Here is a 144179-nt window from a genome sequence, read left to right as displayed (position 1 = left end):
AGGGCTACAGTGAAAATGCTCTCTCAGACCTGCGCCCGTGGGAAAGCTGAGGCCAGGAAGGGTAAGGGGCCTGCCCAAGGGTACCCAGGACGTGTGCAAAGTCAGACTAGAATCTGGTGTCTAGTTCCCAATACTTCCAGTTATCCAAAATACTGACTAATAGAATGTTAACCCAGGTGAGCGTGTAGGAGGTATTTGGATGCTTTGGGGTTCAAAATCCCCACAGCCAGACAGGGTCATTCTGTGCTTCTTGGAGGGCTCAGAAGCTCAGTGCCTCTGGGTCACTTTTGTGTCCATCAGGTTTCACTGAACCATGGGAGTCTCGGTGGCCGGGCTCCCCCCAGACCCGGTTTTCTGTATTGAGTTCCTAATTCTAACTCTGGGCTGTGGTTTCTGAGAAGACGTAGATGCGACACCTGCTCTCTGGGCGTCTGTGATCTATGGCAGCACTGATGGAAGCAAATGAGGCAGCAATGCGCAGGCAGTCTGACTCGTGGACTTTTACCAGGCGCCCCCTCTGTGCCAGGTCCTGTACCAAGCAAGGCAGGGAGTGCTGAGAGCAGTGAGGCATGGGCCCTGCCCCTGTGAGCTCAGCCTCTGGATTTGCACAGTCTCAGGTTCAAACCCTCACTCTGCCTTTCTCTGGTTGCATGGCCAAGTTTACATGCTCAGCCTCAGTTTACTCACCCATTAAATGGGATAATCACCTCTACCTGTTGGGTTGTTTGGGAAGATCAAATGAGATAACCTCTATGAAAGTCCCTGGCACATAGTAGGCAATCAGTAAGTGGTAGCTTTTATTATTATTACTGATAAGAAAAGGATGCAATTCACAGTTATAGATAGGGAATGAACATTCCAGAAGGGAAGAAACAGCATGAGCGGAGGCAGAGTGGAAAGCATAGGGCAAGATTTGAGGAACAGATGTTTTTGGAAGTAGGGAGTAATCGGGAGAGCAAACTGGAAGCACACTACAGCCACAGGCGGAAAGACCGTTAAGTGTCAGGCTGAAGAATTTGGCAATAGGGAGCCACTGAAGGCCTTGGAGGAAGGGAATGATGTAAATGGAGCGCATGATAGAATAGATGGATAGAGGACACTTGATTGATAGTAGCAAACCCTGCCAGGAGTTCACTTATCCTATAGTTGTGGCTTTCGGAAATTAGCAGGAAATGGGATTCTGTCACCATCCTGGGAGGCTTCCAGGAGGTGGCAGGATTTCTAAGGTTCCTGAAGGAGGCTCTTGCCACTTGGGTGGGATGGGTTGGGTCTCTCTGATTGCCTAACTGGAGGTGAGCACTCCAGTTTCCTTCCTGGGCTGGTACAGGTCCCAGGAGCAAGTGCCAGAAACCGATCTGCAGGAGTGACCAGAAGTTGCCCTTGTGTCAACTGCAGCCAGCATCTGGACACATCCAACGGCTGGAACCTCATTTTCAAGAGCAAGGCATGCAGGAAGTCCATGTTCCCCTAGTGGACATTAGGACACTGAGTTATCTTCTCCCATCCCCCCGGCCCTCTGAGGATACCACCTAGCATGGCTGTCTAATAAAGTGCCCATCCCCTCATCCAGTGCAGGCCCAGACCAGGGAGACATCAGTGACTGAGAGGCCAAAGGTTGAGCCCAGCGCTGGTCCAGACTGCTCCACCAAGGAGGTCAAAATGCCACAACCACTGTATTTTCGGCCCAAATTTTCAGTTCTCTCTGCTCCCACACTGGTCTGTGAACTCCTTGAGGGTAGGGACTGTGTCTCGTTCATTCATTCATTTGTTCATTCAGTCACTTATTCATTCAGCAGACACTTGTTGAGCACCTGCCATGTGGCAAGCACGCTGTTAGGCACTGGGAATCCCGCTGTTATCAACCAGGGTTTGGTCAGAGTGGCAGAACTACTAAGAGGTACCTATATATAAAATGAGGGATTTTAATAGGGGTTTGTCTTTCTGTGATGCTGGGAACCAATGAAACAGTCTGTGAGAGGCTATTCCCTTTTGTGCTATTGCTGCTGCCTGAAATCTTACAGCCCAAGTGGCAGGGCAAACTGGAACTGCAAGGATGGGTGGAGCGCAAGAGGAAAGCCTAGAACACCCTTCTGCATCTCACCACCTCCAAGTCTTCACCCAGAGAAGATAAAGGAGGCGATCTGGCAGGACCCAGAGTTGCTGCAGCCCTGGCTTCTTCATCACACCAACACAGTGAGCCAGCAGATAAAGGACAACGTGCATTAGCCGCAAATGCATCCCATGCCGGGCTCCGACTTTCTGATTGTAAAAATCAAGTGACTTCTGGTCCACCTCTGCTTCCAAATCTCAGGCAAAACATCTCTTAAGAGACCCATGCTAACCTGGAACTCTGCAGGGATGGAAATTCTGGGAAATACAGCTTCAGCATAGCTAAGTGACACAGTACAGATCCATGACACTCTACCCCTTGTTGACTTGTCACCCATACACATCTCTTTCAACCATTCTTAACCCCCAAATAAAGACAATAGCAAAATCCTGTTTCTGCCTAACATAATGAGTACGACTTGAAACAAACTAACATCCCCTAAAGAAGATACCAAGTCCTTTTACCCATCTTTGGGTCATGCTCATTTTATTTATTTATTTATTTATTTATTTATTTATGGCTGTGTTGGGTCTTCGTTTCTGTGCGAGGGCTTTCTCTAGTTGCGGCAAGCGGGGGCCACTCTTCATCGCGGTGCGCGGGCCTCTCACTATCGCGGCCTCTCTTGTTGCGGAGCACAGGCTCCAGACGCGCAGGCTCAGTAATTGTGGCTCACGGGCCTAGTTGCTCCGCGGCATGTGGGATCTTCCCAGACCAGGGCTCGAACCCATGTCCCCTGCATTGGCAGGCAGACTCTCAACCACTGTGCCACCAGGGAAACCCCGGGTCATGCTCATTTCTATTCCAGTTGAGTCATAACCCCCTTTTGATATTCTCTGATTTAAATACTGAGATGTAAGGTTAGCTGCATGAACACAGCTTCTGCATGACAGGAGGGCCACCCCAGAGGAGGTCTGTAACGTTGCAGCTGTCCACATTCATGGAGTGCCCACACGTCGTGGACAACCATCTGTAAGACAGGCCCAGAACTTTTTCTTCCTTGGGCATCTGGTCATAGGTAACTCGACCATGAAGTCATTGGTACAGATTAAGAAAAAGGAGACAATACAGCAGGTCTAGGGGCCGTGGACCTCTGTGCCCCTTACTTATGCAGCTCACCTGGGCCTTCAGCACCTGTTTAGGTCCAGTTTCACATATTATCACGTGATGATGTAATTGCTGCCATGCCCACCCAGCTTCGTAACTTGGTGGGTCAGATAACAGCCAGCCTCGTGATAACTTGTTAACCCAAGGTCAAGAATTCAGTCTCCCTGAAGATCCATTAGCAAGCCAGATGTTGTTTCTCAAAAGGAGAACAGTTATCTGCAGCTGATGGAGGGGCTTTGCTCCAAAATCCTAAGGGTCTGCCCCATGCTTTACCAGTAGGGGCCTGTGAAATCTTCCATGTGACGTTTCTACCTACACACACTCAGGAACCATTGGTCTGCTGGGTCTCTTGCGCATTTTCATTTTGGTAACAGCTATAATTAACACCCCCCCCCCCATGTACGTATGCTCTAGAGATGATTTTTCATGTTTGAGGGGGTCCCATTTGTATCTGAAGCCCACTTTCAAATGCCAGTGAGGGCCTGTACTTACAAGGCAACCTGTCCTTAAGTGTCTGTGTATCTGTGTTATCTGCCAACTTCTATATAAAGATCTATCCAGGGAGGAATTTATGGTTTGGTCTGTACATTTCAGTATCTCCCTTGAAAGGCTGGGGGATGTGATTTTGAAAGGGAGACCTTCCCGATGGTTCTCTTTCCAGCCAAGGAATAGTCAAGGAGAGCAGTCAAGGAGACCAACTCTTCCCAGGTTACAGGGATCACGTGACTCCATCATTTCCCCGTGGCTGTTCACTGCAGTGAGAGTGGGGCAGGGGAGCACCATGGAGGACCTCAGTGGGGTCCCCTCTACTGAGGATGAAACCAGTGCACCAGTGAGTCTAACCACCAAAGGACAGACTCTGGAATCCCCAGAGGCAGTCAGAGCAGAGAAGAAATAGAGCTGGCTCTCATGCTGAATCCAGGGGATTCTCCTAAGAACTCCCAATGTGGGTGAGTCCCTGAACCACTCCAGGTTCCATTTTCTCTCTTTTGGGGCCAGAGTTGAAGACAGTGGGATAGTGGTCAGAACCCAGAGTCTAGAACCAGGATCTGCGGTCTAAACCTACTTCTGCTATTGATGTGCTGTGTGACTTTGGGAAAGTCTCCTAACCTCTCTGGGCCTCAGTTTCTTGGTAGATAAATGAAGGCTCTCCATGAGCCCTTCCAGCTCAAATCCATGTCAGCCTGTGGTGCTGCTTTCATAATATTGCAGCATCCCTCATCCACAAATGCTTGTCTGAATACCAGTGCTTTGAGCTTACTTGGATGCCCCAGTAAGAGGGGCCTGAATTCAGCCCCCTCCTGCAGAACTTACCAGCAAGACACCACCCTGCCTGCCACCTGACCCTGACGGGAGAAGGGAGAAGCCTGGGCTGAGGTCTCTTCTCCATCATCCAGAATATCGCAATTGAAGAGAAATGGCTTTGAGAGTGAAGCTCCCAATTTCCTTTACATACCTATTTACAAATGGATTTGGAAAATGGCTCTGATCAAAAAAATTTCATGAGCAAATTGGACATTTGAATTGCGTTCTTTGTTACATTGTCAAATTTAGACGCGAGTCCATAGCAAACTTTTTGAAAACACTAGTACATTCAGGGTAATTGCATAAAATTAAATTTTATTTTGAAAATGTTCAACATTGGAGGTTTTTAAATATAGATCCCATTTATCATGTGGTTATTTTGGGATTTGTCAGTGGAAGGAAGCCAAATGTCCTTTCTTGGAAAGGACTCTCCTTTGTTTTGGGATGTGTCCTTTCTTCCTGCAGTCTGGGTATTAGAACACCCTTTCTTTTATGAATAGATCGATGAGGTGGGTTCTTTGGTGTCCTTCCTTGGTAAAAATAAACCCCATAGTTGAACTCTATTTTTTTAATGTCTTGCTCTGTGAAATCCCAGAACCTCAGCATCGCCAGGTCATCAACAAGGTAGCTTTGGGATTCCCAATTTACATCGCAAAAAACATTACAGTTTCTTTTTTAAAGAGACCAGAAATCAGAGAGGTTCAGTAATGAGCCTGAGACCACACAGCTGGAGAATCCAAGCTGGCATTCAAATGCGGCGCTCTCTGGTCTGGAAGCCCAAGATGGCACGATTGCCAATCATCTTCTCCCCACTCCCTGGAGGAAGAATGAGGTCCAGTGCTTGGCTCGAGTGGACCCAAGGTTTAAGGAGATGAGCCCCAAAGAAGGCTTGGTACTCATCCCAGGAAACCTTCTAGTTACTAATCTGTACCTTCATCCTCTGAGGGAACATGGTTAATGCTGGGTCTGGTGCCCCAACAGCAGAGAAAGAGGTACAGGCAACCCTCCACAGCAGGGGAAATACCTGTGCGGTTATTATTAGTCTTGAGAAGGAATTTTATTTAATATCTATGTGGCAGAATTATGGAGTCGCTTTTGCTTCCACTTCAGTGAAAATTCTCTACAGGATGGTAGTGATAACCCAACAGCAGAACTGAAAAGTCAATGCATCCCAGGAAAGCCTCCCTCTGGAGAAGCAGGGCCGTCTTCAGGGATGAGGAGAAATACAGTTGGCCTGGAGTGAAGGGTGAGCTTTCGGCACCAGAGCGGCTGATCTTGCAAGTGGAGGCCGGGGACTCTGACCTTGCCAGGTCTAATGACCAGAGTCACTCTCCTGGAACTCTGGAGGGTGAAGTGTGGCCGTGGGGCTACTCCGAGCCCAGTGGAACATCAAGAAAGAATGAGGTCCCAGACCTGGGAGCCTCTCTGGGGATCCCAGCAGAGTGGGTAAGCTCTGTGCTGTAGGAGAGGGTGTAAGAGTCTTGGTCCAGGAGGAGCTCACTGAGGCGACTAGGTGCAGAGGAAGTTGGGAAAGTATTGATAACGAGGGTTGTAGCTCCTCTTGTTTCTTTTCAGGCAGTAGACGAAATGTTGGTCACAGGCGCAGAGCTGCATCTGGCAGAGGGACCCACGTTCTGCAAACAGGACACCAAATGCAGGATGAGGAAGAAAAGAGATGCTCTGTGACACTGACTCCGGACTTGCTTCAGTCAGGACTTGCTGCTAACCTGAGCAGCCTCCCCAGTCTCCTTCCTGCCCTCAGTCTGATGTGGGAGGCACAGCTTCTACACTGGGGGTGCATAACCTGATGCAAGAGGCACAGCTGCTCCCCAGGGCGAGGTTTCAGCTGAGGGAGACACAGCTCCTGCCCTCAGGGAGTCCCCAGTCTGATGGAGGACACGCATTCCCTCCCCATCAGACTGGGAGCTCCCAGTCTGGTGATGGAGACAGCCCTGGCTCTGGAGGAACTTCAATTCTCATAGAGGAGACACCATCCTCAGATTTAGCTTTGAACTCAGAAGGAGCTGAGCTTGAATCCCGACTCTAGCTGTGTGCACTGGCAAGCCTTTGAGTCTGTTTCCTCATCTGTAAAATGGGGACACTAAAGCCACCCCACAGCAAGCAAAAGGACGTATGGAAAGCACTTAATTCCTAGTACATGCTGAGTCTAAGATGTTTCTGCCCGCCCCCTAGAGGTCAGATACAGCTGCAATAATCCTGCCCCTGTTGCCCCCATCTCTGCCCCGCCAAGACACAGACTGGCTGACCTCTTGGGGCATCTGACCTCAGAGGCAGCAGGGACCCAGGCTCTTCCAGTGGCCTGAATGGAAGCCCCAGCCTTACCACAGGTGACCAGGCCCCATGCAACTCTGTATCTGTACACCTGTGTCAAGACATTGCAGCCTTTTTTCTCCAGCTGTGCGTAGCAGTGGTCATGCATCCAACAGCACCTGTCAATGCAAGAGATTTAGATCCTGAGCAGAAGGGGCCTGTCCCTTGAGCAGAGGCCACCATGGTTGGTGAGGTCTGACCAAGAAAGAGTCTCATAATATGGCTGAGTCCTTCCTGCTCTTCCATTGAGGCTGTCCCACACTTGTACCAGTTCACGGACCGGCTCTTTCCTCCTGGGCCCACAGTGAGACTACACTTCCCAGCCCCCCTTGCAGGTATGTGTGGTCACATGACGAGGCTGGCACCCTGGGAGATGTACAGCACTTCTAGACCTACCCATAAAAACCTCCCACTCTAGGAGACCTTCAAGATGGTGGAGGAGTAAGACATGGAGATCACCTTCCTCCCCACAAATACATCAGAAATACATCTACATGTGGAACAACTCCTACAGAACACCTACTGAACGCTGGCAGAAGATCTCAGACTTCTCAAAAGGGAACAGACACCTTCAGGAGACCTACACACAGAGGCGGGTCCAAATCCAAGCTGAACCCCAGGAGCTGTGCGAGCAAAGAAGAAAAAGGGAAATCTCTCCCAGCAGCCTCAGGAGAAGTGATTAAATCTCCACAATCAACCTGATGTACGCTGCATCTGTGGAATACCTGAATAGACAACGAATCATCCCAAAATTGAGGCGGTGGACTTTGGGAGCAACTGTAGACTTGGGGTTTGCTTCCTGCATCTAATTTGTTTCTGGTTTTATGTTTATCTTAGTTTAGTATTTAGAGTTTATTGTCATTGGTAGATTTGTTTATTGATTTGGTTGCTGTCTTCCTTTTTTTTAATATGTATATATATATTTTTTTCCTTTTTCTCTTTTTGTGAGTGTGTATGTATATGCTTCTTTGTGTGATTTTGTCTGTATAGCTTTGTTTTTACCATTTGTCCTAGGGTTCTGTCTGTCTGTTTTTGTTTTTTGGGTTTTTTTTAGTATAGTTTTTAGCGCTTGTTATAATTCGTGGATTTCTTTTTTGGTTTCGTTGCTCCCTACTTTCTTTCTTTCTTTTTTTTTTCTTTTTTTATTACTTTTTAATTTTTTTATTTTAATAACTTTTTAATTTAATTTAATTTAATTTATTTATTTTTCTCCCTTTTCTTCTGAGCTGTGTGGCTGACAGGGTCTTGGTCTTGGTGCTCTGGCTGGGTGTCAGGCCTGTGCCTCTGAGATGGGAGAACCAAGTTCAGGACATTGGTCCACCAGAGACCTCCCGGCTCCATGTAATATCAAACAGCGAAAGCTCTCCCAGAGATCTCCATCTCAAAGCTAAGACCCAGCTCCAGTCAATGACCAGCAAACTACAGTACTGGACACCTTATGCCAAACAACTAGCAAGACAGGAACACAACCCCACCCATTAGCAGAGAGGCTGCCTAAAATCATAATAAGGTCAAAGACACACCAAAGCACACCACCAGACGTGGTCCTGCCCACCAGAAAGACAAGATCCAGCCTCATCCACCAGAACACATGCACCATTCTCCACCAGGAAGCCTGCACAACCCACTGAACCAACCTTAGCCACTGGGGCAGACACCAAAAACAACGGGAACTACGAACCTGCAGCCTGCAAAAAGGAGACCCCAAACACAGTGAGTTAAGCAAAATGAGAAGACAGAGAATCACACAGCAGACGAAGGAGCAAGGTAAAAACCCACCAGACCAAACAAATGAAGAGGAAATAGGTAGTCTACCTGAAAAAGAATTCAGAGTAATGATAGTAAAGATATCCAAAATCTTGGAAATAGAATGGAGAAAATACAAGAAACATTTAACAAGGACCTAGAAGAACTAAAGAGCAAACACACAATGATGAACAACACAATAAATGAAATTAAAAATTCTCTAGAAGGAATCAATAGCAGAATAACTGAGGCAGAAGAACAGATAAGTGACCTGGAAGATAAAATAGTGGAAATAACTACCACAGAGCAGAATAAAGAAAAAAGAATGAAAAGAATTGAGGGCAGTCTCAGAGACCTCTGGGACAACATTAAACACACCAACATTCGAAGTATAGGGGTCCCAGAAGAAGAAGAGAAAAAGAAAGGGACTGAGAAAATATTTGAAGAGATTATAGTCAAAAACTTCCCTAACATGGGAAAGGAAATAGTCAATCAAGTCCATGAAGTGCAGAGAGTCCCATACAGGATAAATCCAAAGAGAAACATGCTAAGACATATATTGATCAAACTATCAGAAATTAAATACAAAAAAAAATATTAAAAGCAGCAAGGGAAAAACAACAAATAACATACAAGGGAATCCCCAGAAGGTTAACAGCTGATCTTTCAGCAGAAACACTGCAAGCCAGAAGGGAGTGGCAGGACATATTTAAAGTGATGAAAGGGAAAAACCTACAACCAAGAATACTCTACTCAGCAAGGATCTCATCCAGATTCGACGGAGAAATTAAAAGCTTTTCAGACAAGCAAAAGCTAAGAGAATTCAGCACCACCAAACCAGCTTTACAACAAATGCTAAAGGAACTTCTCTAGGCAGGAAACACAAGAGAAGGAAAACACCTACAATAACAAACCCAATACAATTAAGAAAATGGTAATAGGAACATACATATCGATAACTACCTTAAATGTAAATCAATTAAATGCTCCAAACAAAAGACATAGACTGGCTGAATGGATACAAAAACAAGACCCATATATATGCTGTCTACAAGAGACCTACTTCAGACCTAGGAACACATACAGACTGAAAGTGAGGGGATGGAAAAAGATATTCCATGCAAATAGAAATCAAAAGAAAGCTGGAGTAGCAATTCTCATATCAGACAAAATAGACTTTAAAATAAAGACTATTACAAGAGACAAAAAAGGACACTATGTAATGATCAAGGGATCAATCCAAGAAGAAGATATAACAATTGTAAATATTTATGCACCCAACATAGGAACACCTCAACATAAGGCAAATGCTAACAGCCATAAAAGGGGGTATCAACAGTAACACAATCATAGTAGGGGACTTTAACACCCCACTTTCACCAATGGACAGATCATCCAAAATGAAAATAAATAAGGAAACACAAGCTTTAAATGATACATAAACAAGATGGACTTAATTGATATTTATAGGACATTCCATCCAAAAACAACAGAATACACTTTCTTCTCAAGTGCTCGTGGAACATTCTCCAGGATAGATCATATCTTGGGTCACAAATCAAGCCTTGGTAGATTTAAGAAAATTGAAATCATATTAAGTATCTTTTCTGACCACAACGCTATGAGACTAGATATCAGTTAGAGGAAAAAATCTGTAAAAAATACAAACACGTGGAGGCTAAACAATACCCTACTAAATAACCAAAAGATCACTGAAGAAATCAAAGAGAAAATTTAAAAATACCTAGAAACACATGACAATGAAAACACGATGACCCAAAACTTATGTGATGCAGCAAAAGCAGTTCCAAGTAGGAAGTTTATAGCAATACAATCCTACCTCAAGAAACAAGAAACATCTCAAACAAACAACCTAACCTTACACCTAAAGCAATTAGAGAAAGGAGAACAAAAAAACCCCGAAAGTTAGCAGAAGGAAAGAAATCATAAAGATCAGATTAGAAATAAATGAAAAAGAAATGAAGGAAACAATAGCAACGATCAATAAAACTAAAAGCTGCTTCTTTGAGAAGATAAACAAAATTGATAAACCATTAGCCAGACTCATCAAGAAAAAAAGGGAGAAGACTCAAATCAATAGAACTGGAAATGAAAAAGGAGAAGTAACAACTGACTCTGCAGAAATACAAAGGATCATGAGAGATTACTACAAGCAACTATATGCCAATAAAATAGACAAACTGGAAGAAATGGACAAATTCTTAGAAAAGCACAACCTTCTGAGACTGAAACAGGAAGAAATAGAAAATATAAACAGACCAATCACAAGCACTGAAATTGAGACTGCGATTAAAAATCTTCCAACAAACAAAAGCCCAGGACCAGATGGCTTCACAGGCGAATTCTGTCAAACATTTAGAGAAGAGCTAACACCTATCCTTCTCAAAATCTTCCAAAATATAGCAGAGGGAGGAACACTCCCAAACTCATTCTACGAGGCCACCATCACCCTGATACCAAAACCAGACAAAGATGTCACAAAGAAAGAAAACTACTGGCCAATATCACTGATGAACATAAATGCAAAAATCCTCAATACTAGCAAACAGAATCCAACAGCACATTAAAAGGATCATACACCATGATCAAGTGGGGTTTATCCCAGGAATGCAAGGATTCTTCAATATACGCAAATCAATCAGTGTGATAAATCATATTAACAAATTGAAGGAGAAAAACCATATGATCATCTCAATAGATGCAGAAAAAGCTTTTGACAAATTCAACACCCATTTATGATAAAAACCCTCCAGAAAGTAGGCATAGAGGGAACTTACCTCAACATAATAAAAGCCATATATGACAAACCCACAGCCAACATCGTTCTCAATGGTGAAAAACTGAAACCATTTCCTCTAAGATCAGGAAGAAGAGAAGGTTGTCCAGTCTCACCACTATTATTCAACATAGTTTTGGAAGCTTTAGCTACAGCAATGAGAGAAGAAAAAGAAATAAAAGGAATCCAAATCGGAAAAGATGAAGTAAAGCTGTCACTGTTTGCAGATGACATGATACTATACATAGGGAATCCTAAAGATGCTACCAAAAAAATGCTAGAACTAATTAATGAATCTGGTAAAGTAGCAGGATACAAAATTAATGAACAGAAATCTCTTGCATTCCTATACACTAATGATTAAAAATCTGAAAGAGAAGTTAAGGAAACACTCCCATTTACCATTGCAACAAAAAGAATAAAATACCTAGGAATACACCTACCTAAGGAGAAAAAAGACTTGTATGCAGAAAACTATAAGACACTGATGAAAGAGATTAAAGATGATACAAACAGATGGAGAGATAGACCATGTTCTTGGATTGGAAGAATCAGCATTGTGAAAATGACTATTCTACCCAAAGCAATCTACAGATTCAGTGCAATCCCTATCAAACTACCAATGCCATTTTTCACAGAACTAGAACAAAAAATTTCACAATTTGTATGGAAACACAAAAAACCCTGAATAGCCAAAGCAATCTTGAGAAAGAAAAACGGGCTGGAGGAATCAGGCTCCTGGACTTCAGTCTATACTACAAAGCTACAGTAATCAAGACAGTATGGTACTGGCACAAAAACAGAAATATAGATCAATGGAACAGGAGAGAAAGCCCAGAGATAAACCCACGCACATATGGTCACCTTATCTTTGATAAAGGAGGCAAGAATATACAATGGAGAAAAGACCACCTCCTCAATAAGTGGTGCTGGGAAAACTGGACAGCTACATGTAAAAGAATGAAATTAGAACACTCCCTAACACAGTACACAAAAATAAACTCAAAATGGATTAAAGACCTAAATATAAGGCCAGACACTATAAAACTCTTAGAGGAAAACATAGGCAGAACACTCTATGACATAAATCACAGCAAGATCCTTCTTGACCCACCTCCTAGAGAAATGGAAATAAAAACAAAAATAAACAAATGGGACCTAATGAAACTTAAAAGCTTTTGCACAGCAAAGGAAGACATAAACAAGATGAAAAGATAACCCTCAGAATGGGAGAAAATATTTGCAAATGAAGGAATTGACAAAGGATTAATCTCCAAAATTTACAAGCAGCTCACGCAGCTCAATATCAAAAAAACATACAACCCAATCCAAAAATGGGCAGACCTAAATAGACATTTCTCCAAAGAAGATATACAGATTGCCAACAAACACATGAAAGGATGCTCAACATCATTAATCAGAGAAATGCAAATCAAAACTACAGTGAGATATCATCTCACACCAGTCAGAATGGTCATCATCAAAAAATCTATAAACAATAAATGCTGGAGAGGGTGTGGAGAAAAGGGAACCCTCTTGCTCTGTTGGTGGGAATGTAAATTAATACAGCCACTATGGAGAACAGTATGGAGGTTCCTTAAAAAACTAAAAATAGAACTACCATATGGCCCAGCAATCCCACTACTGGGCATATACCATGAGAAAACCATAATTCAAAAAGAGTCATGTACCACAATGTTCATTGTAGCTCTATTTACAATAGCCAGGACATAGAAGCAACCTAAGTGTCCATTGACAGATGAATGGCTAAAGAAGATGTGGCACATATATACAATGGAATATCACTCAGCCATAAAAAGAAACGAAACTGAGTTGTTTGTGGTGAGGTGGATGGACCTAGAGTCTGTCATACAGAGTGAAGTAAGTCAGAAAGAGAAAAACAAATACCATATGCTAACACATATATATGGAATCTAAAAAAATAAAAAATGGTTCTGAAGAACCTAGGGGAAGGACACGAATAAAGACGCAGACATAGAGAATGGACTTGAGGACACGGGGAGGGGGAAGGTTAAGCTGGGACAAAGTGAGAGAGTGGCATGGACATATATACACTACCAAATGTAAAATAGATAGCTAGTGGGAAGCAGCCACAGAGCACAGGGAGATCAGCTCGGTGCTTTGTGACCACCTAGAGGGGTGGGATAGGGAGGGTGGGAGGGAGACGCAAGAGGGAGGGGATATGGGGATATATGTATATGTATAGCTGATTCACTTTGTTATAAAGCAGAAACTAACACATCATTGTAAAGCAATTATACTCCAATAAAGATGTTAAAAAAAAAAACTCCCACTCTGTCCTCCACTCTCTCTCTCTCCATCTCAGCTGGATGGAGATGCCCCAGCCGAGGACTCTGAAGCCATGGGGAAAGTCACAAGACAGGAGAAACCTGGGTCCTGGAATTGATATGTGATTCACATGGTTAAATGAGCAAAAACTAAACTTCAAGTGTGATCGCTGTGGGAAACTGCATTTTTTTTAAATTTAGATTTATAGAAAAATCGAGAAGATTGTACCAAATGCTCCCTTTTACCCCAAACCCAGTTTCCCCTATTATCAACACTTTTTATGAGTATAATATGTTTGTTACAGCTAACAAACCAATACTGATACATTATTAAATAAATGTTAACTAATTAAATAATAATATATCACTATTGATTCATTAATTGTAGAAGTCCATAGTTTCTTTAGATTTTCTTAGTTTTCACCTAAATGTTCTTTTCTATTCCAAGATCAAGTGATGGACACCATGTTACATGTAGTTGTCCTGTCTCTTTAGGCTCCTCTTGTCTGTGGCAGTTTGTCACACTTTCTTTGTTTTTAATGACCTTGACAGTTTTGAGGAATGGTGGTCAAGTCTTTTGTAGGATGCTCTCCTACTAGGATTTCTTTGATGTTTTTGTCATGATAAGATGGGTTTTGGGTTTATTTTGTTGCCCTTGTTGTTCCAGTTTTGGCCACTGGGGGCTCTCCCAGTTGGCTCCTGTGCTCTTTGACATATTCCTATCAATGAGGGGTTTGGTTTGGGTTTGTTTTGTTCGAGCCCTTCCTTAATTTTGGGCAGTACAAAAAGCTCCAGGTTCATCTTGTATATTTCCTGCCCTAGTCCTAGGATCAGCCATCTCTCCAAGGAGCCTCGGTTCCTCTTATTGGAGAATGGTATCAGAAACCAGGTCTGGTCACTAGGTGCTGCTTATTGCTTCTGGGGTACTGTTTCTTTTAGGGCCTCTCAGACGACAGAGCAAAAAAATTATGTGTCTATATTAACCCACGTAATTACACATATCTCTACATATTTTTATATGTAACCATCTGCATCTATATGCTAACTAGGAGTTTATACTGAAGTCTCCAACTCTAATCCATCATCACATAGATCATTCTAGTTTCCTGTCCCTGCTTGTCTGGTCTGTAAACTCCCACTCCAGCAGTGACAAGCTTGGCTCCAACCATCTGCCCTCCATTTGGTTAAGCACCCCCATCCCCTTATACATGTCTAGCTGTATAAGAATTGTTAACCCAGCAGGTTGTATTTTTCAAAGAACAATCTCTCCCATCTCACATGTTCTTCTAGAACATTGCCACTTCCCAATCAAGAGGTGGAAACTAGGCCCCCTCTCTCTTAAAGCCTTTGTGACTGCCTTGACGAAGAGAACAGTGGAAGTGACACAGTAGAATTTCTGAGGCTGGATCATAAAAACGCCATGCTCTTTTGTCATGCCGTTCTGGAACACTCACTCTTGAAACCCAAGAGTCACCGTGCTGTGAGGAAGTCCAGACAACCTTAGAGAGGCTTAAGTTAGAGGAACTGAGGCCCCTGGCCCACAGCCTCAGCTGAGCTCAGCAGACAGCAACAACTTGCCAGCCATAGGAGTAATCATTCTAGAAAGCAGATCATCCAGCCTCAGCGGAGCTGCCCAAGCTGAAGCCAGGTGGAGAAGAGACAAGCCATCCCACCAAGCCCTGCCCAAGTGGCAGAATCTTAGCAAAATAAATGGTTGTCATCGCTTTAAGCTACTACATTTTGGGGTGGTTTGTTATGTAGTGATAGATCAACCGATATATTAGGCACTGAGATTCGGGGAGTTACTAGATGTATCTTGGGCAAGTCAGTTAACCTCTCTGAGACTCAGTTTTCTTATCTATAAAATGGTGCTTTAATACTCATCTTTCAGAATTGATATTGAATTAAATGAGATAATGTGGATACAGAGCCTGAAGCATAAAGGGCAGTTATGACAATTAACTCACCAATCAGTACCATCCTTGGGGGTTCCTTGACCCCCCCAGCCGCAGTAACAGCCATAGAAGCCATAGCTCATCAGGGCGGGCTTCCTAGTCACCTTCTCAATCATCACCCTCAGCTCCAGCAAGCTCCCTGGGACAGCAGGCACACCTGAAAGACAGCCCAGGCAAACCTGCTCCAGCCCCACTTTCCCACATGCTCCCGCCCTTTCTGTCACCTTGAGGCTCGGAGGGACCAATGTGTCCCTTTTTTATCCTCCCCATTCATGGGAGAGGAATGAGAAACGTGAGGGCAAACAGTATAGAGAAGGGATTAGAAGTCTGGACGTGGACGATCCCAGCTCTGCCACTAATTCACAGTATGATGTTGAATAGGTCACTTCATCTCTCGGAGCCTCAGTTTCCTCATCTGCAAAATGCGGGGCGGGGAGAGGGTGCCTAAAATGAACGCCTACCTTTTGGAGATGTCATGAGAGTTGACAAAAGATAAAGTATGTAAATTTCTAGCACAGTGACAGACACATAGTAAGTGACCAAGAAATGTTAGGGATAATGAATATGGTATCTGTATGAAGCAGGCAGACAGGCACTTCCTGTCTCTCCTGATGATACACCCGTCCCTCCCCGCAATTAACACCATCTGGAACAGGAGGCACAGAATCTTAGAGCAGTGTGGGACCCGTAGAGATCGCTGAAGCCAGCTCCCTCATCTTGCAGTTGGGAAACTGTAGCTCAGAGGGGAAGGCGCCTTGCCCAGGGTTTGGCAGTGAGCCAGAGGCGCTCCCCCTGCGCTCTCCCACTCTTCCTGCAGTCTCCAGGGATCTGGCAAGGCATCAGTAGGACAGCCTGTCAGAGGTTGTGTACATGGTGATGGGGCTGCAGGGGAGGCCTAAAGCCAGGCTCCCCCCACGCTGGGCAGTTCCCTCCAGCTGGGAGGTGGCAGCAGGTGGGACGTGTAGAAAACCTGGCCAGGCCTGAGCAGAGAATGCCCAGGAATCGTGGAATGGAATATTTATATAAGGATCTTGTGTTGTGATAGTTTTCTCTTATTTTATTTGGCATCAAAGTAAAAAATCTGCCTCCCATCTACAAGCCCCATGTCTTCCACATGGCACAATCTTTCCATATCCCCTCCTAGAACCCTGCTGCAGCCCAACCGTCGACTATTATTCTGTGTCACAGATGAGGAGACAGAGGCTCGGAGAGCCCAAGGCTCTTGCTGAAATCTACATGGTCAGGGTAGAGCCAAGGTTCAAAATCAGGTCGCCAGGACTTCCAAGACTGGTGTCCTTTCCACTACCTTATTGTTCCTGTGGGGTGAAAGGTCAAAAGTTCAGAGGTCTCGGGGCAAGCACTTACTACAGGCCAGGAACCAAGCCAGTGTGAGGAGGCCCTTCATCTTCAGCGTTCTGGAAAAGAAAACACAGCCCATGACATGTCGATCGGGAGAGGCCCTCATGGCCCATTCAGACCCACTCCTGGCTGGGGAGGGCCACTCCATGGCCCGCCAGGCCCAACCCTCTCATGTTGGGCAGTAAACAGGCAGCAGCAGCTGGAAAAGACGAGGCAAAAACCTCAAGGAGTTGACCCAAGGGGGGTCCCTGGGAGGAGAGGGGCACCCGTGGGTTGTTGTTCCCATTAGAGATGGGAGAGAATTTTCCCATCGCAAATACCCCCAACACAATCGCTCCTTCCTGAAAATTCTTTTTCAATTATATTTTACAGCTGTGTTGGTATAAAAACAAATACAATCCAGGCTGGATTCATTCTTATACGTTCATTATATTATATTATGTTTTCTCCTGATTTTAAAAGAATTTAAAATTAAAACATTTTCATGGGCCCCAGGCACCATGTCTACCTAAAAAAATAAGTCAACCCTGGGTGCTCACAACAGCTCTGAAGGATAGGTATTATTGTTCTGTAGGGGAGCAAAATTTGAACCCCAAAGTGTGTCTCTTTGGCATAAGGATTAATTTAGGCTGATTAATTTTAAGAAACAGAAGATTAGGGAAGTCTCTTTTTACCTCTCCTTTAGCCGCCTCAAGAATTTAGATACAGGGTCTGCTCCTGGCATAGAGCTATTACAGAGGCATCTGCAAGGAATATGGGAATAGTTGTGGTTGGAGAAACTTGACAGGGCCTAGAGACCAGAGTCGACCCTGTGTTCCATTTTCTCTGCAGACCCAGAAAACATTTGCATAACAAACGTTTGCTTTTCCAACTCTATGTGAATTGCCTTCCTCCCCTTGGAAGTCCCAAACCCCTACCCCCAACATCCTCTCTGGTCTTTAGCAGAAGATGGTATTTAAGATAAGGGCTTGGGCCATTTTGGTGAGTTCCTTAGTTTTCCTGGGTCTCTCCCATGTGTACGTGTTATTAAACTTTTGTTTGATTTTCTCCTGTTAGTCTATCTCATGTCGATTTAATTCTTAGACCAGCCAGGAGAACTTAGAAGGGTAGAAAATGTCTTCCTTCCCAGCAGTTCTCATTTTGCCAGTGGAGAAATGGAGGCTCAGAGAGCTCAAACAACCTTCCAGAAGTCACGCAGCTGGTGAAAAGTGGAGGTGAGGTTCAAACCCAAGCCTGGCGCATCCCTCACTGCCTCATACATCCTCCCTTCCTAGAGGGATGTGTTCCCCTTTGAGCCGAGTGGGCTAGGGTCCTTCACATGCTCTACCCCCTGGGCCTGGAGGCCCCAGCTTCCCTCCCCAGCGTCTACCTTTGACAAACGCATGAATCACTAGCCACGAGTCCAAAAAAATCACCCCCAGAAGGCAAGGGACATTCCTTATGTCTCGGGCCAGTGACAGATTCTACCTTGGCCTCTTAGAAGTTCCTTACCAGTGGCTGCCTGCTTCCCTTCCCTCTCTGGATCCCAAAGTCCTCGTTCACCCAGAGCTGCTCAGCTGGCCTACAGTCTGCCAAGATTCCACTCCGATGCCCTGCTGTCTCCGATCCCTGGGTTCCGTGGTCATTCTGCCAGAGCTCTGCCCCGGGCCCCTGGTACCTCCTGAGACCTGGCTCCAAACACACAACCTCCAACTCCCCAGGGCTCCCAGCAGCTGGGCTGGCCTCTCCATGCCATCCTTTGTCCAGCAGCTCCTCTGAGTTCCAAGAACATTCCTGAGGGTTCTGTCTGCCCACAGCCTCCGCTCTGAGGGCTCTAAACAGACAAGGGAAATGACCCTAGACCTTACCCTTCCAAGCCAATCTTCCTCACTGCTTCCTGGAGCTGTGGCAGGAGGAGGACACCAGCTACCATGTACTGGGCACCTAAGACATGCCAGACACCGTCCACTGTCTCCTTAAACCTGCAAATGACCCTAACAGGTGGATACTGTGAAACCTGCTGGCAGTGTCTGCCCTTTAACAGTCATTTGTTGAACCAGAGAATAGCAGTTGTTGACTTTACAGGCAAAGAAATGGAGCCTCAGGAAGGGAAAGTGAGTTGCCCAAGGATTCAGCCCAGGACTGTGAATGTACTCCTTTGACTGACCCTACTCCACTGCTTCTGAACAGCCCCTGTGTACGAATCATCTTGTCCATTTTTCTATATTTCATGACACTTTAACATCTTGGGGACCTTGCCGGGCTGGAAAGAGACAGCCCCTCCAAGACTAGCTAATCCCTAGAAAAAGCAAAAGACTCTCCTGTGACCATGGCTTTCAAGTGCAAACCAACTGATCCTAAACTCCCATGCCCAACCACTTCGTCTATCTCAATTTCACACTCCCAGCCAGTATTTCCCCTGACCTAAATCACCCCAGGGCTGGGGCCAGACCACCAGGGATCACCCCTAGAGCCTGAAGTCCACTGAAATTATTCAAGTTAGCCTGTCCTAAACTGTTTACCCTGCCCTGTCTTGCCTTCGCCACAGAAAACACAATACAAGCTCTGGGCCATGCTTTCCCTCATTTCTTCTGTCTCCCTATCAACCCTGGTGCTTCTCTGTGTGGCCCTGCTAGGTGTGGTGCGCTCCCTTCTCTTGGAAACTGTAACAAACTATCTTTTAAATGCAATCGTCTCCTGATCTGTTGGCTTCACCATACCTGAAGAAAACCAAAATCCCAGGTGCACATTAGATCATCTTGGGACATGGCTGTTGGTGTAAGGGAGCAGTGCCAGGTCCCACACAGAGGAGTCTGAAGGTGCACAAAAGAAGTTTCACAGAGGATGTGGCAGAGGCATTGAAATAGCTGCTCTGGAGGCCAGGAAAGTGGACCATCAATGGATCCCAAAGCAGGCTCCCAGCAGAAGGATGTGGGGTTGGCTATTTTTATCAAGCAACCATGGAGGAGAATGAGCGAGGCCAAGAGATAATTGTGGAGTGGGGTACAGGCTGCGGTAATGTGAGGTGGGGAGAGTGGGGACAGACAGCCTGACAGAAGCATGGAAACAGGGGGGCCGGGCAGTGGCCGGGTCACTGGGGAGACGGGTCCTCCAAGTCTACATACAGCGGACCCCTGCTCCCAGGATCACCCCCCATCCCAGTTCATGTCTCCTAGATGGAAATGATCAACAGCACCAAGCCCCCACTATACAGAAGGTGCTATTGAGAACACCCCCCGAAATCTGGGGGAGGCCATGGGGGGCCAGGGGTCTCCTCTCACAGCCCCCTCCCTCTATACGCCCTGACCCCACCCGCCTCGGGCAAGGCAGCCCCCAGAATGAGATTCCTCACCAGTGACACCTTCTCTCTGTCCTCGGTCTGGAGTAGAGGCAGGAGCTGGGCCCAGCTGGTTTTAAGGGCCTCCCTGCCCACCTCTTACACCCCACCTGGGCCAGCTCCAGGATTCATGGAAACTCCCACAGAAAGCCTTACTTCACCCCTCAGGACCGCTGGGGATATTTTTCCTGTCTGCGCTCAGAAGTAGCTATTTCCTGAAGCACATCAGACGCCTGGGAGGCTTTCAGGAGAGACACAGAGGAGGGAATAACCACAGTCAAGGTTATTCTCCATCGATGGCCCATTTTCCCTGACACACACCCTCTCAACACACAATTTTCTGAGAAGATGTGGGTGTGAGCTCCTTCCTCTCCTCGCTCTTGACTTCCTTTTCCCTCCCCCTCCCCTCACGGCAGTATCAGAGAGAAGCCCCTCCTTGGGCCCTGATGAACCCTTCTCTTCCCAGGACCTAAGCACCAGGCACCCGTAGGAACGCTGTAAATTCATTTTGATACGGAAAGTACTTATCGAGTGTCTAATCCCTGCCAGGTTATTGCTGGGGATTCGCTGTGAATAGGACAGCTTCTCTTCTGGTTGGGAAAACAGATAGTAAAGGCATCAAATAAATATACAGTATGTCCAAGGGCAACAGCTGCTGTGGGGAAAAGTCCTCTCTGTTCTGCATTTTCATTTCTTTTTCTCAACCAGTTCCTTCCTCTGCCTACAGGTATATACAAGCTTCACCATCCTAAACCAAACAAAAGGAAGCCAAAAAAAAAAAAAAAAAAAGGAAAACATTCCTTGCCTCTGCTGACCTCTCTCCAGCTTTCTTTTTCCTCTAAAAGCTAAAATTCAGGACAGAGACACCGACTCATGCCCATCACCCACTCTCTTCTGAACCCCTTGCTGCCTACCTTTTGTTGCATCCCTAAGCCGGCTCTCAGGGATCCCCCAAAGCCTGGCATTGCCCAAGCTCGGGCTTCTCTTGAACACTCCATCCCACCGACCACCTCCTCCTTCTTGAAACTCTTTCCCTCTGGCCTTCAAGAGGCCAGAGTCTGCCATCCGTCCTCCTGCGGCTCACCCCCCATCTTTGTTGACCCCCAAATGCAGATGTTTTCAAGGGACCTGCTCCTCCCTCTCTACCCCTCTCTCAGGGTGAGTTCTCCATGTACAGGGATTTAGGTCTTATTTCTAGGCAGATGTCCCGAGATATCCCAGGTCAAGCAGTGTCTGGCACTAACTCTCACTCAACAATAAACTTTCAGCCCAGGGCAACAATAAACTCCCAGCCCAGCCCTTGGAAATGCTTTGCTTGTCCTACCAAGTGACTTTAAAAAATGGAATTAGTAGCTTATGTATAAATGTGAAGAGATCTCAGACTGAAATCCAAATTTCCAGCTTCTCTGTGAAAGATCTGGCTCTGGAGTTGAGAAGTAGCTACACGCAAAGACGGCACATATGTTTAGCTTTGCCCTGGTCTTCCTCGTTCCTTCTGCTCACGCTGCCTTATTGTGGCTTTCTGCCTGGAGGGCTCTCTAGTGGACTGCCATAGAACTCAGTCTTGAGTTCGATCCTCTCCACGTGTTCATCAGTAACGGGACAGGGAGTGCCTTGAGAGCAGAAAACATCTCTTCCGCAAACTCGTGTTTGAAGTGCTCAGCTCAGAGCCTAGCCCATAGTAGTTGCTCAGTAAATGTCGTATAAGCACATTAAAGGAACCCATCCCAGGATGAAGAGGTCACTGAGGGCTTTCTAGAAGAGGAGGCACCTGGACTGAATCTCTAAAAGTAGGTTGGAGAAATTGGAACCCTTGTGCACTGTTGGTAGGAATGTAAAATGGTACAGTTGCTGTGGAAAACAGTATATGGCAGTTCCTCAAAAATTAAAAGTAGAATTACTATACAACCCAGCAATTCCACTTCTGGATGTGTTCCCAAAAGAACTGAAAGCAGAGTCTCAAAGAGATAATTGTACATCCATTATGATAGCAGCATTCTTCACATAGCTAAAACATGGAAGCAACCCAAGCGTCCACTGACAGGTGAATGCATAGGTAAAATGTGGGTGTGTACATACAATGGAATAGTATTCAGCCTTAAACAGGGAGGGAATTCTGAAATAATCCAGTCACAAAAAGACATAGACTGGGCTTCCCTGGTGGCACGGTGGTTAAGAATCTGCCTGCCAATGCAGGGGACACAGGTTCGAGCCCTGGTCCGGGAAGATCCCACATGCCGCGGAGCAACTAAGCCCGTGCACCACAACTACTGAGCCTGCGCTCTAGAGCCCACAAGCCACACTACTGAGCCCGCGCGCCGCAACAAAGAGTAGTCCCCGCTCACCGCAACCAGAGAAAGCCCGTGCGCAGCAACAAAGACCCAATGCAGCCAAAAATAAAATAAATTGATGAAAAAAAAAAAGACTATATGATTCTATTTACATGAGATAATTAATCAACATCATAGAAACAGAAAGTAGAATAGTGGTTGCCAGGGGCTGGGGGAGGGAGAATGGGAAGTTAATGTTTAATGGATGCAGAGTTTTAGTTTTATAAGATGAAAAGAGTTATGAAGATGGTTGGTGGTAATGGTTGCACGACACTATAAATGTAGTTAATGCCACTGAACTACATACTTCAAATGGTTAAGATGGTAAATTTTAGGTTATGTGTATTTTACCACAATTTTTAAAAATGAAAAAAAAAAGAGAGAGAGAGAGAAAGTGGATTGGAGTTCACCAGGACAAGAATGTGAGGAAGGGCATTCAGGTAGAAGGAATAACACATGCAGGTCTCATAGGCATGAATTATAAAGGCTCATTCAGGGAACTGCAAACAGATGAGGGAGCTGAGGGTGTTAGGCAGCGATATTCTAGTAAATATTTAATAAATGACTCTCCAGGGGGGTAAAAAGCCCTGATTTTTAACATTTGCCAATTTCTGTGGTGTAAATACTATCACCCTGAGCAATTTCATGCAACTAACATCATGTCACTGAATGCAGAGCTGGGAACACACACTTACCAGGCAAGGATGCTTGGTAGCAAAGAGCCTGCGTTCTGGAAGTGCTATTTATTAGCTGTGACCTCGGGCAAGTGCTCTGTTCCTCAGTTTACCCACCTGAATAATGGGGTGAATCATTTTACCTGCCTCATCCCTATGTTCTGAGTTGATACATGGCAGGCATTTAGAATTGTGTTAGCACATAGTAAAGGCTCAATTCATGTTTGCTATTTTTCCTAGGGAAGACGGACATGCGAGCTCTTGACTTCTCAGAAAAGGGGACCTTCTCTACGTGTATAGTAGGCATTTAGGAATGGTGGGAAAGGCTAGCTGAAGAGATGCAACTGGGTGTGTCAACAAAGAACCTTGGGTGTCAGGCTAAGGAGTTTTACTCTTCTGCTGAGTGTCCCAGAATGACCTCGATCAATAGCAAGATGATGTGACTTCAATAAGAAGAGACTGAATAGGTCTTATCCTAAGATCCCCAAAACTGAAGCACACAAGGACAGCGGTGGGTGACACAGCTCAGCAATCATACGTATGACCCCCAAGCCTGGTATCAGTCAGATCACAAAAGCAACAGCTGTGTCGGCAGTGACGGCAGGAGTGGGTGCCCAGAATGAGGTCCTAGCTGACCTTACCTGGAGGGGAGTGCCTGTTCCTGAGCCCCATCTCCAGGAGGGCTTCTTGAAAACTGGGGGTGTCTGGGTCACAGGATGCCTGTCAGATAGACGGAATGGGGGCCGACTGGTGTTTGGAAGGGGGTTTGGGGTACCCAGCCTCTGTCTCCAAACTTCTGAAGGATATTCAGGGGTAAAAAGCATAGTTGTCCCCCATGGCTCCACTGCAGACCTGGCCCCAAGCGTGGGCGCTCCACGGAGTCAGCTTCGAGCTACAGCCAAGAACGTTTTTTCTAGCAACTCCATTGTCCTGGGGAAATAATGCGCTGTCTTGGGAGTGGTGACTTTCCTATCCCCAGGGGCACTTTTTATTTACCACTTTTTAGGAACAGAAATGGAGTAGGGGCAGGGGGGACGGAGGGGGTGAGTCACGCCCTCGCTTGACTTCACAGGAAAAGGAGCTTTCTTTAGGTGTTGGGAACACGAGAGCCTCATCAGAAACACATGAAGTCAGTTATGCCAGTTACGAAGATTAGGTTCATAGGTTTGTAAAAGTGTAGAAAATATATTACATTTTACCAAGATTAAAAAAAAAAAAAAAACCAGAAAAATCAGGAGTCCTTCAGTTGCTCTATGGCATGGAGAAAGCTGTCAAATATTCTATGCTCCCCACCTTCTTGGGTGTCCTGCCCCAACATTGATTCACGCCCAAGTCATGTCCAGGGATGTTGGGAAGAGCAACGTCTATTAAGTCGGACACGGGCTGGATGAGCTCCAGGTCCGACATTCTGTGACAGTGGGTGCTCTCATGTTAGCGTGTTCTTGAACATTCCAAGCTTTTCTACTGAGGATTTTGGCACTTGCTGCTCCCCCTGCCTAGAATACTAATACTTAGCAAGACATGGTGCTCTTCATTCCTAATCCTCTAGGTCTCATCTTAAACGACACCTCTTCCAGGAAGCCCTCCCTGACCATCTACCCAAGGTAGCTCCTCCTCCTCCCATTAATCCCATATCACTGTTTTCCCCCTGCACAGCACTTACCACCATCTTTTTTTTTTTTTGATGTTGTATGCAGTATATTATTCAACAAAGTTTTTTTCTCCTTCTGCAAATATACAGATGATTTATCTACTTAGGTACAAATGATGAAAATTCTATATAGTTGAAATGATTTCATATGCAGTGATCATATTCCTCAAGACTAAACCAACAAATCATAGAAATATTCTGACCCAACTCAACAAACTACTAAATTGGATTTTTTTCCGTTTATAAGCATTTGACAATTATCAACATTCAGCTAACTTTAACTTTTCCCATTAACCTAGCCAAGCCTAAGTAATTTAGCGATTTCTCATGCCCATTTTACCTTTCTACAACTCGACAGCCTTCACAGCACTTTGACATCATCTTTCATTCTCTTTGATGTATTTCTTTACTTGTTTATGACGTCCGTCTCCTACCCCTTCCCCTAGAGAGCAGGAAACTTGTCAGTCTCGCTCTTCATCACATTATCAGCCACTAGCGCAAAGCCTAATACATATTCGGTGGTTGATACTTATTTGTGGAGTAACAGCAATTGGATTGGTAAACCAATTAAGCCCGGAGCGAGTAGCAGCCTCACTGGATTTCAGCCATTCTGTAGGTTGGCAGTTTGCTCTAAAGACGCACGCAGCCAGCCCAGTCTTGGTCTCAGTCTATTGGTACATATGTAACAGGCTCAAGTTCAACTTTCACCAAAACTTTTGCTAAAAGTGCAATCCAAACACCTACTTGGTAGCAAGGACATGTTTTGCTTTATCTTTGAAAAATCAATTCAACTGTTCGTTCTTGGGAAACATTCCCTGAACTAGTCTTCCTTTCTGACTCTGTTTCTGTTGGTCCCTCCATCTGGAATGTTCTTCACTCTCTTTTTCACCTGGTAAAAGCCTACTGTTCTTCCATGCAGTAATGCCACCTCTTTTTTGGAGGCAGGAGAAACCCCAGAACAACCTATGGCTCTGACTGGCGAGATCCAAGACCTAAGAGCAAAGCTTCTAGGCTCGTGATCCTGAGATACTCACGATTCCAGGCCAATCCGCTTGTCTTCAACCCCAGTCCAACCCAGCAACCATTTCCTGAGCAAGTCCTGTGGACAGAGCTGCAGTGAGGCACTAAGGAAACAGACGCAAAGCGAAATCAAGAGATGGTGATCCGGCGCCTGTCTGTTAGCACGGGGGAGATGAGAACAGGTCTTTAGAATGCCCACGGCACCTAGAAGGACGTTTGAACTCCTTCCCAGCGCTTAAGAGGAGGAGCCGCCTCTTCCAGACGCCGCCCTGATATCTGCCTGGCAGAGTTCATGGCCTCCCCTTCTGTTCCTGGGTCAATCGGCCTCACCTCTATGACAGCACGGGTCACAAGCTGCCAAAGTCAGAGTACCTGCCTCCCCCGCAGGTACGTGGCCGATCATGACCTGCTGCCGCGCCTCTCCAGGCTTGCCTTGGACCCACCCACGCCTCTCCAGGCTTGCCTTGGACCCACACACAACCCAGCGCTCTGCTGGGAAGAAGACTGATGCCAACCCCTTCCAGTTCTCAGACACACCGTCTTGTGCTCTCTCTCTCTCTCTCTCCACCCCCTACTTGCCTCCCTCTCTCTCTTTTTTCCTCCTTCCCTTTCTTCTTTTACTCCCCCCACTTTCTTCTCTTCCTCTATTCCTTCTCCTCTTTCTAGACTTAACATGCTTAGCATTCAGTAACTATTTTGTGAGCACCTACTATGTGCCAAGCTCTGTTCTGGGGAAAAGCAATGAACAAAACAGATGAGAACTCCACGCTCATGGCCCCCATAGACCTTGCATTCTGGTGGGAGCAGACAGAAATAGACAAGTCAATAAATAAAATATATAGAGTTTGGCAGGTGTTGATAAACGCTATGGAGAAAAATCGGGAAAGGAGGAGAGTGGTATGTGTGTGTGTCTGTGTGTTGTGGGGAGGAGGGTTGATGGTGGGAGCAGCCAGTTTAAATAGGGTGGCCAGGAAACATCTCAGGGCAGAGGGGACATGAAGGAGGGGAGGGAACAGGCTATGGGGACACCCTGGAGAAGAAGCCTCCAGGCAAAGGAAGTACAAAGGTCCTGGAACAAAAGCATATCTATGAGTTGGAGAAATAATAAGGAACTTAGGTCTACCTTTGCCAAAAAGCCTTCTTCTGGACCCATCGTCCTGCCCCAAACTGGATAAGTTCTGCTTCTCTGTGTTCTCCCAGCAGCCTGTGAGCTCCCACATCATAGCACCAATCACAGTACATTACAACGTCTCCCCACCAGACAGGGAGCAACTTGGGGACATTGGACTTTCCAGCACCCAGCATAGGGCTTAATACATATTTATTGACTGTCTAACTGAATCAATCAATGAATAAACAAACTAGGCTATGAATCCTTGGGGGTGTCTCATCCATCTCTACCCCTGGCAGCATCTAGTACACAGTATGGCACAGATTGGGCCCTAGAAAAAAAAAAGTTTGTTGAATGACTAATAGAAATAGCTAATGCTTATTAAGCACAGACACCATGCTAAGTTCTTTATGTGGCTTATCCCATTTATCCTTAAAGTGATCCTATGAGGGAGGCACTACTGTCAGATGCAGTTTGCAGATTAGAACAGCGAGGCTCAAAGGAAAAGAAATGACTCACCCAAACCAGACAGCTGGTAAGTGGCAAAGCTCTGAGTTGAACCTCATTAGTTTGACTCCCAAGGCCATGTCTGCTCAGCCCAAAGCTAAACTGCTTTCCAGAGAAGAGGGCCTGGGAGTGGAGGGAGGGAGGGGTAGGGAGAGATAGAGGAAAGGAGAAGAAAGTTCTCCCTACACGGGCCAAGAACAGCATCTTCCGCATCTCTGTACTCCTTTCCACATGTACCAAAGTGTATGGCATATAGAGGATTGTAGTAAAAGTTAAGGCATATTAAGTAGATGTTGACGATTCCTTTTCCCAAAAAGGAATAGTTTTGTGTGGTTTAAGTTAAAGAGAAATTCCGGCCAGGCCTCAGATTAACATGAACAGAAGTCGCAACTTGAATCCTACGGATAACCCTGCCCAGCTTTGCCCCTAATCTTAGGAATGATCTTCTGGGTAACCTCCATCTCCCTTCAGGTGTGGTCTTACCTCTCTAAGAATGACACAGTTCACAGGGTTTGACACATTCTGGGTAAAGGACCCTGCAGCCCGAGGGATCTCCTCTTACAGGGCCTGTGCCTTGCCCACCCCTCCCAGGGCCCCCTCTTTGGCTTCCTGGACCCCATCTTCTCCAGTCTCACCCACTCCGGCTGGTTGGCCTGCAGCCTCCATGCCCACAACTGACCTCTCTGGCCTGTCCTCAGCTCCTGCTCCCACAAGCCGCGTCATCGGGCAGAGCCTGGAGCCCCAGGCCCTGCTGGCTCCCCTCCTCCAGCCACAACATTGGGGTCCACGGCTGCGGATCCCAGTGGATTCTAGGCCTCCAGAATCTTAAAGTCGTGAATGAGAACGAGTGGTGAAGACAGGCCTGGAGGTGGTGAGGAGGAACTTCTGCCCAGACCCAGCCGGGCATCTGCCTGCTCAGCCCACAGCTGCCCTGGCAGGTGCAGGAAGTCCAGCAAAAAGCCTGGAGCCTGGAACTGGCTCTCCTGCCAAACAAGCCTGGGCACTCACCCAGAGAATTTCAATGAGGGTGAATGTGAGTCCTGAATTATCCAGGTCACAGCCTTAGCCGGCTTCACAGGCTTTGCTAATCTCCTCAAGCCTGGAGAGATCACCCGCCCCCCCCGCTCCCCACCTCAGTCCTGAGCTCAGAACTTTCTTAAGGATCCGACAGTCTGCTAAGTAACTCGACTATTTTAGTCCCTGGGGTCTTCAGTCTTGACGGAGGCAGAGGCCTGAACACAGAGCCTGGGGATGGGATGCCTAGGAAAACAGATGGGGAGGAAGGTGGTCAGAGGCGGAGGTCCTGGAGCCTCAGGGAAGCAAATGTACTTCTGGAAGTGAGTTCTGAGAGTGGGGACCAGTGGCCAGAAATCACGTGGTGTCATTCATTTCTGAATACCTACCATCATTATATCCTGAATACCTACTGTGTGCCAGCTACTGGGCTGAGAGGCAGGTACAGAGATGAATAATGGAGGGGGTGGTGTGGGAAGGTCCTTGCTCTCAAGGAGCTCAGAGTTTAATGATGGAGACAGCGCAGGAATGAGCACACCACCAAAAACACTGCAGAAGTGCCGGGATAGATATGCCCAGAGCAGCAGCGGGGAGAGGGAGGCCCTGCCCAGCCAGCACAGGCTGGGGACTAATAACTCAGCAGCCACAATCATGATGGTAGAATTAACATTTGTGAGTACTTACTGTGCACCCTGCTAAGCGCAACACATGATTTATCCCGTCTAACATAGGCATTAACTCCGTGGGGGAAAGGGCCATTCAGACAGCGGTCCAGGAACTTGGCCAAGGTCACACAGCTAACCAGAGCCTCCCATGAGCTTAGAAGGACCCTTTATTCAGATTGGCAGGCCCTGGTTTGACTGGTATAGTCCTTGACACAATACAGATACTGTCTTTTTTTTTTCTCATCATCAGAGTGGGAGATAAAAGCCTTAAAAAACAATCCAGAAATGTATAAAGTAAAAAGTGAATCATAATCCACCCAAGATAACCACTTTTCAGAATGATTTCTATTCTTAAGAATAATATTTAAAATAACCCTGATTAAAAATAATTTTTATCTCTTTCTTTGAGATTTTGTCCATATTGGCTTTCTTTTTTTTTAAGAAAAGAATTAAAGCCTTAAAGATTGAATTGGAATTCTTCCTTGGCCCTTCTTCTGCCCTATTTCCAGGCTTCCTTCCCTATCCACAGATAAACAAATCATGAAATTAATGTGTATCCACAGAATTAATAACATTATTTCCTGGTTTTTATTTCTACACAAATGGAATAATAGTGAACTTAACATCTTGCAAGTTGCTTTTTTCACTCTATCCACATTGATCCCTATACAACTGATTTAAGGTATATAATGAAAAAGGCAATGTTGGGTAATAGACTATCCACATTTTTTCTTAAAATTTTATTTTGAAAAATTTGAAATCGACAGAAAAGTTGCAAGATTCATGTAATTAATACTCATAAATCCTTCAATTCACCAATTGTTGACATTTTGCTATAATTGCTTTACTTCTCTCTCACACACACACATTTGAGGGTAAGTTGCAGAGATTTCATTCTAAATAATTCAGGATCTATCGTCTAAAGATAGACATTCTCTTACATAACTAACACAGTTATGACACTCAAGAAACTTAACATTGATAGAATACTATTATCTAGTATACATTAAAAATGTTTAATATCCAGTTTTCCCCTGTTGTCTCAATAATGCTCTTTATAACCAATTTTTTGATTTTTTTTCAATCCAGAATCCAAACAAGAATCAAGCATTGCATTTAGTTGCAATCCGTTGTGCCTCTTTGGTAATCTTTCATCTAGAATATTCCTCAGTCTTTTTTGTTTGCTTGTGTTTATGACATTGACATTTTTGAATCCAGACCAGCTGTCTTACAGAATCCCCCTCCATTTGGATTTGCCTGATTGTTTCCTCATGGTTAATCAGGTTAAACATTTTTGATAAGAATACTACATAGGTCAGGTGGGGAGTGAGTATGGTATGAGGTAGGAATTCCATATCTCTGTAGGGAAGGTTGATGATTTCAATACCTTTTGTCAAACAGTACAATCTTTCCCTTCCGATTTTAATGCTCCCTCTATCACCTAAGTTTCCACCTATGCTTAGATCTGTTTCTGAGCTTGCTTTATTTTACTTTGATCTATTTGTCTACACTTGCCCTAATATCACTCTGCCCAATTACTATGGCTTTTTAAGTCTTCATATATACTAAAGACATCTCTCTTCTTCCTCCTTCTTCTTTAGAAATGTTTTGGCTATTTTTAAACACTTATTCCTCCTCATGAATTTTAGAATCAGTTTTCAAGTTCTATGACAACTCCCATTGGAATTTTTATTGGAATTTCATTGAATTTTGTAGATGATGTAATGATATTTAGTCTTGCTAACCCTGAACATGACATGGTCTTACTCTCCATTTACTTAGGTCTTCTTATATGTCCTTCAATAAGGTTTTATGATTTTTCTTCCATACAGTTAGATACTATTCAGCAACAAAAGACATGAACTATCAGGCCTCAAAAAGACATGGAGGAACCTTAAAAGTATATTACTAAGTAAAAGAAACCAATCTGAAAAGTCTACATACTATATGATTCCAACTATATGACATTCTGGAATAGGCAAAACTATTAAGAGTAAAAATATCTCTGGTTGCCAAGAGTTTGGGATGGGGAGAGCACATGAGTAGGTGAAACACAGGGGGATCCTTAGGGCAGTGAAACCATTCTGTAAAATACAGTGATGATAGATACATGACATTACCCATTTGTCAAAATCCAGAGAATATACAACACAAAGACTCAACCTGAATGCAAACTATAGATGTTAGTTAATAATAATGCATCAATATTAATTCATTCATTGTAAGAGATGTATCACACTAATGTAAGATGTTAATAGTAGGGGGAACTATGTCTGTGTCCAGGATGGGAGGAAGCTTATGGGAATTCTGTACAATTCTTCTGTAAATCTAAAACCGTTCCTAAATACAAAAACAAAACCAAAGTTTATTAACTTATAAAGAACTGTTATTGCAATATGTGCTTTTACATGATTATATACATTCTTTTTTAAACATTGAAATACAGTTGATGTACAATATTACATTAGTTTCAGGTGTATTATATAGAGATTTGACATTTGCATACATTATAAAGTGATCACCATGATAGATCTAGTAACCATCTGTCCCCATACAAAGTTATTATGATATTATTGACCATATTCTTTATGTTGTATGTTACATCCCCATGGGTTATTTATTTTATAACTGGAGGTTTGTACTTCTTAATTCCTTTCACCTATTTCATCCAACCCCCAACCTTTCTCCTCTAGCAACCACCCATTTGTTCTCTGTATCTATGAGTCTGTTTTCATTTTGTTTTGTTTTGTTTTTTTACTTTCCCCATATAAGTGAGATCATAGACTATTTGTCTTTCTCTGTCTGATTTATTTCACTTAGCATAAAACCCTCTAGATCCATCCATGTTGTCACAAATGGCAAGATTTCATTTTTTATGGCTGAGTAATATTCCATTGTGTGTGTGTGTGTGTGTGTGTGTGTGTGTGTGTGTACACCACATCTTCTTTATCCATTCATCTATTGATGGACACTTTGGTTGTTTCCATATCTTGACTATTGTAAATAATGCTGCAATGAACATTGGGGTGCATATATCTTTTTAAATTTGTGTTTTTGTTTTCTTCTGGTAAATACCCAGAAGTGAAATTGCTGGATCATATGGTAGTTCTATTTTTAATTTTTTGAGGAACCTCCATACTGTTTGGCTGCACCAATTTACATTCCCACCAACAGTGCAGGAGGGTTACCTTTTCTCTACATCCTTGCCAACACTTGTTATTTGTTGTCTTTTTTTAAAAATTTATTTTATTTTTATTTATTTTTGGCTGTGTTGGGCCTTTGTTGCTGCACGCGGGCTCTCTCCAGTTGCGGAGAGTGGGGGCCACTCTTCCCTGCAGTGCACGGGCTTCTCCCTGCGGTGGCTTCTCCTGTTGCAGAGCATGGGCTCCAGGTGCACGGGCTTCAGCAGTCGTGGTGTGCAGGCTCAGCAGTTATGGCTCGCAGGCTCCAGAGTGCAGACTCGGCAGTTGTGGCCCATGGGCCCAGTTGCTCTGTGGCACATGGGATCCTCCTGGACCAGGGCTTGAACCCATGTCCCCTGCATTGGCAGACAGACTCCCAACCACTGTGCCACCAGGGAAGCCCTTGTTGTCTTTTTGATGAAAGCTATTCTGACAGATGTGAGGTGATATCTCATTGTGGTTTTGATTGGCATTTCCCTGATGTCTCGTGATGACTATACGTTCTGATTACAACACAAGTATGGCGAAGATTTTATTTTCTTTCTTTGCTCAGAGCCCATTTTGTGTTTGACTGGCTTCCATGCTCTCTGGCAGTGTTTCTTAAACTTTATTGTGCCTACAAGTCACACAGGGATCTTTTTAAGATGCAGATTTTGATCCCTGGGTCTTGGGTGAGACTGGAAAATTTACATACAAGCTCCCTGGTGATCCCAATACTGTGGGCATGTGGTCCATACTTGGAGGAGCAAGACATGCAAACAGACAAGCAAACAAGACCAGAAGACCCAGTCTCTGCCCTCTATAATCTGGTTTCTAAATAAGGGGGAAAGAAATATCTAATTTCATGACAATGCTACTCAGTGTTTTTGTGTTTTTTTCTAAATCCATCTTAGAGTCTGTCATACAGAGTGAAGTAAGTCAGAAAGAGAAAAACAAAAACAGTATGTTAACACATATATATGGAATCTAAGGAAGAAAAAAAAAAAAAGGTTATGAAGAACCTAGTGGCAAGACGGGAATAAAGACACAGACCTGCTAGAGAATGGACTTGAGGATATGGGGAGGGGGAGGGGTAAGATGTGACAAAGTGAGAGAGTGGCATGGACATATATACACTACCAAACATAAAATAGATAGCTAGTGGGAAGCAATCGCATAGCACAGGGAGATCAGCTCCGTGCTTTGTGACCACCTAGAGGGGTGGGATAGGGAGGGTGGGAGGGAGGGAGATGCAACTGGGAAGAGATATGGGAGCATATGTATATGTATAACTGATTCACTTTGTTATAAAGCAGAAACTAACGCACCATTGTAAAGCAATTATACTCCAATAAAGATGTTAAAATAAATAAATAAGTAAATAAATAAATAAATCCATCTTTAAAGGGCTGTTTTCACTGCCCTTTCTTTCTGAATCACGTTCAGTTTCTATTTCCAAAGACGCTGGAACTCCTTGCTTCAGCTAAATGAGTCATCTGAGATTGGAAGTTTGTGTGTCTGAGTGAAACTCAACAAAAGGTCCATAACACCCCACGGCAGTCGATTGGGCCAACAAATATTTGTGTTTGTATAAGTCAAAAGCATATCGTGTTCTAAAGGCTGTGAACGTCACAGCTGGGGTCACCCAGACAATGGCTACTTCGGGGCTAGTCAGAACATGCTGCTTACTTGAAGGAGAGCCTTAAGCCAGGTGGCAAACACGATGAGAGGGAGGCGGTTGCAGTGAACAAAGCTTATGTCTCCAGACAGCCAGAGCGCGGAGCAAAGACTCAGGGGATTAGCATTCCGGTTCTGCCGCAAACTTGCTGAGCCTCAGCTTCCCCATCTGTAAAATAAGATGACTGCACTCCATTCTAGTTAAGGGTGCTTCTAACTCTGCATTCCTTCTTTTTATTCTAAGCACATTCCTTCCAAATAAGGGCCTGGATCTTCCTTTTCCAGGGCAAAGGCTTCAAGTTTCCAGTTGCATCCTCCACCCCGCTCCGCACTGCCCCACCTTGCTCATCCCACCTTTGGTCCATTGAGCAGCAGACAGGTGAGGCTCTGGCCTTCCAGATGCCTGACTTCATGTCTCAAAAGCAAGGGGAATCCAGTCCCGGGACAGGTGGCCTCTCCTGGGCAGGCCCCAGGATGCTGATCGCAGATAGAATACCTCCAACCACATTTTCCACTGACCTCAGATGGCCTGAGGGACATCTGGCTGGAGAAGTTCCTGGGTCCATCCTGGAACCAAAGAAGATTTTGCTACAATTGAATAGATTCAGAGAGTCAACTGAGGAAATGACGGGAGAGGCAGCTGGCTCAAACCAGAGCCCTTATTTGCTATGGGGAAATCAAACTCCTGACTTAAACCAAACCATGGTTTCAAGAAGCCATGAGCGGGCATTTCCTGAACCTTCCTTGGATCCTCTCAGCTGCCTCAGGTCCTGGGCCTCTAGAAACTTCAGACCATAGTTCTGTCCAGGTGTGAGCCAACCGTGACCCAGACAAGCAGCTTATCAGTCAGCTCAGAGCCTCCCTCAGGCAGGGCCTCGAGTTAATCTTGTTGCCCTACTACTTGGTGTCTGGGACGGGCCCTCTGTACTGTTGACTGAAAAAAAAATGCACAACCTAAAAGTTGAGCCTTATGTTTTATTCGGCAGACAAAACTGAGGACTTAAGCCCGGGACACAGCATCTCAGATAACTCTGAGAGACTGCTCCAACGAGGCAAGGTGGGGAGCCAGGATATACAGGAGTTTTTGTAACAAAGACCAAGTAGTTGGAGCATCAAAAGATTACTGTTAATTAAAGAAAACCAGATATCTCAAGTTAAGGAATTTAGCGAATTTAGCGCTTTTCTATGTAAGGGAAGATGCAAGAGTTGGGCTCACTGGAATCTTTTCTTTGATACGCACCTCAGCTATCTGGGGCCAGTATCTGGGCTTCTCACTCTGAGTGTCCTCAGGGTACACCACTGGGTGTGGCTGCAGCAGCTGACTGCTAGTTGGGGGGGCAACCTGCCTCCATCCTGGGTTCCCTCAAGGCTGCTGTAATGTGATAGCTTGACGGCTGTAATGTGATGGCTTGACGGCTGCAACGTCCTTTGTTTATTGATATGGCAGGCAATGTTTTTCATTCACAGTACCCACATATTTACTGTTCATTCATTCATTCACTCAACACATGTTTATGGACCCAAATTCAACAGGTCCTGTGCTATGTGCTAGGGGAATGAGATCACAGTAGCTGACCACCTCACCTTGTCAGCCCATAGCAAGTCCCCTCTGAGTTTTCAGCTCAGGAGAGAAGGGTATGCTCAACTTGATCTCCCTAATGCTGACAGAGGTTTTACTCTGCACAGGACTTCCCTGCTCACTCTGGTGTCCTGGCATTCTTCATGTGGTTTGAATGGAAGGGACAAGTTTCTTACACCTCCTTGGAGCACGACACAAGGAAATATAAGACTATGAGATGCAGGGAGTTTCATGTCTGATGGGAAAGTCATTCCATATTCCCAAGGGGTTCTCAGTCATCAGGGAGATACACAGCTCTGTGTCTGGAGAGCTCCCAGACTTCAGAGAGCTCTTTGTTTGGTGGAAAGATTGGATACATAAATACTAAAATCCAAAGATTTGCAGCACCTTATTAAAAAGCAGTGGGCTGGCTTACTGCTGAGGGAAGGAAAGGAGGTGACTAATCCCTAGGTGAGGTCCTTTGACATAAGATATGTGAAAACAGGGTTTCTTTTAGGCCCTGCTCAATTCAGGCATGAAGGAGAAGCCCACAATCATACTTGTGCTGAGAGATTTATAAGTACAGCAGGCAGGCCAGGGTGGAGCAAATGTGAGATGACCATTCTAAGTGCCAACATTTTAAAGTGGAACACAGAATGAAGTATGTTCTCTGGAAAAGAGGTGGTTTTATCTGTGTCCCTGGATCAAACCCCAGAGAGAGGTCTGAGCAATGGAGAGATGTAACCAACCCAGAAGACAGGTAAGGAAACACCAAGCTGCAGGGTCCATGAGGGGTCATTAAATCCAGCCCCCTGCTATAATGAAAGACTTGCTTTATCTAGCTCCCAAATGGGCTCTTGGCCTCTTTCTAAATGTCATTCCAACACTAGCCATCTCCAAAATGAGAGTCACATCTAGCTTAAACCTGTCATTATACTGTATCTGCCTCTCTCTTGAAAATACTGAATTGGTTGAAGATAAAGGCGGATCGATAATTCCATCTTCTACAATAATTCTATCTTTTACAGTATGGCTTCAAAGTGCCATAGGTTGAGTCAAGAAGGCCAGAAGAGCGGCAGTAATCTGGCCCCTTCTGACCTCTCCACCATTATTTTTCTCTCTGAGCTTTGTCCATCTGGCCTTTTCTCACTTCCTCCAACAGCATACTTTCTCCTGAACATAGTCATAGTGCTTACAGCTTCCTCTGCCTAGACTGGCCCCAACAAACCACCCTTAGGGCTCCACTTAAGATTGGAGGTCTAATTTATTTAGAAACCTAATTCCAGAAGGGCAGTGCATCCTGCAGTCATTGGGAGTGGTGCTGGAAAAGCAGGTTGAGTTTCCAGAAAAGACTCCCAGAGTCACACCACAGAACTAATCTGCCAAGGGAGCTGCTGCTTCTGCCACAACAGGAAGCTGTTTGTCAAATGGTGAAGCTGTCATCACAGCTTCCATCATCATGCCTTCACTAGAACACTCTGCCAGCAAATTGATGCCTTACATCTTGCTCTTTTCCCATTCATTCAGTTCTGATTTCAAATCTCAGACAAATATATCTGATAGGCAGAATCTTAAAACACATGGAATCTTACCTGCAAGGAAGTCTTATTTAAGTTTTCCAGCCTCTGCAGTTCACTAGAAGGAGATGAAATAGATGTTGAACAAGCCAGTTCATAGATATCTTCTACAGTCTGTCTTTTTGTTTATTCAAGTGCTATACACACCCTTCTTCCCATATCTGTACCTCACTTTCAACTAAGTGGTCTCTCTTTGAGCCTATTGTTCCAGTGGCATAAGGACCCCAAAATGGCCATGTGGTAATTCCATATGCAATTAACTTCCAGTTTAACTGAACCAGTTTTTTTTTTTTTAAAGACAGCTTTCCATCTTTTTTTTTTTAATTATTATTATTATTATTATTTTATCTTATGGCTGTGTTGGGTCTTCGTTTCTGTGCGAGGGCCTTCTCCAGTTGTGGCAAGCGGGGGCCACTCCTCATCGCGGTGCGCGGGCCTCCCACCATCGCAGCCTCTCCTGTTGCGGAGCACAGGCTCCAGACGCGCAGGCTCAGTAATTGTGGCTCACGGTCCTAGTAGCTCCGCAGCATGTGGGATCTTCCCAGACCAGGGCTCGAACCCGTGTCCCCTGCACCGGCAGGCAGACTCTCAACTGCTGCGCCACCAGGGAAGCCCACTGAACCAATTTTGCATACCCTAGTGAAGGTACTCCTTACCTGGACACTAATATCTTTAATCTCCCAACAAGGCCACAGAGGGAACTGCAGCCCCAGACACAGTCAGGAAACTGACTTGTCAGATCGAGAAGCTGCTGCTGGAGCTACAGTTCCCAAATCACAATGCCCCTGCTACAAGCTGCTCCAGCCACATGGTTGCCACAGATCCTAGCTCTCTCTCCCATTAAATCCGCTCTGAATTCAAGACTCATATGATTGTAACTTATTTACAGAACCTATATCTAATTCAGAAACCTAGCTGCAAAAGAGACCAGGAATGTTGTCTACAAAAACCCACTTTAAAGACATACAGGTTAAAAGTAGAGGGATGGAGAAAGATACACCATGCTAACACTAATAAAAAGAAAGCAGGAACAACTATATTAATTTTAGACAAAGTACACTTCAGAGCAAGGAAAATGATCAGGAATAAAGAGGGGCATTTACACAATAATAAAGAGGTTCATTCTCTAGGAAGATATAACAATCCTCATTGTATATGTCCCTATCAACAGATCAGCAAAACTGAACAGCACCATCAATCAACTGTATCTAATTGACATCTATAGAGTACTTCACTCAGCAATAGCAGAATACACATTCTTCCCAAAATCCTGTGAAACATTCATCAAGATAGACCACATTCTGGGCCATAAAACACACCTTAAATTTAAAAGAACAGAAATCATACAACATATGCTCTCTGGCCACACCAAAATTAAACTAGAAACGAACAACAGAAAGTTAGCTGAAAAATCTCAAAACACTTGCTGATTAAACAGTGCAGTTTCTAAATAACACATCAGGAGAAGATAAAAGACATTTTGAGCTAAATGAAAATGAAAACACAACCACTCAAAATTTGTGGGATACAGTGAAAGCAGTGTTTGGGGGAGAATTTATAGCATTGAATGCATACATTAGAAAAGAAGAAAGATCTAAAGTCAATCGTCTAATCTTCCACCTTTGGAAATAGAAAAAGAAAAGCAAATAAAACCCAGAGTAAGCAGAAGAAAAGAAATAACAAAAATGAGAGAAATCAATGAAACTAAAAGCAGGAAATCAGTAGAGAAAAGCAAGGAAACCAAAAGCTGGTTCTTTGAAAAGATTAATAAAATAGGGCTTCCCTGGTGGCACAGTGGTTATGAGTCTGCCTGCCAATGCAGGGGACACGGATTCGAGCCCTGGTCTGGGAAGATCCCACATGCTGCGGAGCAACTAAGCCCGTTTGCCACAACTACTGAAGCCCATGCACCTAGAGCCTGTGCTCCGCAGCAAGAGAAGCCACCTCAGTGAGAAGCCCGCACACCACAACAAAGACTAGCCCTCACTCGCTGCAAGTAGAGAAAGACTGCATGCAGCAACGAAGACCCAACACAGCCAAAAATAAATAAATAAATAAATAAATAAATAAATAAATAAATTTATTTTTTAAAAAAGAAAAGATTAATAAAATCAATAACCTCTAGTGAGGCATCTAAACAAAGAGAGAATATACAAACATTAATCTTAAATGAGGAGGCGGAGTCAAGATGGCAGTGTGGGAAGACGTGGAGTTAGCATCTCCCCAAAACTAGGGTGCCTGCCGGCCGCTGGTGAAAAACTCTGACAGCCAAGGAGATGCGAGGAACCCCAAGGTAAACCGGTAGGATGTAGGGGGACTGAGGGGGGAGGAGAAGTGAAGGCCAGACAGGATTGGCACCCCTGAGGCTGGGGAGATCAGGAGAGGCAGGTGGGAGGGACTCTCCGGGAAGAGCAGGAGAGGAGCTGAGGGCGACGGCCCCACCCACTCGGGCCCGGGGAGCCTGCTGGGCTCCCAGGTGAGGTCCCCTGTCCTCTGAGACCAGGGGTGGGGGGCACGCCTGGGCCGCTTCTGTTCCTTGAGCCTAAGCCACACCCCCCAGAGCCCCCAGGGCCTTTTCCAGCCCTGTGAGTCCTGAGCATTGGCCCCGCCCACCACCCAAACCTCACCCTTGCTTAGGCCCTGCACTCCACAGCCAAGGCCTTTCCCCCCCCCCCACTTTTTTTTTTTTTCTTTCCCTCCTCCTCCTTTTTACTATTGTGGTACTGTTGTACCTTCCAGTGGTTGATTCATCTATATTTTTATTTTTATATTCTTCCTAACTCATCTGTTAGTTTCCTAGTCTAATTTTATTTTTTACTTTGTTATTGTTTATTTTGTTGTTTTTTTTGGTTTTTTTGCCACCGCAGGTGGCTTGCAGGATCTTGGTTCACAGGCCCGGGTTCAGGCCGAATCTCCTGCGGTGGAAGCTCTGAGTCCAAACCACTGGGCTAACAGAGAACCTCAGACCCCAGGGAATATTCATTGGAGTGAGGTCTCATGGAGTTCCTCATCTCAGCATCAAGACCCAGCTCTACCCAGTAGCCTACAAACCCCAGAGTTGGAAACCTCAGGCCAAACAACCAGTAAGACAGGAACACAATCCCACTCATTAAAAAAAAAAAAAAAATTAGGACGTCAAAAAAATATGTCACAGATGAAGGAGCAAGATAAAAACCTACAAGACCAAATAAATGAAGAGGAAATAGGCAATGTACCTGAAAAAGAATTCAGAGTAATGATAGTAAAGATGATCCAGAATCTCAGAAATAGAATGGAGGCACAGATTGAGAAAATACAAGAAATGTTTAACAAAGATTTAGAAGAACTAAAGAACAAACAAACAGAGATGAACAACATAATAACTGAAATGAAAAATACACTAGAAGGAATCAGTAACAGAATAACTGAGGCAGAAGAATGCATAAGTGAGCTAGAAGACAAAATGGTGGAAATAACTGCCAAGGAGCAGAATAAAGAAAAAAGAAAGAAAAGAATTGAAGACAATCTCAGAGACCTCTGGGACAACAATAAACACACCAACATTCAAATTATAGGGGTCCCAGAAGAAGAAGAGAAAAAGAAAGGGTCTGAGAAAATATTTGAAGAGATTATAGTTGAAAACTTCCCTAACATGGGAAAGGAAATAGTCATTCATGTCCAGGAAGCACAGAGAGTCCCATACAGGATAAACCCTAGGAAAAACACACACAGACACATATTAATCAAACTAACAAAAATTAAATTCAAAGAAAAAATATTAAAAGCAGCAAGGGAAAAACAAAAAATAACATACAAAGGAATCCCCATAAGGTTATCAGCTGATTTTTCAGTGGAAGTTCTGCAGGCCAGAAGGGAGTAGCAGGATATACTTAAAGTGGTGAAAGAGAAAAACCTAAAACCAAGATTACTCTACCCAGCAAGGATCTCATTCAGATTCGATGGAGAAGTCAAAAGCTTTTCAGACAAGCAAAAGCTAAGAGAATTCAGCACCACCAAACCAGCTCTACAACAAATGCTAAAGAAAGTTCTCTAAGCAGGAAACACAAGAGAAGAAAAAGACCCACAAAAACAAACTCAAAACAATTAAGAAAACGGTAATAGGAACATACATATTGATAATAACCTTGAATGTAAATGGATTAAATATCCCAACCAAAAGACACAGACTGGCTGAATGGATACAAAAACAAGACCCATATATATGCTGTCTACAAGAGACCCACTTCAGACCTAGGGAAACATACAGACTGAAAGTGAAGGGATGGAAAAAGATATTACATGCAAATGGAAATCAAAAGAAAGCTGGAGTAGCAATAGTCGTATCAGATAAAATAGACTTTAGAATAAAGACTGTTACAAAAGATAAGGAGGGTCACTACATAATGATCAAAGGATCAATCCAAGAAGAAGATATAGCAGTTATAAATGTTTATGCACCCAACACAGGAGCGCCTCAATACATAAGGCAAATGGTAACAACCATGAAAGGAGAAATCGACAGTAACACAATAATAACAGGAGAGTTTAACACCCCACTTACACCAATGGACAGATCATCCAAACAGAAAATAAATAAGGAAACACAAACTTTAAATGAAACAAGAGACCAGATAGATCTAATTGATATTTATAGAACATTCTACCCAAAAGTGGCAGAATACACTTTCTTCTCAAGTGCACATGGAACATTCTCCAGGATAGATCCATCGTGGGTCAAAAATCAAGCCTCGGAAAATTTAAGAAGATTGAAATCATATCAAGCATCTTTTCCAACCACAACGCTATGAGATTGGAAATCAATTAGAGGAAAAAAACAGTAAAAAAATACAAATACATGGAGGTTAAACAGTGCGCTACTAAATAACCAAGAGATCACTGAAGAAATCAGAGAAGAAATTTAAAAATACATAGAAAAAAATGACAATGAAAACACGACAACCCAAAACCTATGGGACACAGCAAAAGCAGTTCTAAGAGGGAAGTTTATAGCAATACACTCTCACCTCAAGAAACAAGAAAAATCTCAAATAAACAATCTAACCCTACACTTAAAACAACTAGAGAAAGAAGAACAAAGAAAATCCAAAGTCAGTAGAAGGAAAGAAATCATAAAGATCAGAGAAGAAATAAATGAAATAGAAATGAAGAAAAGAATAGCAAAGATCAATAAAACTAAAAGCTGGTTCTTTGAGATGATAAACAAAATTGATAAGCCCTTAGCCAGACTCATCAAGAAAAAAAGGTAGAGGATGCAAATCAATAAAATAAGAAATGAAAAAAGAGAAATCACAGCTGACACTGCAGAAATACAAAGGATTATAAGAGACTACTACAAACAATTATATGCCAATAAAATAGACAACCACGAAGAAATGGCCAAATTCTTGGAAAGGTACAATTTTCCAAGACTGAACCAGGAAGAATTAGAAAATATAAACAGACCTATCACAAGTAATGAAATTGAAACTGTAATTAAAAATCTTCCAACAAACAAAAGTCCAGGACCAGATGCCTTCACAGGCAAATTCTATCAAACATTTAGAGAAGAGCTAACACCCATCCTTCTCAAATTCTTCCAAAACATTGCAGAGGGAGAAACACTCCCAAATTCATTCTACAAAGCCACCATCACCCTGATACCAAAACCAGAAAAAGATATCACAAAAAAAGAAAATTACAGACTGATATCACTGATGAACATAGATGCAAAAATCATGAACAAAATACTAGCAAACAGAATGCAACAGCACATTAAAAGGATCGTACACCATGATCAAGTAGGATTTACCCCAGGGATGCAATGATTCTTCAGTATATGCAAATCAATCAATGTGATACACCACATTAACAAATTAAGGAATAAAAACCATATGATCATCTCAATAGATGCAGAAAAAGCTTTGGACAAAATTCAACACCCATTTATGATAAAAACTCTCCAGAAAGTGAGCATAGGGTACCTACCTCAACATAATAAAGGCCATATATGACAAAAACCACAGCAAGCATTATACTCAATGGTGAAAAACTGAAAGCATTTCCACTAAGATCAGGAACAAGACAAGGATGTCCACTCTTGCCACTATTATTCAACATAGTTTTGGAAGTCCTAGCCACAGCAATCAGAGAAGGAAAATAAATAAAAGGAATACAAATTGGAAAAGAAGTAAAGCTGTCACTGTTTGCAGATGACATGATACTATACATAGAAAATCCTAAAGATGCCACCAGAAAACTACTAGAACTAATCAATGAATTTCGTAAGGTTGCAGGATACAAAATTAATGCACAGAAATCTCTGGCATTCCTATACACCAACAATGAAAAATCAGAAAGAGAAATTAAGGAAACACTCCCATTTACCATCGCAACAAAAAGAATAAAATACCTAGGAATAAACCTACCTATGAAGGTGAAAGACTTGTACTCAGAAAACTATAAAACACTGATGAAAGAAATCAAAGTTGACATAAACAGATGGAGAAATATACCATGTTCTTGGATTGGAAGAATCAATACTGTGAAAATGACTTTACTACCCAAAGCAATCTACAGATGCAATGCAATCCCTATCAAACTACCAATGGCATTCATCACAGAATTAGAACAAAATATTTTACAATTCGTATGGAAACACAAAAGACCCCGAATAGCCAAAGCAATCTTGAGAAAGAAAAACAGAATTCGAGGGATCAGGCTCCCCCGACTTCAAACTACCACAAAGCTACAGTAATCAAGACAGTATGGTATTGGCACAAAAACAGAAATATAGATCAATGGTACAAGATAGAATGCCAAGAGACAAACCCACACACATATGGCCACTTAATTTACGACAAAGGAGGCAAGAACATACAATGGAGAAAAGACAGCCTCTTCAATAAGTGGTGCTGGGAAAACTGGACTGCTACATGTAAAAGAATGAAATTAGAACACTACCTAACACCATACACAAAAATAAACTCAGAATGGATTAAAGACTTAAATGTAGGACCAGACACTATAAAACTCTTAGGGGAAAACATAGGAAAAACACTCTTTGACATAAACCACAGCAAGATCTTTTTGACCCACCTCCTAGAGTAAGGGAAATAAAAACAAAAATAAACAAATGGGACCTAATGAAACTTAAAAGCTTTTGCACAGCAAAAGAAACCATAAACAAGACAAAAAGACAACCCTCAGAAAGGGAGAAAATATTTGCAAATGAAACAACAGACAAAGGATTAATCTCCATGATATACAAACAGCTCATGAAGCTCAATATCAAAAAACAAACAATCCAGTTAAAAAATGGGCAGAAGACCTAAACAGACATTTCACCAAGGAAGACATACAGATGGCCAAGAGGCACATGAAAAGACGCTCAACATCACTAATTATTAGAGAAATGCAAATCAAAACTACAATGAGGTATCACCTCACGTTGGTCAGAATGGCCATTATCAAAAAAGCTAGAAACAATAAAAGGGTGTGGTTAAAAGGAACTCTCCTGCACTGTTGGTGGGAATGTAAATTGATACAACCACTATGGAAAACAGTATGGAGGTTCCTTAGAAAACTAAAAATAGAACTACCATATGACCCAGCAATCCCACTACTGGGCATATACCCTGAGAAAACCATAATTCAAAAAGACATGTACCACAATGTTCATTGCAGCACTATTTACAATAGCCAGGACATGGAACCAACCTAAATGTCCATCGACAGATAAATGGATAAAGAAGATGTGGCACATATATACAATGGAATATTACTCAGCCATAAAAGGAAACGAAATTGAGTTATTTGTAGTGAGGTGGATGGACCTAAAGTGTGTCATACAGAGTGAAGTAAGTCAGAAAGAGAGAAACAAATACCGTATGCTAACGCATATACATGGAATCTAAAAAAAAAATGGTACTGATGAACCTAGTTGCAGGGCAGGAATAAGGAGATAGACATAGAAAACCGACTTGAGGACATGGGTTGTGAGGGTGAAGTTGGGGCGAAGTGAGAATAGCATCGAAATACATACACTACCAAATGTAAAATAGTTGGCTGGTGGGAAGCAGCAGCATAGCACAGGGAGATCAGCTCAGTGCTTTGCGATGACCTAGAGGGTGGGATAGGGAGGATGGGAGGGAGACTCAAGAGGGAGGGTGTATGGGGACATGTGTATGCATATGGCTGATTCACTTTGTTGTGCAACAGAAACTTAACATTTTGTGGGTATTTTTTTACTTTATACTTTATTGGAGTATTGTGAAGTAATTATACTCCAATAAAGATCTATTAAAAAATAAAAGTCTTAAATGAAAGAGGGGCCATCATTACTGATCCCATGGATATTAAAGGGATAATAAACAAATATTATGAACAATTCTATGGTGACAAATTGGATAGATTAGGAGGAATGGACAAATTCCTTGAAAAACACAATGTATGAAAACACACACAAGAAGAAACAGATCATTTGAATAGGTCAATATTTATTAAGGAAATTGAATCAATAACTAATAACTTTCCAAAAAAAAAAAAAAAAAAAGCCAGGTCCAGATGATTTCACTGGTCAATTCTACGAAATATTTAAGAAAGAAATTATACCAATTCTCTACAATCTCTTCCAGAAAATTCTTCCAGAAAATGTCTCCCAGAAACTCCCTAACTCATTCTATAAGGCCAACATTATTCTGATACCAAAATCAGACAAAAGCATTACAAGAAAGGAAAACTACAGACTGACATCTCTCATAAACACAGGTGCAAAGTTCTTTAAAAAAATTAACAAATCAATTCCAATAATGTACTAAAAAAGAACTGTACCTCACAACCAAGTGGGATTTATTCCAGATATGCAAGTTTGGTTCAATATTTGAAACTCAATTAATGTGCCCCATCACACCAACAGGTTAAAGAAGAAAATCCACATGATCATAACAATAGATGCAGAGGGCATTTGACAAAATCCAACACTCATTCATGATAAAAACTCTCACAAACTAGGAATAGAAGGGGACTTCCTCAGCTTGATAAAGAACATCTACAAAAAATCTACAGCTAAAATCATACTTAATGATGAGAAACTAGATGCTTTCCTACTAAGATAAGGAACACGACAAAAATGTCCCATCTTACCATTCCTATTCAACATCATACTGGAAATCATAGTTAATGTAATAAGGGAAAAAAAGAAAAGTATATTTATTGGGAAGAAAGAAATAAAACTGTCTTTTTTCACAGATGACATGATTGTCTAAGTAGAAAATCTCAAAGAATCAACAACAATAGCAAAAAACTATTCGAACTGATAAGCAATTATAGTAAGATTGTAGGATACAAGGTTAATATACAAAAGTCAATTGCTTTTCCAGGGAATTATAGCCATTATCTTGTAATAACTTTTAATGGAGTATAATCTGGAGAAATACTGAACCACTATGCTATACACCTGAAACTAATATAATACTGTAAATCAACTATACTTCAATAAAAAAGTCAATTACTTCCCTTATATATCAACAATGAACAATTAGAAATTGAAATTTTAATATCACAGTAGCACTCAAAAAGTGAAATACTTAAATATAATTCTTACTAAATATGTACAAGACCTATGTAAGGAAAACTACAAAACTCTGATGGAAGAAATCAAGTAATTAAATAAATGAAGAGATATTTCACGTGCATTGATAGAAAGTCTCAATACTGCTAAGATGTCAGTTCTTCCCAACTTGATCTACAGAGTCAGTGCAATCCCAATAAAATTCCCAGCAAGTTATTTTGAAGATATTGAAAAGCCGATTCTAAAGTTTATGTGGAGAGGCAAAAAAATCCTGAATAGCCAACACAATATTGAAGGAGAAGAACAAAGTTGGAGGACTGACACAACCTGACTTCAAGACTAACTATAAAGCTACAGTTGGGCTTCCCTGGTGGCGCAGTGGTTGAGAATCTGCCTGCCAATGCAGGCGACACGGGTTCGAGCCCTGGTCTGGGAAGATCCCACATGCCGCGGAGCAACTGGGCCCATGAGCCACAATTACTGAGCCTGCGCGTCTGGAGCCTGTGCTCCACAACAAGAGACGCCGCGATGGTGAGAGGCCCGCGCACCGTGATGAAGAGTGGCCCCCGCTTGCCGCAACTAGAGAAAGCCCTCGCACAGAAACGAAGACCCAACACAGCCAAAAATAAATAAATAAATAAATAAAGCTACAGCAATCAAAACAGTGTAGTATTGCCAAAAGCACAGACAAATAGATCAGTGATACAGAATCAAGAGCTCAGAAATAGATGCATACAAATATAATCAACTGACCTTTGACAAAGGAGCAAGGCAACTTAACGGAGAAAAGATAGTCTTTTCAACAAATGGTGCTGGAACAACTTGACTTCCACATGAAAAAAAAGAATCTATACACAGACCTTACATGCTTTGTAAAAATTCAAAATGGATCATAGACCTAAATGCAAAACACAAAACGATAAAACTAGAAGATATCAGAGGAGAAAATCTAGATGATCCTGGATTTGGAGATGACTTTTTAAATACACTGGACTTCATTAAATTAAAAACTTCTATACTGCAAAAGACACAGTCAAGAGAATGGGAAGACAAGACACAGACTGCAAGAAAATATTTACAAAAGCTAATAATTTTTTTGCTCACAGAGGCATAGGTTTGCAATTCTGACACTACTTGATTTGTCCTAGAATTGAATAAATAAGTAAATATGTTGTGGATAATGAAGCTCCTGTTAGAGAAAGGAGTTCTAAACAGGGAAAAGGGGAAGGTTACATTGAACCCTGTGGTGTCGGATTGGAATTGGAGATATCAGGGTAAATTAACTGTGTGAGTGCATGTGAGTCTGTGTGTGTGTGTGTGTGTGTGTGTGTGTGTGAGCGATTTCCCAACTTTGACTGCTGAGAAGGCCCAGAAGCAGTGATATCCCAGTAGCAATGGTCACCCAGGTTATACGGAGGGGGAGGCAGTTTACCTGTCTTAGAAACAACAGTATTCTGAAGCTGAGGTGCTTATAAAAAGGCCAAGGTCTAGCCCATCACCTCTGAACCTTCATTTAGGCCTAAAACAAATGGCCATGGGAACAAAAATCTGTTGACTGAAAAAAAAATGCAGAACCTAAAAGCTGAGAGTTCTATTTTATTTGGGGCATTACTGAGGACTTATGCTCGGGATACTGCCTCTCAGAAAGCTCTGGGGGACTGTCCTGAAGAGGTAAGGGAAGACCCAGGATAAATAAGAGTTTTAAAAAAAAAGTAGTCAAACATCAAAAGATTACTGCTAATTAAAGAAAAACCAGACATCTCAAGTTAATGAGTTTAGTGCTTTTCTCTGTGTTAGAAAATACAAGAGTCTATGCTTAATGAAATCATTCTTGTGATATGCACCTTACCTATCTAGGGCCAGAACCCTGTTTTTCTCCATCCTGAATCCCCTCAGGATGCACCGTCAGGGGTGGCTGATGGCTTGATGCCCACAACATCCTTTGTTTGTTGAGATGGTCGGTAACATTCCTTGTCCACAAATCCCAGATTGTGAAGGCCCACAGAGATCCCCGGAAGTTGTATCAATTTGCTAAGAATTTGAACCAGGTGACAGGTACCACAAACCGAGTAGCTTAAACAACAGAAATTTCTGGTCTCACAGTTCTGGAGGCCAGAAGTCTAGGATCAAGGTGCCACTGGGGTTGGTTCCTTCTGAGAGCTGAAAGGGAGGGTCTGTTCCATGCCACTCCCCGGGCTCTGGTGCTTTCCTGGCCATCTTTAGGATTCCTTGGTGTACAAAAGCATCCCCACCCAGATCTCTGCCTTCATCTTCAAGTGAAGATGTGTGTGTGTGTGTGTGTGTGTGTGTGTGTGTGTGTGTGTCCAAATTTCCCCCTTTTAAAGACACCAGTCATACTGCATTAAGGCCCACACTAATAACAGTATCTTAACTAATCACTTCCACAAAGACCCTGTTTCAAAATAAAGTCACATTCTGAGGTCTTTGAGGATGTTAGGACTTCAACATAGGAATTTGGTGGGGGACACAATTCAACCCATAATACAGGTCTAGCACTTCAAGGAAATTGTATCTTCAACATGAAAGCTGCCTGGGGTGACGGTTAGTCGGTGTAGATTAGGTTATTGTAGTGTAAACCCTGACAGTTGTTCTGGGGGTTTGTTTGGTTTTTTGTAATGTAAGTGCCTGACTTAACCTTTGATTAGTGCCTGATAACCTTGATTAGTGCCTGACAACCTTGATTAGTGCCTGACAACCTTGATTAGTGCCTGATAACCTTGATTAGTGCCTGATAACCTTGATTAGTGCCTGACTTAACCTTGATTAGTGCCTGATAACCTCTGATTGCCCGGCATCCACTTTAAAGACGGCTATCTTGAATAAACACATTGCCAGCCACATGACTACATAAGGGGCCAGGCGGCGTCCCCTCACTGAGGCTCCTTTGTTTTAGAGATTTTGGTTAATCTGAATATTTGGGCCACCTGTTTTTTTCTCATCCCATGCTTTACATTACCACTCATTTGTTTTAAATTCACCAGTAAAGAGAGAACACACAAAACCCTAGCCCCCCACTCTCAACCCCAATAAAAGCAGAACCCCAGGCCCATGATCTCCTGCTCTCTACCGAAGACTTCGCTGTGGGGACCCAGGTGTACCGTGTAATTTTCAGGTCCTGTAAGTAATAAACCTTTATTCTAGCAAAGCTTTTTGATGGTTATTGCTGAGGGGCATCTTGCAGTCATAACAACCATAAGGGCTGGTCCAGCCAAAACACTGGTTATTGATAGGCTGAAACCACCATGCAACAGTTTACTAGTCACTGATCTCAGTATCAGTGGTTTAAAACAACCAAAGTGTATTTCTCACTCACACAAAGACTGCTGAGCATCTGCGGGAATTTCCTGGACAGGTGTCCTCCATGCTGTGACTCAGGGATCCAAGCTGCCTCCATCTTCTGGTTCCACCATGAGGGGCAGAGAAAGACTGGGGCATTGCACGTGGTTTTTACCTTGTTTCAGCCTGGCAGTGGCCATCAGCACTGATGCATACGTTTTGCTGGCCAGATTCACTCTCCTGGGCCTTGTTACCTGGAGGGGGGCCTGGAGAATGTGGGGAGCAGGTGGAATGGTGACAGGTACCACCATAGCCTCTGCTACACTGGCTGTTTGGGGACGGGTGTTGGGGAGTGTTAACTGAGGGTCATGGGAGCTAAATTCTTAGCAGTATTGACGGGCAGGAAAAAAGGCATCTGTTTTAGAAATGAAAGCTAGAGTCACTGTCTCCCTGAGGCTGAAGAAGAAAGAGCAATAGATCCAAGGAGCGTCAATCAGCTCCGTCTCCAAACAGGTGAGGCCTGGGGATGAGGTGGCGGTTGTACATGGAGGGGAAACTCCAGTACAGTCTCTGGCTTTTTCCAGAAGGGGAGAAGGAAGAAGAGGAGAAGAAAGAGGAGCAAGAAGAGAAGGTGGAGGTGCTGATCCAAGTCAATGGGAAGGGACCCCATCTGCCCCATTGCAGTCCTTCCCCTGCTGGGGTCCCCGGGGTCCCCGGGGAAAGGGCAAGTCTCATCACCTCCTGAGAGGCTCTCTCATGGGTCCTGGCACTTTGTGGAGGCTTAGTATGTACTTCCTGTGAATGACTGATAGATTGAATAAATGAATAACACTAAATGCCGTTTCTTATTCCCGAATAAGGTTTAGCAGAAGAAAGGAACTGATCAACAGCAGAGGGCCCCTGCCCTCTCCTGGAAGTGGGTTCAGGAGGGTCATACCCAGAACTGGTTACAGGGCTTTACTCACTCAGGAGAGAGGCCCACGGGAAAGATTACAAAATAATCTAAAAGTTTGGCATCAGCTAACAGCATGTAAGGTTTTTCCATCCTCAGCTCTGTCCTGCCAGCTGATGAGAGGGAAAAATGAGGATTGCCTAGGGGCAGAGGCATGCCAAACTCTGAGTCCACCAATGGCCATTCCCCCACCCTATTCCCCTACACCACCAACTCCTAAGATCCCAGAGGGATCAGCTATTTAACTGGAGTTCAGAAGAAACAAGGCAGTCGCTTGGAGATATCAACTTGGGATCCTCTGAGAAGTAAATACCCAGAAATTAATACCCAGTCCCTGATCACTGGCTGCCTTCAAGAGTGGCTGTGTCCTGGGTGAGGGGAAGAGGAGTTCCAGTGGGAGCATGTTGAGTTTGGAGGCTTCCAGAACACCCAGGGAGATGGGCAGCACGCAGCTGGATGAAGGAACTCGCAGCTCAAGGGAAGGGTCTGGACACACATTCAGGAGGCGGCAGCAGAGAGCTGAGAGTTGGATGTACTCATCTATTTGATGTTTAAAGGCCCAGAAAGGAGAAAGAGGAGGGACAGTCAGAGAGAGAGGAGAAGAACCAAGAAGGTCAAGGAGTTGGCAACAGGAGATGATTAACGGCGACCAGTTTAACAGAGGAGTCCTCCAGGATAAGCGCTGGGTCGGCTCCTTGGATTTAGAGGCAGGAAGACCACTGAGGACCTCAGTGGGCGCTGTTTCCATGGAGCAGTGAGGGCAAAGCCAGATTAGAGCAGGTTGGAAGGTGGGTGGGAAGTGAAGCAGAGGTAGTAAGTGTAGACACCCTTCTGGAGCAAGTTTGGCTGTGAAGGGGAGGAGAGAGATGGGTGGTGGCCAGAAGGGATTGCTCAGTGCCCCCAGACAGCTGACCCATGAGTAGGATTTTGAGAAAGTGTGAGTTCCCCAACAGCCTGAGCTCTCTAAGATCAGATATAATGTCTCCCCATCATGACCTTTCCATAAGGTCATGTGTCTTTAGCAGGCTTTGGGTGGCAAGCGATAAGATGTCCAACTAACAGAGGCTCAGACATCGAGGAAGTCTGACTCTCCCATAACAGAAGTCTGGAAGAGGGCAGTGCCAGGACTGGCGCACCTTCTCAACCATGTTGCCAAGGACCCAGCCTTTTCCCAGCCTTCTACTCTGCCATGTTGGCAATGTGATGCCAAGGCACAGGCTGCAGCTCCAAGGGTTATGGCTTCACCCTACAAAAGAGGCTTTCCCTTTGCATATCTCTCTTTCTGAGGGAGGAAATTAATCATTCCCGGAAGCCCCCAGCAGACTCTCCCTTGTGGCTCAATGGCCAGAGAGCAAGGTCACATGCTACCCAGAGACTAATCACTGCAAAGGAAATGGGATGACCATGACTGGCTTACACCAACCAAGACCCATTCCCAGACACCAGGGCCCAGGGGCTTTGCACCTGAACACATCTGCTAGGGAGAAGAAAGAGAAAATGGCTAACAGGAAGGCTTTTATTTATTTATTTATTTTAATTTTTTTTTAAAATAAATTTATTTATTTATTTTTGGCTGTTTTGGGTCTTTGCTGCTGTGCACGGGCTTTCTCTAGTTGCAGCGAGCCAGGACCACTTTTCATTGCGGTGCATGGGCCTCTCATTGCGGTGGCTTCTCTTTGTTGCGGAGCACGGGCTCTAGGCACACGGGCTTCAGTAGTTGTGGCTCGCGGGCTCTAGAGTGCAGGCTCAGTAGTTGTGGCACACGGGCTTAGTTGCTCCGCGGCATGTGGGATCCTCCCGGACCAGGGCTCGAACCCGTGTCCCCTGCATTGGCAGGTGGATTCCCAACCACTGAGCCACCAGGGAAGTCCCAGGAAGGCTTTTAACAGAATCCCAGTGCACGGCTTCAGGTGTCCTCATCAGACTGGGTGTGGGCTTCCTGAGGGCAGGAATTCTGTCTCCCCATCAGTCAGAAATATCTGGGACCTAGGTGCTTGTCCCAGACCAGAAACCCTGGGAGAAGAGGGGCTGTGTCTTCTCCCCCAGAATTCCCACAAGAAACCATAGAATATTAACGAACGCCTCTCCCCTGTTTATTTTCTTGTGATTTCAGAGGATCAGGACTACTGTCAACTGTGTCAATGTTATAAAATAGATGCCAATTGTTTTGTGAGAAACCAGAAGGCCTATAATAAAAAGCTCCAATACTACAACCTGCTGTGCAAAGGGGTGGCCTCCTGGTGCTGAGAGGCCCCTGATCCCGGAGACCCTGCCACCCAATGCTGAACTTCCTTCTCTAGCACCCCACTCCCCACCCTAGCCAAGTTCCCTGGCAAATGAAGGAAACCGCCTCTCCCATCCTAAAGACAAGCCAGGAGCCATTCTCTCCCCAGATAGAAGCCTTCTATCCAGAAGGAGAAGCCCAAATTCTGGGCATGTATGCCTGGCCCCTTCCCCCTTCTTCCTTGGGCAGCAGGAGATTTTTTCCCCATTTCCACTCTTCTTCAAGTCCAATGTCATGTTTAGCAGTAGCAGCTACAATCCTGGTGGGCTCTTCTGAATAAAGCAATTCATTTGGCAAACTGTATGTGACTGTGTGTGTGTGTGTGTGTGTGTGTGTGTGTGTGTGGTGCACACACTGCCCCAGGCACTTCTGGTGTGAGAACAAACTAGTAAAAGGCAATAGAGTGTAGGGGGTTAAATATACAAACCTTAGAGTCAGACTGGCTGAGTCAAAACCGCACCACCTCCACTTCCCCAAGCCTTAGCGCCCTCATCTAAATGGAGATGGCTTTGGTACAAAGTGCACGGGCTTGTTGGAGAAGTAAAAAGGATAATGGTTGTAAAGCACTGGGTCTGGCATGTCTGCATCTGTCCTTATTATTACAAGTAAAACCCAGCCATCTACCTCTCCTTCCCTGGGCAAGAGCAGCTCCTGCTGGCCTGTTGGAGAAAAACAGCAGTGCTGTTCTTGACGTTTGGGGGTGCTATAGTCCACATGTTCTGTGTGGTACGTTCTTCTCCTATGTTGCCAGCCTGGTGAAGGTGGGTCAATGTAATGCTGGCCACCAGCGGGACTCTCACGGCATTTATCCCCTCACCCAGGGCTGGCTTCCTGGGCTTGCGACCCATGCAGAGTCCCAGTGGGCACTGCACCTAGTTTACTGCTCTGCCCCAGCCATCCCAAAATTCTTCTTTTTTAAAAAAATTTATTTATTCATTCATTTATTTTTGGCTGTGTTGGGTCTTCATTGCTGCGCGCAGGCTTTCTCTAGTTGCAACAAGCGGGGGCTACTCTTCATTGCGGTGCGCAGGCTTCTCATTGCGGTGGCTTCTCTTGTTGCGGAGCATGGGCTCTAGGCACGTGGGCTTCAGTAGTTGTGGCACAGGGCTCAGTAGTTGTGGCTCGCAGGCTTTAGAGCACAGGCTCAGTAGTTGTGGCGCATGGGCTTAGTTGCTCCACGGCATGCGGGATCTTCCCAGACCAGGGCTCGAACCCGTGTTCCATGCATTGACAGGTGGATTCTTAACCACTGTGCCACCAGGGAAGCCCTCAGAATTCTTAATGACGTAGAATCCTACATTTTATTTTGCACTGGGACCCACAAATTAGATAGCTGGTCCTACCCTTACCTGGATGCTACTTCCCCTCTTGTCATCCAGGGTTCCTCTGAGATATTCCCACCTGGACCAGCCACACCTAATTCTTTAATAATCATCATAAGGGCTGCTGGCTGTGGATCCCACAAAGGCACCCTGCTTACGGGGCATGGATGGGAGCTGAACTGTAGCAAGCTCTGCATTCACCCAAAGATAGTGCCTTTCTGTAATTCATCTTCTCAGAATGGGAGTCTTTTTTTATTGGAGTAGAGTTGCTTTACAATGTTGTGTTAGTTTCTGGGAGCCTTTTTCTAATTCTGCAAAAAGAGGCTGCATTTGCTAGTGGTAGCCCTGATCACATTCACTCTCACTCATAATAAGAGAAAAGCAAATGAAATCTCCACTGAGATACCATTTTGATTTATTAGAATGGATAAAAATCCAAAAGTGTGACTACCTGCTCTATTGGCAAGGCTGTGTGGGGAACCAGCCCTCTCATAGATTGGCTGGTAGCGGGCAAGATGCCTACAGAGGGCAAGTTGGCAATATCAATCAAAATTTGAGATGCATTTATCCTTTGGCTCAGCAACTCCACTTCTGGAAATGTACCCTATGAAGGCGCACACACACACACACACACACACACACACACACACAAGCACATGCACAGTGATTCATGAGCAAGTTTTATTATTGCCACATTGTTCTGAATTGGGTTGGAAGTACCGCAAGTGTTCCAGATGGAGAGAACAAACGTATGGACACCAAGGGGGGAAAGTGGCGGGGTGTGTGTGTGTGTGTGTGTGTGATGAATTGGGAGATTGGGATTGACATGTATACACTAATATGTATAAAATGGATAACTAATAAGAACTTGCTATATAAAAAAATAAATAAAATTCAAAAATTCAAAAAACAATTTTTTTAATAAAAATAAAAAATACCGCAAGTGTCCATGTAGAGAGGACGAGTTGGATTAACAATAATACAACCTCAAAATAGAATATAATACACCTGTTTAATGAGGGAAGTTTCCTCTGTCACAGTATAGAAAATCTCCAGGATATGGCAGCAAGTGAAAAGAGCAGGGTGGAAGAGTATAAATGGTGTGCTACATTTATGTAGGAAAGGGTGGAAATATGAATACGTATTTGCTAATATTGACATAAACAGTTATAAAAGAGACAGGAAGTTCATTTCACTGGTTGTCTATAGGGAGCAGGGCTGGCTATAGGGAAATGTGGGGGGCACAGATGGGATAAAGGGAGATTTCTCAATATGTAATTTTTCATATTGTTTTGCTTTTTTAGCCCTATGAATGTATTTCCTATTCAAAAAAAAATTAGGATCATCAAACACATACAAACATTCCTCTCCCTAAGACAGACACTAATTATTAGAGACAATATAGTCTAATCCAGGGACTGGAAAACTACAGCCTGCTGGACAAATCTATCTACTGCCTCTTTTTATATAGCTTACAAGCTAAGAATGGTTTTTACATTTTTAAATGGTTGAAAAAATCCAAGGAGGAATAATATTTGTCATACATTAAAATGATATGAAATTAAAATTTTAGTGGCAATAAATAAAGTTTTATTTGGTTTCATACTGTCCATGACTGCTTTGATGCTACAACAGCATAATTGAATAGTTGTGACAGAGAATGTGTGGCCTTCTGCAGGAAAATTGTGCCAATCCTTGGTCTAATCTGGCGTTTCCCAAACTATCCTTGGTGAAAGACCAGTTCTTTTGGTCTTTGATCTGCTCAGATCACTTCTTTTGCGAGATAAAATACACAAAAAATATCAACCCAAATATTCTACTATTTGATTCAGTGAACATAAAATTACTCTGTCAAATTGCCAAGACCAGATAGTTTCACAGGTGAATTCTACCAAACATTTAAAGAAGAATTAGTACTTATTCTTCTTAAACTATTCCAAAAAATTGACGAGAAGGGAATGCTTCTGAACTCATTCTATGAGACCAGCAGCATCACCGTGATACCAAAACTAGACAAAGATACCACAAGAAAGGAAAATTACAGACCAATATCACTGATGAACAGAGATGTAAAAATCCTCAACAAAATATCAGCAAGCTGAATTCAATAATACATTTAAAAAATCATATACCATGATCGAGTGGAATTTATTACAGGGATGCAATAATGGTTCAATATTTGAAATTCAGTCAAGGTGATATACCATATTAACAAACTGAAGAATAAAAATCATATGATCATCTCAATAGATGCAGTGAAAGCTGCTGACAAAATTCAACATCAATTTATGATAAAAACTCTCCAGAAAGTGGGTATAGAGGGAACATACTACAACATAATAAAGCCCATGTATGACAAACCTACAGCCAACATCATACTCAACAGTGAAAAGCTGAAAACATTTCTCTAAGATCAGGAACAAGACAAGGATGCCCACTCTCACCACTATTATTCAACATATTATTGGAAGTTTAGCCACAACAATCAGACAAGAAAAAGAAATAAAAGGAATCCAAATCAGAAAGGAAGAAGTAAAACTATTACTGTTTGCAGATGGCATGATACTATATATAGAAACCCTTAAGATTCCACCAAAAAACTATCAGAACTGATAAATGAATTCAGTGATGTTGCAAGATACAAAATTAATGTACAGAAACATGTTGCATTTTTATACACTAACAATGAACTATCAGAAAGAGAAGGGACTTCCCTGGCGGTCCAGTGGATAAGACTTCGCCTTCCAATGCAGGGGGTGTGGGTTTGATCCCTGGTCAGGGAGCTAAGATCCCACGTGCTTTGGGGACAAAAACCAAAAAGTAAAACAGAAGCAATATTGTAACAAATTCAATAAAGACTTTAAAAAAATGGTCCATATCAAAAAAACTCTTAAAAAAAAAAGAGGAATTACAAAAACAATCCCATTTACAATTGCGTCAAAGAATAAAATACCTAGGAATAAATCTAACCAATGAAGTAAAAGACCTGTACTCAGAAAACTGTAAGACATGGATGAAAGAAATTGAAGACAATACACACCCAAAGAAAGGAAAAAATATGGTGCTCACTGGATTGGAAGAATTAATATTGTTAAAATGACCATACTACCCAAGGCAACCTACAGAATCAATTCAATCCCTATCAAAATACCAATGGAATTTTTCACAGAACTAGAACAAATACTTTTAAAATTTATATAGAAACACAAAGATTCTGAATAGCCAAAACAATCTTGAGAAAGAAGAACAAAGCTAGAGGTATCACGCTCACTGATTTCAAACTATACTACAAAGCTACAGTATGATGAACACTGTATGTTCCCAAAAGTATGATACTGGCACAAAAACAGATGCATATATCTATGGAACAAAATAGAGACCCCAGAAATAAACTTACACTTATATGGGCAATTAACCTACAACAAAGATGGCAAGAATATATAACAGGAAAAAGACAGACCCTTCAATAAATGGTGCTGGGAAAACTGGACAGCTACATGCAAATAATCAGACTGAACTACTTTCTGACACCATATACAAAAATAAACTCAAAATGAATTAAAGAATTACAGTTAAGACCTGAAACCATAAAATTCCTAGAAGGAAATATAGGCAGTATGTACTTTGACATACATACAGTCTTAGCAATGTTTTTGGCTATGTCTCCTCAGGCAAGGGAAACAAAAGCAAAAACAAATAAATGGGACTATATCAAACTAGAAAGATTTGCACAGCAAAGGAAACTATCAAAAAAATGAAAAGGCAGCCTACTGAATGGGAGAAGATATTTGCAAATGACATATCTGATAGGGAGTTAATATCCAAAATATACAATGAACTCATACAACTCAACATCAAAAAAACAAACAACCTGATTTTAAAATGGGCTGACAACCTGAATAGACATTGTTCCAAAGAAGACGTACAGATAGCCAACATCACTAATCATCACAAGAATGCAAAGCAAAACCACAATGAGAGATCACCTCACACCTGCAAAATGGCTATTATCAAACAGACAACAAATCAAGTGTTGGTGAGGATGTAGCGAAAACGGAACACTTGTGCACTGTTGATGGGCATGTAAATTGGTGCAGCCACTATGGAAAATAATATGGAGGTTCTTCAAAATATTAAAAATAGAGCTACCATACAATCCAGCAATTCCACATCTGGGTATTTTTCTGAAGAAAACAAAATGACTAATTTGAAAAGGTATTTGCATCCCTATGTTTATTGCAGCATTGTTTACAATAGCCAAGATAAGGAAACAACCAAAGTTCCCATCAGTAGATGAGTGGATAAAAAGGATATGGTATATATGTACAATGGAATATTATTTGGCCATAAAAGAGAGTGAAATCTTCCCATTTGTGACAACATGGATGGACCTAGAGGGTATTATGCTGAGTGAAATAAGTCAGACAGAGAAAAACAAATACCATATGATTTCACTTAAAAGTGGAATCTAAAAAACAAAACAAATGAATAAACATAACAAAAACAGAAACAGACTCATATACAAAGATTGCCAGAGGGTAGCAGTGGGGGGGTGGGTGGGATGAGTGAAATAGTGAAGGGGACTAAGAGGTACAAACTTCCAGCTACAAAATTAATGAGTCATGAGGATGAAATATACAGCATAGATAATATAGTCAATAATACTGTAATAACTTTGTATGGTGACTAGATTTACCATAGTGATCATTTAGTAACATATAGTAATATCAAATCAGTAGGCTGTGCACCTAGAGCTAACATAGCATTGTAGGTCATTGTAGTTCAATTAAGAAAAAGAATTTTTGATGTTCTTAACTTTCACTATAATATGTCTAGTTGTCAGTTTTCTTTTATCTGTCCTGTGTGCATTCTTAGGTCCTTTCACCTTTTAAATACAGGAACTTTTTTTAAAACATCTTTATTGGAGTATAATTGCTTTACAATGGTGTGTTCATTTCTGCTTTATAACAAAGTGAATCAGCTATACATATACATATATCCCCATATCTCCTCCCTCTTGCATCTCCCTCCCACCCTCCCTATCCCACCCCTCTAGATGGTCACAAAGCACTGAGCTGATCTCCCTGTGCCATGCGGCTGCTTCCCACTAGCTATCTATTTTACATTTGGTAGTGTATATATGTCCATGACACTCTCGTAATTTATCCCAGCTTACCCTTCCCCCTCCCCGTGTCCTCAAGTCCATTCTCTACATCTGCGTCTTTATTCCTGTCCTGCCCCTAGGTTCTTCAGAACCTTTTTTTTTTTTTTCAGATTCCATATATATGTGTTAGCATACAGTATTTGTGTTTCTCTTTCTGACTTTAAGTACAGGAATTCTATATTGTTTCTTTGAATATTTCCTTTCCTCCATTTTTCCCTCTCTCCTTCTGAGACTTCTATTACCCGGATGTTGGCACATCTGTCCTCCACAACTCTTAGATTTGATTTTCTATTTTCAACATTTTCTCTTTACAATTTCTCCTTGGAGGATTTCTCAATCTAAAATCCCGGTGTCATTTTTCAGCTGGCTCTCCCATTTCAACGACTATATTCTTCATAACTAACTTTTACACTTAAATTTTGTTTGAATGATTTCTTGTTCTTGACTTAACAGTGCTAATATCTTCCCTTATCTGTATACATATATATAACAGGCTTATTTTAATTTCCTGCCCATCTATTCTGACAATTCTGTTCAGATGTTCTGTGTTGTCAAGTATGTCTCCTTTTCTTTATTGGGTGTGGTCTGTGTGCCTCAAGGTGAATTTAGGGTGAAGGGAGGGGATGCCTCCTAGATTTGTTACATGTCATTTGCTGCCACCCCAGGCAGGTGCTCTGGTCAGGATTTCCTCATTAAACACCTGGGAAGTAGCAGCACTGGCAGAAAGCCACATCCTGAGGCTGAAATCAACCATCCCTGGGATTGGAGAGTGTGGTGGAGGAGGAAGTAGGGAAGGATGAGATAAAAGAACGAACACCTGATGGTAGCTGAGCAGCCTGCATTGTTTTCAACAATTCCTCACCCCAGCAGGGTTTTGGAACAGCCCTGCTATTCCCTCCAGAACTTGAGCATCTCAGCTCTGGCTTCTGGGATGAAGAGGCAAAGGGAGAGGAAGAAGACAGCTTAAGAACCTAACCAGTCCTTGCCAAAACTGGCCATCCTCTGCTCCAGGGCAGAGCCGGCCCCTTCTCCCAGACACCCACGCCCAGCAGTCACGACCAGCTTCATACCTTCTTGCAGGACCCTGCATAGGTTCTTTTGTTAGTTCTTCAAATCCACATTTCTCCCTCAGATCTGTAGTTTTGCCAGACAGGTTTTGGCGAAGAGAGCCAGCAGCCTATGCCACTTTGCAATCTTGGCAGAAGAAAAAGGGAAATATACAGTGCAATATCTTGTGTATAATTTAAAAGCATACACGCAGAGACACTAAATATTTTTCAAGGAACCATAGATTAAAAAAAAAAAACATATGAAGGACAACTGGTCGTGGAGATGGAGGAAGAAGGGGAAAAAAGGAATAAAATAAAACAAAAGCGGTATCTTGCACAAATCAATGATAAGTGTGCTATGAGGAGAAACCATGGTGCAATTGGTCAATTACAAAAGCATTTATCCTTTGACTCAGCAAAACCACTTCTGGAAATTTTCCCTATAAACACACACACACACACAGAGTGATGCCTGAGCAGTGTGTAATTGACAGAGTGAGAATTCAAACCCAGAGCTATCTTGATCCAAAGTCTGTTATTTCTACTGTCCATGGTATTAGAAAGCTTGCCTGGGATGTCGCTGTGAGTGCCAGCTGACACACAAGCCAGCTGGGTCCCCAGGTCCTAGTTTATACCATCTGGCCAGAAAGAAATACCCATTTCTCAACTACTGCTGTCTCTTGGCTATATTAACAGAGATTGTCCCTAATCCAAAACCCAATCTTATTTTGCTTTTGTCTTCAGTTTTAAGATGGAGTTAAACGGGCACATACTGCCAGGTAGGAAGTAGAATAAAGTCAGGTTGATGCTGCGTGGCAGAAAGGTGACCATCTGAGACTTAAAATATTCTACACATGATGAAACAGGACATTAATTAAGTAAATAAATGAGTGAATGGTAATAGAAACCACACCTGGTTCACCGTTAGTTTGGGGCCTGGCCTGGACGCAACAACTGCTGAGGGTCCTGGACACAGGTGGGCTGCAAGAATCTGGGGAGACACATAAGTGGTGCCTAACACAGTTCACCCCTTGGGCCACTCAGATCCACTTACGCCCTTCCATTCTACCCCGCTTCCTCGTTACAACACGGGGCCTCTGTTATCTTGTGATCACAAGATGCCCTCACTTCTACACTGAAAGGGAGATACAAGGCCAATGGTCACAGAGTTCTTCAAATCCAGATCTCCTAAAACGCCTTCATTAAGAAGGTTAGTGAAGTAGCCACTGTTTCCGCTGCTTCAGCTGCTTCTAAGGCCTTAACTGATATTCATCATGCCCTTCTTCCCACACCTGTTTCAGATTACTCTCATTCTCAGCCAACACTTTGGCTTATTTCTTGCTCATGTAGCAAGTGTCACCTTCACTCAAAAGGATGGGCAAGCAACACACACAGGTCCTGGAGGTGACTTAGGGCCATTTGGGCAAGGAAATTCCAGAGTCACAGGCACCCAGATCAGAGCCTAGAAGGGGGACCACAGGCTCTGGGCAGGCACTTCACTTGGTCTGCAGAGTCCTCACCCTAAAGTGAGGGCCCTGGCTACCGAGGTCTAATAATGGTACTGCTACCCATCTTGGCTCAAGAAACTCTGAGAGTGGACTCAGAGAAAAGGATTTGTCTCAAAGAAAAGGCTCTTTTAGGAAAGGCTAAACCTTTAAGGGAAAAAAACAGCCCTTTTTATAGTCACCTTCCCAAAAGCACATCTTTACTTTATCTCCATGGCTTTTATTTGGCCAATGAAGTGGTGAGACTTCTACTGGTCTCTGAAGACCTGGAAAATCAAATCTAGACCATCTGAGCTTCCCACATTTAGTTCAAACCTAGCCCAGGAGGCTTTTCAAGGGCAAAGCTGCTGATGAATTCCATTCCTTAAGGGAAATAAATCACATCAACCACATTATGCAGCATAGAGGAGATGAAAGAGCCAGCTGGCTGACTGAGTGGACTTTCCCAATTTTCAACTGGGTCACGGCCTGGGAGTAATTTCCATCCAAATGAGAGTGTGATGGAGGAAGGTGCTCAGAAGCCAGGATACTGACAACAGCAGCAAAAACAACATGTCTCAACAACTCTCACTTGATGGCAGATTTTGTGGCAGATCCCGGGCCAAGCATTTTAAGTGCATTTTCTCATTCAATCCTCTTAGCAACCTTATAAGGTAGATAATCTTGTTATTTCCACTTTCCATTCATTCATTCAACAGGACATTTATTGAGCTTTCAATGTTCCAGGCACAGAACCAGGCACTAAGGATTTAGCAAAAGCCAATCAGGCAAGGTCCCTGCCTTTGGCACTTACAAGCCACTGGGAAGAGACAGATGCAGCCAATAAACAGACTGCAAGGAAAAAAGATATTAATACATAATATAAAGAAACTAAAACAGGAGACTAATAGAGGGGAGGGAGAAAGCAGGCTATGTATTTGAGACAGAGTGGCCATGAAAGGTGCTGCATAGGAGAAGGCATTTGAAGTGAGATCATGCATAATACAAAGAAGTCAGCCCTAAGATGATCAAAGAGAAAATGTCCAGGCAGAGGGAACAGCTAAGTCAAGGGCACAGAGGTAGGACCAAGCTTGACATATTTGCAGACAGAGAGAAAGAAATTGTGGTTCAGAACAGAAACAGAAGGAACTAAAAGAAGGTGTGGTTAGCAAGCAGGAGAGTATAGGAAATGAAATTGAGGATGCCTAATCTTACCTATGTGTGAAATCTCTTCTCAGGCAGATAAGCAAGACAAAAGAAGGAGGGGAGGAAGAGGACGAGGGGGGAGGGAAAGGAGGAGGGGAAAGTCCTAGGTATCTGGAATAAAATATGGAGAAAAATGTATAGCTGGAGGCTTTGGGAAGTAATAGTAACAATAAGCATGTGCGTCTGGATCAAACCTTACCTGAAAGCCTCTTGTGTTTTCCTTACACAAATTCAATAGACATCTTTAATTGTTTAAACCAGTTTGAGTCAGGGTTTCTGTTACTTGCATTAAAAGTATCCTAAAGGAAGAATCAAGATGGCAGAGTAGGAAGACCCTGGGTTCACCTCCCCCCATGAACTCATCAAAACTACATCTACATAAAAAGCAACTCTCTCAGAGAACAATCTGAAGACTAGCAGAATGGCTCTTCCACAACCAAGGTTATAAATAAAGAACCACACAGAGTCTCATAGGAGGGGAGAAACCATCTAGTCAGGATCTACACTTCTAGTGAGTGACCCAGAAGAGAAGGGAGATGTCAGAGGCTCGGGGATCCTCCCTAAGGACTGAGGGGCTCGAGCCCCATATTAGGCACCCCAGCCCTGGGATCTGGCACTGGGAAGACGAGACCTCTTGGCTGGTCTGAAAACCAGTGGGGCTTACCAGAGGGTTGTAAGGAGCTGAGACTCTGCTCTTGAAGATTGTGCACACAGATTTGCTTACTCCCAGTCCCGGCACAGAGGCAGCAGATTGAAAACTGCCTGGTGCTCTGGCCGACCTTCCAGAACCACAGCAGTACACCCCCAGCCCACACCAGGCTCCTACTCCAGCCCTACCTGCTCTGGCACTGCTCCCCATCCAGGCAGAGACCATCATCACACACACCAGGGAGAAGCATAGCCAGCTCAGAAGTGTAGCTCTAACCCCTCAGGAGGATCCCATCCCCCCCAGCCAGGGCAGAGACTGCCATCACTTGCACAGGGAGAAGTGGAGCCAGCTCAAAACAGCTGTTCCAGCCCCTTGGGCCCTGCCTCTACCCAATCCCCAATCAAAGCGGATACCTCCATCTTTCTGGGGAGAAGCCCCACTCCCTCAGGGCTCCTACTCTAGCCCCTCAGGGCTCAGTCACACACACCCCCAACAAGGCAGTGACTGCCTTTGAGCCTGAGAGAAGCCCCATCTTGCACCAGGCTCCAGCTCCAGCCCCTCCAACTCCAGCCTCACCTCCCACCAAGGCACTGGTCACCAGTGCACCCCAGGAGAAGACACCACCCATGCTCACTTCAGATCCAGCTCTCCCACCGAAGCCACTGGGCACACACAGACTGCATAGGGACTCTCCTACACAAGAACTCACCTTCAAGACTGGGGTAGGTAACTGGTTTTCCTAATTTCATAGAGACAAACAGAGAAAGTCAAACAAAATGAGAAGACAGAGGAATATGTTCAAAATGAAAGAACAAGATTAAAAAACCTAGAAAAAAGCCCTAATGAAATGGAGAGAAATAATTTACCTGATAAAGAGTTCAAAGCAATAGTAATAAAAATGCTCACTGAACCCAGGAAAAAAATAGAGGAACACAGTGAGAACTTCAACAAAGAACTAAAAAACATAAAACAGAACAAATCATAGCTGGAGAATACAAAAACTGAAGTGAAAAATATACTAGAAGGAATTACAGCAGATTAAGTGATGCAAAGGAATGCATAAGAGATCTGTAAAACAGAAAACCAGGAAATCACCCAATCAGAACAGCAAAAAGAAAAAAAAGTTTTAATGAGGATAGTTTATGAGAACTCCGGATCAATATCAAGCATACCAACATTCACATTATAGGGGTCCCAGAAGGAGAAGAGAGAGACAAAGGGGCAGAAAATGTTTTTGATGAAATTACAGCTGAAAACTTCCCTAACCTGAACACATAAACAGATATCCAGGTACAGAAAGCATAGAGTTCCAAACAAGATGAGCCCAAAGAGACCCACACCAAGACATATCATAATTAAAATGGCAAAATTTAAAAATAAAGAAAGAGTTTTAAAGGCAGCAAGAGAAAAACAGTCACATACAAGGGAACCCCCATAAGGCTATCAGGTGATTTTCCAGCAGAAACTTTGCAGGCCAGAAGGGAGTGGCATGATTTATTAAAGTGCTGAGAGGAAAATATCTACAAGCAAGGATACTTTACCCAGCAAGGTTATCATTCAAAACTGAAAGAGAGATAAAGAGTTTCCCAGACAAGAAAAATTAAGAGTTTATCAACACTAAACCAGCCTTACAAGAAGTGTTAAAGGAACTTCAAGTGAAAAAGAAAAGGCTATAACAAGAAATAAGAAAATATATGAAAGGAAAAATCTCATTGGTTGAGGTAAGTATATACTAATGGCAGTGAATCAACCACTTAAATAAGCTGGTACAAAGGTTAAAAGACAAAAATTGTAAAATCAACTATAACTATGATAAACAATTAAAGGATATATATAAGGATGTAAAATATGACATCAAATACATAAAACATGGGGGAGGGAGTAAAAAATGTAGTGCTTTTAGAATGTGTTCGAACTTACATGACTATAAGTCTAAAACAAGTAAATATAGGTATAAACCTTATGGTAACCGCCAGTCAAAAACCTACAATAGATACACAAAAAACAAAGAGAATGAAACCCAAACATAACATTAAAGAAAATCAAACCACAAGGGAAGAGACTAGAAGAAGAAGAAAGGGACAGAGAAGAACTATCAAAATGACCAGAAAACAAGTAACAAAATGGCAATAAGTACATACCTATCAATAATTACTTTAAATGTCAATGGACTAACTGAAGAAAACAGATAGGTCTCAGATGACAATAACAGATTCCACAAATTCAAACAAGAAGTTGCTCCAATGGAATAAACTGGGCCAGAGGTGTCTCCTCGGTAGAGCATATTAACATGGTATTGGGTGCAAGTATACAGTCCTCAATCTGGTGAATGTGCTCCTTTTCATCCCTATCAAGAAAGTAGATCAGAATGAATATACATTCACTTGGAGCTGACAATAATATACATTATTTGAGGGCTATTTTAGTTCTTTCACCTTCCATCATAATATAGACTGAAGAGAACTGAACTATCTGTACATCCTGCAGGACATCACACTGGTCAACTATATCAAGGACATCATACTATTCAGACCATAAGAGCAGGAAGTGGGTAATACATGGAAGGTCTTGATAATACACATGTGCTCTACATGGTGAACAAGAAACTCTATAAATATTCAGAGACCTGACCCATCAATAAAAGTTTTAAATGTTAAAATAAAATGTCAATGGACTAAATGCTCCAATCAAAAGACATGGGGTGGCTGACTGGATAATATAACAAGACCTACCTAAATGCTGCCTACAAGAGACTCACTTTAGAGCTGAAGACACAAACAGACTGAAAGTGAACGGATAGAAAAAGATAGTCCATGTATATAGAAACAAAAAGAAAGCTGGGGTAGCAATACTCATATCACACAAAGTAGACTTTAAAACAAGTCTATAACAAAAGACAAAGAAGGGTATTGTATAATGATAAAGGGGTCAATCCAAGAAGAAGATATAACATTTATAAACATATATGCACCTAATACAGGAGCACCTAAATATATAAAACAAATATTAACAGACATAAAGGAAGAAGTCGACAACAATACAATAATACAATAATAGTAGGGAACTTTAGCACCCCAATTACATCAGTGGAAAGATAATCCATACGGAAACTCAATAAGGAAACGGTGGCTTTAAGTGACACATTAGATTAGATGGACTTAACAGACATCTATAAAACATTCCACCCAGAAACAGCAGAATACACATTCTTTACAAGTGCACGTAGAACTTTCTCCAGGATAGATCACATACTAGGCCACAAAACAAGTCTCAATAAATTTAAGAAGATTGAAATTATATCAAGCATCTTTTCTGACCACAATGGTATAAAACTAGAAATCAATTACAAGGAAGAAAAATGGAAAGAACACAAACATGTGGAGACTAAACAACATGCTATTAAAAAACCAATGGTTCAACAAAAAATCAAAGAGGAAATCAGAAAATCCCTTGAGACAAATGAAAATATAAACATAACTTTCCAAAATCTATGGGACGTAGCAAAAGCTAAGAGGAAAGTTTATAGCAATACAGGCCTACCTCAAGAAACAAGAAAAATCTCAAATAAACAACCTAAATCTCATCTAAGGGAATTAGAAAAACAAATAAACCCACCCTCCCACCTACTACTTCATGGGCTCCACCCCCATGAAGTCAAAAGCCTGAGCCCATCAGCCAATCCCTTCTCCTGGCTCCTGTGATTGGTTCCGGGGGTTGGGCAGTGAGTCAATCTGGGCCAGTGATGGTCAGACCTGGACTTTTGTTCCAAGGGTTTGGAAGGAGCTCCCTCTGTGGATTTGAACCTGGAGGGTGTAGACCAACAGCTGCTGGCAGCCATCTTGCCACCTCTCAGAGATGGAGAATAAAGCAACACAGAAAAAAAGGAGTGCTAAAGATGGGGAGAGACTGGAGTTTTTCTGGATACTCAAGTCTATATAGGCTCTTTTATGGCCTAAGGCAGTCTGAGTTGGGTTTGCTGTCATTTGCAATTGAAAGAGACCTACCTCAAACAAAATGATTGGGACCCTCAGGGAACCCTTTGATACGGGCTGGGAGGTAAGGGTCTCAGGATGAGCCCCTGCCAGTTCCCTGAACCCCTGAGGGTCTCTCTCTTCCCTCCCTTCCAGAAAGAGAGAGTTTTGTCCTCTAGGACTGTGGCCATTTTGCTGTAGTATCTTTATGTCTTTCAACCCCACATATTCTCACTTCACAAAAGCTGCACATTGTGGTAAAAAGAACAAGTATACTTCTCAAATTCTGGCTGCCACTTACCAGCTGTGCCATCCAGAGCAAGTTACTTAATTTCTCTGAGATTCAGTTTTCTTATCTGAAAAGGACAATACTACCTCCTGGACTTTTTGTGAGAATTAGATGCAATACCACTTCTCCCCTGTGGGTGGAGCAGCACTAAAGCAGTTGGAGCCCGCGGGGGGTGGTTGACAGATGCTGGGCTTCTATGACCCCCTTCTCTTTCCTCCTCACCCTCAGCCTTTATGGGGAGGGGATATTTGACACAACAGATATGTCATATTATGAAGACATGAGCGGTAGGATGAGAGAGATTTATTGATCTCATAGATGTTTCACTGTGAGATATATAAACATCACTGCTGCTCTCTCAGGATGGTACCGGGAGCGAGTCTCCCCAGCCTCAGACATGAGAGGTGCATGCGCATTGTGCTGACCTCCACCGCGAGGCATGCAAACTGAGCAGGTGAGGACCCTGCATGACTTTCAGCGAGTCGGAATGCCTTCTCAGGGGCCAGGGGCAGCAGAGGGCCAGGGGTGGTGATAGCAGTAGAGCCACTGGGGCAGGGGAAGTCTTCGGAACGGACACTTCAACCAGGAGCAGGGACTCCGCCTTTAGGTCGGAATTGCTGGGGCAGGATAATGCCCAGCCCTACTCAAGGGAAGGTCCCTGAAGGATTTCAAGGGAGGCAGGGGGCCTGTGAAGAACAGTGCTTACCTCTGCAGCAGGCAGCCTGGAGGAAGAAGAGGTTCATGAATGGGATATGGCAGAGCTGGTGCCAGGACCTTAGCCAATGTGGGATCAGACTCCGCCCACACAGGGGCACTGGGTGAACAGCCCAGGACAAGAAAAGGACCAGCAGCACAGCTTGCACTGAGAACCCCACATTTGGACAGCTTGGGGCTCGTGGGAGATTAGGGCAGGTGTCAGGGCAAGAAAAACTTGCCTCAACAGCTGAACACCCTTGTGAGAAGTCACAGTGATGGAAACTGTGGTAGGCTGAATATCCCAAAGATATCCAGGTCCTAATCCCTGGAACCTGTGACTGTTAACTTAGGTGGCCAAAGGGACTTTGCAGAAGTAATTAAAATAAGGAATTTGAGATGGGGATATTACCCTGGATTAGGCAGGGGAGGCTCTAAATGTAATCATGAAGTATCCTTTATTATAAGACGAAGGCAGAGGGAGATTTTACCAAAGAAGAAAAAAGTAAAGTGACTACTGAAGCAAGATATCACGCTGTTGGCTTTGCAGATGGAGGAAGGGGCCACGAGCCAAGGAATGCAGCTTTAGAAGCTGGAAAGGCAAGGAAACAGACTCTCCCCTACAGCCTCCAGAGAGAACACAGCCCTGCCTACACCTTGATTTCTATGCAGTGAAATTGATTTTGGACTTCTGACCTCCTGAGCTATAGGAGAATAAAGTGTGCTATTTTAAGCCACCAATTTTCGAGCAGTCATAGGAAACAGGGACTGATAAACAAAGGTAGGTAATGGTGCGCCTCAAGGACCAGGAAGGAGGTGGGAGGTCCCTGCACTTGACTGGCAGCTGGAGCTAGAGCAGGCCTTAGGCAGTTGAACAGAAGGCCAATTCCCAATGGCTCAATGCCTGCTGACTGCCGCCCCAAATAACATGTGTGAGGGGAGGTGGTGTTGGCACCTGGGCAGGTTCCTGGATGGGCAGCTCGGAGACGGGGCCTTGCAGAGAACTGTGGAAGCAGCATCGCCGTGGCTGGTGGTAGACTGACCCATGACCCTGCCACTGTACAAAGTTCACCTGGACGCTGACCCCACCCCTGCTTTGCTCCCTCTTCTGCTGTCACTGCTGGCCTCATTCTAGTCTTGAACGTGGGCTCAAATTCTGAGTCCTCTGTCTTAAGGGCTGAGGAAGGACTTCCTGATTCCCAGGACTACTAAGCAGATTCCCCAACACCCCCAGGGTTGGGGGTGGTGAATTTCACTGTGTTCCCCACCCCAGGTGTTGCCTCTCCTCCACAGCACACAGACGAGTTCATTCATGCTCCATCACCTGGTCAAAGAACTGGGGGGAATCTACCCAGTCCCAAGACAGAAACAACCAGGGCTGGACAGCAGGCAAACTCCAAGCCTGGCTAGAGAGGACCCCCTAACTGCCCACTGACTCAGGGACAAGGAGGCAGTGGTGGACGGATGGACCTTGTCTGGTGGCAAAGGGGAGAGGCAACACCCAAGGCAGAAATCCAGTGACATCTCTGGGGGACTTAAGGAACCTGCTCAGTTGTCCTGGGAGACAGGAAGCCTCCCTGAGACCTTAAGGAGAAGACTTCACATTTGAACCCTTATTTGAGACCAGAATGAGACCGATGGTGACCATGGAAGAAACAGCAAGGCAGCGGGCAGGTTTGGTGTTCAATGTGGAGAAGCCAGGCACAGCTACCTGCAAGGGGCATCGGGAAATCCACCCAGTGTTGCAACTGACCCCTGAGAAGCTGGAGAACCTCATCTCAGTGGTTCAGCTGTGGTTCAGTGGTGACTGGCCTTTGGGGAAAAGGTGCCCACCCCCCAACCCTAGGAGAGGGGCAGAAAAAATGTACCTATCGCTGCTATATCCGTAGTTATTTCTTTTTCACACTTCTGATTTTGTACACTTGCTCTGTCCCCATTTATTTTTTTGATCGGACTCATAGATTATATTATTAGGTATTTTCCCCTCTTGAATCAGCTCTTTGACTTGTCAGTTCTGCTACTTTTCTCTTTTTTTACTTATTACAATCTGTTCTTATCTCTCTTGTTTCCTTCCTACACTCCTTTCTGTGTATTTTGTCATTCTTTTTCTAACTTCTTGCATTGAATGCTTAATTTATTCATTTCATTCTTCCTCACTTATGAATGCATTTAAGACTACCAATTTTCTGTGTATGGTTTAATCTATAACCTGTAACCGTGAAATGCTGTTTTCATTATTCTACAATATTAAAAATGTCTTCATATATATGAGAGTCATTTAGAAGAATTCCCTTTCCCAGTGATAGAGGCTTTTCTTCCTTCTTTTGTTAGTTATTACTGCTTCTTATTGTGTTGTAGACCAAGTCTGTACTATTTCTACCTTTTTTGTTTAAATTAATTGATGTTTTCTTTGAGACCTAACATGTGGTCAGTTTTTGTTTGCATCCCACACAGACTTGACTAGGAAGAATAACCTCTGTTTATCGGGCATAGAATTAGACCTATTAGATTCTTTATACAGTCATTTAATAAACATTTCTTAAGCATTTGTTATGTTGCAGCACTGTTCAAGTGCACAGATCACACCAGATAAAACAGATGTCTGGCCAAGGTTCCTGCTCTGGGATGGTGGGGGGCAGGGAGGAGGAGGGGGGAGACAGTCAATGAATGTAAACATAATTAAAAGTAAATTATATAGAAGGAAGAGAAGATGGAAAAGATGCTGATGATAAATAAAAGCTATGTAGCTTGAAAAAAATTTTAAGCACTAATAAAAAATATCTAGAATTTTTTTTAAAAAGTAAATTATATAGTATGCTAGAAGGTGACAAATGCTATGAATATAGAAAAAGTACAGCTGGTTAAGAGGAATGGGATGGGGGAGGGGTTTTAACTGTAAATAGGGTCGGAGGGGGAGTCACTGAGAAAGTGACATTTGAAAAAAAAATTGAACGACATGAGGGTGTCAAGCAAACAGACATCTGGGGGAAGAGCCTGCCAGGCAGAAAGACAAACCAGGGCCAAGGCCCCAGAGCAAGGGTGTGTCTGGCATGTTGGAGGACCAGCCAGAACACAAGGGTGTCTGAAGCATGCTGAGCAAGACAGCATAACAGGGATTGGAAACAGGGCGTTGGACCATGTGGGACCCTGTCTCCCACAGTGAGATTTTGTCTTATTCTGAGACAAAGTGAAGTGATGTGACTTGCACGTAAAGTGATCACTCTGGCCAATGTGTTGAGAAGAGACTGTAGGAAGCAAAGGCGGAGGCAGTCATACAGGTGAGGGAGTCATACAGGTGAGGGTGTCATACAGGTGAGGGTGTCATACAGGTGGCAAGATGGCGGCGGCTCAGACAAGGCAGGAACCATGGAGGAGGTGAGAAGGGGTCAGTTTCTGGATATAATTTGAAAGGAGAAACAATTGGATAAGGGGTGTGAGGAGTCAAGGATGACTCCAGGGTTTTCAGCCTAAGCCCCCTAGAAGTAGAAATCGCCATCGACTGAGATGGGAAAGACAGAGTGAAGCAGTGCTCCAGGGGCAGGTCAGGAGTTCACTCTTGGTCATGCTGACTTTGAGATGCCTGTTAGACATCCACGTGAGCGTGTTGAGTAGGCAGTTGAATAAAGGCATCTCCATTTACAGAAGTGCATACCTGAGCTGCAGGTATAAACTTGACAGTCATTAGCCAACAGATGGTACTGAAAAGCCGTGGGAGTTGATGGCATCACCAAGGGAGTGAGTGTGGAGAAGGGAAGCTGGGAAGGAAGATGAGAAGGAGTGGCTGGAGAGGAAACCAGGAGAAGGTGGTAGAAGCCAAGTAAAGAAAACGGGCCGAGGAGGTGGAAGGGTCAGCGTGTTAAATGCTGCGATAGGTCCCCTAAGATGAGTATTGAGAATTAGCCATCGGACCAGCAATGTGGTTATCACTGGTGACCTTAGGAAGAGCCATGGGGCGAAGTTCTGGGAGTGAGGCTGATTGATCAGAGTGTGTATCAGTCAAAGTTCTGACGGAAAATAGGTAGCCCCTTCAAACTGTAACTCAAGGAGACTTTCATAAAAGGACTTTCAGCAAAGATGTGGGCAGGTGTAGGGAAGTCTCAAGGAATTTGTAATGGTGGGGTAGTTGTTACCATCTCCATGCCTGGAAAGTTGGGGGGTGGGGGGGCGGGAGGGTGGGGAGTGAGGAGAGGAGCCGGGGGGTGTGGCCTTCAGTCAAGGGACACACCCATACCCCTCCCCAGAGAGGGGCCCAGAGGAATAAACATCCTGACCTCACTCTCCTCCCTCCTCTGATTCTTCGGCTGGTCCTCCCTGGGGCCAAACCCAACAGGAAGCCACAGCTCAAGTGGACCTGTTGATGCAGCCACAGGGGTCAGCCTCCCAGGATGCAGGCAGGGCAGGGAACAGAACTGGAAGGACAAAGTAGTTTGGAGAGAACAACATTTGCTGTGTTTGCATTTTCCCAGCATTTTTAATTCCCTTGTGCCCAATACTTGCAATAGGTGTAAGAGAAAGTATACACTATGACTTAAATGAAAGGAAGGAGACTTTCTTAAATTAAAAATGATGAGGTCATGAGAAATGTTACATGTTTCTATGGGATGAATCTTTCAACCAAATGTTTTTCAAGAACAGAGAGCAAATCAGGCAACAAGAGAAGAGTGCAATGGCCCTAAACAGAAACAGAGGCCTTAATCCTCTTTCCCCAAACTCTCTCCTCCCTTTTGGACCACATTCTCCTGGTCTTTCCTCATCTCACTGGCCACTCCTCCATCTCTACTGCAGACCTCTTCCTTGACTTGATCAGAGTTCCCCCAGGCTTGGCCCTGGACCCTGTACATGGAACTTGGGCACAATGGCTGGCACTCAAGCAACCATATTTAACCATGAGGTACTACACGTAGAATACCAGAGCAGCAAGACAGAGGATGCTAAACAGTCCTTGATGGTTGTGGACTCACTTTTACACTCAAGACTGCCTACTTCCGAACTTCTTTTCTGTGAGAGAGAAGTAAACTTCCATCTTGTTTAAGCCACCATTATTTTGAGTTTTTATCATTCACAGTGAAACCTAATCCTGATACACCACCCCAAAACCAAAGCTGAAAATCCATTTCACATTCTGTTTTCCATTTCGTGTTCAGCCTCATTGTCCAGCACAGCCTATTAGAGGTTCTGCAGTGAGTACAAATGACATCAGAAAGATACTGCAATACAAATTCCAACCATAAAGTGCCCCTCATTTGAATGTGAATCCTCTACCATTATCAAATTCCCAGGAAGTAAAATCTGAAAACTACCCTAATTCATTTATTCTAAAATGTACACTTGCCCCTCGCTTTAATGCATCCAGATTTAATGCAATTCAGATACATCTTAAAATCAATATCATTTTACAATTGTCTGACAGGTAGAATTCTTGACCTAGTTGTGTAAAAATCTTCCATTGGCCACTTCAGATAAGAAGAACCAACATTAAAGCATACTAGATTAAAAAGGTTATTTTACCTTGCAAGCTAAAATCCGAGGCAATTATGGTGCAAAATTTATCCTCCCCAATTTTTCATTGGCTCAGTCTCAGCTAGAGGACACAAGATCTCATTTTTTCCTTTCATGTTTCTAGGCAGTCTCCCAATATCTCAGCCTTTCTCTGAAGGCAGTGGTTCTCCAACTGCAGTGAGCGTCAGGATTACCTGGAGGGCTTGTAAAAAAGAGTTCCAGGGCCCTATCCCTAGAGTTTCTGGTTTAGAAGGTCTGCGGTGGGGCCTGAGAATGTGCATTTCTAGCAAGTTCCCAGCTGATGCTGGTGCTGCTGGAAGCGACCACATTTTGAGAACCGCTATTCTAAGGAAATCTCGCCCCTAAATTAACCTGCAGTCTTCCTTGATTTTGTTTTCCTTCTTCTACTTCTCCTGTTCAGACCAAAAACAAAAACCAAACAAGCAAAACCCCTGAGGCATACTTCTCAATAGTTCTGGCTCCTTTTTTAATCTCCTGAGCAATTGGACTCCTAGAGACAGAGTATTACAAATGCAGGCCACTTTAATTGCCTTAACCCTCAAGTTGACAATAATTTAGTTGTATCACTTCTATACCTTACTACAAGTAGATGGCATGTTATGTTTATAGTAAAAGTATCCATTCCTTTTTAATTTTTTTTCTCTGTTATAAAATCTACCACCTTTCCATGGGTGGATCTAAAATTTGACCATGGCCTGACTTCTGTCATTGATAAATTCAGAGCTAACTTGAGACTTTGTGTGGGATGGACCACATTGGACAAGCCATCTAAATCCGAGGCTGATCCCTCTACAGCAGGGTTTTCAACCTCAGCACTATTGACATTTGGGGCTGGGTAGTTCTCTGTTGTGGGGTCTGTCCTGGGCATTGTAGGCTGTTTAACAGCATCCCTGGCCTGTACCAACTGGATCCCAGTAGCATCCTCCCAGTTGCAACAACCAAATACCTCTCCAGACATTGCCACATGTCCCCTGGAGGCCAAATCACCCTTGGTTGAGAATGGTCCTCTACAGTTTAGTGCCTTGGCTCTGAGGCCATGCAAAACAACGTAAAGGGAAAGGAATTTGGGCGATCCATCTATACCGACCACATAAGCCTTTAATGCTAAAAGCGAAAGTCTTCATGCTCTAGAGCAGCACTGCTCAAAATGTAACGTGTCTGAAAATCTCCCAGGGAATCTTGTTAAAATGCAGATTCTGGTTTCCAGCCTTACATTTAGGGCCACTGTGGAAAACAGTATGGAGGTTCCTCAAAAAACTAAAAATAGAACTACCATATGATCCAGCAATCCCACTCCTGGGTATAAATCTGAAGAAAACAAAAACACTAATTCAAAAAGATACATACACCCCAATGTTCATAGCAACGTTATTTACAATAGCCAAGACATGGAAGCCACCTAAGTGTCTATCAATAGAGGAATGGATAAAGAAGATGGGAGATATATATACAGACAATGGAGATACACACACACACACACACACACACACACACACACACACACAAGAGTATACTACTCAGCCATAAAAAAGAATGAAAATTTTGCCATTTGCAGCAACATGGATGGACTTAGAGGGCATTATGCTAACTGAAAAAGTCAGACAAAGACAAATACTGTATGATATCACTCATATGTGGAATCTAAAAAATAAAACAAACTAGTGAATATAACAAAAAAGAAACAGACTCACAGATAAAGAAAACAAACTTGTGGTTACTAGTCGTGAGAGGTACAAACTACTATGCATAAAATAAATAAGCTACAAGGATATATTGTACAGCACAGGAAATATAGCCAATATTTTATAATAACTTAAATGGAGTATAATCTATAAAAATATTGAATCACTATGTTGTACACCTGAAACTCATAAAGTATTGTAAATCAACTATACTTCAATTTCAAAAATAATTAATTTTTTAAAATGCAGATCCTGATTCAGCAGGTCTGGAATGGGACCTACCTGGGTACTCAAAGTCAAGTCCAACTCAGACTAAGTGAATCAGAATCTGACTTTTCAGAAAACCCCCAGGGGATTCATATGCACACTAAGGTTGAGAAGCACTATCTTGAAAAAACACACATGAATTTAGCTGAAGCTAAAGTCCTGGTCTGCAAACCTGGCTGAAGAAACACAGGAAATGCAGCAGATCATCGTTCTGCACCCCGCCCCCCGACCCCGTGTCTGCAGGACGTGCCTACAGGAAGCCTCGTTCCCCCATCATGAATCCTTGCCTCAGCTGTGCACACTGCCTAAAGCTCCCACAGCCCTCCGGCACCTGCTAAAGACCTCTGCTATCTCATGTACCTGTGCTAAGGCAGGCTCCTAGTTCAAGGTCAAGGTGAAGTTGCTTGGCCCACACTTTTGCTAAGTCCTTCCCCATGAACCTGCCCATATTTGCTTAAGAATGTCACCTGAAGCTCCACCTGTATGGAAACAGCAGCTTGAATCAAATGCCACCTGTATTGTGCTTCCCTAGTTCTATTCCCTATTTATTTCTTACGTTCCTAACAGACATCAGATGTGGGTTTTGGAGGAAGGTCATTAAATAATATTTTTCCCTTCCCATGTAGGTAGCTTTTGTAGTGAACTTTAAATTCTGTCTCTTATTAACCCAGATGCAGAAGAACATCTTATCTCACCTGACTCAATTTTTTTTAACATTTTGAAACATTTTAACACAAATACTGTAGAATTTTATCTCTAAGTTTATGGCTCCTACGCCACGTATTTCTTTCTACTGGATCAAAGTTATTTCTTCACCTGCTTATCTCCCCTTTGGGACAACAGACCTGCAGGATGGGCTACATATCTGGTTTGTTCTTGACCAAGACATAACCTTACTCATAAGAGATGTTCAATCAACATTTATGTAATGAATGGTCACGACTATTTTGCTCCTTAGGCCATTGTATTATAAATTAAGTAATTAATTCAACTCCTTCTAGACGTGGCATAGAGCCTAGTTCTGTGGGGTAGCCCTCCCTGATCGGACCCGCTCCCTCATATCGGAACTCTGAAACTGTCTTGCAGATCTTATGCCATGTTGACGAACTCGCTGATAGATTTCTTTTTCCTTGTCTAGTTCTGGCCTTTTGTTAATGTTTGAAGACACTTAGTTGCTTTCATCTGTTCTCGGATCACCTTTGTTCTGTTATCTCAGCAGCTAAGGACTTGATGGACAAATTATTTCAGATCTTGATCTGAAGATGTTCTGTGTCTAACATCAAAGTATAACAAGGTGACCCTGGGTGGGAAAAGACTTGAACCTGTTTTAACCCTTGGTGAGGAACAATGCGAAAGGGATGGGCCTGAGCTTGGCTGTTAGTATTTCACACATGGTATCACTTAACACGGAGCAGCGTAGACTTGGGAGATGAGATGATGGGGATGGTGATAGGTGGCTGATGATGATAAGGAGGAAGAGGGGGAGTCATCAGTACGATCTCTTCCATGACACTCAAGTACGTGAAATGTCACAATGCTTTAACTTTTCAAATCAAGTCAATTTAGTTCACCTGACCCAGGTTGGTGGGCAATTTAAGTCATGTTTTGGAGGAATCTCTTCCCCCTCCCTTGAAGTTGTACCATAGTCTTCAGGATTTACCCAGCCCAGGACACTTGGGAAAGGGTCTTGGTACACCATGGCTGCACTTCCTGGTGGTCACCTGGCCCATTTGAAAAGCTGAGGCTATTCTCTTTCCAAGCCATGGTTGAGCCCATGGATCTTTGTTGAGGTTTCCAACCTCTGCACCTGGTGTTCAGCCTCACCTCCATGTACCACCCAGATACCCATCCTGGGGTCTCCTGAGTACAAGTAGGACCAGATTTCTGCTACCCATAGAAACCTTCTGGGTTAGTCTTGATCCTTCTCAGTTTCAAATGACAGAACCCAAGTCAAACTAGCCTAAGTCACAAAGAGAATCTGTTGGTCTACCTAACTTGAAGGTTCAGAGTAGAAATCAAACGATGTTAGATCCAAGAATCTCAACATCTCTCTCTGTCTCTCTGTCTATCTCTTTGCCTGCCTCCACCAGCACAGTGGCTTCATTCTATAGGAAGCTTCTCCCATGTAGTCAAGAAACATGGTCACCGACAGCTCCAGGCTTGCATGGTCTTTATAGCTCAAGGCCCCAGAGAAAGGGGAGACCCATAAATCAAATCTAAGGAAAGATTCTGATTGGTCCATTTTAAGTGCCTATTCCTGGAAATACCCCTGTAGCCAGGAGAAACAACCTGTGCTTGGATATCTTGGGTCACAAGTCTACCCTAGTGGTGGAAAATGCAGGGCACCATGATGAATAATTGTACATGATCACATAGAATGGAGGGGAGAGATGGTTTTCTAAGTAAAAAGTGGTTATTACCAACAAAATGGAGAGGAGAGGTTAAAACAAACCTTCCCCACTACACACACACACACACACACACACACACACACACACACACACACGCACTCACATAAACACACATACACACATAGAATGTCTAGTGGTTGGGCATCCCATCTCCCCACCCCCAGTCCCCACTACACTCCTAGCCAAAAAAAAAAATCAGAGGACTTCTATTTCAAAAAGTTGTCTAAGAATAATTAGGGTAACTAATGTGGCCTTTCATGCCCAAAATAAAAGAGCTCCCCGTGATGCCATAAAGGCGGCTCCCTGCCCATCCATCTGAAAGCACTGGATGACAGGCCCCACCCACATGTATGGAGATGTTTATTGTCTTGTTTATAAATATCAGCAGACCATCAAGGACCACCAGAAATGTAAAGAAACATTACAAAATGAAGGAGGCCAACATAAACAAGGTGAGGGAGATGACCCAGTAGAAATAGAGATAATTCAGAGAACAGAAGATATATTTTTTAAATCTCTAATTGTTACCCTCAGAAAGATGCAAGAAAATAATGCATTCATAAAGCACCAGAAAGTTATGTTAAAACAGTATGTGGAAAACAAGAAAGAAGTTTTAAAAAAAGATATGATTGCTGGATTTTTTAAAATCAAAGAAGGGTTGGAAGAAAAAGTCAAAGTAAGTCTTAGAAAGTAGAACCAAAAGACTATAAAAGAAAAAAATATAACAGAAAAGAGACTCAGAGAATCAATCCAAGAAGTCTAACAATCATCTTACAGGAAATCCAAAAAGACAAAACAGAGCAAAAGAAATTCTCAAAGAAACATGAGAATCCCCCAGAGCTGGAGAATAACAGTCCTCAGATTGAATGACCTCACTTGAGTGCTTAGAAAATCAGACGGGGAAAACACTCATGCCTAGCCACATCGCTGTAAAATTTTAGAACACTAAAGATGAACAAGGGATCTTATAGCCTCTGAGAAAGAGGGGGAAATAAACAGGTTATCTACAAAGGAATAAGAATTCGGCAAAGGGCTGGATTTGGTCCATGGGCCATAATTGCCAACTGCTGGGATAGAGTTCTACATCCAGAGAAACTGTGAGGTAACCATGATATTTTGGGACATGGAAGGATTTAGAAGTTGCTTTTTTTTCCTAGAAAATTATCTGAGGATGCATGCCAACAAAATAAGAATGTAAGTTAGGGTGAAGACGTAAAGCCCAAAAAACAGTGCATCAAACTCACAAAGATAATAATAGGAAGTCCCAGGATGAATGACAGCTGTACCTGATGGAAATCTATGCCAGTCTGAGTCTCCTTCTAATTTAGAAGGGATATCCTGACAGGCTCCTGGACCCTAAGGAACTTCACTGAAGTTGAGATGCTGTATATTCAGTATCCTGTCATTCGGGTGTGTCAATTACTCAAATCAAACGCGATCTCAGTGGGATACCAGCCCATTTCATTTCTGGTGACTCCAAAGTAGATCAGCCCATGCTCTGAGATCTCACCACCTCACCCACCAACTATTGCCAAGGTGACCCCCACTCATTTTGCTCCTGATGATTGCCTGCTGCCTCCTGGCTGTGCCACCCTGGGCATCCCTCAACCCCACTGAAATAATTTCACCTGTTTCATTCCTCTGTCTTGTGAAAGGAAAATCAAAATGGAGTTGGTACTGGTAAGAGAGCTCTCTAAAATGGAACAGGGAGGGAGGCCATTGAGGAAGGATGACCTAGGTACATCTCAGCCTGGATGGAATCTGACCTTTTGACTGCTTATTATCCTAACAGAGGCATCCAGAACATCTGGCAAAAACTCAAGATACTGATTGGAGCTTACCCTAAAACAACCCACGATAGCCATCCCTTAAGGACAAATATTTCCTTTCTTGTATCAGAGTACAGCTTCATGGCTTTTGCTTTTATAAGCCCCTGACTCTTTCTCTTCCCCAGAACACTCTTTCCATTTTACCGGAATCTGTGTCTCCTGACTTGCAATTCTATTCTTTTTTTTTTTTTAGTTTACTTTTGGCTGCGTTGGGTCTTTGTTGCTGTGTGCGAGCTTTCTCTAGTTGCAGCGAGGTGGGGCTACTCTTTGCTGTGGTGTGCGGGCTTCTCATTGCAGTGGCTTCTCTCGTTGCGGAGCACAGGCTCTAGGCGCATGGGCTTTAGTAGTTGTGGCACGAAGGTTCAGTAGTTGTGGCTTGCGGGCTCTAGAGCGCAGGCTCAGTAGTTGTGGCCACGGCCTTAGTTGCTCCGCGGCATGTGGGATCTTCCCAGACCAGGGCTTGAACCCGTGTCCCCTGCATTGGCCGGAGGATTCTTAACCACTGCGCCACCAGGGAAGCCCTAACTTGCAGTTCTTAAGACCCCAAATAAACTCTTTTCTTATTTGCAGCCTTCTGTGGTTTTCTGGTTGATACTCCATGTTAAGACAATGAGCTCTGACTTTCCACATGCCATGAACCAGCATATGAATTCACCAACCCAGGCGACATTAGACTCACAGAGCTGCCCAGATTAGCATAGTGAATTACAGAACCTTGGGCTAGGGCATCCATAGTAATAAGTTCAACCTGACACAACATTCTACTCTTGGTGGAGGAGCCTCAACATCTTTTCTCACAATTTCTCTCCAGATTTTTTTATAATACAAATTAGCAAATACTTTCGAGTCTTTCTGGGATTAACGCTTCTATTTCTTACTCTAGAAATTCTAAACTAGAGCTTGCTGTTTAGTCACGCATGCATTTGCTCACTTAAGTGCCTACCTTGTGCCAGGCATTGTTCTAGGCACTGGAGGAAGAACAGTGTTCAAGACAAAGTGTCTGCCCTCAAGGAACTCACATTCTATTAGGGGAGAACGGAAGAAATAAACAAATCTGACATATAATATGTTGTGTGGTTCTGTGTATGATAAATATCTCTCTCTTTAAAGAATTTTTTTTTTTAAGGCATTGTTTACTTTGTTTATTTATTTATTTTTGGCTGTGTTGGGTCTTCGTTTCTGTGCGAGGGCTTTCTCTAGTTGTGGCAAGCGGGGGCCACTCTTCAGCGCGGTGCGCGGGCCTCTCACCATCGCGGCCTCTCTTGTTGCGGAGCACAGGCTCCAGACGCGCAGGCTCAGTAGTTGTGGCTCACGGGCCCAGTTGCTCCGCGGCATGTGGGATCTTCCCAGACCAGGGCTCGAACCCGTGTCCCCTGCATTGGCAGGCAGATTCTCAACCGCTGCGCCACCAGGGAAGCCCTATCTCTCTCTTTAATTAACCAAATGCTGTCAAAACAGTCATCCCATCATGAGGTCTTTCTATTCCTCATCCCTCCTAAACTGCTGTATGTCAGCAAGCACCCAGCACGCCAAGCTTTGCCCTTGTGAGCAGGTGGCTGTTTAATGACTATGGGTACCATGGGCAGCCGGCGTGCGAAAATCATGGCCCCGTCTGTGCCCATTAACCTATCCCAGGGCCTATTGCTTACAACCTTCTTTCTGGTGCCAATTTCTAGATGAAATAAAGGTTTTTGTTTGCAAGCACATTGAACTGTTACAGAAACCTACTCTGGTTAACCAAAGCCAAAAAGGAATTTGGTGAAAGGAAACTGGATGACTCGTGCACTAGAAGAGCTCAGGGCGGAGTCAAGATGGCAGACTAGGAGGACGTGGAGTTCGCGTCTCTGCACAGCTAGGGCACCTACCAGGCACCGGTGGGGGACCACGGACACCGAAGGGGTCAGGAGGAACCCCCAGCGACCTGGTAGGATGTGAGCGTGGTGGGGAGGGAGGGGGGAGGAGAAGTGGAGGCAGGAGAGGACTGGCGCCCCTCAGGGGCGGTGGGGGGAGGGGAAGGCATCTCGGGCCCGAAGCGGGAAACTGGGAGGGCAGAGGATCAAAAGGGAGCGTGGCCAGGTTTCCCCTGCCCACTTGGGCCCCAGGGAGCCTGATGAGATCCTGGGCTTGATCCTCTGCCCACCAAGGCCCCCTCCAGCCGCGCAGGTCCTGAGGGAGTGGGAGGGAGGGAAGGGGGAGCAAAAGTATAGGCTGGACCTCCAGGATCGGCACCCCTGAGGGGCGGCTGGGGGAGGGGAGGAGTTCCTACACCCAGCGGGACCCACCCACGATTAGGGGTCCAGCGGGGACGGGGAGACCCTGGGGGGGACCGTGCAGGGGTGGGGGTGGCGGAGGAACGGAAGGGAAGGTGGCCAGCGCTTTCCCTGTGCACTTGGGCACGGGGGAGCCTGTTGGGACCTAATCCTCTGCCCTGAGAGCCTCCCTCCTGCCGTGCAGAGCCCAAGCCCCGCCCCTACACCCCCACCCACCCACCCAGGGCCCACCTCTACACTGGGAGACCGCCTCCAACTCGCTGAGCCTAAACTCCACCCACACCCCCTCTCCCAGGGCCTTAGCTCCCAACTCCGGAACTTCACACTCCGGAGGCCCTGCTTTGGAGGTGCGGCCCCTCCCCTTCCACACAGGTCCTAAGCAGGGCCCCGCCCCACGCCTGAATGTCACCCCCCCACCAGCCTAGGTCCCGCCCCACCCTAAACCCCACCCCTGCCTAAGTTCCACCCCCGCCTAAACTCCACCCCCCATGGCCAAGGCTTTTTTTTTTTTTTTTTTCTGTTGTGGTTTTATTTTACCTTATTGCAGTTGTTTCAATTACATTTTTATATTTTTTATCTTTCTAATTTTATTTTGTTTTTTATTCTTTGTTATTGTATTGCTCTTTTTTTTTTTTTTTTTTGCCATGCCACACGGCTCGTGGGATCTTGGTCCCCAGGCCAGAGGTCAGGCCCAAGCTCCCGTGGTGGGAGCTCCAAGTCCAAACCACTGGACTAACAGAGAACCTCAGACCCCAGGGAATAGTAATCAGAATGAGGCCTCCCAGACGTCCTCATCTCAGCACCAAGACCCAGCTCTATCCAACGGCCTGCGAACTCCAGTGCTGGATGCCTCAGGCCAAACAACCAGTAAGACAGGAATACAGCTCCACCCATCATCAAAAAAAAAAAAAAGAAACAACAAAAAAATATGTTACAGATAAAGGAGAAAGGTAAAAACCTACAAGACCAAATAAATGAACATGAAATAGGCAACCTACCTGAAAAAGAATTCTGAGTAATTATAGTAAAGATGATCCAAAATCTCGGAAACAGAATGGAGAAAATAAAAGAAACATTCAACAAGGATCTAGAAGAACTAAAGAGCAAATAAACAGTGATGAACAACACAATAACTGAAATTAAAAATACTCTAGAAGGAATCAATAGCAAAATAACTGAGGCAGAAAAACGGATAAGTGAGCTGGAAGAGAAAGTGGTAGAAATAACTGCCAGGGAGCAGAATTAAGAAAAAAGAATGAAAAGAATTGGGCTTCAATGGTGGCGCAGTGGTTGAGAATCTGCCTGCCAATGCAGGGGACACGGGTTCGAGCCCTGGTCTGGGAGGATCCCGCGTGCCGCGGAGCAACTAGGCCCGTGAGCCACAGCTACTGAGCCTGTGCGTCTGGAGCCTCTGCTCCACAACAAGAGAGGCCACGATAGTGAGAGGCCTGCACACCGCGATGAAGAGTGGCCCCCACTTGCCGCAACTGGAGAAAGCCCTCACACAGAAACGAAGACCCAACACAGCCATAAATAAATAAATAAATAAATAAATAAATAAATAAATAAAAGAATTGAGGACAGTCTCAGAGACCTCTGGGACAACATTAAACGCACCAACATTCAAATTATAGGGGTCCCAGAAGAAGAAGAGAAAAGAAAGTGTCTGAGAAAATATTTGAAGAGATTATAGTCGAAAACTTCCCTAACATGGGAAAGGAAATAGTCAATCAAGTCCAGGAAGTGCAGAGAGTCCCATATAGGATAAACCCTAAGAGAAACACGCCAAGACACGTATTAATCAAACTATCAAAAATTAAATACACAGAAAAAATATTAAAAGCAGCAAGGGAAAAACAACAAATAAAATACAAGGGAATCCCCAGAAGGTTAACAGCTGATCTTTCAGCAGAAACTCTGCAAGCCAAAAGGGAGTGGCAGGACATATTTAAAGTGATGAAAAGGAAAAACCTACAACCAAGATTACTCTACCCAGCAAGGATCTCATTCAGATTTGATGGAGAAATCAAAAGCTTTACAAAGCTACGAGAATTCAGCACCACCAAACCAGCTTTACAACAAATGCTAAAGGAACTTCTCTAAGTGGGAAACACAAGAGAAGAAAAAGACCCACAAAAACAAACCCAAATCGATCAAGAAAATGGTAATAGGAATATACATATCAATAACCACCTTGAATGTAAATGGATTAAATGCTCCAACCAAAAGACACAGACTGGCTGAATGGATACAAAAACAAGACCCTTATATATGCTGTCTACAAGAGACCCACTTCAGACCTAGGGACACATACAGACTGAAAGTGAGGGGATGGAAAAAGATATTCCATGCAAATGGAAATCACAAGAAGGCTGGAGTAGCAATACTCATATCAGATAAAATAGACTTTAAAATAAAGACTGTTACAAGAGATAAGGAAGGACACTACATAATGATCAAGGGATCGATCCCAGAAGAAAACATAACAATTATAAATATTTATGCACCCACCATAGGAGCACCTCAATACATAAGGTAAATGCTAACAGCCATAAAAGGAGAAATCGACAGTAACACAATAATAGAGAGAGACTTTAACACCCCACTTATACCAATAGACAGATTATCCTGCTTTGGGTAGTATAGTCATTTCCACAATGTTGATTCTTCCAATTCAAGAACATGGTATACCTCTCCATCTGTTTGTATCATCTTTGATTTCTTTCATCAGTGTCTTATAGTTTTTTGCATACAGGTCTTTTGTCTCCTTAGGTAGGTTTATTCCTAGATATTTTATTCTTTCTGTTGCAATGGTAAATGGGAGTGTTTCCTTAATTTCCCTTTCAGATTTTTCATCATTAGTGTATAGGAATGCAAGCAATTTCTGTGCATTAATTTTGTATCCTGCTACTTTACCAAATTCATTGATTAGCTCTAGTAGTTTTCTGGTAGCATCTTTAGGATTCTCTATGTATAGTATCATGTCATCTGCAAACAGTGACAGCTTTACTTCTTCTTTTCCAATTTGGATTCCTTTTATTTCTTTTTCTTCTCTGATTGCTGTGGCTAACACTTCCAAAACTACGTTGAATAATAGTGGTGAGAGTGGACAACCTTGTCTTGTTCCTGATCTTAGTGGAAATGGTTTCAGTTTTTCACCATTGAGAACGATGTTGGCTGTGGGTTTGTCATATCTGGCCTTTATTATGTTGAGGTAAGTTCCCTCTATGCGTGCTTTCTGGAGGGTTTTTATCATAAATGGGTCTTGCATTTTGTGGGACCTCAACATTTCTGATCACGACAGAGCCGGGTCCTCTCCTCCATCCCACGAACCTCCAGCCAAGCTTTGAAGCCCGGCCTCAATGTTCTGACCCGACGATGGGGACAGCAGCTCTCTCTGGGGGCCAAGTTGGACCAGGAGGCTACTGTCTCCCCGACCCAGGCCCCAAGATGACATCAAAAGGATGGAAGTTTCCAGCTCATGCTGGAATGTGGGTTTTCCAGCTGAGTCAGATGGAGCCTGTTTCTATGGCAGCCACGCTCCACCACTGCTCAAGGGTTTGGGGAGACAGAATTCTTAGCTGGGAGTATTTTCGCTACCTGTCAAACAAGCAGGAGCCTGCCCAGGAAAGAACAGTAAAGAAAAACCCCTAAGCCCAGCTGGCTGAGCGCCCAGCCTTTGGATTCTACGTTCTTGGACAAATGGCCCCCTGCTATGTAGTCAAGTTGCCATCACCACTCTCCGTCTGGGTAACACAGGGGCTGGTTGAGGGGCAGGGAGGGGAGTCGGGGCCATGCTGAAGTAGCTAGCATCACGGAAACAGGACAGACTTGCCCTTGGTGCTCCCTGGCGAAGGGAGCTGAGCACTGAAGTTTCTCAGCCTCTCTAGTCTGCATCAGTAAAATGGGAATGAGAAAAAGACACCAAGAATGAAGAGCACCTAGCACAGCCCAGACATATAGCTCCTCGGTGGGACCAAGCACGGTGATTTGGGGAAAGGGGGAGGGGAGGGGAAGGGCGGTGAGAAGAAAGCCCACAGATCGACCCCACCTTCCCCAAACTGCCTGGAAGCAGAGCCCACAGGCCCCAGGCTGGCCCCTCCCCTGGAGACTTGGCCACAGTGTCAGACCAGGAAGTATCATTACGTCACTGGGCATTCAGGGGTTAATGATGGGGAGTGGACAGGACCCGGGTATTTTTTTTTTTTTTTTTTTAATTTTTAAACATCTTTATTGAAGTATAATTGCCTTACAATAGTGTGTTAGCTTCTGCTTTATAACAAGGTGAATCAGTTATACATATACAATATGTTCCCATTTCTCTTCCCTCTTGCATCTCCCTCCCTCCCACCCTCCCCATCCCACCCCTCTAGGTGGTCACAAAGCACCGAGCTGATCTCCCTGTGCTATGCGGCTGCTTCCCACTAGCTATCTATTTTACATTTGGTAGTGTATATATGTCCATGACACTCTCTTACCCTGTCACATCTCACCCCACCCCCTCCCCATATCCTCAAGTCCATTCTCTAGTAGGTCTGTGTCTTTATTCCCGTCTTGCCACTAGGTTCTTCATGGCCTTTTTTTTTTGTTTTTTCCTTAGATTCTGTATATATGTGTTAGCATACTGTATTTGTTTTTCTCTTTCTGACTTACTTCACTCTGTATGACAGACTCTAACTCCATCCACCTATACAATGGAATATTACTCAGCCATAAAAAGAAATGAAATGGAGGTATTTGTAATGAGGACCCGGGTATTTAACTAATGCGGAGAGATGCCTTGAGATCAGAGGCACCCCTGCTGACTTCCTTCTCCTGCAGCCCAGCTTCTCTACTCCCTGCACCCCTCCCCTCCCCCCAGAATGAAGCTTCCCCCTCTTCAGACCTTACTTTGCCTCATGGGTAAGTAACCTTCCTGCCTTTACCCCTCCCCTGCCCCAGCTAGGAATCCCCAACTCCCTGGAGACCCCTGAGCTGGGCCCTGAGGAGGGTGTGATTGGACATCCTGAGGAGGCCAGTTCTTCCTGAGCCATCGCTCGTCAGTGGGGAGGGGGGAGAGGGGAAGACTGCAGCCTGGATGGCCCGGTGGGGCGGGGGAGAGGGGCTGGCAGGGATCCCAGACAGCACACGAGCTCCTGCCACCCACGCTCCATCCCCCACCTAAGTTTCCATTTTTGGCTCTAACCTGCCCCGGTCAGCAGCCCCCCATTGCTGCATCATCAGGACCTAGAGGAATTTGGCGAAGTCCAGGTGGTTAGGAAGCTTATCCAGTGACATCCGATGGGACTTGACAGGGACAGAGTTCCTGCGGGGATGGGGCTGACACCTGGGGAGGTGATCAGGAAGGGTTGGGACCCGGGAGGATGAGTGGGGGGGTATTCTGGGAGATGGTGGAAGGAGAGCAGGAGGGGGGTCACGTGTGCTGACACGACGCGGGTGAGGACTAGGGGATCAAGGTGCGATGATGTCATGGGGATATTATTACTGCTTAGCATTGTTATTATTGGGAATGAGGTGCTTAGGGAGGTGAGGTTACCTAGACAATCAGATGTCTGGACTCAGATTTGGGGGCACATCAGGGGCAGCTGGCTGCAGACGGTGGGGCCCTGAGGGATCTGGCCTCCTCCACCCTCCCTCCCAGCAGTGGCCCTCACTGTCGGGAACCTGGTCCAGTTCGGGGTGATGATTGAGAGAATGAAGGGGAAGCCTGCACTGCAGTACAATGACTATGGCTGCTACTGTGGTGTCGGCGGCTCCCACCGGCCAGTGGACCAGACAGACTGGTGAGCAGGCGGCCCAGCAGGTGGACCACCCCGCTGGAGGATGGGGAGGCTGCGGGGGCATCCTGGGGGTGGAGGAGCTGGGGGAAGCATCCTGGGAGGAGGCAGGGGCTGGGGGCACCTAGAAAGTTGGGGCCGACCTCCACTTTGAGCCCCTTTGGGCACTGAGCCCCCCAGGCAGCCCCTGGTCCTGCCCAGCCTGGCTCACAGGCCCCTCCAAGCCAACCGTGACCCTTACAGGTGCTGCCACGCCCATGACTGCTGCTACGGGAGTCTGGAAAAGCTGGGCTGTGAACCCAAATTGGAAAGGTATCTTTTCTCTGCCAGCAGACACAGCATCTTCTGTGGTAAGTGAGCAGCCCTAGACTCGCCCAGATACCAGGATGGGGGAGAGCTTCAGCTAGGAACCCTCTCCTGTTGGAGACCCTTGAGCCTGGTCACCTGGGCTGGGGCGGGGGGTGGGATCTTCCATCATCACGGAAGTGGGGAGAGACCTGTCCATCTACCCAGATGCTCCTGCGGCACCCGGTCTAGAGAGCACGTGACCCATCAGCTCCTGCCCTGACCCCAGGCACTTTCCCCAGCCAGAGCCCTCCCAGCTCCAGCCTCTGGGGAGAGGAGCAAAGTGGGTAGAGCTGAGCCGGGCCCCAGAGCAGCTGTACCCACACAGCCCTCCCCAGGGCCTGGGTGGCAGCTAGAGGCAAGGTTCCCAGGACAGAGCCTTGAGGGCAGAGCCCCAGACAGGGAGAGAGCTGGAGCTTGGATTTGGGACAGCAGACCCTGCTCCCAAAGGCTGACTGCACCGGTGCTCATCTTTGCCAGGCCCAGTGCCCACTTGGACCAAGTAGCTTTCCCTTGGTCCCCGGCCCGGGCAAGCAGCCTGCCCCGAGTCAGAGCCGAGGGCTCCACGCAGCCCAGCCCCGTGGAGGGAGCTCAGATCAGAGAAGCAAACCTTCCTCCTGCCGCAAAGCCAGGAGCAGTCTGGAAGGAGGGCAGGCCCAGCGTGGGGCACAGCAGGAGGGTCTAGGAGGGTCAAAGAAGACTCAGCTCAGATCTCTAAGGTCTGCCCTGGGGGAGGGGCAGAACAAGGACCAGAACCACGGGAGGCAGATTCGGCTCAGAGGTTCCTGTTCCCAGTAAGGCAGCTTTGACAGGTAGTAAGCTCCCCATCCCCGGGGGTTCAGGCAAGGCTAGGAAGCCACCTGTTAGGGACGGCACTAAGAGGATGAGTGAGGGGAGGGGTTAGGTGAAGAGGGACACAGGGTCAGGGAGTCACCTACCTACTGTATGGCTTTGGGCAAGTGACATAACCCCTCAAAAGCCTCTACTTACTCATCTATAAAATGGAGACAATCACTCACTTCCCTGGCTTAGTCCAGCTTCTGGTAAGAACCCCACAAAGGAGCTGACGTGGCTGTTAAGTCCCTTCCAACTCTGATTTCTGCTGAAAGAGCAGGTGACAGCAGAACCCGGATGGGAAATGAGGCTGACCTTTGCGAAGGACAGTGAGGAACCTGGACATTTCTGAGCTGGGGGATGTCTCTGTGGGGACAAAAAGGAGCCAGAGCCACTCAGGGCAGACAGAGGCAGTGGAGGGAAGAGGAGGCTTTGGGGCCCCTGGCGCCTGCAGAGCTGACGCCAGCTCTGCTCCCCAGGCAGGGTGTGGCCACGTGTGGAGGGGGAGCCCTAAAGCTAATGCTAGGAAAATAGGCTCCGTCCGCTCTGAGGGAGATAGGCACGGCCGAGCAGGCCTCAGTTTCAGTCCCTCTGGGGCACACCATCTGGGGTTGAGCTGCTGTAAACTTCCCAGCTTTCCTCTCTGGTTGATCACTGCCTCACTGTCAGTAACCCATTACATGGGAGAAGGAGTTGCCTGGAAATGCACTCTCCCTGGGCTGAGGCGGACGACAGTTAGTGAACCAGATGGTCTCCCCATGGGGGAGAGGGCTAAGGGCAGTGGAGTGGGCTTGGGAAAGAACAGGAGAACAAACTCCCATGCTTCCCAGCACCCTGGGCCCCAGCAGGCCCTCCAGTACTCTGCCCTTTCTCTCACCCATCCCTGGAACATCCCCCATAAGAATGGGCTTCCAGCAGAATGGGGCTGAGAACAGGGACCCCAGAGCAGTCCCCTGCATGTCTGAGAGTGGCAGGACCGAGGAGCCCAGGGCCTGACTCACCTCATTCCATCCAGCCGGCAGAACCACCTGCCAACAACAGACCTGCGAGTGTGACAAGAGGGCTGCTCTCTGCTTTCGCGACAACCTGGGCACCTACAACCGCACATATGCCCATTACCCCAACAAGCTGTGCACCGGACCTACCCCGCCCTGCTAAGGCTGTGCTCCGCTTCTTCCCTGCGGTCCCCTGCCCTCCAGCTGCTGGAGCCCCAGACCTCCGGAACGTTGGCACCAAAGCCCCTCCCTCTGGAAAATTCCTTTCCTGCAAACCCATCCCTCCCCGAGAGCTCCCAGACGAGGAAGAGCCATGCCTGGGGGCCCTTTAGCACCCAGAAGATTCTATAACCCACCCCCTGGGATCTCAGTTCCCTCTTCTGAATATGTGAATGATATTTTCCCATAATTCTAATACTGATCCTCAGATTCTATCATTGTAGGGCTTAATTAGTCTACACTTTTCATTCATTCATTCGTTTTTTTGAGCACCCACCCCGTGCCAACAATGTGCTAAGCACTGGGACACAGCGTGGGTCTGACATGGGTGGCCCCTGTGCACAGTTCTGACATTCTGTCCTTTTAATTTCCCATTACAGTGAGTTTTTGTGATTCTCTTTTTCTAACATTTCACCATCTTATCCAAGATAATAATGGCAATCTCTAGAAGGAAGGTTTCTGGCCATATGGCATAATGTGAGAAGCACACAAAATACCAACCTAAAAATATTGTCCCCACCATGTCATCAGGCTTCTAATCCCTCCCATCAGAAGACTGGCTCAAAGTGAAAAGAAGCTCTCAAATCACCTTTTTCGAAGCCCTCCCTTGACAGATGGGCATCCGGGGCTCAGAGAGGGAAAGTTCTACCTGAAGGGGTGTCCTCACTCCCATGCCAGTGTGCCTTCGTTTCTTCATGAGTGAGTATCAGTCACTGACACTCTACCCCTCTGGTTGTCATCTTGGACAGCCTAGGGTGCCCAGGGAAGGTCAGCTGTGAGGATGCCCAGGCCAGGTCAGGCTCCTGATACAGGGAGGGGAAGAGGAAAGGTTTCAACATCCAACACCCTAGGGCCAACTCTGGAGCCAATTTAAAGCACCAAAGGATTCCCATCAAATGGAATGCAGCCTATCTGGGAAGCGATGAACTTCAGCAGATTCTACTCCTAAATAGAGATATGATATCTCCTCTATCTATAACATGCTGATAAAATCTTCCGGTATTGGGATGAGCCTATTTAATGAGATAAAGCATGTAAAAAAGCATTGCACAGGCAACACTCACAGCGGCCAGGTAATAAACATCCACTCCCTTTGTCCATTTCATGGCACGTGTGCAACTTTCAGGACTTTGAGGGCAGGAAAGAACCTGAAGCCATCAAAAGGATGATCATCACAAATTTTAAAAGGTGAAGAAGTTCTGTGCTAGCAAAACAAACACAAACAAACAAACACACAAAACGAGAGGGGCAGATGTGAGTGCTTTGTTGCTGTGACTTGACTCAAATCCTCGGTGAAGAATCACCGGGAGACCAGGTCTTAAAGCATAGCGTGGGTGGGTGGGGAAGAGAGCAACGTGTTTGTTGAGAAGAGTGGTCCTGAGGCGCCCTCTGGTGTCCATTTTGTTCAGGCTAATAGGTGGAAACAAATTTGACTTAAACCTGAATTTCCTTTCATCATGGGGGCAAAGTATGTTTCTGGGCTAGTGAAATCGGTCCCTTCGCATTTTCAGTAATCGTATGCTGAGAAATAATCAATAAGTCCTTACAGACATCTTAGAATGATGGTACGACTGCATACACGAGAAACACAGGAAGAAGGAACTGACCTGGGGGAGACGGAGAGAGGTGGTGCTCTGGGCGTTATGGATTCAAGGCAGCGATGGAAGGAGTACCTTGTGATGTTACAGTTGCTTAACCATCTGACAGGGTGAAAGTTGGAACTTAAGAACAAGCCCCGGTGCAGCCTGTTTTTCGAAGAATCAATAAATATTTGGTGAATGCATCAATGATTCTGTCTAAATCCTGTTTGTGTGTGTCTATAGTACACACGCTTGATTTCCAGCACAGACTTGGTGGAAAAGGCTGAAAAAAGGAAAGGAGAACCCTGAACTTGACGTCGGAGCTTCCAGGTAGAGCCCTCTGCTCTGCCAGTCAGCAGCGGTGCGTCTGTTCTAGACCTCGCCGCTCAGGGAGCTTATTAGAAATGCAGAATCTTGGACCGGACCCCAGACCCCCCGGTTAACAAGACCCCCAGGTGATTCGTGTGCACACTGAAATCCAAAAAGCGCTGATATATGGCCACAGACAGCCTCAGTGTCTGCACTTGTAAAATAGAACAATGACATTTCCCTGGTAGGTTGATTGTAGCAAGGTTTTAATAAATTAGCATGTGTGAATGTACACAAAATAATGCCTAGCACATTATAAGCATCCCATAAATGAATGAATGATAGTCATAATAACAAAAATATCTAACATTTATTAAGCATTTGGCATTCACCAGGCACTGTTCTAAATGCTTTATGTTTATTAATTTATCGAATGAATGAATGAGTGAATGAATGAATGGATGAATGAGGCATGGGGACTAAATCAAGGCTGGGGAGGGGACTTTGTTACCTGAATGTTTCATAGCTTGCGTCTCCAATTTTGATGATAGGATTTGGATGGTTTTTGCTTTTGTTCCCACTTAGCCCCTAACAAAAGCTATGAACCAAGTGTTCAATTAAATAACTTGCTGAGTAAGCGATTAGAAATCAAATCACATTGGAATGCCAGAGTTAAGTCCAATTATTATTTCGTGGACATTCGTCCACTTCTTTAGGGTTCTTTGCAGTGTCACTGCTGGAGAACTGAATACTGTATTAAATTTCTTTCTTTCCCTCAATACACTTTCATACAAACCATGCTCCTGGCCCCTTGCTGAAACCTGGAGACAGAGCCAAATCTGATGTGGCCAAGCTATAGACAGACAACACCAATTACTCTACACTAGTAAGTGTCATAATAGAGCTAAGATCAGGCTCTCAGGACCTAAGGTTCTTCAGCCCTCCGTTCTCCATCCAGTCTCCATCCTGTCCACGATACCAGCTTCATTTTCCCAGAGATTGATTTCCATCATATCACTCTTCTGCCCCTGAACCATCAGTGGCTCCCCATTATCCACCAAGCCCTGGCATTCAAGCTTGGTATCATCTGCTTTTCCAGCCATATATCTCTCTCTATGCTCCTCACCACTGCCAGAACACGCCCACCTGTTTTCACACCTCTGTGCAATAGCTTCCTTCAACCCGGAAGCCTCCCTCTCACAGGCTCCTTATCACCACATTCACATCCATGTGCTTTGAGGCACATCTCACATGCCACCTTTCCCATGATGGTTTTCCACTTGGAGAAGATTTCACCCTCCTCTGAACAGCCAAGCAATGTGTTTATACTTTTCTTAGGGACACTTACCCCAGCTATTTGGGCTCTTGTTTTGGGCTCCTATATGGTGAAGGCAGACTGCCCTGAGTTCAAATCTGTGATCTTGGACCCATTATTTATTTCCTCATGTGTAAAATTGGGATGGGACCATCGCCTCACTGGGTGGTTTTAAGGTTTAAATGAGATAACTTATTCAAAGTGTCTGGAGCGTCATAGATGCTCCATCTGTGCTATGTCACTTTGCATTTTTGCCTCCCCTGTTGAATCCATCACACGGTGGATGCTAAATAAATATCTGCTTAATTGAATCCACAGATACATGACAATTGCGATTATTTTACAGAAGTGGCATCATACACAGGATAAATACTATACGAATTTATTTGAATAGCCCCTTGGCCCACTACTCTGAGTGCCATTTATCTTAAACATTTATCTTAAATGGACAAGTGTTTGGAAATCATTAACCTTCAGTGCCCTGATCTGATGTCCCACAGAGGCAATGAGGTAAAATTGGCTGGAGAGACGGTACACAGCACTCTTCCTGGAGGGCTGTTACCTGTGATGTGTTCCAAGGTCAAAATGCACATACAGGCTGACTCGTGACACTTACATCGGGACAGCACTCTGGTCCTAGCAGATCCTTCAGAAAGATTCTCAGTTGGGTTAACAGAGTCCAGAGTCTGGGCCTCGTGGGCTCAGGAACTGGATAGCATTTGTGCACCCAGAAGTCTCTCGGTCACGGAATGAGGCAAAAATCACACAGGGAGGACAGTGACCAAGGGGGAACGGCCTTGCCAGTAGCTGGAGAATTCTTCTTCCACCCAGGGTGGTACCGGACACCGTTCAGTGCCAAGGTTCTGCAGAAACAATTCGAAGGCTGCTTGATGAGCACAAACATAGAACAAGAGCAAGCAGGAGCCTCGAGGCCAAAATCATGAGGCCGCGGCGAGGCTGGTGAGATGGCAGCAATCTTGACCTGTGACTAGCGCTGGTGCCCTGGAGCCCTGGAGCCCGGCGCGAGCGGCGCCCTGCTGCACGCGCCAAGGGGTCCCCTCCCTCTGGTTTTCTGTGGCCGCCCTTCCCCCTCCGGAGGACCTCTTCCAGGTGAGTCCGTGCAGTCACCGCTGCCCACGTGCGCCTGGGGGAAGGTGCTCCGTCCTGGAATGGGATCAAACCAAGCCCCCAAGTTCTAGGGAAACCCCAAGGTGGCAGCCAATACGGGCAGACAGCTGCTCTGTATTCAGACAACTACAGACTATCGGAGACGTTCTGAGATACCAGGCAGAAATCTAAGGGATGGCCCTGCCAGTGTGTGCGGCGGCCACACTCCCCTGCACGGAAGCTACCATCAGCTGCTTAAGCTCAGTGAGACCCCAGACGACCACACACTGGAAGGCGGCGCACATCTTCCATGCCGAGGTCTCTCAGGAGGACATTTCCCGGCATGCTCTCTGTCTCACGCAAACGGCGGTCAGACAGTGACAAAAACAACTCGAAACTTTGTCTTTAAACTAGAATTTATTGGTATACAAAACTCCATTTCATAGATAAAGTGGCACATCTTTGCAGCTTCTATTGCACCAAGTATTGAAGATTAAAAACACAAAAAAAGAAACATTTGGTTTTGAAAACACTGCAAATAGCCAAGTACAGTACTTTGGTAAATAAAAAATAAAATGGTTCAGAGTAACACAATCTGAGGAAAGAAACATCCTGGAGGAAATGAACTATGGACATCAGACAACGGTCACATTCCCCCCGTCCAGCTCCACAGATAAGGCAAGACTTGCTAAGTCTATGGATCATGACCCCACAGAGGTCTTAAGTATCTCCGGACTGCAGTGAGGACAAGTGTAGTGCAACTAGAAAAAAGGGAAGGCGGCTGAGCCTGGGAAGGCCCCTGTGTTCTCCACAGACCCATGTGCCCTCCTTCATAAAGGGGGTTGACACCCACCAGCGCTTCCGCATCAGCAGGAGGAACACGGAGGTCTGATGTCCGACTCCTGGCTCTTTTCTTCTGCTCACGGAGCCCAGTGCTGGTGGCGGACGCTGGAAGGGCAGCCAGGGAGGCCGAGGGCCCTTCTCCCCGAGGAAAGTGAACCATGAGAGGAGCCCGCACCCGCATTCCTCAAGTTTTGGTTGAGGGACCTGCCAGGGGAGCAAACCGCAGGCTGAGGTCTGTGACTGTGCTCAAGCGACCGTCACAGACGGCTGGCAACAGTGACCTGCTGGGTGTCGAGACGCAGAGGATGAGGGGCAGACCACCGAGGCTTCGCCCAGCGGTCACTACCTTCCAGGGCTACAGCACAGCGAGGAGTAGTTCCGGGACCAGGGGCGTGCCCTGCCTAAACCACAGTCACCACGCACAAGTCCGTGCTCTTACAGAAATTATTCTCTACTGGTACCAGCCCCTTCTCAAGTAACTTTGCGAGGATGCTAAACATTTTCATCAAGCTACAAAGTAGTCTGAACTAGGAGAGCGAGGCTCTAGAAGGTAATTCCTCAGAGGAAATGGTTAAGAGCCTGAGGTTTTTACAGGGAATGTTACCTTGGACAGACGCAGCCAAGCAGTCAACGAGGCCCAGCTCCTCCCCGGAGCCGGGCCCTGTGGGCACCTTCTGAGTTCCGTACTGTGCAATGCACTTCTTGACTGGTGCTCAGTGTCTCCACTTCAATCCAATTATCCATTCCCCGCCTTGCATGTGACGGCAGAAGATCTGCTATCATTTACATATGCCATCGAGATCTTCAACTTAACAACGTCAATGGAAAAATACAATTTGCTTTAGAGTCAGAAAAACACACCTTCTAGAAAATGCCATTATTAAACCACCTCAGAACAACCGTCGGAAGGCCCCAGAGTTTGAGCAACGCCTGTTCTGAAAGCTGAGATGAACAAAACAGTGAACAATGAAAATGTCAAAACACAAAAACTGCATCAGACTCTGAGTCTAAAGGCTTGCTATAGATAGAGCCTTGAGGTAAAAAAAGGTGAAGAGCTACGCATCTACCCAAAATGGGAGTCAGAGAGGGCCACGGATGTGACATTGAAACCACAAAGCTCCACTGTCACCCCACCCACACAGACCCTTCTGGTCAGGCTGAGAGTTAGCTCTGACTAGGAACCCAAGTTTCCTTCAACTGACGGCACATTCGAGTTGAACATCTCACAGAGGTAAACTGACAGCATTCTATGTGGACACAATAAAACCCAGGCAGTCCAGAGTTTCTCAGAATGAGAGAAACTGCACACTGACGACAGGGACTCACTACGAGCACAGTTCAATGCCAAGTCCATCTGGTATCTACCTACGTAACGTGGGAGCAGCTCTCCCCCCTCAGCATGGCCCTCCTCCGCCCCAGGACCGTATCACTTCCCACCGTCAAAGCTCCCCAGGGAAGCAGGCAGCACCATGAGAAACGACCTACACAAAGGTCCACTCTAGCTGCCCCACAATGGAGCTCCCACTTGACAAGCCCTCAGAATCACAATAGGTAGGGAAGTGTTTTCAGAGCTTATAAAAGAAACTATAGACAAGCTCAACTAACACTTAAGATTCTTCTTTCTGCCACAATTCTTCAACCAGACTTCACTCCTGAAAGCATATGTTCCTACTATTGAAAAATTAAATATACATATACATTCTCTCTCTAATATCTCCTGGTGGCAACTATATTAATTCAGAAGTTGTGATTCTATGTTGTTTCAATACATCTACCTCTCTAGTACAAAGCTGATGCTACTAAAATTTTATTTCGTATTTTGACCTTTAAAAAAATCTTTTTTTAAAATCCATAAAACCTTTATATACAGTTTATAAGACTAGTAAGCAGCTATGGACCACCGCCTCATCCCCCTTCTCCTGACCAAAGCTACCGAGACAATCCCACATAACAAACCTCTAACAGCCACAGAGGTTAAGAAAGAGTCGCCTCCTACTATGCAGTGCACCTGAGTAACTATACCAGGTAACCGTCACTGACCACAGTCATCCCAGGACTAAACATGCTGGGCCTCCACTTTGGCTGCCAATAAAGTAGTTCTCAAGTGCCTACCAAGGCAACCAAGTACTACATGGATTCCATCTACCTCATACTTTGGTGGGACTGAGGCAGTGAAGGCTAAATTTAAACCCTTAGCTAGAAGTTATCACTAAAGTTGGATACATGTTCCCCATTCCTAATAATTAACATACTAAACGCAGACCAGTTATAACTGGAAAACTATGAAATGGTAATAAAAGAAAACTACTGAAGCCATTTGATTAGTTTTTAAAACCACTGTTATTTTACCCAAGAAATGCCGAAGCCTATTATCAGAATTAGGTAATTTATAAATAAATGTGCCCAATATTCTTTAGCAACTTTTTAGCAACTTCTAAAACCCAATAGGAAAAAACAAAAACAAAAACCCAATAGGGCCCAAGGCCACCTTCATTGACCAAGTAAATAAAGCGATCCTACTACTTCTGACAATGGGTCTCCCTTAAGCTATTTCTGACTCCTAATTCTGCTGAATTTCTGGTACACAATCAGTCTTTCTGAGAGGATCTGGTCTCCTATACTCTCACAGTACAAAACAGACAAGAAAGAGCGCTCGCTCAGAAATGCTCAGCCAGAGTCAGGAATGTGCCCAGAGTTAAAAGCCAAGAGAACAGATCCTAAAGCACTGGACCTCACTCCCTTGGAGACAGTGAGACAACGGAGACCCCTCACTTGTTTGGACTGAGTACTAGAGGCTCTAACTCAGGACTCTGCAATGTGCAAAGAAAAAATGCTGTGCAGTTTCTAAATCTGCTACATATTACGATGTACTGTACCAGGATGTCCTAGGAGCACTTCCAAGAGACTACTGATGCTCCAACCACAAAAAGTCACCAAAGTCAAACAAACAAAAAATTAAAATACATCATCAAAACCACAGAAAGCAAATCACCTGCTGATAAAGACAATCCAATGAATCCAAGGCCAGCCCACACAATGATATGTCTATACGTGTCAAAACCTTTTTATAGTTTTTCCCTTTGCCTCAGAACTCTGATAATTTTGAAATCTGAGATGGGGGAGGTAACTAATAATTTACCTTTTGATTCAGCACATATTATTTCTCCAAATATTAGGTCCCCAAAAGGCAAAGACAGTCCAAGATTGGCCACATCATACATTCCAGTTTTAAAGTTCACAATCACCTAATTCGGTTTGAGGAATGACATCTCTCCACCGCCCAAATCTATTTCAGCACTGTGGAGTCATTTGAAGGCCTCAGCCAAAGTAAGTTCTCTGCCCTGCTGGTCTAACCTAAGTCACTGACAACTTCTGGAGGGTGCTGGAGAGTGTTTCGAACAACAAAATCCCCAAACAGGGCTTAACTAAAAAAGAAGTTAAGTGCAGCGTTTTATGGGATTTCACTTTCACAATACTAAGAAAATCCAGCAATGGGTCAAGTTACCTTTTATTTCTCTTGAAGGCATCTTTCTAAATCCAGAATAGTAAGGAAGAAAAGACAGTTACCTACTTAAAATGTGAACATGAAAAGCCTTAGAAATTCTTCCAGACACCCCCAACCCCCCGCCCCAAATCAATTACCTCTTCAGACTTCTTCCTGAGCAAAAACTCAGGACTCTCTTGACTTCTGCCTTTACAACTATGGCTTCTGCGCTCCACGCTATCAGAATCCCAGAACTGTATCATAAGCACTGATACACTGTCTTCTCGTTGTCAAGAAACAAGTACCAACTATTCAGCAACACTACAGATTTTCCAGCAAAGCCCAGGCCTAATTAACAGTCTGGCCTATTTATCATATGGCTTGAGTGCAAACGAACCAACAGCACCTGCATCCCATCTGAGCATCAGAATCAGGAAGAAGAGAAACGTGGCTGTTTAATTTCCACCCTGACTACAGGCCACAACCTTCACATCCTATTACTTTGGGAAAACACTTCCTGAATTATTTTCTGATTAACTTGCATTAGAAGAAAGTTAATTCTAAACATGTACCTGAGTTGGACATCATTTATAAACTATCCTGCATATTAATGTCTGTTTGAAAATGAAAGAGAAACAAAGGAAACTTGTCCTTCTGAATTTCTAGCAATTAATCTAAACTACTTCATGAACAATTACAGTGAAACCCCGAGTGTTAAGGAAAGATCCCAGGGTCACCGAAGTCTGATTTTCAGGGCAAATAAAACCACACTTAAAAAGGTTTTTTTGACCTAACTATCCACTCCTAAAAGTCGATATTTTAATTATGGAACATGAATGGCTTCACTGCACTTTCATTAAATAAGACACATCACTGACAAAACTCTGAACAAAAAAGGAGGCAGCTTGAAGGAAACTAACTCAGTGTGTGATTCTGTGGGTTGAGTTTCGTTTTGTAAAAGGATGGCCTCGCTGGAAAGCCTGGCACACGGCCCTCCGCTTTCCATTCCCTTCTCACAGCTCCCAGGAGGCCAGAGTCAGATGTTGAGAGCCGCGAAGGTCTTCACCAAGGTGACCTGGGTGCTCGCGTCTGCTTCGCTTCTGTTGTTGTCCCTGTGGCTACTCCTGCTCTCCAGGGCTTTGTGACGGTGCCTCTCCTCCTGTCGTTTCTTCTTCTCTAGTCGCTGCTGTTCTCGCCTCTGTTTGTTTGTGACCTGAAAGAGAAGACTGCCGCCTGAGTCGCCTGCACGGGGACACAGGCTGCACCAGTGGACGGGAAATGCGGGGCTGACAGATGCAAAGGGCACAGACTGCCTTTCAACAAGAACAGAGAAAACCCACCTAACAGACCAAAAATGAGTTATTTCCCATTACTGCTCAAATTTACATTTAAATTTATACCCTCTTGCTGAGCTAGCAAACAAAATCAATTCCATTCTCCTCATAAACCAATTCAAAATGACCTAAAGAAACATTAACCCTAGTCCAGCAGGAGGTAACACTCAAACATGCCACAGGATGCCTTCCTGTACATAATTTAATGCCCCAGGGGATCCTAACAAAATCCCCAGAAGCTTATCACATCTTAGCCTCTGCCTGTGACCTTTTACATTACGTTGCATTTTGAGCTCGGAATTTCCTGGTGAAAAGTCTTTACAATAAGTTCTAAATTCAGTAAAATTAATGGTGTCATATACTACTTGTGGGAGTGCGGTTGGGAAGGGAGCAGTACAACCCTTCGGGGAAACATCTGACAATTTACCAAAAGACCTTAAAAAGATTCAAATATCCATGCCCTTTAACCTGTTAATTCCTCTTCTGGGACTCTAGCCAAGCAAATAATGCAAAATACTAAGACTTATACACAAAGATGTTCACTGAAGGTGATGGCATTTACAAAAAATGGGATTCAATCACATGGGTTAGCATGGAAAGCACCCACACACGCAGTAATGTTAGGCGGGAAACGGAGCCGATCCACGTGTAAGAGTATGAGTTCAGGGTATACTTCCTTCTAGCCGTCACTGCAAAGTCCAGGCAGGACAAGTGAGCTCTTCCTTCCGCTTCATGATATACCCTCATGCACTCCCCGTATTTCCTACAATAACCACTTTCATAGATCAAGAGAAAATCACACACTAAATTGAGCTCCAAGTTCCCCCCACGCCACTGAATTACAGCAGCCCACCATTTGCCCTTGCAGCCCCATCTTTCCTACCTTTGGGAGGTGATTTTTATTTGCTTTGTTTTCTTCACTAGGGCTGGCCCGAGACTTATCGTTTTCAGTTCTGCCTTCATTTAAGCCCTGATTTCCAAAGATTCTGGTGCCACTGTCACCCTCCTCCCATAAAGGGTCACACTGCTTCAGCACTCGGCCACTGGACTCAAGGTTCTCCTCTGCATCTTCCAAAGAAAGATATTTTGTTAAATTGAAAACCTAAGATAGTTACACAATGCGATTATTGTTAAATGACTCCAAAATTACCCGGGTCCCCAGATCACTGGCATTTGGAGAGCAAGTTTCCTTGAGGCAAAATTCTAATATCAAGTCAATACAGTGGGGAACATAAGGAAAAAATAATTGGTAAAAATCGGAAGATAAATTTTAAAATAACCTGTCGACCAGTCTTATCATCAGCTTCCTACCAGTCGAGTGCTTTGTTTTGTTAGATTAAACCACTTTTTAACATAAATTTTTAGGGGGAAATCTTTCATTTGTACCCAAAAAACAGAAAGGAAACAAGTTCTAAAGCTGTGCTCTCCAATACAGTAGCTACAAGCCACACGTAGCTATTTAAATTAAAATTAATTAAAGTTAAATAAAATTTTAAACTTAGTTCCTCAGTCAGTCTCGCTTAGCCACATGTCAAGTACATACCATATGGGATAGCACAGACACTGCATAGCGTTATTTTAAAATCACAAAGACCAAGTTACTTACAGCTTTCTAAGAAGGCATAGCAAATATGTAAGGAGGATAATAAAATACCCAATCAGAAAACTATAATGCCAGGAACAGTATCTGGCACATAATGTCTGGCAATAAGTATTGAAATCATTTAAAATAAATAACTTGAGAAAACAGTTCGATGTTAACATCTTTTTTCCTTCCTCTGAATCACAGAATTAAACTCAGTTCAAGCAAAAAGAAATTCTGAATTATCACCAGTTGACAGATGCCAGTAATCTAAATATTTCCATTAGAAAAATAATTTTTCTCTCCATTCCATTTCAATGATCATTTTGGTATTATAACGGGATCTTATTTCTAAAAGGCTAAAGTCTTCCCTGACATTTTCTATTCCTCCAAAACTGAGCTAGGTGGCCTTTTCACGCATTCCCCTAGCAGCCTGTACCCACACTTCATTATGTCTTATTATACCAATTTACTTATCTGTCTCCACCAAGCCCCTCCCCACCCCAGACTATACTCTCCCTGACACAGGGCTGGCACCTAGTAAAAAACACCTGCATATACAAAGCTGCTGAATGTGAAGAAATAACAATATAATTATTACCTGTCACTTGATTAAAAATAAGTATTTGGAAAATCACCAACATAATCATTGTGAAACCTTATAAATATCAATCATGGACTTACTATTTCTTTTTCCCTGGTTCATCTGCAGCATGGCAATTATCGCAGATTCAATATTATAATTTTCAGCTTCCAGGTTCTGGACTATCAAATTAAAATCCTATGAAAGAAACAAAGGAACACATCAAGACTCTGGGTATACTTTTCTACCTATCTCTACATCAATAATCTGACAAACAATTTTATAAACTTTTTGCATGTAAAAGTGTAAGTGGACTCAAGCAATGTGCAGTCTATTCCTTAGAATGTTAATAAAAAGCAACCTATTCTAAAAATAAACAAAAGGATGTCATTGAGGCAAGGTTTCAAGACCTTCCATTTAGAAAATGTCTTAATTTTCAGTAAGGTTAATCACCTGAAATAACCATTTAATAAAATGAATTCTTATAAAACTGCACTAGTCAGAAAATAATAAACCCACATACTTCCTTAGGATTTTGAACAGTATTGGATAAAGTCTAGCAAACAAGAGAGAAATGAATGAACATCTCTCATTAAACTGTATCACAGGGGCTTCCCTGGTGGCGCAGTGGTTGAGAATCTGCCTGCCAATGCAGGGGACACGGGTTCGAGCCCTGGTCTGGGAAGATCCCACATGCCGCGGAGCAACTAGCCCGTGAGCCACAATTACTGAGCCTGCGCGTCTGGAGCTTGTGCTCCGCAACAAGAGAGGCCGCGATAGTGAGAGGCCCGCGCACCGCGATGAAGAGTGGCCCCCGCTTGCCGCAACTAGAGAAAGCCCTCGCACAGAAACGAAGACCCAACACAGCCATAAATAAATAAATAAATAAATAAAATAGCTTTAAAAAAAACAAAAAAAAACTGTATCGCATAACCTAATTAAACTACAAATATCATGGGCCTATTTTGGCCCATCAGGTGTTAGCATGCTAGAGTGATGCCACAAAACTAGCAGATAAACTAGGCACAGCAATGCCTGTCTATAAACCACTGTTACTGCATGACAAATACTAACTGAACAACCAGTTGCATTGCAAACTTTCTGGACAGCATCTTCTACTTCATCTCTCAGGTCATCTTCAAAGTCGACTCCCTTTGTTTTGATCTTCTCTCTTTTATTTGATTCATCTTGATGAAGCATCTGAAACTAAAGGACACAGAAAGAGTAATAATCATGAACTCTAGCAAACAATGTTCAGAATCTGCAATACAGGAAGACCCTCTAATCTCAAAAACATTCAAATATATGGGAAAAGATTCCAGCGACAATCTTAAAGGAATAGCAATCACTAGGCTAAATTTTATCCAGACACTGAGATTCCAGGCCACAACTGAAGTATTAAAAACAAAGGCCCAAGATATGTGATAAACTGTTCAGTAAAAATGGCATTAGAGCACCTACAGCTTCTAGAGACCAACATTTTGGCTATGACTGCCGACTCAGACAGCACACATCTGTCTCAGCTGGTTTCCAGAGCTGGGAGCTTAGTAACAGAATCGATCCTCTACACTAGCACCCAATGAGCTTTTTCAGCAGGACAACTCGTCTTGAAGAAACACACATACAACTCTCATCTGGTTCCCTAGGCCATATTTGATCATCAGCAAGCTGCAATGTGCTGGAGCTCCTGTCCCAACCAGATTATCACAGGTGAGTGTGACTCAATTAACCTCACGTGCTATCACCACACTCAAGGGAACCTGTCAAATTCTAAAAACTTGAAGAGCCGCTCACTTGGTATCCACAGGCCTTTACAACCTAAACCCATTTCAGAAAAGCTAAAATCATCCCTCTGTGGCTCCCAATCACTTTCTCCCCCTGCTTGCTATTAATGCAGGGAGATGGGAAATGAGCAAGGACATTTCCACTTTTTGCATGTAAAAGTGTAAGTGGACTCTAGCAATGCCAGTCTATTCCTTAGAATGTTAATAAAAAGCAACCTATTCTAAAAATTTACCCTAACAATGTGGCTATGTGTAGCAAGTCTCTGAAATTCATCCAAAGGAAATAATGTCAAGTATAGAAAGGACTTTTGCTAAAGTGCTCCTCTCAGTGCCACTAAGAGTGGTGAATAACTGGAAACACCTAAAGGTTTCACAGTGTGAGTACGGTTAAATAACCATGGTAAATCCACACAATGATGCTTCATTCCCATTCAAGTAAGGAACACAACAAGGATTTTCACTACCACCATGATTATTTAACCATGTCTTGGAGGTAACAGCAATGCAATTAGCGCCCCCCCCCCAAAAAAAAAGAAAAATTAGAAGTATAGAATTGAAAAGGAAGAAGAAAAGTTATCACTATCTGCAGATAATGTAATTTTATACCTTAAAAAAAAGAGACAAAGAGAGAGAATCAACAAAAAAACTACTCCAAACAAAAAGAATTCTGGAAAATCATATGTTTATAAGGAATGTAAATTGATAAAGCCACTATGGTAAACAATATGGAGGTTCCTTAAAAAACTAAAAATAGAATTACCATATGACCCAGCAATCCCACTACCAGGCATATACCCAGAGAAAACCATAATTCAAAAAGACACATGCACCCCACTGTTCATTGCAGCACTATTTACAATAGCCAGGTCATGGAAGCAACTAAATTGCCCATCGACAGACGAACGGATAAAGAAGATGTGGCACATATATACAATGGAATATTACTCAGCCATAAAAAGGAACGAAATTGGGTCATTTGTAGAGACGTGGATGGACCTAGAGACTGTCATACAGAGTGAAGTAAGTCAGAAAAACAAATACCGTATATTCACACATATATGTGGAGTCTAGAAAAATGGTACAGATGAACCAGTTTGCAAGGCAGAAATAGACACAGATGTAGAGGACAAACGTATGGACACCAAGGGGGGAAAGTGGGGGGGGGGGCGGGTGGTGGGATGAATTGGGAGATTGGGATTGACATGTATACACTAATCTTTTAAAATACATGTATCTTTTAAAAAGAAAGAAAAATAACAAGTGCTGGTGAGGATGTGGAGAAAGCAGATCCCTCAACATGTTGCTGGTGGGAATGTAAAATGGTGCAGCTACGCACTGTGGAAAACAGTGTGGCAGTTTCTCAAAAAGTTAAAGATAGAATTACCATATGATCCAGCAATTTCACTCCTAGATATACAGTTGGTGGGTTTGGGCTACACAGTCCACTTGTATTTTTCTCAGTAGTAAATACTACAGTACTACACAATTCACGATTGGTCAAATCCAAAGATGCATAACTGCAGATATGGAAGCTCAGATACAGAGAGTCAACTATAAGTTATACTCGGATTTTCAACTACACATAATTGGCACCCCTGACCCCTGTGTTGTTCACAGGTCAACTGTATATCCAATAGGTTGAGAACAGGTACTCAAACAAATACTATACACACATATTCATAGTGGCACTATTCACAACAGCCAAAGAGTAGAAACAACCCAAATGCCCATCAACAGATGAAAGGATAAACAAAATGTGGTATATCATACAATGGAATATTATTCAACCTTGAAAAGAAACGAAGTACTGATAAGTGCTATGACATGAATGAACCTTGAAACCATTATGCTAAGGAAAGCCAGACACAAAAAGCCACATAGTGTGTGATTCCATTTATAAGAAATGTCCAGGATAAGTAAATCCATAGAGACAGAGAGTAGACTGGTGGTGGCTGGGACAGAAAAGGAATGGGGAATGACTGCTTAATGGGCACCAGGTTTTCTATGCGGTGATGAAAATGTTTTGGAACTGGATGGAGGAAGTGGTTACACAGCTTTATAGGTGTTTTCAGTGCCACTGAATCATATACTTTAAAATGGTGAATTTTCTGTTATGTGAATTTTACCTCAATTAAAAAGTAAGAAAATTTTGTAGGATAGCTGGGTATGTACATAATTAACATTTTGTTAACAAATCTCATATATACAAATATAAAGGGAAAAAAGATCCTTTCCTTACAACAGGAACAGAAAACATAAAACATCTAAGAATAAACTCAGTAAAAAATAGGAAAGAGCTATATGAAAAAAGTGCTCCTGTACTAACAGCCATAGAAGGGGAAATCGACAGTAACACAATCATAGTAGGGGACTTTAACTAACACCCCACTTTCACCAATGCACAGATCATCCAAAATGAAAATAAATAAGGAAACACAAGCTTTAAATGATACATTAAACAAGATGGACTTAATTGATATTTATAGGACATTCCATCCAAAAACAAAAGAATATACTTTCTTCTCAAGTGCTCATGGAACATTCTCCAGGACAGATCATATCTTGGGTCACAAATCAAGCCTTGGTAAATTTAAGAAAATTGAAATCGTTTCAAGTATCTTTTCCGACCACAACGCTATGAGACTAGATATCAATTACTGGAAAAAATCTGTAAAAAATACAAACACATGGAGGCTAAAGAATACACTACTTAATAACCAAGAGATCACTGAAGAAATCAAAGAGGAAATCAAAAAATACCTAGAAACAAATGACAATGAAAACACTACGACACAAAACCTATGGGATGCAGCAAAAGCAGTTCTAAGAGGTAAGTTTATAGCAATACAATCCTACCTTAAGAAACAAGAAACGTCTCAAATGAACAATCTAACCTTACACCTAAAGCAATTAGAGAAAGAAGAACAAAAAAACCCCGAAGTTAGCAGAAGGAAAGAAATCATAAAGATCAGATCAGAAATAAATGAAAAAGAACGAAGGAAACGATAGCAAAGATCAATAAAACTAAAAGCTGGTTCTTTGAGAAGATAAACAAAATTGATAAACCACTAGCCAGGGTCATCAAGAAAAAAAGGGAGAAGACTCAAATCAATAGAATTAGAAATGAAAAAGGAGAAGTAACAGACACTGCAGACACTGTGACACTGCAGAAATACAAAGGATCATGAGAGATTACTACAAGCAACTCTATGCCAATAAAATGGACAACCTGGAAGAAATGGACAAATTCTTAGAAATGCACAACCTTCCGAGACTGAACCAGGAAGAAATAGAAAATATGAACAGACCAATCACAAGCACCGAAATTGAAACTGTGTTTAAAAATCTTCCAACAAACAAAAGCCCAGGACCAGATGGCTTCACAGGCGAATTCTATCAAACATTTAGAGAAGAGCTAACACCTATCCTTCTCAAACTCTTCCAAAATGTAGCAGAGGGAGGAACACTCCCAAACTCATTCTACGAGGCAACCATCACCCTGATACCAAAACCAGACAAAGATGTCACAAAGAAAGAAAACTACAGGCCAATATCGCTGATGAACATAGATGCAAAAATCTTCAACAAAATACTAGCAAACAGAATCCAACAGCACATTAAAAGGATCATACACCATGATCAAGTGGGGTTTATCCCAGGAATGCAAGGATTCTTCAATATACGCAAATCAATCAATGTGATACACCATATTAACAAATTGAAGGAGAAAACCATATGATCATCTCAATCGATGCAGAGAAAGCTTTCGACAAAATTCAACACCCATTTATGATAAAAACCCTGCAGAAAGTAGGCATAGAGGGAACTTACCTCAACATAATAAAGGCCATATATGACAAACCCACAGCCAACATCGTCCTCAATGGTGAAAAACTGAAACCATTTCCACTAAGATCAGGAACAGGACAAGGTTGCCCACTCTCACCACTATTATTCAACATAGTCTTGGAAGTTTTAGCCACAGCAATCAGAGAAGAAAAAGAAATAAAAAGAATCCAAATCGGAAAAGAAGAAGTAAAGCTGTCACTGTTTGCAGATGACATGATACTATACATAGAGAATCCTAAAGATGCTACCAGAAAACTACTAGAGCTAATCAATGAATTTGGTAAAGTAGCAGGATACAAAATTAATGCACAGAAATCTCTGGCATTCCTATATACTAATGATGAAAAATCTGCAAGTGAAATTAAGAAAACACTCCCATTTACCACTGCAACAAAAAGAATAAAATATCTAGGAATAAACCTACCTAAGGAGACAAAACACCTGTATGCAGAAAATTATAAGACATTGATGAAAGAAATTAAAGATGATAAAAACAGATGGAGAGGTATACCATGTTCTTGGATAGGAAGAATCAACGTTGTGAAAATGACTATACTACCCAGAGCAATCTACAGATTCAATGCAATCCCTATCAAACTACCAATGGCATTTTTCACAGAACTAGAACAAAAAATTTCACAATTTGTATGGAAACACAAAAGACCCCGAATAGCCAAAGCAATCTTGACAACGAAAAACGGAGCTGGAGGAATCAGGCTCCCTGACTTCAGTCTATACTACAAAGCTACAGTAATCAAGACAGTATGGTACTGGCACAAAAACAGAAATACAGATCAATGGAACAGGATAGAAAGCCCAGAGATAAACCCACACACATATGGTCACCTTATCTTTGATAAAGGAGGCAAGAATATACAGTGGACAAAAGACAGCCTCTTCAATAAGTGGTGCTGGGAAAACTGGACAGGTACATGTAAAAGTATGAAATTAGAACACTCCCTAACACCATACACAAAAATAAACTCAAAATGGATTAAAGACCTAAATGTAAGGTCAGACACTATCAAACTCTTAGAGGAAAACATAGGCAGAACACTCTATGACATAAATCACAGCAAGATCCTTTTTGACCCACCTCCTAGAGAAATGGAAATAAAAACAAAAATAAACAAATGGGACCTAATGAAACTTAAAAGCTTTTGCACAGCAAAGGAAACCATAAACAAGACGAAAAGATAACCCTCAGAAAGGGAGAAAATATTTGCAAATGAAGCAACTGACAAAGGATTAATCTCCAAAATTTACAAGCAGCTCATGCAGCTCAATATCAAAAAAACAAACAACCCAATCCAAAAATGGGCAGAAGACCTAAATAGACATTTCTCCAAAGAAGATATACAGATTGCCAACAGACACATGAAAGAATGCTCAACATCGTTAATCATTAGAGAAATGCAAATCAAAACTACAATGAGATATCATCTCACACCAGTCAGAATGGCCATCATCAAAAAATCTACAAACAATAAATGCTGGAGAGGGTGTGGAGAAAAGGGAACCCTCTTGCACTGTTGGTGGGAATGTAAATTGATACAGCCACTATGGAGAACAGTATGGAGGTTCCTTAAAAAACTAAAAATAGATTTACCATATGATCCAGCTATCCCACTACTGGGCATATACCCAGAGAAAACCATAATTCAAAAAGACACATGCACCCCTATGTTCACTGCAGCACTATTTACACTAGCCAGGTCATGGAAGCAACCTAAATGCCCATCGACAGATGAATGGATAAAGAAGTTGTGGTACATACATACAATGGAATATTACTCAGCCATAAAAAGGAACAAAATTGAGTCATTTGTTGAGACGTGGATGGATCCAGAGACTGTCATATAGAGTGAAGTAAGTCAGAAAGAGAAAAACAAATACCATGTGCTAACACATATACATGGAATCTAAGAAAAAAAAAAAGGTCATGAAGAACCTAGGGGCAAGACAGGAATAAAGACACAGACCTACTAGAGAATGGACTTGAGGATATGGGGAGGGGGAAGGTTAAGCTGTGACAAAGTAAGAGAGTGGCATGGACATATATACACTACCAAACGTAAAATAGATAGCTAGTGGGAAGCAGCCGCATAGCACAGGGAGATCAGTTCGGTGCTCTGTGACCACCTAGAGGGGTGGAATAGGGAGGGTGGGAGGGAGGGAGACGCAAGAGGGAAGAGATATGGGAACATATGTATATGTATAACTGATTCACTTTGTTATAAAGCAGAAACTAACACACCATTGTAAAGCAATTATACTCTAATAAAGATGTTAAAAAAAAAAAAGTGCCCCTGCAGATCACCAAAAAAGTCAACTAAACAAATAAAAAGCTTATCAGGTTCCTGGCTAGGAAGATTCAACATCATAAAGATGTCAATTTTTGCTTGTTAATCTATTAATTTAATGAGATCCCAATAAAAGCAAATTATCAACAGGACTTCTTTTTAACTAGACAAACATATTCTAACACTCATATATAAAACAAAAAAAGCAAGAATATACAGGAAATCAAAAAAAAAAGAAAGTAACAATGAGTGAAGAGTTCTACTAGATTTTAAAATACACTATTTCTTAACTAAAACAATGAACACATTAACATATGAAGAGAAAAACCAGTAGAATAGAACCAATGTCTAGAAATAGACCCAACTACATATGGGAATTTATTATATGAAAAAAGCGGCATTGTAAATCAGTGGACAGAAGACATGTAATTAATAAACAGTTTGGGTTCAACTAGGTAACCACAAGGAAAAATATAAAGTTGGATCCATACCTCACACCTGTATATCTATATAAATCCCAAATAGAGACAAGATCTAATTTCTTTTAAAAAATGAAAGTACAGAAGGACTAAAATAAACTATGGGAGAATTCTTTTTAACCTCAGAGTGGGAAAGAGCTTCCTAATCATGACCCAAAACCCAGAAGACATTTATATGATGTCTTGAAAACTTGATAAATTTAGCCACATAAAATTTTAAAATTCCTTCAGAGCAAAGACAATATGGGAAAGAATAAAAAGTCAAAAGACAGACTGTGAAAAATTTGCAACTCATACCACAGATAGAGGCTAATTTCCCTAATATATAACGATCTCCTAAAAATCATTAAGAAAACTGAACAGGAAAAAAATGGACAAAAAACATGAATACAGTCCAGTCAAAAAGTACAAAAGTAGGATTTAAACACAGGAAAAGATGCATAAGCTCACTAATAAGAAAAATACAAATTAAAACTATGTTAACAAAACTATTTTTTCCCTAACAGTGACACAGATTTAAAAACTTGATAACACACTGTGCTGGCAAAGGTGCAGAAGAGACACATATTGCAAGTGGGAGTGTAAACTGGTAAGACTTCTACAGAGAGCAACTTGGCAATACCTACCAAAATTATACATGCACACATCCTCTGACGTAGTAAGAACCTTCTAGGAATTTATTCCACAAATACACTCGCACATGTGTGAAAAGATATACATATAAGTAAGGCACTGCGTGTTGTTTGTAAAAGCAGTTTGAAAGCCATCTAAAAGTCCATCAAAGGGACTATTCCAGCACATTATAATGCATCCATACACTAGAATACTATGGAGCCGTTTAAAAAGATTTAGGAAGTCCCTCATGTGCTGCTATGAATTAAACTCCGAGATATGTTCCATTCGAAAAGCAGGGTGGAGAACAGTATACAGAGGATGCTACAATTGTGGATAGGAAGAATGTACTCCAGCAAAAGTGGAATACATGCACATACTCACATATTTGCTTGCTATGTAAAATATCTCTAGGCAATTTTATGATATACTAATAACACTGGTTGCATCCAGGGAGGTAAACAAGGGTGAGAGCGTGACTTTCACTTTATTTTTTTAATTACAAAGAAAGTGTCTAATAATGTGAGGAAAGACTTGTGAAATAATGTTAATAGCAAAAAAGCAGGAAACAAAGCTATACAAATACGAAAACAATAACAAAAATTGTTGATTCTGTGCATTTTTTATTTTCTTCTTTACTTTTTCTCTAGTTTCCGAATTTTAGATACAAAGCATGGATTAATTTTAAAACATAAAAGTAATTTTAAATGTTTATATAAATTATATTCATGCAATCATAGCCATCAGCTGTTAGGGAAAGCAAAAGAACAATAATTTTATCTGCTGCTCTCACCTGAACTAACAAAATTTAAAAAAAAAAATCAAGCCCAGAGATTCTTAAAGGCAACTTTCTATTAACACATCACTGGTTTTTAGCTCCAGGGCACACAGCTCTCGACCTGGTTCCTGCAGGGCTGAGAACACAGAAGAAAACGGAGGCTTCACTCACATCAGTCTGGAGATGTGCAGGTGCTTCTGAGTTGTCATTGATCCTCCGAACGCTGTCATAGTGCTCTCCATACCGATATGCAATGTGTAACTCCTGCACGTTGCTCTTATCTGTACCACGAATCTGCAGGCAAAGGAAGGGGAGATGCCAGCGAGGATCTGCACAGTGTCCACTTCAGAAGAGAAACGCCATCTGACTGCCCAGGAAGCCCAGTCAACAGGCTCCGTATAGAAGGAATTGGGAATACGACTGTGATACGTCCTAAGCAATTTTTGAATTATCTTTCTTCCACTCATGTATATATGACTCATTGTGCTTTAATATGCAACTACATGGACGTAAATCCATACAAAAATGCATATTCAAAAACCAGGGGCAGATTTACCATGAATAAGCTTAAGTTTCAGGAGTGTTAGTACCACTCAGCCCCTCAAATGCACAGGTCCCTTCCAAGAGGGAAGGCCCAGGGGCAGATGCAGATTTGTTGGGCTTGAAACTCAAACAACTTGGGACCCTCTTTGAGAAAAAGAATATAAAATTACGTATATAAAATTGCTAGAACTCCTCCCAAGACCTTGAAGGGGGGCCCATAAAAATGAAGGACCTGACACGTAAGCTTCACTAGCTTCACAGTCAATCCACACTGTTCTTAAAACAAAAATAGCATTTTTCATCAAACACATACTGAGAAACATTAACAACAAACTCAAAACATCCCACTTATATCAATTTCAAAATAAAGTTACACACAGTCAGGCAGTACTACTGCACTGCACAACCTGGAAGCACTACTCGCAAGGTGTCGTGTGTGAATGGCACCCCTGCAGCACGGCCCAACCAGGACGGTGCCCCCTGGAGTCACGCAAGACAGACGCCCCGAAGTGGAGCCTGCGCATCGCCCCCCAAACCACCAACTCCGCAGAAACTCTACAGTAATTCTGAATCTGTCCTTTAGAAAGCCCAGTAACTGTCTGTTTGTTAAAACCCCAAAATATCAGCACCTCCTTCTTGTTTTTGCTGAAAGTCACAGGCAGTAAGATACCATTATTAATTTAAATATCTGTGGTCTAAAAACACAGCAAAACCATGGAACAAACAGGAACTACACAGATCTAGAAGTCAGAACCACGGAAGTTTTCTCCAGGCAGAATATCTAGGTCTCTAAGGGCAGAGAGTCTGGTTTTGACACATGCAAAATAGAGAGAGCACCATTCATCTCCCAGGAAGACTACTGGAAAGGAAATTAGTTGATCAGAATCTCTGAATGACATAATCCCTAAAGCACTTATATATTTAAATAATAATAACACTATATATGCATTATGAATAAGAAAAAATAACTTGAGGAACAGTCACCAAATTGTGATGCTCATGGAAAGGGAGATCACAGAGGACTTTCATTTTCTAAGTCACACATGTCTATATTGTTTACAGAAGCATACATTCCATTTGTAGCCAGAAAAAAAAATGTAGGTTGTGAGTATAAACCTCCTCATTATTAACGTAAGAGCTCTTACCCATGACAGTAGCAACCAATTCAGTTTCAATTCTCAAATTTTATAAGGTGCTCCACTGGGATAGGGAGAGATGGGGAAAACCTAGTAGACAATTCCAGTATACAGGAAACGTATTTATTTTAAAAACATATACTCTGAATGTTTAGCAAGAGGACACTACAGAAATAAATGTACTTGAAAAAAAAATCGAGTTATGCAGAATTATCTTCCACAACTACCTAGATAATTAAGAAACTTTAAAAACGGTTATCAAAGGAGGAGAAGGCAACCTACAGTTACTGAGTTGGCCCTGAGTATATTCCTTCAAGAAGAGGATCATTATGCTGTATATTCAAATGATTTTGATGACTTCTGCTAAGCAATAAAGATTTAAAGACAAAAAATTGGGACAACGAAAGAGGTAACCAGTCTTCTTGGCTCAAAGACATCCTTAGAAAGAGAGAGCCTCACTAAAAATATGATAGCTCTCCCCAGTGTCAGTACATGTGACGACACTACCCCAAAGAACAGCACATACAGATATTGTTTCCCATCCTGCTCACTGTATCCCTGTAACGTAAAGTCCTTACCAACCCATGGAGTATCTAATTTATTTTGTTGTAGTGAAATTTTTGTTAAAAGGGCATTATGCCAGACACAAAAAGCTATATACTTCCATTTACATGACATTCTGCAAAGGCAAAAACTGTAAGAGACAAATCAGATTAGTGGTTACAAGAATCTGGGAGTGGGGGGAGGGGACTAGTGACTGCAAAGGGGCATGAGGTAACTTTTTGGGGTGGTGGAAATATACTGTATATTGATAGTGGTGGTATTTACATGACTATGTTTGTCAAAACACATAGAACTATACACCAGAGAATGGTGAATTTTGCTATATGTAAATTATATCTCTATAAATGACTTTATTTTTAATGAGCAAAGGCTAAGCAAAGGAATAAGCAATTTACAAAGAAATATATATGCAGGTGGTATAGGAAACCAATGAGAAAAAAAGGCCATTGTTGCCTTGATAATAATATAATATATAGGGATACACAGTGTGTGTATGTATACACGTATGGATGTGTCTGTGTGTGTGTAGACTTGCTTAAAACGTGTGACATTGTGATACGTCTCTTCCCAGTCATACATGAATGATTTTATAGTTAAGAGTGTGTGTGAATAACAGGGATACACACTAAATATTAATAGTAATTATCTCTGCGGAGTATGACTGAGTGATTTTTATTCGCCTTTTTTTATTTGCCTTTAATGGGCTTTTCTGAATTTTGAAGTTGTTCTATAATCATTATGTTTTACTTTCTAATTAAAAAAACAAAGTTAGAAATGGGGGAGTAGTGGAGCAGGGGAGAGAGGAAGACTGATAGGAATCACCTGACCAGCCTCCAGGAGCTGAGCCACAAAGCGAAAAGCGCTCTGAGTGCAAGGAGGACGAGTAAGGGGTGGTAGTCTGTGTACAGTTTCACCCCGACCTCTGACCTTCCGTACTCCAGAATGTTTGGTTTGATGGACTGTTTGGGAGACTAGGCTACTTTAGAATAGAATACCAAAGGTAAAGGAGGGGAAGGAAGGCCTAAGCGACTCAGCAGCAGCCTGCTCTGCCATCCCACAGCACAAACGCAACATTTGTTGTAAAATCTTACTTGCTGTAGAAAAACCATTGGAACCGCTATGTATAGCCGGGCAGGGCACAGAAATAGAGCTTGACACCCTAGGCCATGAAATAAATTTTGTTGTTCAGAAATTCTTTTTAGCAACAGCTATTATAGTGAATTTGGTCTTTGTTTTCCTCCATCTAAAAAACAAAAACATATACATGGAACAGGTATATTTCAAACTAGAATATGTATGCAAATCCTTTAATTTCTCATTGGATATTTTTACAGAATTATCTAAGTTATTTCCACAGTAGGCTCTCCACCCCAAACTACCCAATTAACTGACTGCTGAGGAACATTTCTGGCATTTTAAAGGTTTTTGAATTATACTTCAGACTCCATTTGTAATGCAGGGTTTAATTCCAAGCCACCACAAGCTTCCCGTCTTGGGTCAGGCTCACAGCCCAAGTTACCCTGCATAGTTCAATATCATAAGTCAAGCCCCATCATCTGAGGACATCCCCAAAGCTAATTTATAAACAATAGCTTAACATAAGTTCCTGAATAGGTGACCTACCTGCCACAAAGGGGCATTAAGTTGATGAATCACCACATTCAACTGATGATTTCTTGCGAAGGCTACAATTGCATCATTGCCAGCAAATGTTCCAGGCTTTGCCAAACTGGCCACTGCATGGAAAGAGAGAAAGAAAAATGAAGTCTTTATCACAGAAAAATCCAAATGCAAACATGCTTTGGTATAATTTAGTTCTAAATAATGAGAAACGGTGAACATACCTGAAAAAGTCCATTAGCTTTGTCAGTCTACGAATTGAAGCTGGTTAAACAGTACATAGACTGCTACTCAGAAGGGCACCAATCACTCATAAAGAAAGGATTCATTTATTCATTCCTTCAATAGATATTTTCTGAATGCTTCCTAAATGCCTAACTCTATGAGAGACATTGGAAATGTGACAGAAACCATAACAGTTTGCATTAATGATGCTTATTATGTGTCAAGCACCGCTCTACTCACTTCTCATATTCTTTCAGATTTTATAATTTCTTCTCACAAATCACTTTTTTTTTAACGTTTTTATTGGAGTATAATTGCTTTACAATGGTGTGTTAGTTTCTGCTTTATAACGAAGTGAATCAGTTATACATATACATATATCCCCACATCTCTGCCCTCTTGCATCTCCCTCCCTCCCACACTCCCTATCCCACCCTTCTAGCTGGTCACAAAGCACCGAGCTGATCTCCCTGTGCTATGCGACTGCTTCCCACTAGCTATCTATTTTACATTTGGTAGTGTATGTATGTCCATATATACACTACCACTCTCTCACTTTGTCCCAGCTTACCCTTCCCACTCCCCGTGTCCTCAAGTCCATTCTCTAGTAGGTCTGTGTCTTTATTCCCATCTTGGCCCTAGGTTCTTCATGACTTTTTTTTTAGATTCCATATATATGTGTCAGCATACGGCATTTGTTTTTCTCTTTCCGACTTACTTCACTCTGTATGACAGACTCTAGGTCCATCCACCTCACAACAAATAACTCAATTTCGTTCCTTTTTATGGCTGAGTAATATTCCATTGTATATATGTGCCACATCTTCTTTATCCATTCATCTGTCGATGGACACTTAGGTTGCTTCCACGTCCTGGCTATTGTAAATAGAGCTGCAATGAACATTGTGGTACATGACTCTTTTTGAATCATGGTTTTCTCAGGGTATATGCCCGGTAGTGGGATTGCTGGGTGGTACGGTAGTTCTATTTTTAGTTTTTTAAGGAAACTCCATACTGTTCTCCATAGTGGCTGTATCAATTTACATTCCCACCAACTCACAAATCACTTTTAATCCTCAAAGCAATCCCCTGAAAAAAGGTATTATCATGTACACCATCTTATAGATGAGGAAACCAAGGCACAGAGTAGTGTGCAACTATGCCCACGGTCACGAGCCGGTACACAGCAGAGCTGAGTTTCACCCCAGGCATCCTGACTTCAAGACCTTGGTTCCTGGTCACTCCATTATACAGCCTGTCACAGTTTGCCCTCAAGGAGTTTATAACCAGTGGGGGACAAACAACAAGAAGATGGACACTGCTGATGTGTAGGTGCTTTAGGAAAGAAACATGTAGTAAAGAACGTGGCCTTACCCAAAGAGAGGTCTGGCCTTTACCCCCTGCTCCTGGGAGAGAACCTCTAAACCCTTGGGATTTCCCAAGTGATAGGGGTGTCTTTGTCATTCACAGTAGGCCCCTCAGCCTCAGCTGACAGCTGATGCTAAGTTTATGCACGAGGCGACTCATGGTGGACCTCTCTGGCCGTGTGATATTAGAAAGACCTGGGGGACTGGGGAGCTGGAGACTGAGTTGAACCACTTAGGCAATCAATCAATAACATCTACATAATGAAGCCCTAATAAACATTCTGGACACTGAAGTTTGGGTGAGGGTCCCTGGTTGCCAATACTCTTTGTATAGTGTGTAACCTTCCCAGATTCTACCATTTGGCTAATTTTGATCTGTATTCTTTCCTTGTAACACACTACAACTGTGAGTATAACAGCCTTCAGTGAGTTCTCTGAGTCCTTCTAGCAAATTATCAAACCTGAGAGTGGTTCTGGGAAACCACAAACTTGCAGCTGGTGTCAGAAGTCAGGGAAGTCTTGTGTAAGACTGTGTCCTTAAACCTTGCAGCTTGGCTAACTCCAGGTGGGGAACATAAGCCAGCCTGACCAGTGGGGAAGGGAGGTAAGGTGTACCAGATAAGCTTCTTAGCTGAGACAACTACGCTGCTTCCCAAAGGGCAGGTAAAAGACAGACAGACAGAAGAGGAATGGATGATGTCCCAAGCAGAAGTGAGAAAGAGAGCATGATGAGCTTGTGGACTACACAGCACTGGCAGCGACTCGGAACGCTGAGACGGCAGGGAGGGGAAGCAAGAAAATATACTGGGAAATGACAAGAGAAGAGGGTAGGGAAAGAAGAAAAGCACAGATCATAAAGGGCTAAAGAGTTGGTACTTTCCTGAGGTCAACAGGGAGCTGCCAACAGGTGTTAGACAGGGGAAGACCTATTCGATGTACGTTCAGATCACCACTCTGGCTGCAATGTGGAAAACAAACTGAAGGGGTCAGGAGGCAATGAGACCAGTCCAAAGAGTATTGAAGAAATCTGGGCAAATGGCCAAAGAGGCCTGATTCTATGAGACAGTAGAATGAGAAAAAAAACATTGAGGTAGAAGTGACAAGACTTAGTGAATGACTGGGTATGAGGAGGGAGGGAGAGAAGGCATTAAGAACATTCAGGTTTCTGATCTGGGTATCTGTTTAGTTAGGGAAAAGATGATGCCGATTCTCCAAAGCCACAGTCTAAAGGAAAGAAAGAATCCTAAAGACACAGCCAGATGCAAGGGTAACCAGGTCCTGAAGAGTTAAGTGAGCCATTCAATGATTCAGTCAACAAATATGAGTGCCTACCATGTGCCAGCCATTGCCACAGTGGGGAAAAGACACAGTCCCTGCCCTCAAGAATCTCATAGTATAACAAGGTAGACATTAAAAACATAACTATAAGAGTGATAAATGTAACAAGTCTAGTCTTCAACTGACACACAAGTAGAATGTGCAGACTTCTAGGTTTCTTTTCCCTTCTGCTATGGCAGTCAGAGTCACTTCCCACTTCTATGATACTCAAACTCTTATAGAGCACCAATCAACCATCACGCATGCACAGCGACATTTCATAGAAACACCTTCCCACCGTACACCTAAGGTCCTGCCATACCCCCAAATCTACCACATGACCATCACTGAAGATGTTCAAAGTGGAATTTCAAGTCACAAACTAAAAACTCTCTTCACCTAAAATATTTTAATTGGATCAATGACACAACTCATTTTACATGGCATTAAACTCCCAAACTTGCTCCATACACCCACATTTAATTTGTAAACTGCTGACCATCTGATTAACTGGTGTCTGCTAGACAAAAAGTGATCCAGGAAGAGGACCATCAGAACTCCACGACTAGAATAAACTACTCGCTAGGAGTTTTGCTACTGTCTCCCTTTTGCTGCTTGTGCCTAATGAATGAGTTCTTTCCCAGTGAGGAAAGAGAAAGGCTTTGGGATCACAGATAGCTTCCCTCCCAAATGTCTTCCTCCTGCTGCCCTCTAGTTTATGAACAGTACAGCAACGTGGTCTTTCCCCACACAGAAACTTCAGAATCTCCTGTCTCGCCCACCCCTCCCGTCCCCCCATCACCTCCCGAGTCCTGTCAATTATATTGCCAAACTGTGTCTTGGTCTGGATGCCACTCATCATCCCCAGTAGCTGCCTTGGTGGAGACACTCTTATGCTTTCATCTGGCCAATGTGCAGAGCTCTCTAACTCATCTCTCTTCTCAGTCTCTCTCCCCATCCTTTCCTGACATGGTTCCCAGAGTTAGCGCTCTAAAACACAGAATGATTCTCTTTCCTGATAAGAGACAGACAAGACTGTGAGACCTGTAATGAAAATGTTATTTGTAAAACATAAATATATCAGCACCCAGCACAGTAGATTCTCAGTAAATATCTGTCAAAATCAGAGCTTAAAAGCTAGTATTTTCTTACTAGCTTTGAACCTATTAAGGAACTAATTTAAGTCACTAACTGACTTGCCTCAAAGAAACCAGGTTGTGTTTGGGTTTGGGGGGAAAAATTAAAATGACTTTATTGATGTTTCTGATTATAAAAGTAATGCATGATCATTTAAAAATCAGAAAAATCTACAGAAGATCATTTAAATACTCATAGTCCCATCATCCCCAGATGGCTGACACTTACTAAGAAGTTATTTTAATTGTATTAACTAATTTAATCTTTACCAAAAACCCCTATAAATTAGGTCCTATTATTATCTCCCCTTAATAAAAGTTGTTGAAAGAGTGAGTGGTTTCTGAAAAATAAATGGAGCCAGGAATTAAACATAAAATGTTAGTATCTTTCCAGACTTCCTAATTTGGTTCTGTGTATGTACACCTTTTAAAAATAGGATCAATCTATACACATTATTTTATAACCTGCTTCACCCCTCCCTCCCCACCACTAAATAAGAAGTCACGAATAGGTGGAGGAACCAAGATGGCGGAGTAGAAGGACGTGCTCTCACTCCCTTTTGCGAGAACACCAGAATCACAACTAGCTGCTGGACAATCATCGACAGGAAGACACTGGAACTCACCAAAAAAGATACCCCACATCCAAAGACAAAGGAGAAGCCACAATGAGATGGTAGGAGGGGAGCAATCAGAGTAAAATCAAATCCCATAACTGGTGGGTGGGTGACTCACAGACTGGCGAACACTTATACCACAGAAGTCCACCCACTGGAGTGAAGGTTCTGAGCCCCATGTCAGGCTTCCCAACCTGGGGGTCTGGCAATGGGAGGAGGAATTCATAGAGAATCCAACTTTGAAGCCTAGTGGGAACTGATTGCAGGACTTCAACAGGACTGGGGGAAACAGAGACCCCACTCTTGGAGGGCACACACAAAATACTGTGCGCATCGGGACCCAGGGGAAGGAGCAGTGACCCCGGGGGGGAGACCGAAACAGACCTACCTGCTAGTGTTGGAAGGTCTCCTGCAGAGGCGGGGGGTGGCTCTGTTTCACCGTGGGGACAAGGACACTGGCAGCAGAAGTTCTGGGAAGTACTCCTTGGCGTGAGCCCTCCCAGAGTCTGTCATTAGCCCCATCAAAGAGCCCAGGTAGGCTCCAGTGTTGGGTTGCCTCAGGCAAAACAACCAACAGGGAGGGAACCCAGCCCCACCCATCAACAGTCAAGTGGATTAAAGTTTTACTGAGCTCTGACCATCACAGCAACAGTCAGCTCTACCCACCACCAGAGCCTCCCATCAAGCCTCTTAGATAGCCTCAACCACCAGAGGGCAGACAGCAGAAGCAAGAAAAACTTTAATCCTGCAGCCTGTGGAACAAACACCACATTCACAGAAAGACAGACAAGATGAAAAGGCAGAGGGCTATATACCAGATGAAGGAACAAGATAAAACCCCAGAAAAACAACTAAATGAAGTGGAGATAGGCAACCTTCCAGAAAAAGATTTCAGAATAATGATTGTGAAGATGATCCAGGACCTCGGAATAATAATGGAGGCAAAGATCGAGAAGATGCAAGAAATGTTTAACAAAGACCTAGAAGAATTAAAGAACAAACAAACAGAAATGAACAATACAAGAACTGAAATGAAAAATATACTAGAAGGAATCAATAGCAGAATAACTGAGGCAGAAGAACGGATAAGTGACCTGGAAGACAGAATGGTGGAATTCACTGCTGCGGAACAGAATAAAGAAAAAAGAACGAAAAGAAATGAAGACAGCCTAAGAGACCTCTGGGAAAACATTAAACGCAACAACATTCGCATTATAGGGGTCCCAGAAGGAGAAGAGAGAGAGAAAGGACCCGAGAAAATATCTGAAGAGATTATAGTTGAAAACTTCCCTGACATAGGAAAGGAAATAGCCACCCAAGTCCAGGAAGCGCAGCGAGTCCCATACAGGATAAACCCAAGGAGAAACACGCCGAGACACACAGTAATCAAATTGGCAAAAATTAAAGACAAAGAAAAATTATTGAAAGCAGCAAGGGAAAAACGACAAATAACATACAAGGGAACTCCCATAAGGTTAACAGCTGATTTCTCAGCAGAAACTCTACAACCCAGAAGGGAGTGGCATGATATACTTAAAGTGATGAAAGGGAAGAACCTACAACCAAGATTACTCTACCCGGCAAGGATCTCATTTAGATTTGATGGAGAAATCAAAAGCTTTACAGACAAGCAAAAGCTAAGAGAATTCAGCACCACCAAACCAGCTCTACAACAAATGCTAAAGGAACTTCTCTAAGTGGGAAACACAAGAGAAGAAAAGGACCTACAAAAACAAACCCAAAACAATTAAGAAAATGGTCATAGGAACATACATATCGATAATCACCTTAAACGTGAATGGATTAAATGCTCCAACCAAAAGACACAAGCTTGCTGAATGGATACAAAAACAAGACCCATATATATGCTGTCTACAAGAGACCCACTTCAGACCTAGGGACACATACAGACTGAAAGTGAGGGGATGGAAAAAGATATTCCATGCAAATGGAAATCAAAAGAAAGCTGGAGTAGCTATACTCATATCAGATAAAATAGACTTTAAAATAAAGAATGTTACAAGAGACAAGGAAGGACACTACATAATGATCAAGGGATCAATCCAAGAAGAAGATATAACAATTATAAATATATATGCACCCAACATAGGAGCAGCTCAATACATAAGGCAACTGCTAACAGCTATAAAAGAGGAAATCGACAGTAACACAATAATAGTGAGGGACTTTAACACCTCACTTACACCAATGGACAGATCATCCAAAATGAAAATAAATAAGGAAACAGAAGCTTTAAATGACACAATAGACCAGATAGATTTAATTGATATTTATAGGACATTCCATCCAAAAACAGCAGATTACACTTTCTTCTCAAGTGCGCACGGAACATTCTCCAGGATAGATCACATCTTGGGTCACAAATCAAGCCTCAGTAAATTTAAGAAAACTGAAATCATATCAAGCATCTTTTCTGACCACAACGCTATGAGATTAGAAATGAATTACAGGGAAAAAAATGTAAAAAGCACAAACACATGGAGGCTAAACAATATGTTACTAAATAACCAAGAGATCACTGAAGAAATCAAAGAGGAAATCAGAAAATACCTAGAGACAAATGACAATGAAAACACGACGATCCAAAACCCATGGCATGCAGCAAAAGCAGTTCTAAGAGGGAAGTTTATAGCTATACAAGCCTACCTAAAGAAACAAGAAAAATCTCAAGTAAACAATCTAACCTTACACCTAAAGGAACTAGAGAAAGAAGAACAAACAAAACCCAAAGTTAGCAGAAGGAAAGAAATCATAAAGATCAGAGCGGAAATAAATGAAAAAGAAATGAAGGAAACAATAGCAAAGATCAATAAAACTAAAAGCTGCTTCTTTGAGAAGATAAACAAAATTGATAAACCATTAGCCAGACTCATCAAGAAAAAGAGGCAGAGGACTCAAATCAATAAAATTAGAAATGAAAAAGGAGACGTTACAACAGACACCGCAGAAATACAAAGCATCCTAAGAGACTACTACAAGCAACCCTATGCCAATAAAATGGACAACCTGGAAGAAATGGACAAATTCTTAGAAAGGTATAACCTTCCAAGACTGAACCAGGAAGAAACAGAAAATATGAACAGACCAATCACAAGTAATGAAATTGAAACTGTGATTAAAAATCTTCCAACAAACAAAAGTCCAGGACCAGATGGCTTCACAGGTGAATTCTATCAAACATTTAGAGAAGAGCTAACATCCATCCTTCTCAAACTCTTCCAAAAAATTGCAGAGGAAGGAATACTCCCAAACTCATTCTATGAGGCCACCATCACCCTGATACCAAAACCAGACAAAGATACTACAAAAAAAGAAAATTACAGACCAATATCACTGATGAATATAGATGCAAAAATCCTCAACAAAATACTAGCAAACAGAATCCAACAACACATTAAAAGGATCATACACCACGATCAAGTGGGATTTATCCCAGGAATGCAAGGATTCTTCAATATACGCAAATCAATCAATGTGATACACCATATTAACAAATTGAAGAATAAAAACCATATGATCATCTCAATAGATGCAGAAAAAGCTTTGGACAAAATTCAACACCCATTTATGATAAAAACTCTCCAGAAAGTGGGCATAGAGGGAACCTACCTCAACATAATAAAGGCCATATACGACAAACCCACAGCAAACATCATTCTCAACGGTGAAAAACTGGAAGCATTTCCTCTAAGATCAGGAACGAGACAAGGATGTCCACTCTCACCACTATTATTCAACATAGTTTTGGAAGTCCTAGCCATGGCAATCAGAGAAGAAAAAGAAAGAAAAGGAATACCAATTGGAAAAGAAGAAGTAAAACTGTCACTGTTTGCAGATGACATGATACTATACATAGAGAATCCTAAAAATGCCACCAGAAAACTACTAGAGCTAATCAATGAATTTGGTAAAGTTGCAGGATACAAAATTAATGCACAGAAATCTCTTGCATTCCTACACACTAATGATGAAAAATCTGAAAGAGAAATTATGGAAACACTCCCATTTACCATTGCAACAAAAAGAATAAAATACCTAGGAATAAACCTACCTAGGGAGACAAAAGACCTGTATGCAGAAAACTATAAGACACTGATGAAAGAAATTAAAGATGATACCAACAGATGGAGAGATATACCATGTTCTTGGATTGGAAGAATCAATATTGTGAAAATGACTCTACTACCCAAAGCAATCTACAGATTCAATGCAATCCCCATCAAATTACCAATGGCATTTTTTACGGAACTAGAACAAATCATCTTAAAATTTGTATGGAGACACAAAAGACCCCGAATAGCCAAAGCAGTCTTGAGGGAAAAAAACGGAGCTGGAGGAATCAGAGTCCCTGACTTCAGACTATACTACAAAGCTACAGTAATCAAGACAATGTGGTACTGGCACAAAAACAGAAACATAGATCAATGGAACAAGATAGAAAGCCCAGAGATAAACCCACGCACCTATGGTCAACTAATCTATGACAAAGGAGGCAAAGATATACAATGGAGAAAAGACAGTCTCTTCAATAAGTGGTGCTGGGAAAACTGGACAGCTACATGTAAAAGAATGAAATTAGAACACTCCCTAACACCATACACAAAAATAAACTCAAAATGGATTCGAGACCTAAATGTAAGACCGGACACTATAAAACTCTTAGAGGAAAACACAGGAAGAACACTCTTTGACATAAATCACAGCAAGATCTTTTTTGATCCACCTCCTAGAGTAATGGAAATAAAAACAAAAATAAACAAATGGGACCTAATGAAACTTCAAAGCTTTTGCACAGCAAAGGAAACCATAAACAAGACCAAAAGACAACGCTCAGAATGGGAGAAAATATTTGCAAACGAATCAACGGACAAAGGATGAATCTCCAAAATATATACACAGCTCATTCAGCTCAATATTAAAGAAACAAACAACCCAATCCAAAAATGGGCAGAAGACCTAAATAGACATTTCTCCAAAGAAGACATACAGATGGCCAAGAAGCACATGAAAAGATGCTCAACATCACTAATTATTAGAGAAATGCAAATAAAAACTACAATGAGGTATCACTTCACACCAGTTAGAATGGGCATCATCAGAAAATCTACAAACAACAAATGCTGGAGAGGGTGTGGAGAAAAGGGAACCCTCTTGCACTGTTGATGGGAATGTAAACTGATACAGCCACTATGGAGACCAGTATGAAGGTTCCTTAAAAAACTAAAAATAGATTTACCATATGATCCAGCAATCCCACTACTGGGCGTATACCCAGAGAAAACCATAATTCAAAAAGACACATGCACCCCAATGTTCATTGCAGCACTATTTACAATAGCCAGGTCATGGAAGCAACCTAAATGCCCATCAACACATGAATGGATAAAGAAGTTGTGGTACATATATACAATGGAATATTACTTAGCCATAAAAAGGAACGAAATTGAGTCATTTGTTGAGACGTGGATGGATCTAGAGACTGTCATACAGAGTGAAGTAAGTCGGAAAGAGAAAAACAAATATCGTATATTAACGCATGTATGTGGAACCTAGAAAAATGGTACAGATGAGCTGGTTTGCAGGGCAGAAGTTGAGACACATGTAGAGAACAGACATATGGACACCAAGGGGGGAAAACTGCGGTGGGGTGGGGATGGTGGTGTGCTGAATTGGGCGATTGGGATTGACATGTATACACTGATGTGTATAAAATTGATGACTAATAAGAACCTGCAGTATAAAAAAAGAAACAAACAAAACAACTAATACTAAACTTTCATTGGGTTATTTGTATGGAAATATGTTAATATAAATGTTTCAGACATTACATGAAATTTCTAAAAATCTTATATGTTCTGGTATAATGTTATGTCATAATTCTAGTTATTACCTTAAAATGTATATCTCAGAAATAACTAAATTTCCTTGTCAATTGCATTATTATGAACTTTCATCAAATCTTTAACCGTGGTCACTTGTAAGTCTTTTGTCATTTACAGACAGTTCTGGGTGTACTCTGATGCTTTTGCAAATATGTTCCTATAAAAGGGTTTCATCTGCAAGGAATTCATGGAAAAGACTGACAAGTACAGGTTTCTGGTAACTGACTGTACTGCTGAACTGAATAAGCATTTTCAGAACTCTAATGAAAAACTGATGAACTCATAAAAGTGCTAACAAAAGATCAAGATGAAAAAAAAAATTAATTACATGGGACTGAGTGAACTGATGAGGATGATTATAATTTTTGTGACTTTCTGTATGAATTAAAAAAAGAAAAATCCCACAAGGACTCAGAGGCAAAGAATATACAAATCAATTTTCACGGCAAAGTAAAGGAGCTGTTACAGTGGAGGATTACTGGACTGAATGTCAATATTATGACATAGTATGAGTGTGTTTCATGTTTGGTAATTGCAATCATTGTTGCTTTTGTTGTGATCATCCATTTACAATGCTTGGTGTCAGTCTATTTATCTCTTGTAAAAATAAAATACAGTGTGTGTGTGTGTGAAAAAAAAAAAAAAGAAGTCACGAATAGCTTTTCAGGTTAATTAACATCAACATTTTTTTTTCAGATTTTACTTATTTATTTATTTATTACTGGAGCCACACCACACAGCTTGGGGGATCTTAGTTCCCCAACCAGGGATCGAACCCGCACCCTCAGGAGTGAAAGCATGGAGCCCTAACCATTGGACCACCAGGGAATTCCCAACATCATCATTTTTATTAATGGCATCTACATCTAAACCTAATGATTCCCAACTGCCTAGCACGCTGCCTATTATGGAGCAGACAAATAAATACTTGTTGAATAAATGAATGCCATAATTTATGTAATCAAACCCCTAGCTGGGAGGGTAGGGGATGCAGATGGATTTAATTACCCAATGCATTACTCCTGGAGGATCCAGTGTCCCACGGTGAACCTACCATGTTTCTCAAAAGGAATGTCATCTTCTACAAAGGGTTCGAAATCTTCTCGCTGCTTTATCATGTAGTCCACTGTCTCTTGCCGGTGTCTGAGATGATTTCGTGAGTGTCCCTCCAACTGATCACCAAGAGCTCTGAATAGGCAATTGCTATCAAAACAAAACGCTGGTCAAGATCTTTTAAAAATGAACTTAGTTCATCTAAAACAATGATGCTTCATGCTAGGCCATCCATGGAAATCTTTCACACAGAAAAGAGATAAAGCCTCAACTCTGACTGTCCAGGTTCCTCCCAGATACCAGAGGGGAGAGCACTAGGGAAGATATTCAATCGCATTACCTTTTTGAGAGGCATCAAACAAGAATCCTATTCCCCACTTACCAGCTGGCTGACTCAGGAGAGATACTGAACTTCTCTGTACCTTCACTGCTTCAACAAGTGAAGTTTGGTGATATACTAACCACCTGAAGACAGGGGCCAGACACTACAGGTCATTCCACACCTAAGGGCTATGACTCCCAGATCCCCTTCCAAAATAATAAATCATATCTACTGCCTCTTTTCTGAAACCCTTTTCACTATGGCTGCTCAGCTATTCACCTAACAAGTACCAAAAAGACAGCAATTTGTCAAGCTCCCAATAGAAACAACTGAAGTGAACATCCTTCTTGAGTCCCAAGGACACAGCGGGGAAAGCTGCGGGAAGAAGAGCACCGGGACAACACACAGGCATAGTTCACAAGGACACGCTCCCTCCTTGGCTCTTTACCTCTCAGCCGAGGAGCCACAATGCTGGTCTTATTCCTGCCAAATGAAAACTCTCCAAGTTTTCTTTCCGTTTTGTTTCTAAAATTAAAATGCTGGTAATAAATTGTAAGAGTTATCTTTACTTTCAAACCCTTTAAAGGCTTCTAAAGTTCCAAACTATACCACAAACACAGAGCCCAGATACACAGAGACGGAAACAAGACAAACACAATCTGGTATCCTCAAAACTAAGGAAATGGCCATTCTGAAGCCAAACAGTTGTCCACATTCACACCAAACTGTTTACTCTTCCAAATGAAAACCTATGATATTCTAATTCCAAAATATAAACTCATCACGCTTCTGGAAGGACTTCAAACCTAAATGTATAGGTGACGGAGGTTTTTTGCTTTTCAACTCAGAAAAGTGAGTTTTCAACAGAAAGGTATAGAGAGGCAGGAATCTCTTCAAACATATAAGGAGATATATATTTTTTTGTTTGTTTGTTTTGGCAGGGCGAAGGGGAGAATTTAGACAACAGATTCTACATACTAGAATCCAAGAAACTCTGCATCAATCTGGGGCAACATTCTAGAAGGGACTGGAACATAACATTTCTATACACTAGAATGAGGGGTCTGTTGATAAAATCTAACAATGGCAGTTTTTTTTCAACCACAGGAATAAAGTAAGCTAATGGATAAGATGTTCTCAATTTTCAGCTTCTCTCTCAAACTTTTCTTAAAACTTTAACATCTGCCACCACTAGTTTATTCTTGAATCCAGTTTAAAAGAAGGCATGATTTGGTGCAAAATTACGTATTTAGTTGCTTTACATTTGATATCTCAAAATTCATGGTGTTCTACAGAAAGTAACACGCTTTCCATGAACTTTCAGCAACAGAGGCAAATGTTCTCCACATAAGCCAAAAAAGTAGGTATCAAGCTGTGTATACCGCATGAGTGCAAGCACGTTCATCTGTATACTATACACACAGATGCAGAAACACATACAAACGTATGCAAAGAAAAAGCACTGAAACCATCACTTGAACAGCTCTTACAATAATGTGCCAGGGACTGTTCCAAACACTTTATATGTATTAAATGTGTTTAGTCCTTAGAACTCTATGAGATGGGCACTATTACTGTCCCCCTAAGGTAACTTGCCCAAGGTCACAAAATCAGTAGGTGGTGGACCCAGGATTCAATCGCAGGCACCAAAATGTTAGTAACAGTTATCCCTGGGGAGTGGAATTAGGATTATTTGTTAAACTTAGTTTGATATACTTTTCTATATTTACCAAACTTTCCTTGAGCTCACTAAAAATAAGTAGTCAAAATGAAAAATCAAGATAGACAAATCACTTCCTTTTCTGACAGAGTTACAAGATAGTAGCACATGAAATGTGAACAAACTCTACAAACAACCTAGGTTCCCTTAGGGAGTCCAGCAAGAGCACTCACGATCCTCGCGAGAACAGCGTGGCCAGCGCCCAAAGGGCCTCTAGGAGGCCCCAGCTGTTTCCTGAGTCCACACCCTCACCCAATACACTACAGCAGGGCTTCTCACCACCCCCCCAACCCACACTGTTGACATTCTGGAATAATCCTTTGTCCTGTGCACTCGAAGATGTTTAGGAGCATCCTTGGCCTCTACCCACTAGATGCCAGTAACACCACTACCACCATGTTCCCGCCAGTTGTAACAGCCAAAAATATCTCCAGCCATTGCCAAATGTTCCCTTGGGGGAAAAATCATGCCCGCTTCAGAACCACTGCACATACATATAGGGATATATGTAAAGTCTTGCATTTGAGTTCATAAAAATAACCAATTACATTAATTAAGGGTTTTGGGTGCTCAATAACTTAGCATGAGACAATACTGCAACGTTAGACATTAAAAAAATTAATGGGCTCTTAAGCTGCAGTAATGGCAGTTAAGTATGCAGAAAAGTCGGGGGAGAGGGGGTCAGGTTTTTTTCTGTTCTTTGAGGTCAGACCCCAGCTAAAGTACTGTATGTGATTCTAGTTACTACATTTTAAGATAGGTTCAGATGAGTTGATGTGGCTTTAAACTAAATAATATGAAGAACATAAACAACGAGTGACTTCTAGCCTAAAGAAAGCTCAGGGGGACATGATAGCTGCCTCCAACTATTCGTCATGGTGAAAGGAATGTTATCCTTGTACGATAAAACTAAACTAAAACAAGGAAGCTACAGAGACATAGATTTTGGCAAATAAAAGGTAATTTTATTTTAGGTCTATAGAGACGGACTGCACAGACTAAGGATTTTGTACATTTCTATTGACAAGCCTCAGGAGTTGCCTACATATGTGTTATACAATATGGTTGCCACTAACCACAGGTGATTACTAAGCACTTGAAATGTGGTTAATACAAATTGAGGTGTGTTGTAAGTGTAAAAGACTTACACTTTTGAACATTATTTTAAAAACTTGTTTCATTTTACCTTTTTAAGGTGGCTAACAGAAAATTTTTTAATTATTGTGCATATGTGGTTCCCATTTTATTTCTATCAGACAGTGCTGGTCTCAATCACTGATTCTCAAAGTGTGACCCCTGACTAGCACCATCAGCATCACCTGAGAACTTGTTCAAAATGAACATTCTGCGCCCCCTAGCCCAACCCCAGCCCTACCGAGTCAGACACTCTGGGGTTGGGAACCCAGCAATCTCTTCCCTCTGAGGGTTTAATTAGCCCTCCAGATGATTCTGTTGTATGTTAAAGTTTGAGAAACACTAGTCTAGAATCTAGACTCTAAATCAACAGTTCTCAATTATACTGCACATTAAGATCACATGTGGACATTTTTAAAATTATCCCTAACCAGGCCCCACTGCCTGAGATTCTGGTGTGGCTGATCTAAGGGAGCGCCCAGGCGCTGTATTCTTTCCAAAGTTCCCCAAGTGATTCCGTTGTGCCACCAAGGTTGAAAAGCACTGAGCCAGACACAAAAGATGAGGCTGCTGTACAGGTGATGCAGGTACTAATGGATAATCAGACAAGATGACAAAGTGTGAATGCCCTTCTAGCACTACGATCCTACGATTATAAAAAATAAGGTAAAACTTTCAAAATAAAACAACCTGAGACAGAGACAAATGGCTAAAATTAGTGATTCTTTAATGCTTTAATATTGGAACACTACTAATTAGCAATGTAATTTGAGGCTACATTTAGGAAGATACAACTGGATATAGTTCAGAGAGATGTTAACATTGTACCGCCTAATCCAATTAGCGATTCTTTTCACGCTACATCCAATCATGTTTTTAAGGACAACATCAAGGTTATAATATTTCTTGTTTTGAAACTGAATCCAATTTATGTGGGCCCACCCTCCAGATCACACAACAAATATGAAGGCAGGCCATGATGCATTACAAAAATCCATAAGTAGTTCCCTGATTAATCTACGCTACATTGATTCGTTTCACGTAAAGGCTACATTAGAGAACACAAGCTAATTTCTTCCCAAGCACCCGAAGGCTCCAGAATGCTACAAGTACCATACTGCCAACAATGAATACGCCTATATAGTGTGAGATGCTATCTCAGGCTACTCAATATTGTAATCAGACCAGAATGGAAAGACAGAAGAGTGGAGATTGTCAACTATTTTTTTATTACTATAACTTTATATTTCACCAAGAGTACTCAATAAATGTTAACAAATAAAAGAATCTGTTGATACCTACTAACCTGTAACATACACAGGAAGCACCATCCCCTGCACAGTGATAAAGCCTGTCATCATCATATCCAAAAGTACCACAATACTAAAGAGGGCTGAACAGTCCATGGCACCCATGGGAAGAATTTGTGAACAGAAAGGGGTTAGCTTCATGGAGCCCCCAAAGGAGAAATTATCATTATCATTATATCTATCTAAATTGTCCAAAGAACAGGGACGTCAGAAGTGAGAGACATGAGCACTGCAGTCAAGCTGGCCTCTGCCTCTGCGGCCTCATTGCCACTGACTTCCACCCTTGTACCCTATACTCCTGTCATCCCAAACAACTTGCAGATGTCTCAAAAATAATGTGCTCCTGTGCCTTTACGTGTATTACTCCTCAGCCTGGAATGTTCTCTTGGCATATTTTTATTGGTCCTTCATGACCCAGTCTGAGTACAACCTCCTCTGAGAGGCACCTAGCACACGGTAGGTTTCGATGAACGTTTGCTGAATGAACAAGGTTTCCCTGACCACTTCTGGGAGTGTTGGCAACTTCCTTCTCAATAGTACCACTATAATCAGTCACTGTTAAGAATATATCAACTTGCATTTTAATTATTTATATCATCCATTCTTAAAGTGTGGCCCAGTTTGGGAAAGGAGGGTATCTCTGAGAACCTTTCAGGGTATCCATGAGTCCAAAACTAAAATGTTATTTATCTTTTTCACTCTCATTCTCTCACAAGTGTACCGTGGAGTTTTCCAGAGGCTACCTGATATATGATATTCGATGTTATCACTCTGAAAGTTAATATAATGTGTGTTTGTGTATTATGTTTTTAATTTTTATTTTACTTTCTAATACAGTAAATATTGATACCTATAACCCACATAAACCAAAGCTCTTTGGAGTCCTCAGTAATTTTTAAGAGTGTAAAGGGATCCTAAGACCAAAATGTTTGAGACCTGCTGTTATGTCTCTCTCTTACTAAGCTTGAACGTTATCTTAGTCATCAATGTGTTCCCAGCATCTCTGTGCTGCAATTCCTGTTCATAAGCAATCTTCTGTTGAGTACTTCAGTTTCCTGGATACCCTGCCAGTGGGAAGCCCATGCCCAGTACAGCAGACACAGCAAACCAATCATTTGCAAGGAAGAGGCAGACCCCAGCCCAAATCCCACCGTAAAGTATTCAGCTGGTATTTCGGTTTATAGAGCAATGTCTTGTGCTTGTGAGTTTGCTTAGGATAAGTTAAGGCCCTGAATATTTATTAACTATATTTGACAAAAATCAAGGTACTAAGCTAAAGGCAAGACCCAGCAAAGCAAGCTTTTAACTGTAGCGACTCCACTAAGAAAATGCCTCTTTGAGGGGCCCTGCTGAGGGTCTAGCTGGCCTCCCTCTACAATATTTTTATCATTCATTCATTCATTCATTCAACAAAAATGCCCAAATGAAGGGAGGAACAAAAACAACCAGGCTGTTATTAATACTATCTCTTCAAGAGTGCCACACTCTGGCATCCAGACTCTCTTTTACCTACCCCTGCAATGGGGATGCTGATCTCCTGCCCTCTCCCCTACCCTTTTTCTTCTTCCCTCCACGCTCCTGGATCCATATGCCCCTTCCTGAGGCCATTTTTCCTTCCCTTCGCCCATTCCCTCCCTCCCACCCCGTTTATTTATCCCGTGTTCCCTAAAAAAGCTGGACACAGATTCCAGTCTAAACCCCAAGCAAACTTGGGTAAGCGCCATTGCTTACAGAGAAACTGAAGCCCATAGAAGTAAGAATTAGAGAAGCTGCCTTCAGCTCAGTAAACAACAGGCCCTCACAGACCTAATTTCCCAAGCGTAAAAGGAGGGCAATATCCAACAGTAAGGACTCAAAGGAGACCAAGCGTTATACCAAGTGGGGCTTACGCCTCTTTCTATTCGTCTGATGGTCATTATGACCGCTCTCCGCGCGGTCCTGCTCTTCGACTGACTGGCTCCATCTCATTCGTTCAGGTCTCAGCTTAAATGTCACCTTCCAGGGGGGCCTTCCTGAGCACCGATCTAAAGGAGACCTGCTCCAGTATTCTCTCTCAGGACCCCTTTACAGTTTGCTTGGAGCCTCTGCCACGATTAGGGCAACTGGGGATTATTCGAGCGTCTATAGGGGAGGGGCCTGGCCGCCTCGCTCGCCGCCGGACCCCCTGCATTAGGAAACGGCTGGCTCGCAGCTGGCGCTCGGGGCCGCCCGATGAATGGGTGGGCGAGAACCGGCGACGGTCGCCATGCCCGGCGGGTCCCCCGGCGCCGCCCCCCGCGCTCCCGGGCCCGCCTCACCCGTCCCCCGGCACCTCCCGCAGCTTCAGCCCCAGGGCCTGCAGCTGGTTGGCGAAGCTGACGAACTCCTCCTCGCAGCCGCCGCCGCCGCCGGGCTCCGGCCGGTTCCGCCGCTCCTTGGCCAGGGCCCGACGCGCCGCCCGCTCGTCCCGCTTGCGCTCGGCCTCGGCTTTCCGGCTGCCGCTGCCCGGCCGGCTCTTCGCCGCCTGCTTCCGGGACATGGCCTTGGTCCCGCGGCCCGCAGCGGCAGGAGGGAGAGCCGCAGGACCGCCGGGCGGCCGCCTCAGGTGCCGAGGAGGCGAAGCGGCGCAGGCAACGGAACCCGGCGACGGCAACACGGCCACCACTCCTGTGCCGGCGCCGGGGACCCCGGTCATGTGATGAAACCCCGCCCATGTGATGAAACCCCGCCCCTCCGCCCGGCTAGGCTGACAGGCGCCATAGAGAGCTCGCCTGGGAGAGCTAGAGGGGAATCTATCTTTGTTTGTTTCGCTCCTCCCTCTATCGGTGGGTGGTACTCCAGGTGAGCAGCCGGTGGGATCAGAGAAAACAAAGCAGAAAAAGGCCAAGGAGAGCCGTGGTACTAAAGCCCATACACTTTATTTAATCCTGGCTTTCTCTGCTTCTCTACCTTCCCTCATAACTCAGGGAGAGGTAGCCCTTGTCCAAAGCTGGCTCCTCTTGTAATCTTGATTCCACCGTAAGGTGACCAGCCCAGGTTTACCTGGACTAAGGGTTTTCCAAGGGTGCCGGACTTTCAGTTTTAAAACGGGGACAGCCCCAGGTAAACCAGGTAGTTGGTAACCCTAATCCACATCCACGTACGCTGGAAGCTAACTCCATCAGTAATCCCCTCTCTTCTGCTGTAATCCCCTCTTCTCCCTCATCCTGGACCCACTTTCTTAACTCTCTCTTCCCACAGTGATGCCACTGTCTCCTCCACGTCTTGACCCTCTAACCAGTCTCTTTCACCATTTCTGGGAATGTCCCTAATGTTTCTGCCCTTAATGATGTTATTTTCTCTACCTACAAGTTCCCCTTTGGGAATAGCCTCCATTTCCTCAGTTTCAACTAATGTCTGTACTTATCTTCAGTGTGTAAATAACTCTCACTTCAGCCCCTGTGGTAGATGCCAGATGTAACACTGAATCAAAGAGACATGGCAATTGCCCTCAGGGAGCCCAGATTCCAATGAGACATATAGGCAAGGACACAGCAGTTTCGATACTGCATGACAAATGCTATCAAGGGTGCAGTGGGGCAAAAAGTAGAGTGAAAAATGCAAAAAGGCTTCCGAGAAGAGCTGGGTTCTAGGCTGAAGCTTAAAGGATGAGTAGGACTTGGCCAGACTAAGACAGTTAAGAGAGAGGGGATTGTGTGTGCAACACCAGGGCTCTATTTTGAGGAACTGAAGAAAGTTCAGTCTGACAGGAGCCCAGGACTTGAGCTATGAGACAGGAAATGCAAGGAAGGCCCAAATCTGGACCAGTCTTGTAAGCCCTATGAAAAGGTTTAGTCCCAGTCCTTAGAGCCATGGGGAGCCATTGAAACATTTTAATCAGGAACTAACCTGAGCAGGCTTATGTTTAAAAAATGTCTTTGGCTCTAGTTAGGAGAATGGGTTGAAGGAGGGATGCCAGGTAGGAAGTTCCTGTAGCTATCCAAGGACAGGTGATGGTGATGCGGATGGGGATGTGGATTGGGATGGGATGCTGAGTCTGGGATGGAAGGGAAGAGAAGTAGCTCGGAAAGATAAATTCACATGCTAGTAGAAGTTCATGAAATGGAACTGGACTGAATTGTTGTAGAATGTTTCACATGCTTCTCTGAAGTTGCTGAAATTCCTCCTCTACAGATCCCTCTTTTAGTCTCAGAAAGAAAGAATGTGAGTTATGCCGGGCCCGGCCTCTTCTTGCACAGACATCCCAAGGCCTGCAACAACCCCTCTGCTTGTATTTAGTTAAGTTGGGAGGCAGTGCTAGGAGTGGAAAAACCACTGGACAGGATGGCAGAGCCCCGGGTTCCGGTTCAGGTCTATCGCTGACTCATTCCATGATCGTGGGTGAGTTGCTTAACATCCTTTTCCTCATCTGTAAAACAGGAATAACAGTGAAGACCACATACAATCATAATGATAGTAATGACAAACTTTTATGGTATTGACCGTGTTCAAGGCACTATTCTAATTGCTTTACAAATACTACCTTATTTAATCATTACAACAACCCAATGAAATAGGTGGGGTTTTTTTAAAGTGGACTTTTTAAAAATTTTTTTATAATTTTTATTGGAGTATAGCTGATTCACAATGTTTTAGTTTCAGGTGTACAGCAAAGTGAATCTGTTATACATATATCACATATCCACTCTTTTTTAGATTCTTTTCCCATATAGGTCATTACAGAGTACTGAGTAGAGTTCCCTGTGCTATACAGTAGGTCCTTATTAGTTCTATTTTATATATAGTAGTGTGTATATGTCAATCCCAGTCTTCCAATTTATTCCTCCCCCCACCTTACCCTCTGGTAACCATAAGTTTTTTTTCTACATCTGTAACTCTATTTCTGTTTTGTAGATAAGTTCATTTGTACCCTTTTTTTAGATTCCACATATAAGCAATACCATATTATATTTGTCTTTCTCTGTCTGACTTACTGAAATCTGTGTTATTTTTAATTCCCACCATCTAGGTGAGAAAACTGAGGCACAGAGAGGTTAAGTAACTTGCCCAAAGTCACATAGCTAGTAAATGGCAGAGCCAGGATTTGAAGCCAGGCCACCTGGCTCCAGAGTATATGCTCTTAACCACCGTGTTATAGGACACATATAACTTTTTCATAAACTACCCTATGAAGAGTCCTCTACAAAATAACTGAATTTATTTCATTATTAACTCCCTTACACTGCCCATAATTGTTGCCAATATAGTCTTTCTACTATATCTGTTGTCAGATATCACTATTGTCTGATTTTCTAGTTAACTTTCTCTGCATTAAAGCGGATCACAAAGGTTTAGAGCCTGATAGGCCTGGGTTTCTATCCTGGTTTCATTTTAGATGAGTTATGTGACTTCTGAACATCAGTTTTCTATTCTATACAATGACTAAGATAACATAAGAATGGGAGGGAGAGTTGTAAAGATTAAATGAAAATGTAAAACTTTAGGCCAACAGTAAGTACCAGCTTAGTGAAGTTGTTTGAATCATTCTTCTGACTGGAAAACCCCTGGGCTCAGGGCAAAGAGTGACATTGCAAACTTCAGACACCAGGGAAGAAGGTTTTGTCACCACAAAACATGTGGAAAGGTAGGTGGAACATGTGGAAATATTGACGGAAATGCAAAGACTTGGCCCTGTTACCGAACGCAAGTTCATGTGCCTGACGCACAGTGAGGCCAAACAAACCGAAATGTTGGAGTTCAGAGCAGAAAGGTTTATTGCAGGGCCATGTGAGGAGACGGGTGACTCATGCCCAGAAAACTGAACTGCCCAAGGTTTCAGCAAAGCGTTTTTAAAGGCAAGGTGAGGGAGGGGCATGGTTGGTTTTTGCAAACTTCTTGGTGTAGGAATCCTTTGTTCTTGCAGCTGTCCGTGTAGGTCAGGTCATGATGTAAACCTCCAACAAGATACATGTTATTCTCTGTTCTACAACTTTTTATCACTGTATGAATGGAAAAGTGTTATACCCTTAAAGGTTAGAGCCTTGAGAATGGGCTATCCTGTATATTTCAGGCTACAGGCAACATTCTTAACTGGAAGCAAAAGCAATAGAACACAAAGGTTAAAGTAAAAGAAACAGATCTAATATGGAGTCAGGTTTGTTCTTCCCTATTACAGTCCTTCTTGTAAAATCTTTTCTTGCATAAGCCCTTGACCTGTCAGGCCATGCCTAGAATTTTGAATGAGCTCATTTCTCTTCTGTCATCAGAGGCCTGTATTAAACAATGTCTCCCTTTGAGGGCAAATCAATACTGCTTGTAAATTATATCTAAAGGCCAAAGGGAGGGAGGACTTGTGAATTAAATGAATTAATTAAAAGAATCATCAAACCTCATTGAGTGGCATTTAGTTCAAATTAGTTTTTAAAAAAAAGTGTGACGAGTAGAATTTTAGTGAAGAAATGCAGCTTTAAGACTTGCAAGAACATAGTATCAAGGGTATGGGGAAATGAGAAATCTCACACACTGCTGTTGGGAGCTAAACTAGTCTGGCCACTGGAAAGGCTGTTTGGGCAGTCTCTGGTAACATTTTAAATGCCCAGTGACCCAGAAATACCACATCTCATTAACTATCCTAAAACAAATCTTGCACACATGCATTAGGAGGTCTGTCCAAGGATATTTAAGGCATAGTGGTGAGTAAAAGAAAATCATTATAAATAGTGTAAATATCCATCAATAGGAAAATGGCTTCTTCAATTATGAAACAGCCATTTATGAAATACTCTGCAACCATTTTAAAAAATGGTGAAGGGGAAAAGAGGTAGGTCTAGATGAGTTCAAATGGATAGCTCTCCTGGATGTGTGTTGGAATGAAAAAGCATGTGGTAAAGTGATCCACTCCATGTAGCCTTTATGTAAGACAGAACAACAAAACAGAAGAACTATATGTTTTCTACAGGTACACATGTGTACGGTCACCCCTCAGTATCTGTGGAAGATGGCTCCAGGACTCCTGCAGTACCAAACCCACGGGTGCTTAAGTCCTTATATAAAATGGCTGTAGTACAGTTGGTCCCCCGTAACCACGGGTTCCCCATCTGTGGATTCAACCAACCTTGGATCCACCATTAGTTGAATCCATGGGTGTGGAACCCTCAGATACAGAGGGCTGACTCTTCTAAATATGTAGAAAATGGTCTAGAAAGATAAATAGCAAATTGATAAAAATGAGGGGGGAGGAAAGAGTGAAAGTGAACTTATATGTATTTTTTTTAATGAGTGCAATATGATCGTGTATTACATATATAACAAAATTAATAAAATTTTTACTAGACTAATAAAATCTATTCTTTCCCTCAAACTGAAGCCCAATAGACTTCTTTGGGGGACCTCTTTATCAGCTAAGCCAAATTTGTAATAAGTATATTGCTTTTCCCAAGAAGTGGGTATTTCTTAAGTCTTTAAGTGTTCTCAAGGGTTTCCCTGGTGGTGCAGTGGTTAAGAATCTGCCTGCCAATGCAGGGGACACAGGTTCGAGCCCCGGTCCGGGAAGATCCCACATGCTGTGGAGCAACAAAGCCTGTGCACCACAACTACTGAGCCTGAGCTCTAGAGCCCCAGAGCCACAACTACTGAGCCCACGCGCCTAGAGCCCGTGCTCCGCAACAAGAGAAGCCACTGCAATGAGAAACCCGCGCACCGCAACGAAGAGTAGCCCCCGCTAGCCGCAACTAGAGAAACCCCATGCAGCAACGAAGACCCAACACAGCCAAAAATAATAAATAAATAAAAATAAATAATAATAATAATAAAAGAGTTCTCGGCATCTTGCTTTCTTGTCTTTCTCACCATGTCACCTTTGGATCAATCTCGTTTTGCTGTTAATTGCTTTTCCTGTAAGGACAGGGCTTCCTTACTTCCTAAGCAAAATTAAATATCAACTCAGCCACGTCCAAACTGTCACAGACTGTGTAGTACTAAATTTGAGTTAATGACACGTCGTTCTATTTGATGGACATAAAGCACATACGTATACATCAAATACTCAGGACAAAGATCATCCCCCCACGCCACCACCCAGAAGCCCTCTGCACGTTCACTTGGGCATATGTGCACGCATACACATGAAGCTTTGTCGCCCCTTCACCTCTTTTTCCATTTGTGGCTCCTGTTCTTGGTGGTGGTTGGTCCCGATGGGTGCCTCTGTCCCTCTTACTTCCCCACTTGTCCTCTTTCTCTGGATTTCCAGCGCCCCCTTTGTCTCACCCACTCAGCATATGGCAGACCGAAAAGAGAAGACTTTTGGAGTGGTCAGACTGAATTAAGTCGAAATCCCATTTCTGCGGCCTGTGTGACCAGCACTATTTTCCATAATCTTTCCAAGCTGCAGTTTCCTCATCTGGGAAATGAGAGCAGTGGTGGCTCCTTCCCCGAGTTGTTCTGAGGTATTAATATCACGACCCTAACAAAGTACCCGATCCATTAAATATTAGTTTCCTTCCTCCTCTCTCCCTTACTTCTCTTTTTTTTCTACCTCAGCACTGCCCATTCTCTCCACTTTCCCTTAAGTGGCTATAAAACCGAAATATATTACATATACCAAATTATTTATATATGTAAAGTGAATAGTTTAATATCCTCCATTGCTAATTTTTCTGGCAACTAAATAGAATATTTTACCCTGCTCTTGAGGGGATTAAAAGACATCAGTTTTTGTTTTTATATGATCCTCTCTTGATTTCTCTGTTTCATCAATGACCTTGAAGAGAGAAGAAGGTGATGGGTGTGGGAAAGGGAGTTCCCATCCCTGAACTAGATGCCCATACTCATGCAAAATGACTTTGCTAGTCCTTGAGCTGCAAGATTTATCTTTACGGCTCCGTAAAAATTGCTTTGTCTGGTATCTCTGTGCCAAAGATCCCAATTGCCCGCAGAGTCTGCAACTGTTCCATCAGCACCTGTGCCGGGACCCCACCCTGTGGCGCAGATTAACTAACCTGGCAGGTGAAAGGAAAGAGAGCCCTGTGCTATAGGGCACACAAGGGGGCAGCAGAAAGACAGCTTTCTCTCTCTCTTCTCAAACGATCCACATAGAAATTTTTCTGATATGAAAAATATAACCTGTTCATGGGAGAAAATCTGAAAAGACGTTAAAGAATTTTTTTTAAAAAATCATCCATAAATCTACTCTCAGAGATAGTGATTGTTGCCATTTTAGTGTATCAGGTTTACCCATATGAGATTGCTGATAATCAACCATTTTTTAACCTACAAAAATGACAATTTCATGGGGTTTAACCTAATATTTCCTGCTATCTTTTCTCTATGAGAACAAAAATGAACTTTTAAATATAAAATTGAGATGGGACTATATGTGTATATGTGTGTATATTTTTAAAACCTGCCTTTTTAAATGAAATATTAACAGCTACAAATATGGATAGGGAATTCCCTGGCCATCTAGTGGTTAGGACTCGGTGTTCTCACTGCTGTGGGCCTGGGTTCCATCCCTGGTCAGGGAACTAAGATCCTGCAAGCCACGCTGTGTGGGGAAAAAATGGATAAAGAATAATGCAATGCACACTAACATGCCTAACAAAATGTCACGTACAACTGAAGCCCCACATACTCTGCTCCCCAACAGCTGCCCCCTCCCTAGCTCCTTGGGACAACCATGCTCATAAATCTGGTGTTTATCATACATAGGTTTGTATCATTACACAATACACAGTATGGTTTAGTATTTTTAACTTTACGTAAATGATACCAAAGTGAACGTATCATTCTATGACTTGTTTACTGAACATTGTATTTTTAATGTATTATTTTTTATTGAAGTATAGTTGATTTGTAACATTGTGTTAGTTTCTGGTGTGCATCAAAGTGATTCAGTTATACATATATATTCGTTTTCATATTCTTTTCCATTATGGTTTATTACAGTATATTGAGTATAGTTCCCTGTGCTATACAAGTAGGACCTTGTTGTTTATCTATTTTATATATAGCAGTTTTTATTTGCTAATCCCAAACTCCCAATTTATCCATCCCCACCCCCTTTCCCCTTTGGTGACCATAAATTTGTTTTCTATGTCTGTGAATCTGTTTCTCTTTCATAAATAAGTTCACTTGTGTCATATTTTAGATTCCATATATAAGTGATATCATATGGTATTTGTCTTTCTCTTTCTGACTTACTCCACTTAGTATGATCATCTCTAGGTCGATCCATGTTGCTGCAAATAGCATTATTTCATTCTTTTTTATGGCTGAATGGTATTCCATTGTATATGTGTACCACATCTTCTTTATACATTCATCTGTCAATGGACATTAGGTTGTTTCCATGTCTTGACTATTGTAAATAGTACTGCTATGAACATTGAGGTGCATGTATCTTTTCAAACTATAGTTTTCTCCAGATATATCCCCAGGAGTGGGATTGTTGGATCATATGGCAATTCTATTTTTAGTTTTTTAAGGAACCTCCATACTGTTTTCCATATTGGCTATACCAGTTTACATTCCCACCAACAGTGTAGGAGAGTTCCCTTTTCTCCATACTCTCCCCAGATTTGTAATTTGTAGACTTTTTAATGATGGCCATTCTGACCGGTGTGAGGTGGTACCTCATTGTAGTATTGACTTCTCTAATAATTAGCAATGTTGAGCATCTTTTCATGTGCCTATTGGCCATCTGTAAGAACATTAATTTTTTTAAAGTTATCCATGTTTATACATGTAGCTTTAGTTGTTTCATTCTCAAGTTTTTGCTATTAAATATTCAGAGTTGCTATCTGCCTCTCTCCACTAGACTAGGCTCCTCCATGCTAGGACTCTGTCCTAGTTACCTATGGCCTAAGAGGCCCCATTAATGGGTATTGAGTGGACTGGACAAATGCAGAAAGTGAAAGAGTGAGGACCACTGTGCTAGAGAAAATCAAGCTTAGACTCCTTTGTTGGGTACCCAAGGCAGAGAG

At 43.1% G+C, this 144179-nt stretch overlaps 3 protein-coding genes across 6 annotated transcripts; 1 reads left to right on the top strand and 2 right to left on the bottom strand.

The window, feature by feature from the left end:
• Nucleotides 1-5650: 5650 nt before the first annotated feature.
• On the bottom strand, nucleotides 5651-28542 carry PLA2G5 (phospholipase A2 group V). The gene is made up of 5 exons (XM_059895318.1): nucleotides 28305-28542; nucleotides 17023-17072; nucleotides 15670-15814; nucleotides 6863-6969; nucleotides 5651-6153 (listed from the first exon to the last, which is right to left on the bottom strand). The coding sequence occupies exons 1-5, from the start codon at nucleotides 28346-28348 to the stop codon at nucleotides 6029-6031; spliced, it is 471 nt and encodes a 156-aa protein (XP_059751301.1). The 5' UTR covers nucleotides 28349-28542; the 3' UTR covers nucleotides 5651-6028.
• Nucleotides 28543-88025: 59483 nt separating this feature from the next.
• Nucleotides 88026-91277, top strand: LOC132348122 (group IIE secretory phospholipase A2-like). The gene is made up of 4 exons (XM_059895306.1): nucleotides 88026-88065; nucleotides 88808-88946; nucleotides 89184-89290; nucleotides 91135-91277. Exons 1-4 carry the CDS (start codon nucleotides 88026-88028, stop codon nucleotides 91275-91277), a joined length of 429 nt encoding a protein of 142 aa, XP_059751289.1.
• A 4816-nt stretch (nucleotides 91278-96093) lies between these two features.
• OTUD3 (OTU deubiquitinase 3) lies at nucleotides 96094-135909 on the bottom strand. Of its 4 annotated transcripts, XR_009501051.1 has the most exons (10): nucleotides 135540-135909; nucleotides 128758-128906; nucleotides 117142-117254; nucleotides 113447-113569; nucleotides 104545-104676; nucleotides 103572-103668; nucleotides 102189-102373; nucleotides 100130-101184; nucleotides 99993-100018; nucleotides 96094-97295 (listed from the first exon to the last, which is right to left on the bottom strand). XR_009501051.1 is itself a non-coding variant. In XM_059915228.1 (8 exons), the coding sequence occupies exons 1-8, from the start codon at nucleotides 135758-135760 to the stop codon at nucleotides 101008-101010; spliced, it is 1197 nt and encodes a 398-aa protein (XP_059771211.1). In that variant the 5' UTR covers nucleotides 135761-135909; the 3' UTR covers nucleotides 96094-101007. The 4 variants fall into 4 exon arrangements, 2 of the variants coding, with proteins under 2 accessions (XP_059771211.1, XP_059771216.1); XR_009501050.1 differs by having other exon boundaries at nucleotides 99993-101184; XM_059915228.1 differs by having other exon boundaries at nucleotides 96094-101184.
• Between the last annotated feature and the right edge of the window lie 8270 nt (nucleotides 135910-144179).

The sequence above is a fragment of the Balaenoptera ricei genome, chromosome 1 (assembly GCF_028023285.1).
Source record: "Balaenoptera ricei isolate mBalRic1 chromosome 1, mBalRic1.hap2, whole genome shotgun sequence".
Lineage (NCBI taxonomy): Eukaryota > Metazoa > Chordata > Mammalia > Artiodactyla > Balaenopteridae > Balaenoptera > Balaenoptera ricei.
Note: the sequence above shows the minus strand (reverse complement) of the source record. Positions and strands in the feature narration are given on the sequence as shown.

Excerpts from the sequence above, each read along its gene's own strand:
- PLA2G5 (XM_059895318.1), bottom strand. The coding sequence starts at position 28,348 with ATGACGCGGCTTGTGGGAGCAGGAGCTGAGGACAGGCCAGAGAG. Across the intron at positions 6,970-15,669 it reads CCCAAGGATGGTACTGATTG|GTGCTGTTGGATGCATGACC; the intron begins GTGAGTTAATTG and ends TTGCATTGACAG. Across the intron at positions 6,154-6,862 it reads ATGGGGCCTGGTCACCTGTG|AACGTGGGTCCCTCTGCCAG; the intron begins GTAAGGCTGGGG and ends TCCTGTTTGCAG.
- LOC132348122 (XM_059895306.1), top strand. The coding sequence starts at position 88,026 with ATGAAGCTTCCCCCTCTTCAGACCTTACTTTGCCTCATGG. Across the intron at positions 88,947-89,183 it reads CCAGTGGACCAGACAGACTG|GTGCTGCCACGCCCATGACT; the intron begins GTGAGCAGGCGG and ends TGACCCTTACAG. Across the intron at positions 89,291-91,134 it reads CAGACACAGCATCTTCTGTG|CCGGCAGAACCACCTGCCAA; the intron begins GTAAGTGAGCAG and ends CATTCCATCCAG.
- OTUD3 (XM_059915228.1), bottom strand. The coding sequence starts at position 135,760 with ATGTCCCGGAAGCAGGCGGCGAAGAGCCGGCCGGGCAGCGGCAGCCGG. Across the intron at positions 104,677-113,446 it reads CTGCACATCTCCAGACTGAT|TTTCAGATGCTTCATCAAGA; the intron begins GTGAGTGAAGCC and ends TGTGTCCTTTAG. Across the intron at positions 101,185-102,188 it reads ATAAAAATCACCTCCCAAAG|GTCACAAACAAACAGAGGCG; the intron begins GTAGGAAAGATG and ends CTTCTCTTTCAG.